This window comes from Glycine soja, chromosome 18 (genome assembly GCF_004193775.1).
Source record: "Glycine soja cultivar W05 chromosome 18, ASM419377v2, whole genome shotgun sequence".
NCBI lineage: Eukaryota > Viridiplantae > Streptophyta > Magnoliopsida > Fabales > Fabaceae > Glycine > Glycine soja.
The window spans coordinates 5,473,752-5,617,930 of record NC_041019.1 but is presented as its reverse complement, the minus strand read 5'-3'; the positions used below and the strand labels follow the sequence as shown (position 1 = coordinate 5,617,930).

The 144,179-nt window shown below is 30.5% G+C and overlaps 8 protein-coding genes, 2 non-coding genes and 2 pseudogenes across 12 annotated transcripts; 9 read left to right on the top strand and 3 right to left on the bottom strand.

The window, feature by feature from the left end:
* The first annotated feature begins 18,105 nt into the window (after window positions 1-18,105).
* Window positions 18,106-18,191, top strand: LOC114397823. Its single transcript, XR_003663441.1, has one exon. It is a non-coding gene; the product is annotated as a small nucleolar RNA SNORD25 (small nucleolar RNA).
* Window positions 18,192-18,543: 352 nt separating this feature from the next.
* On the top strand, window positions 18,544-18,631 carry LOC114397816. The gene has a single exon (XR_003663437.1). It is a non-coding gene; the product is annotated as a small nucleolar RNA snoR31 (small nucleolar RNA).
* Window positions 18,632-32,466: 13,835 nt separating this feature from the next.
* On the top strand, window positions 32,467-34,640 carry LOC114396136 (probable protein phosphatase 2C 2). Its single transcript, XM_028358030.1, has 4 exons — window positions 32,467-32,898; window positions 33,359-33,697; window positions 33,834-34,013; window positions 34,150-34,640. Exons 1-4 carry the CDS (start codon window positions 32,536-32,538, stop codon window positions 34,309-34,311), a joined length of 1,044 nt encoding a protein of 347 aa, XP_028213831.1. The 5' UTR covers window positions 32,467-32,535; the 3' UTR covers window positions 34,312-34,640.
* Window positions 34,641-44,844: 10,204 nt separating this feature from the next.
* LOC114395629 (mitogen-activated protein kinase kinase kinase 18-like) lies at window positions 44,845-46,502 on the top strand. The gene has a single exon (XM_028357459.1). It carries the CDS (start codon window positions 44,930-44,932, stop codon window positions 46,466-46,468), a length of 1,539 nt encoding a protein of 512 aa, XP_028213260.1. The 5' UTR covers window positions 44,845-44,929; the 3' UTR covers window positions 46,469-46,502.
* Window positions 46,503-46,968: 466 nt separating this feature from the next.
* On the top strand, window positions 46,969-51,489 carry LOC114396293 (annotated as a pseudogene).
* A 3,617-nt stretch (window positions 51,490-55,106) lies between these two features.
* LOC114396292 lies at window positions 55,107-57,124 on the top strand. The gene is made up of 2 exons (XM_028358193.1): window positions 55,107-55,684; window positions 55,786-57,124. The coding sequence occupies exons 1-2, from the start codon at window positions 55,107-55,109 to the stop codon at window positions 57,122-57,124; spliced, it is 1,917 nt and encodes a 638-aa protein (XP_028213994.1).
* Window positions 57,125-58,441: 1,317 nt separating this feature from the next.
* On the top strand, window positions 58,442-61,692 carry LOC114394850 (annotated as a pseudogene).
* Window positions 61,693-63,492: 1,800 nt separating this feature from the next.
* On the top strand, window positions 63,493-75,814 carry LOC114396175 (6-phosphofructo-2-kinase/fructose-2,6-bisphosphatase-like). Of its 3 annotated transcripts, none has more exons than XM_028358077.1 (23): window positions 63,494-63,882; window positions 63,982-64,045; window positions 65,465-65,760; window positions 66,453-66,608; window positions 66,843-67,052; window positions 67,175-67,270; window positions 67,775-67,873; window positions 67,996-68,025; window positions 70,469-70,522; window positions 71,421-71,474; window positions 71,556-71,633; window positions 71,729-71,820; window positions 71,894-71,951; window positions 72,028-72,102; window positions 72,839-72,886; window positions 73,008-73,105; window positions 73,586-73,661; window positions 73,932-73,994; window positions 74,099-74,190; window positions 74,353-74,421; window positions 74,505-74,568; window positions 74,667-74,732; window positions 74,874-75,283. In XM_028358077.1, exons 1-23 carry the CDS (start codon window positions 63,700-63,702, stop codon window positions 74,922-74,924), a joined length of 2,172 nt encoding a protein of 723 aa, XP_028213878.1. In that variant the 5' UTR covers window positions 63,494-63,699; the 3' UTR covers window positions 74,925-75,283. The 3 variants fall into 3 exon arrangements, 2 of the variants coding, with proteins under 2 accessions (XP_028213878.1, XP_028213877.1); XM_028358076.1 differs by lacking the exon at window positions 74,874-75,283 and adding an exon at window positions 75,416-75,814 and having other exon boundaries at window positions 63,495-63,882; XR_003663242.1 differs by lacking the exons at window positions 74,353-74,421; window positions 74,505-74,568; window positions 74,667-74,732; window positions 74,874-75,283 and having other exon boundaries at window positions 63,493-63,882; window positions 73,586-73,677; window positions 74,099-74,163.
* A 4,476-nt stretch (window positions 75,815-80,290) lies between these two features.
* Window positions 80,291-81,400, top strand: LOC114396003 (RING-H2 finger protein ATL63). Its single transcript, XM_028357895.1, has one exon. The coding sequence runs from the start codon at window positions 80,371-80,373 to the stop codon at window positions 81,175-81,177; it is 807 nt and encodes a 268-aa protein (XP_028213696.1). The 5' UTR covers window positions 80,291-80,370; the 3' UTR covers window positions 81,178-81,400.
* A 13,006-nt stretch (window positions 81,401-94,406) lies between these two features.
* On the bottom strand, window positions 94,407-94,895 carry LOC114396291 (RING-H2 finger protein ATL66-like). The gene has a single exon (XM_028358192.1). It carries the CDS (start codon window positions 94,893-94,895, stop codon window positions 94,407-94,409), a length of 489 nt encoding a protein of 162 aa, XP_028213993.1.
* A 7,848-nt stretch (window positions 94,896-102,743) lies between these two features.
* On the bottom strand, window positions 102,744-105,043 carry LOC114395288 (zinc transporter 6, chloroplastic-like). Its single transcript, XM_028357028.1, has 3 exons — window positions 104,596-105,043; window positions 103,637-103,993; window positions 102,744-103,142 (listed from the first exon to the last, which is right to left on the bottom strand). The coding sequence occupies exons 1-3, from the start codon at window positions 104,908-104,910 to the stop codon at window positions 102,828-102,830; spliced, it is 987 nt and encodes a 328-aa protein (XP_028212829.1). The 5' UTR covers window positions 104,911-105,043; the 3' UTR covers window positions 102,744-102,827.
* A 5,922-nt stretch (window positions 105,044-110,965) lies between these two features.
* LOC114396290 (keratin-associated protein 6-2-like) lies at window positions 110,966-111,568 on the bottom strand. Its single transcript, XM_028358191.1, has one exon. It carries the CDS (start codon window positions 111,566-111,568, stop codon window positions 110,966-110,968), a length of 603 nt encoding a protein of 200 aa, XP_028213992.1.
* Between the last annotated feature and the right edge of the window lie 32,611 nt (window positions 111,569-144,179).

The following is a 144,179-nucleotide window of genomic DNA, read 5'->3' as shown; positions in this document are numbered from 1 at the left end:
CTCCCCAAGTGCACCATATATGTTATGATTGTACCTTTGAAGTCATCTATTTTCAAATAATAAACCAACATCCCATTTTTATAGCCATGCTAGATTGAGGAACAAATGGTGGGAACTTCTCTTTCTCAATTACATTACCCTCCTCATCTGACTCAGGCTCACTTTCCAATTCTTTAGAGTGATACTCAACATCATTGTCATCATTCTCTTCAATAGTGTTGGTTGCATAATCACTAGAGTGTCTCCTTCTTTTCTTTCTTGCACAACTTATTCTATTTGCTTCTTCAAGGTTTACAAATTCCCCATCAAATTCCTCTACGTCATTTGTTTCTTCTTTTGGATCATTAAAAACAATGTTGTTGAAATCATCTAAATTTTCTCCAATTGGTTGATCAACATTTGAAGTCAGATTTACTTCAATATATGCACATAAAGCCTATACACATTCTTTTGACTTAGCCTGTACTCCTAAAGTTTGCTTCACCTTTTGAAATATTGGATTGGTTGGAGTAGTCTTTGAATGATCCATTTTCTTCTTTGGCTCATAAGCTAGAAAATTGTCAGATTGTGGAGTTTGTATTGGAGGTTGTTGACTTGGTATCTCAAATGTTGAACTTATTTTAGGTTATGGAGTTGATACTGCACACTCTAAACTTAACATTTGAGGTTGTTTCATTGGTATTTCAAATTCTAAAATTGGAACTTCAGGTGTATAACTTTTTTCAAATTGTTGGTGCACTTGAACATTATGTTTTGTACTATCCTAATTACCTTCATTGTGATCACCGACTGGATCATGAAGATATTAAAAAACAAGTATCATAACCCCACCAAAGAAAACAACAACCATGATTAAAACCAAATACAAACAATTATAATTAATGCCAAAAAAATAAACATATTACAATAATTTATAGAAGTATACAAGAATGTTTACCAATAGCTACAACTTGTACATCATTAAAAAACAACTTGGAACATAATTGATAATTCCAACATCTGCCTTAGGATGCTCAACATAAGGATGAACAATTCCAATTATAGTCATAATTTCCATCATCTCTAAAGCATCTTTATCATCAATAAATTATTTCAAACTAGCATTCAAGTCCTCCCTGCGATAGTGGTACCATAACACAACTCCTTTGGGATAATTCAGGTCCTTCAACATCCACAAAATCTCAAAATATGACCATTTATACTCAATGTAATCCCAAAGAGACTCACAACCCTTATACTCCAAATGATCATCATCTATAATGAATTTACCACCATGGCACACCATAATTTTGAAATAACCAGTCATTTATGAATACACGCAAAATTGATACTTTAAATTAGTTAAGGAACACAACACACTTATTAAACAAACCACACACCCCATAGACTAAACTAACCTATAAAATACCAAAACACATATCCTTAATAGACAACAAACGATTCATACACAAAACACATACCCAACAACAATAAACTCAAAGAACAGAGCACAACACAACACAATCAAATACCCCAAAAATCCATTTTGTTTTCTATCGCCAAAGAATATAGCATAACTACCAAAACGAAAATAACAAAAGACAACTTAAACCCCCCCTTTAATAGACGGTATAGTAAACACGCACAATCACGGACCCTAAAACAAAAAACTCAACAACCACTATCAATGACCACAAAATCCCATTTTGCACTACACACCCAAAGAACTTAGCTATTGAAATGAAAAAAAGACAAAAATAAAACATAACAACAAAATAAATGACATACCTCTATTGACGACGATGATGCCACCGTTGGTGACTACCAGAAGGCAACACCGGCAACAATCCGATGACGATAATGTCCCCTAGGTTTCGCTAGTACAAACCCTTTGTTTTCCCCACTTCTCCCTTACGTCAAAATGTCATTCTCCTTCCAATGAGTTTCTTATTTTGGAAACAAAAAGACATCTCTCAAAACAACGTGATTTTGAAAGTCATGCCACATCAACATCCCACTCAATAAGAAACAAACACGTTACCAAAATAAAACACTTTAAAAACTTAAAGGACCAGAATTAAAACTTAATATATCATAATAAAATAATTATAAAATTTAATAAACTAAAATTCACATTAAACCTAAAAAGGAAAAAGAAAAAGACATCAAAGCAAACATTTTATTAATTTAATATTACAAAACATCATTGTTTTGTGTGATATCAATGTTATCTTCAATTTCATATTTCCTCTTATTTCAAATATAAGAGAAAAAAATTTATTCACACTAACTTAAAGAGAATTAGTTAATCATATTTAATTATTTTAATTTTATTTAAAAAATATTTTTTTCAATTTATCTTTCATTAAAACTTGATAGAAATAAAGATGAGTCATTAAAACTAACATCATAATTAAATGAATATATTTTAGAGAGAATATTATTAAGTATGATAAATTTAGTTTAAAAAATTGTATTAAGATCAAGATTTTATATATATATATATATTTAAGATCGACAACAGTAATATATTTTGACATTAAATTTGATGGATATATTTATTTTAATTATTTGTTTTGTCTTCTTTCCCACACATCATATTCAAACGACTTTTTGCCCATTCAATGTGTATTTGCCGCGTTTCCACATGTGGAATGGATAAGAATCTTAGCCAATTGGATTCATCTACTTTTCTTTCAAAGGAATGAGGAATAAGTTAAAATTTGAATAATGAGACCAAAAAATTATCAAAGGCGAAAGTCCCTTTCCTGGAAAGGTCAAGCTAGATGCTACAATACGCATAAGAATTCTCACCCATTATCTTCTTTTGTGGGCACATGCTATATACAATACAAGCTTTGAAAACTCCAATTAACATTAAAAAGTTTGTTTAATTCACTGGAAGAAATTTATTATTATTATTATTAAACATATTATAAAAAAATGTTTATATTCCTGAAGAGGAAAAGGATAAAAAGTATAAGACTTGAAATTGAAGACTTGCTTAACTAATTTAAAATATTAATTATTTTTATTAATGATTAATTTTTATTATAAAACTTAATTAATTATTTTTAAAAATATTTTTTCATCTTGTCACATTTTTTTATTTTAATATTGGAACTCAAGATTTACTTAACAAATTCGAACTGAGTATCTTTCCGACCAAAAACTTGTATGCATTCCGAATAATTTGTTTCCTAATCAAATTAATTTCCTTTTATCCATAAAAAGAAGTTGTCGAGAGAAAGCATTATTATCAAAGAGGCTTACCTGTACTTGAAAGTGAAAGTTAAAGTTTGATTATTCACCAAATTCGTCTTATTCCCCTAATTATGGATGGTCCGATTATGAAATAATCAATTAATTGATATACATTAAAGGTCAATTTCCAAATACATAACTAAACGTAACAAGACAATTATCCTAATGAAAAGGAAATATGTTCAATAACATTAAAAAAATGGAAAACAAATAATCAACTCTCAAGATCTACTTTGGTAAAAAAAAAACTTTCAAGATCTCCACCATGTATATAGGGTTTGTTTGTTACAACCCTTTTGATCCAAGAATTACTTTTTTTTAAAAATAATCACTTTTTTTTTTCTTGAATGATAACTTGTTTCTATAAAATATCTTACCTTTGATTTTAATCCTTTAAAATTTTGTTTTTATTAATCCTTGTAAAATGTATTTATATTTATTTTACTTTCATTACAAAGTATCATATAATCGTGATACTAATTGTCCATCAACTCCTCAAGTTGTCAAGGAATATAATAAAACACTCGAGTATAATTGTTTATGATAAATTATTTTTTAAATCTTCATATATTCACTAAGTGTGTTAAACTAGTTGATAAAAGATTAAAAATAGTTTATAAAAAAAATATACATGACTAGCTATCCCGTCAAATTTAAATGTAATTAAATTGGGGATCAGTTAATGCTTAACGAATCGAAATGGACGTCACTTGATTATTTTTTGTTAATTAACTATTGCTACTTGATGAGTGGTGGAAATAGGTTAATTAAAAGCATGACAGAAATATTCCTTTTACCTCATTTACGTGAGTGCTTAAATATAAGAAGTTGGTTTTAATTTCATTTTATAGATGATTGATGTAATTTATAACTCATTATAAATTAAATTTTCTAATGACTTAAGATACTTACAAAAGATTTATAAGATTATTAATTACTTTCTCTGTAAAAGAAAAATAATTAATTCATCAATATCCATAAGTTAATTAATTTTAATTAAAAAATTATTTTTGGTCATGAGAAAATGAATAGGGGTAGTTTATTCATGATATTAGTTTATTCATTTTTGTCAATAATCATATGACTATGTTTGAAGAATATCTGTAACTATTTATAAAAGAAAAAAAGTAAGAAGGAAATATAAAATATTTATTTTGAGAAAATTAGTTTATGTATAATTTTTTTAATAAACTAAAGTGTTTCAATTTTTTTTAAAAATGATTTTTACTTATTTTATGAAGGAAGAAATAATTACACCAAATGACTATAATGATTAAAAAAAAAATACAGCAATGTTTGTGTAATTATGCTACATCTCATAAATGATTAGTGTAAATTTACTTTTTATTTTTTTTCTTAGTGCTTATGAAGAAGTATTCAAGCATGACCATATATAGTCATTAAGGGTGACAAATCAATCTAAGATTTGTTTATTAAAGTAAAGTATCAGGTTAAGTTTTATAGATAATAAAAAGATGATTGAAAGAAAAAATTTCATAAAAGTAATTAATTAAATTTTTCAATAAAAATTAATCATTAATAAAATTAATAGATATTTCAGAATATGATAAAAATCAAGATTTGGACTTGAAATACCGAGATTGTAAAATAACATTGGTTATATATGAAAACTTTCCACCTAAAGTTTCCTGACAAAATTTCGAGAAAAATCAACTTTGCACTCGTCATTTCTAATCACGGACTCAGATTTCAGACCTTATGATTCAATTTTAAGTACAGAACTTGTAATAAATTTCTGTCTTTAAATATACATTATCTACATACAAACCAACGTTAATTCATGTTATTATGTAAGCTAAAATAGTTCTATTTGTACAGCAATGCATCTTTTTCTTCCAGTCGGTATCACAAAAGATACAAGCATATGCCACACTAAAATTAAAAAAGAAAGAAGATAATAATACATATAAATGCATATGTAATAAAATGAATTTTTTTTAAGATCGACTTGATTTGATTAAGTTTAGTGGCTCTTATACATCTATTATGATTCATTTCTTTTATTTTTATTTTTTCTTCTAACCGAAAAATATTTGAAATTTTTTATTTGACATCCAACTAATTTTTCATTCTCCATATTGATCTATTTTAGAGTAAAGTGGTATCTCTGTTTGCTACTCCGTATCCAAATTAAAGATTGAATCCTAAACTTTAATTAAAAAACTTAAAATGAGATACTTTGTGCCAAGAGGGTGAAATGAAATATATAGAAGAAGAAATGAAAGGAAAAAACTATAAAACTTCATGTCATTGTCCATAGAAGTCATCTATATATTGTGGAAAAATCCCTTCACAAAACAATGTCGTTATTTTGCATCCAAATCTTACTGACTTTTAGAGGTTACAAAGAGTTCCTTTTTGTACTTAGTGTGACTGTGTATATGAGGCACCCCTTTTAAGTATAGTTCACGACTTTTGGTATCTCCGTTAGGTTGTGCTTCCAAATTTTGTTTTTTTCTTCGGTATTTGCTATTTCACATGAGTGTAAAAATTTGATTGAGGATGACTTTTTAATAAAAATATAATTTTAAATATTACTACCTTTAAATTTTATAAGTAAGATCACTAAACATTTTAAATTAAATCAATGGTAAATATGTTTGTACTTATTCACTTTAAAAGAGTTTTGTCTCTTTCTTTTCCTCTTCTTCTGCATAACACTATTCTTTAGTTGTTTTTCTAATTAATCAGAGTGCTATTAAAATTACTTTTTAATTAAGCAAAACTAATTTTGTAGTTATAATATATACATATGCATTATTAAAACATTATATTCTCTAACTAAGTCTAAGTAGTATTGTGTTTCGTGTCTTAATAGGCATATCATCAATGTTGTGACTTTTAAATTTGTTTAATTAAACTATTGAATATACGATTAGATTCTAACGATAAACCGGATAATATATAACTGAGAAACTTGTTGTGGGACCAGTAAATTATTGCATCATTGCGTGAAATAGAATTGTTTAATTTGTTTTGATCCTTCTAATTATTGAAGCTAATGAGACAACGCTATGTTTGTTAATTAAGATGCATGAATTAATTTAATGAATCGCGTAAACTTCGCCTAAATAAATACATAATCGTGATACGTTCAATAAAAGCAGCTATAACATATATATAACTGAGTGCATAGTTAACAACTACTACTATATTCTTTTTATTTTATTTTGATAATTTTCTTATAAAATAAAATAAAATTTAAGTACACAAGCAAAGCTAGAAGATATCGATAACGGCACAGTTAGCCACAATAGTAGGAGCTAAGAGAAACATGCTCTCTCATCAGTCGGTGATTATTTCTCTTTTGTTTTATTTCTTTTTATTACTAATATATTATACACATACCTTCTTTTTTTTTAACTTGTAAAAATATGTTAGAGCCAATATAATGTAAGAAGCTAGGTATTAATCATATGGAAACTTATCACTTGGATCGTATCAATCTCAATGTACTTCTATTGTCGTGACTCTTATGAAAACTGAATTGAATTAATTTGCAAGGTTTCGATTATCAAATTAATTTAATTACATTTCGATCTATGCAGTAAAATAAAGTGTACTAACAATTGATTAGAAAATGCAGTAAAAAAAATTGATTAGAAAACCAACGGTAGAAAATTATGATAAGATTAACTGCATATATAATAAAATCTAAAACTAATTGAATTTCAATTTTTTTTTATTAATAGTTATTATTGCAACTTATTTTCTAAAGTGTACTCCCCTTATTTTTGAAGAATTAAATCATTTTATTTATGATTATTTTAATTTTCATCAGTTATACATATCAAAAAGGTTGTGTAAAAGTAAAAAAATATTCACGATGTATCCAAAAAAATGAAAAACTATTCTTAGTAAAAAGTGATATATATTTTCTTTCAGAAAAAAGGCCCTTATTGATTTGGGGTCTAAAAATTTTACACGAAAAGAAAAAAAATGCAGAAATTTTTTGTACTTAAATATTTTTAATTAATACTATACTTAAAATTAAATGTAAGAAAATTTTAAATGTCTATTTCTATTTATTAATTTTTTTAAAAATTAATATTTTTTATTTTTCAATTTTTATTTTTTTAATATTTTTATTCAATTAATCAACCCATTAGTACATTTCTAAAAAAAAAATTGAACCCATTAAATTCTGGAATTGAGTCATTGACGTTTTCTTAACTTAATTATGACAAAAGTTTGAGTAATTAATGACATTTTTAATGCAAGTTTTTTATATAGATTTTTTAATTACTTATTTTTATTCTTATGTTTCTCACAATATTATGTCATTCTTAAAAAAATTATGTATAATTTTATTTTAATGTTAAGAAATTTTAAAAAATTCACACATTTATAAAATAAAATGACAAGTAATAGATATCAGTAAAATTAATTGTAAACGATAAAATTAAAGTAATTGCAATTGACATATAAAATTAAACAAAAAATACATACTAATATTTTATTTTGCTTAAATAATTTTTTAAGGAAAAAAATTCCAGAATTCTAGTGCTTTCCCACCCCACATCGTCCTCAAACTTCCGCCAAATCATGTGATTTGACAGATGTATTTTAGGGACAAGGGAGAAACATTTTATCCTAATCCTTTTAAAAGGCTATATACACTGTTCCCCATTATTTTGATTAGTGATAAAAATTTTTATTAAACTGATAATTGAACTGATGAACTCTGGTCTTACACGATTTTTCCACACAAATGGCAAAAACTACTTTTGCATTTATTCGATAGAAATCCACCCAGTCCAAGAATTAATATATGGTTCGTTTCAATAGGCATGTTGTCTTACTCTTACCCCAATTCGATTCACTGGTATTAACTTTTTTGGATAAAAAAATCTTTCCTATAATCTATAAGATTTTGAGCCTCGTCTTTATCCGTTTCCTAAAATAATGAGCAAAGTGCTATACATATAGCTGGCCTCATCAATTCGTTGTCCTCAATAAGGATATGTGGTACATTTAGATAGGGTGGGATGACACCTAGTTTTGTGGGGCATATTTTGTTTCTTTCTTTGTGCTAAGCTAGAAAAAACAGATTGAGAAACTTATTCACATGTGTCTGAAAGGAATGAAAAGACATGAGTAGAGCAAATAATGAAGGGCATGCATAATTGCTCGGGCCAGAAGGACTCAGGCATGGCAAGATAAACAAGCATATCCAAATAATCTACGTATATATATGCTAAAGATATTTTAACTTATCTTTTTTGTTTTTGGAACTTTTTGCCATTGTAATCCAACTTAAAGAATATATACTTTCTTGATAATTATTGAGCTAATGAATCACCAGAGAGGATGAAAAAAAAAAAAGGAAATACTCAAGTGAAGTGTTGTTATAATCGTCCACATGCACATATGGAGATGTGCATTATTGCATGTCAATATTAGCAAATTAACGGTGCAATTTCTAAAGCATCAAGTGAAAGTATGGTGGCATCATTATTAGAATAAAGCAAGATACCGATCATTGAAATTTAATGAGATAGTAGAAAATGGAGAGGAATCCAACTTGCTAAAGTTTAGTTGAAAATGTGAGTGAAATTTATGATTATGCTAAGAAGAACTTGTCTATCATCTCGGGGCAACGGATTCTATTTTGTTTTATATGCCTAACCAGATTTCACCCACGAAATTTGTACTATAAAGAAATAGTAAAGAAGTAAGTGATGTGTATGTCACAATATCAAGCTGTGACTTTCATGCAGGAATCAAAGATCCTATGCCAAATCCACAATAATGGAGCACATGAGCTTCTCTTTTCTTTCTTGTTGTTTACTCGAAACAGTTTATTGTAAGAGGAGACTCTTCCTATTTTTTAAGGTCACGGCTAACCACCGTATAATATGACCTAACAAAATTCATTTTATCTATGTAATTTGATTATAATTTTATTGCTCATGGAAACCCAAACACGAAAACTCCATGGCCTGCATCCAATATATACTGTGGACCCACTTGATAATTAAGGTAAGTAAAATCATCATTTACAAGTAATATAAAAGACTTCAAAATATCAGCCTATAAGATTGTAGATAATTAAGTACTGGTTGAATAAATTCTTTGCTTACTTAAGTTGATAAATTTTTAAAATTAGAGAAATAAAATGATGAATCTATTATTTCCTTGATTATAACAATAATAACAAAATATGCAACAAATTACAAATACACAATAATAACAAAATATGCAACGAATTACAAATTGTAAAAGATAAATTGACTATTTTCTCTCAATTTATCACAATTATGAATGGTAAAAAGATCCTTAATTGTTTTAATTATTTAATTATACTTATTTCAAGCATGAACAAAATAAGTAAATTGAATAAGAAAAAAAAAATGAATGAAAAGAATTTACACTTAATTTTTTCTCCAAGACTTCTTTACTTCATGAAGATAAAGATATCGTATTATTCTTCACATGTATTCTATCTAGACTCATATGTAAATACAAAAGTGGTTTTACATTTTAGACTTAAATATAAATAAATTTAACTAATTTTATCCTATTTAATGATATCATTTTAAAAATATTATTTATTTAATTGTAATTTTAATTTATTTATGATATAAATTCTAATAAAAAATATTTTAAATATAATCTTATTTTTTTACTCAAGATTAATAAAATTAAATAATTTTAAGTAGTTTTTTAATCAACGTGGAAGTAATTATTTTTGTTATAAAAAGTATTGAAGAAGTATTAATTTCTTTTTTTCCTTTCCGGGTTTAATCACCTAAAGTTCTCGGTGGGTGTCTGTCCACAAAACCATTTTTAATTAAAACCAAAAACAAAAAAAATAACTTTCATTGGTTTGGCAAACCCCAAAGCAATCACTCTCATGGCCTCGTCACTTTAAAAATGCAAGTCAAGAAAAAAAATTCCTCAAATAATTATAGCGTGCCGCGACACGATGCAGTTGCGTGTGCAAAAGCTCCCCCTGCATCGACACAAAACATTGTAATTAGAGCTTTTCCCTTTCTTTGGATAATGACTTCCAACTATAGAAAAATTGTGCGTATGCAATTCATGGTTACAATCATAGTTTAGATAACCCAATAGGGTCTGGTTGTAGTTCAAGTTCAACTTTGTAAGATTTGGTCTTATTTGATTAATTAACTCTTGCGGGTTAAATTATTGACATTTTATGGATTAGATTAGTTGGGTGATGGGCAGGAGAAAAGGTTTGTTAAGAAATTATTAAATCCGGAACCTGATTTGTAAAAATAAAGCAATTAATTAACTAATCTAGAATAAGTTGAATCTCAATCACACTCCACATCATTTCCATATTAAACAATACATAATTTTATTTCTTTTCACACCATTCATGTTGCATGAAGATGTGCAAGGATTTTTAATTTTTGAAAGAAAGATGTGAAAGAAATTATAACTTATAGGACCAGTAAAACAGATAGGAACCTCTGAAAAGATCTTCATTCCTCAAACAATAATTCAACATTGGGGATATACTTGGGGGTAAGGTATGGAAGTGAGGAGTTGAGCAAGGTAGACAAAAGTATTACTATTATTGGCTTCTGCATCAGTTCTAGAAGATACAAATTCCTGACAAAAATAAGGTGAAATTATTGTCTAGACTTGAATTTGCACCAATATATAGTACACATTAATTGGTCTTTTTTTGGAGGATAAGGTCAAAACTTTTTGGCTGGGGCAGTCCCTAATCGTTTGTACTTTGCTTTGGATATTTTCATTAAATGGTGTGGGAATTTGAGTCATCTGACTACTCTTTTGGTTTTGAGGGTTTTTCTTCCCATGATTATAGCTACGGAGACGTTTAGAATTTTGCAAACCAAGTTAGGAGGAAGAATATTCTCATATTCCACATTAAATACCAGTAAAGTCAGTTGGCAATTGGTTACTTATTTTGTTTTTTGGGGTAATATAATGTTATTTAGTAGCGGAGTACTCTGCCTTTTTCATGATATGGTTGAGTGTTTGGCTTACTCTTGATTTTGTTCAGTTGAAAAGCCAAGAATTATTATTTTAAGAGGCATTTTTTGTTTCTGCAACATCAATAGATAAATAAGAAAAATATCTAATTCAAATTTAAAGAATGATAATATATATATATATATATATATAATAGAATAATTTTTACACATAAATATAAATTATATTATTAATTAAAATATAAATATTAAATAATAATTTCAAAAATAATTTTGTAGCAGCCAATAGTATCACTTGAGTTTGGATCTAGTGATCTACAACTACAGTAGAGTTGGCCCATTTGAGGAAAAAGGCCTATCTTGGGGGCCATTATTTAGTTGGGCTCTATTCTTCTTTGTGTCTATTTCTTACGAGTGTTGTTAGGTGCACCCAGCATTCTTGAAAAATGTCAAAATTACCCTTACTTAATTTTCCACTTCCGGATCAGCTTGATCCGGAAGTCTCTTACGGATCAAGTTGATCCGTAAGAGGAAAAAAATTATAATATACTTTTAAATACAACATATTTATTTATAATATAATTAAATCTATTTTTTATTTTATTAAATATAATATATTTATAAATATTGATTTATTATAATAATTAATTTTTTAATATATTTTTTTAGAATAAATTTGTTTAGAAGATGATATTAAAATACTTACTCAGTCCCATTATAATTATTGTTTAAGGTTATTTTATACATATTAACAAAAATCAATAAATACATAAAAGATAATATTATAAAGAATTAATCATATCATTATTAATATTATAAAGAATATAAAAAAAATAATTAGTATTATATAAAAAAATTAAAATACTAACTACTTTACAATACATTTTTTTACATGATCATTAGTATAAGTGGGAAAATTGTAATTATAAGAGAATTTAAAAATATTACTACGTTATATACGATCTTAGATAACGAATGATGTCCATTTTTTGGTTAATTATTTTTTTTACACCCTTTTCAACTTCTTTATTTCAATTATATTTAAAGTTATAACACGCGTGTATATAGACACAAATGGAATACACAATCAATGAAAATAAATAAAACTAACATTAGTAATGAAAATAAATAAAACCAACAATACTCATGAAATGAGTTCATGTACAATATCTGTATATACAAGGAATATCAATGTAAAATATGTATATAAACTAAGCCTGATCAGTGCGCCGCCTACGTCTACACCTAACGTATACTAGATGGTCCTGTGTGACACTCCTGGTCAATCTGAGGCATTCTTCGATCACCTCATGTGTCGATGAGTCAGGCGTGACCACCCCTAGACTCAGATGGCGCTCCAACCGCTCAGCAATGTCATCACAAACTTCCTGTTACATACAAAATAAACTAATTACACAAATTATTATGCAAATATTGAGGTAAATGACGTAAATTATTAGTATTACTTACCACTGCATGTCTGGGCTCCTCCGTAGATGTCGACGATGCTCCTGGCTTCGGCACGCGAGGGATATCCGTCTGCGGGGCTTGAGGGACGACTCGGGGCTGCGGGGCGTGACCATGAGGCAGAGGATCTACTGCGTGGCCTGGTGTCATGAAAGGATGGGAGATGCGGAAGAACCAGTCGATGTAGTCACTGGAACACGCCCCTGCCACCACGCACACCTCACCTGTAGGTACGATATGATCCTCGTAGTGCATCCACCTGTCGTGTATATCATCATACGAGACCCATGAATCGATAGGAGGAGCAGGAATGGTCTGCGTGTAACCAAACTGCCGCACGACCCTCTCCGATCGGTAATACACAGCAACAGGCCCCCAGCGCAAGAGACCGGAGTAGCATGATCTGGCGTGGAAGTCCCGGACCTCTCGATGCTCCCCATACGGGATCCAACAGACATCCGGAATCCGGAGTCGGTCCAGGCGCTCCCTATACGATGGCGTGCGTATGCTCTTCACGGTCTTCTTCGTCGCAATCCACCTGCACGCACGTGGAGAAGCCTCGTCGTAGTCCTGATCAGCGGTGGACTCTGCAACTGAGGGAAAGTGCTCGTAAATCCAGCACTACAGATGTAACATTCAAATTATAAACATTAATAATGAAAGTGTAACAAAATTTAAAGTTGAACATTGTTTAGCCTGAATGAATGAAAAACATATTTGTTACCTGCAGCAGTGTGATGTAACCGCCAAGCTGTCAACTGTGGCTCATGGATGCATCGTTCAGCTGGTCGTACATATGAACCAAAGTAGCCACTCCCCAAGCATACCTATCTATCATACTGAGGTCCCGAAGGGTCTCCAAGTAGACAACATGGACATTGGTTGCACTCTTGTTAGCAAACAGAGTGCAACCCAGCAGGTGAAGAAGATTTGCACGAGCCGCAGCTGTCCAATGACCTGTCTGGCATCGGCGCTGATATACATCACGTACCCATTGCAGGCGTACGTATGGTCCGCGACACTGGACTGTCTCAGCCCTAGCAGACTCTGGAGACACCATCAGCAAGTCCACCAGCATCTGAACCGCATCATCCACGTGCAAGGGCTCAAATGCGTGAAAGTCGCCTATAACGGGAAGATGGAGAAGAGAGGAGACGTCGTCCAATGTGATGGTGAGCTCACCCACCGGGAGATGGAAACTAGACGTCTCCCGGTGCCACCGCTCCACAAACGCGGACAAAAGTCCCCGATCGCCGGTGTCTACCAAACACGCGATCAGAGGACTTAGTCCTGTACTAGCGATAAGTCCCTCAATGGCAGGGACAGGCCTGCCTAAACTATGGACCTTCCTCCCATGAGAGGATAACTTCAATTCAGGACGCTCCTGAATTGAAGTATAAAAGGAACGCAAAATTCGTTAAAATTATCATTTAAAGGAAAACTAATAATATAATTTACAAGTAACTAAAAATAAATAGTATAAATACCTCTCCCGTCCATACATTGCAAGCAACGTGATCCGCATACGCTGTCAGCACAGATGGGTCGCTCGGACCACCCGGAAATCCCTGAGGCTGATCCTCAGCCGCCTCTGCGCTTGCGTCCGCAGGAATGTCCGCAGGCATGTCCTTCACAGCAGCTGGTGCCTCCATCTGGTCATCCTGAACGTCTGGGTCAGGGATGACTGGCTCATCGACGTGATCCGCAGTCACAGCGACTCGCTGCCTCCGTGCGGATGCAGTAGGTCGTCGACGCTGTGGAGCATCATCAGAATCATCATGATCTCCTCTGCCCACACCTCTGCGAGTGACCTGACCTAAGGCATGACCTAATCCTCTGGTCCTAACCATGATCTGCAAATGAGTACCGCAAAATCCATCACTCATTTCATTTTCTCAAATTTCATACGTCTAACGCATATAGGACACTGATTTGGGACAACATGGTTTTGGTTGTGTTCGTCTCATTGATACTAACATCAGTAGAGTATGGACAATTTAATTCAGGCCAAAGAAGACACAGAATTCAATGGATCAAAGAATTTAGGACTTTGTTGCGAGAATTAAGGGTAAAATTTTCCTTATGAGGATTAAATGGATTGTTTTATAAATGTCTCCATGCATTAAATGGATTGAATGGATTGTTTATCTCTTCATTAAATTTTCCTTTTCGTCTATAACATTAATTATATTTGTGTATCAAGACTTTGATTGGCCAATGTTGAGCCAATCAGGAAGAGAGAATTGACATGTAGAATGATTTATTCCATAGGTGTTGAATGAATTCACACATGGGAAGCAGGAATGGTTCAGGTTATGAAGCTGAAATGGTATCCATATTCTCTCATATTGAGTCCCCTGACAGATCACTTCATGACCATATAATTGAAGCTCTTGGCAAACTCACTGTTGAACAAGGAATTCCTTATGTTACCAAAAAAGTCATAAGAAATTAAAACAAGTTTTCATTTGTTGCTAAGAATGTTTAGTGTAGCCCAAAGTCAATCCAAGGATCTCGAGGTTGTGATTAAATTTAAAGTCCCTTTTATTAATTGAGAATTTGTGTTTTGTTTCTCTACCTTTTATATTTTCAGTTTTTCAAATTTAATTGATGATTATGATAGGGTTTTGGGAATTGAATTAGTATTAGCATTAGGTGATAGAATGGCTGCTTAATTGATGACCAAAATGCTTATTGCTCTAAAGTTTGATATAAAACCATTTGTATGGAATAGTTGGTTCATCATTTGTGATATTATATTATAGCCGACCATGTGGCTTAGAGTTCTAAATAACTTAAGGTTTTGGGATAGTTGGTTCATGATTCCAAATGCATTTCTTCACATACAGGCTCAGAGGTTCTAAGCAAACTACCATCATGCCAAATTCCCAGTTCTATCATGTCAAATTCCTATTTCCTAGTTTAATCCATTAATTGCAAGTATTTGCATCTATCTAAGGTATGAATTTAGATAGAAGAAGCTGCAGATTGTTATTCATTGTTGTTCTCCTCTAATTTGGATTTAGGTAGAAGAAGCTACAGATTGTTATTAATTGTTGTTCTCCTCTAATTTGGATTTAGGTACAAGAAGCTGCACATTGTTATTCATTGTTGTTCTCCTCTAATTTAGGTACAAGAAGCTGCAGATTGTTATCTAAGGTATGAATTTAGGTACAAGAAGCTGCAGATTGTTACTCACAAGTATTTGCATCAATCATATTGGTCATAACTTAGTTAAAGGAAGTACATGGAAGTTGGCTTATATGGAAGCACATGGAAGTTAGCTTATAGGGATATCAATCATTAGCATACATTCATGGCAATTTGTATGAAACAGTAGATATTCATGACACTATTTATCAAATATTTAGCATACATTCAGAGGTATCAAATAATATTTGACAATTTTTGAATTAAAATCAAACTATGAGTTTTACGGATCAGGTGATCCGTAAAGTATGTTGAGTATTTTACGGATCAAGTGATCCGTAAACTACTCAACATACCTTACGGATCACTTGATCCGTAAAGCTCCCAGCGATTTCCGACAGCGTTTTTCGCCATCGCCGGCAACATTGGAGCAAAAAAATGTCAAGTTCACGGGCCTGACCTCGACGGTGGACGCGCAAACGACCGTTGCTCTTCGCGGAAGCTTCCTCGCACCACCACCGCACCACCTCAACGAAGAAGAAGAAGAGCCACAAAGAAGACGCAGGAAGAAGAACCAGCAAGAAGAAGAAGAAATGTGATGAAGCAAGAAGATGAGGAAGATGAAGAAGCAGGAAGAAGAAGGAGAGAGCTGATCCGAAAGAAGAAGAAGAGAAGCGCAAACGCGGGGAGGGAAAGAGAGAGGTTACGTTTTTTTTTTAAATTAAGGAATGACATTTTTGCCTTTTCACACTAATTGCTGGGTGCACCAGCATAACTGCTGGGTGCACCTAGCAACACTCATTTTTTACTCAGAAGAATTCAAAGTACATTCTATGGACCAAGAAAAATGAAAGCGAAGTCAAGTACTGTCTTGACTAGAAGCAAAGAGCTGTGGACCGAAAATAGAAAGCAACACATGCTAAACATTAATGAGAGAAAAATTCAAGATAATAATATTTTTTTAATTATTTATTTTCAAACTTATCCCTTTTAGTTTTTATAATTAATAAATGAATTTTTTAGTCCCTTGAGTCTACATTATAATTCTCAAAAGTTCTCTTAAACAATTTTAATGATACAGACTTTTTGGAAATTTAAATATAAATATTAGGAAATAAAAAATTCAATTATTAACTATAAAGACTAAAATAAATAAATTTGGAAACTGTAGGGACTAAATGAATAATTTTTTTTTTTCAAATCTTTTAATCTTAAATAAACTTATGTATGCTTCGTTAAAAGGATAAAAATATTATACTTTTTACGGTGTAACTCATATTTTTTTACTAAAAAGAATTGGAAAAACTCAAAAATCTATTGTTAATATTATTATAGCCTAGAGAGGTAGTAGATAGTGCATTAAATAAAACAAATACTGTGATGAATCATTAGTATTTAGCCTAAAAGGTTTTATTGATGCAGCTGATATTTTTTTTATTGGATTAAATATGTTTTTATTTTAAATTTTTTATTTTTGGTTTTTATAAGTTTATTTTTTTAATTTTAGTCTTTGTAAGTCAGTATTTTTTTAATTTTGATTTCTATAAGTTTTTTGTTTATTTTCGATCTTTGTAAGTTTGTCTCTTTTTAATTTTAGTCTTCTTTTAATATTTTAATTTTTTTATTTATAGTCTTATAAGTTTGTGTTTACCTGAATTAAAATTGAAAAGATGTAAACTTACAAAATTAAAAATGAACAAAATATTTTACAAGGATAAAAATTAAAAAAAAAAAGATACAAATTTACAGAAATCAAAAATGAATTTATAGAAACTAAAATTAAAAAAATTACCAACTTATATGGAAAAAAATATTTGTTTTTTTTATTTGTGAGCATCCATTTGATATTTCAAAACTTTTCAACAATTAAATCAGCGATTTACTTGAAAAATAAATATCAAATCCTTCATTTGGGCCATAAATTCGTCACAAATTTTGAATAAGAATTCAAAAGGGTGAAGTAGGGTTGGGCTGGGCTGGTTAGACCCAATCGTACGAGTTCTCTATATATAAACCCTATTTATCCCTAAAACCACCGCAACTGAAATTAGGGTTTTTTGCTTCCAACCCTCTGAGTCTGAACTGAATTTTTTTATTTTTTCCATAATGTTTGTTCTGAATTAAAATTATAGCAGAAACGCCATAGTGCGTGTTTGCCCATCCTTTTTTCTCCCGAAAACCCTTTTTCTCTGTTGATTTGGGGGGACACAGTAGCGACTAAATCTCTTCTGAAAATTTGATTTTGATTTCTGGGTTTGCGTTGTTATGCTGATTGATGAAATGGGTGTGTGTTATGTTTAACCGTGATGAGCCCTACAGACCTGTAATGATTTTGCGGCTATGATCGCAATCATTAATGAACATCTAAGGGACTGAGTTATGTTTGTATTTGTTCCGAGCTTTTCAATTGTTTTTGCTTGTCAAATGTATATGATTTTGTATTTTTTTTTATATTTGAATTCAATTTGTGTGTGTTGTTGATGGAAGCTAAAAGGCTTCAAATTTGCTTTCTCAAATTATGTTTCACTGTTTGAAAATGTTTTAGTAAATTATTTGTGTGTATGTTTTGGGATCAATATAATTTAATAATTGAGGTTGAGGTTTTGAAACACTTGGCATTGAGTTGTTATGTATCAGAGGATCCAATTTTCTTGTTGGTGGTGGTGTCTTGAATTCTACTTTTGGTTTATTGACATGGGGTATTGAAGTTTTGTTTAAATTATTATAGCTTTAGAAGATTGTGATGAAGCAAAGTATATAATCCAACACTTGATCTGAGATATTCGAGTGATGTAAACCTTCTTTTTTGCTTCTGAATCTACCTGGTTCCGAACTTTGTATCTTTTTTAATTGCAGGTTGTGTCTTGTAAATCTACCTGGTTCTGTACCTTTTCATCTTCTCTTAGTTTTTCCACCTTAAGTAGAACAGATATTTTGTGTGGCTTCGGTTTTTTGAGATTTGATTTTAGATTATATTACTTCTCTTTATATTTTATGGTAGCTGGATTTATGTATGTGGACTTGCTTTTTTGTTTCTTGGCTTTTCTATACTGCTCAATCAAAGTGAACAAATTGGAAAAATCATAGGACACCTTCCTCGAAAACAGATATTGTTATGGAATGGAATGAATTTTCCATGCTGATGATGTGCTAGGCATTGGGGATATGCTTGCTTGGCCCTTCTATACAATGGGATACACGGCCTATGGAAGTTGTTAGTATTCATTGTGTAGTAGTATTATACATGTCAGTTTGTAATTAAATCACAATATGGAAACTCTTTTTATACGGATTCCTCCATGTACTAATGAGAAAACGGTATGATCAACCACTGGAAAACTGAAATCCAAACACATCTTTGTTCTTCTCCATCTTACTTGAAAATAGTAATATTGTGAGGCACGTAACTGAAAGGCTTTAGGCCAAATTAAAACAATGTGTTGACCCTAATGCTACATTTACACAATTTTTCATAATAAACTAGTCCTGTTGTAATGAAGGTGTAATTGGCCACCCTAAGGTTGATTTGAAAACTAATAATTTCCAATGGGTTCTGAAATTGTTTTTATTTTTTTTATAGCTGCAATCAGATGACTACATACATGTATGTTTGGTGTTTGGTTTGCGGTTGCAAATCTTATGATTTGTGTTCTGTAAATCCATTAAATAAAAGTAAAAACATCTTGATCTGATCTGTTAACAAATGACTTTTGTCACAAACATAATTTTGTGATGGATTCCGAAATATGCTGGTCCCTCGTTATATCTATTTTTTGCCAACTCAGCTGAAGGTATCACACCAAACAGCCTAAATTACTACTCTGCATTCCTTAGCCACATGAAGCATCTCGTCACAAGCTTTAATCCACGTAACACCTTAAAGACGCACGAAATTGAAAGGCTTTGCACATAAAAACTCTATTTAGATATGGCTTCAGAATCTTTCATTAAATGTTTGCGTTTCATGTTTTCCTTTATCGCTTGCTTTGCTCTTGGCATTCCAACAGGTATGTCTCTATTATTAGATTGTTGTCTTAAGACATTGTATTTTTTTAAGCATTGTTAATTCTCCTAACTAACCCTAACCCACCAGGGCACTATGAAGACCCATCTCCAAATTTTGAGCATCGTTCTCAATCAATGTTACCAGATCACGAAGACAAACTCAAACACCCAATTCAAACACATGTCAAGTTTTCATATTTTACGGGTATATCATGATGTTGGTTTAATTACTTCATTGTAATTGCGCGCGCGTTTATACATATATGGAAAATGGAGAAAATGAAATTAAAGAAGAATATACTTGTTTTGACTATAACATTTAGGCTGGTTTAAAATGTATATGGTAAGGTGGTTACCTAGTAGTTTAGTGGATATGTTGCTTTAAATATATAGTAAGCATTGGGGGAGGTCAGATTTTGGTAGGGGATACTTGAATTGTTTTGTAATGGGTTTGGTACTCCCTTTAACTTTGATTTAAATTGTTTCTCTTTTCTTTACAATATACCACTTTGGTTCATAACGGAATATATATCACCTTTCTTTATGCTATTTTCTTAGTTGAAAGTTGAAAACTAAGTAACTTGAACGTTTAAAAACTAATTTATTAATCAGTAAAATTAGTTAAAATAGTTAAAAAGTATAAAATGACTAAAAAAATAAAATTATCTTAGTTCATAACAGAATATATATCACTTTTTCTTATGCTATTTTCTTAGCTGAAAGTTGAAAATTAAGTAGTTGAAAACTTAAAAATTAATTAATTTATTGGTAAAATTAGTTAAAATAGTTGAAAAGTGTGAAATGACTTAAAAATAATAAAACTATGATTTATTTAAAAAGCTTAATAAATAAATTTGATAAATATATTAAGAAAAAAAATTAAAAAAGTTAAAAGTTGATATTTTAAAAAATATTATTTCCAGTATTGCTTTAAAAGATATTAGAAGTCACTGGAAAATTACTATAAAAAAAATAATGTACTGAACAGATAAACTTAATAAAAAAAAGTTAAAAAGTAACTAAAATTCTTTCTCTAACATAGTTTATATATCATAGTAATAATTATGTTTTCTTCCTTTTTCTTTTCTAGTTTAGAAAATGAGTTTCGAGTTTATTGTCTACCCGAGTGTTGTTTGGCTAGCTGAATTGGATAAAAGTTTAAGTAGATGTTGTAAGAGTATTAAAATTGTGTGGCAATCACTTTCAATGTACAAGAAATCTAAAATCTAAAAGCTAGTATCAGTACCTCGATCTATAATATTCTCTGATTAAAATATAGACGCACATGGAACATAGCCACATATAACTATAAATTTCAGGAATTTCATTGGTGTTTGTGTTATAAGCATTATAAGTTGTTACACAGGCTAGGGAAATAATTTGACTTTAGAAGGGGATAATATTTTCCTCTCAATTTATTTTATTAAAACTAATACTTTTTCTATATAGACGATTAAAAAAATACTTTTGTTGATTACTAACTTATTTTTTGTTTATTATTTAATTTCATTAAGAAATAATTAGATTGCATTTTAATTATTTTACAGAATGCATGAACCATATGATTCATTCTTTGTTGCTCTACATATACATTTTTGTAACTTATTTTCTTAAATTTATCGTCATTAATATAAGATTTCTACGGATATGATTTTATTCAAATACTTATTTACTTAAACTTGTTGATTTGGTTATCTGAAAAAAATATCAGTTTATAATATAATTTAAATATTATTATAAAGGATTCAAAAAATTTACTCGTAAATCTAGATTATTAAGACCCCCACACACACCCAAGCCCACCTTCTCATCCTAAGGAGTTTCGATTGTAAACATTGTCTTCCTAATGACAAAAAAAGAAGTTATCAAGTCACAATTTTAAATTTTCTTATCCTTAATGTGCCAAACAAAAGATATTGTCATGTTATCATTATGCATTTTAAGGAACTCTTGTTTGTGCACCTAGTATTAAAAGAAAATTCCCAAAATATCCTTTAGTGTTTTCTGGTTGTTTTTAACTAAACTTTTTTACTATGGCACACTCATTTGTTCTTTGTCTTTGTTTCTTCTGATTTTTTCATTGTCGTGAAAGGTGCATTGTGCCATTTCGATCTAGGTGAAATTTTTACAGAGGTACGTTGGTGGTAGTTATGATAGTGGTTGGTTTGGTTGTTAAGGAAGATACATCGGTGTTTTATATTTTCTTTTTGCGTAAAATACTGATTAAAGAATCTGTAAGTTATATAAAACTTATGGATTGATTAATCCGTAAGTTTTATTATAACTTACGAATTAGTTAATCCGTATGAGTTATACGGATTACGTAATTCGCATAACTCATATAGAGTAACTAATCTATATGACATATACGGATTACATAATCAGTATAAGTCATACAGATTAGTATAAATTATATGGATTTTTATTTTTTAAAATTAAAAGAAATATTAAATTTTTAATTTTTTTTAAATTATAAATATGTTAGTATAATTGTTAAAAAAATTAAATTAATGTGTATAAAAAATTTATTTGTTTATATGAAATGTAATTCTTATTATTGTTTTAAATATTTTTAAATAAGTGTAGATTGATAATTAATTTGTAATTATTTATTTTTATATTTTAGAAATGGTATTAATTGTAAGATAATTTACATTTGTAATTTATGTATAATTTATTTGAGTTGTTGTGTTATAAAATTGATAGTTTTTTGTGGTCATAATTTCATGAATTAAAATTAAGTTGAATAAAATAATTTATTGGACTACATATGGTTCGGTTATAATTTTTTATGTATTATATGGTTATAAATTGTAAGTAGAAAAAGTTGATGTTATTGGTTTTTACTATATAGGGTTATCAATTTTAATGTTTTATAATATTATATGCAATAAAGAATTACGTAGGGTTTTGTGTGATAGTATATGTATGATGCGGTTAGGGGTTGTTTGTTTGTGATGTTGAAATTTTTTAATGTCTTATTAAGAAGGACATAAATTAATGGATATATACAGTATAATGTCTGAAGAAGTTGATATGAATGAACAAAATGAAGATGAAACTGGTGTGAATGAGGAACATGTTGATTGTTCTGATGCGTTCAATATTTCCCACGTATTAATGTGATTTATTGTTATTAATTAATAAAATGAATGTCCCTTTGAAGACTAAACTTGTGTGAATTGCATTGTAGGTGTTTGTTATCCGAAATGATGTTCTGTAGTGAACTAAATTTGTTGCTTATGAAATTGAATTTGTGACACTAATTATGAGTTTAGACACAAACATTGGTATGAGAGGAAAAACTTCATTTGTCTTAATTGGTTGTGAAAGAAATGATCAATATAGGTTTAAGAAGAAAGATTGTGTAAGAAGAGATGTCGATAGTTTAAGCTCCACGGGAAACCAATGGTTGGAGATCAATGATGGATGATGAAGTTAATGTGTCAGAGTCACGATCATGAAATGACAAAGTCATTAATTGGACATCTATAAACTGATCGATTGACTAAGGATATATTTAAAAACAACAATAACTATTTAAAAACATATTTCAAAATAATATATTTTAATTAAAACAACAATAACTATTTTAAAACATTATTCAAAATAATCTATTTTTGCTTTAAAAAAATACTTTTTCAAAACAAAATTCAAAATAATATATTTATAATTAATAAACAACAACTATTTCAAAACAAAAATCATAATAATATGTTTACAATTAAAAAAACTATTTAAAAACATAATTCAAAATAAACTATTTTTATTTAAAAAAGAAACAATAGCTATTTAAAAACAAAAATAAAATTAATATATTTACAAAAAATAAATTACTATTTAAATACATAATTCAAAATAAACTATTTTTATTTTAAAAAAGAAACAATAACTATTTAAAAACAAAAATAAAATTAATATATTTACAAAAAAAACTATTTGAAAACAAAAATCAAAATAATACCTTTTATAAATAAAAAACATTTAATATAAAAAATAATAAATAAATTAATAATTTTAAAAAAATCATATGAATTAGGTCATCCGTATAAGTTATACAGATTAACTTATCCGTATGTTATATGAATTAGTTAATATGTATAACACATACGAATTAGGTAATTCGTATGTGTTATACGAAAAGACGAAATAGTCATAAAAAGGAAGAAGAAACCTTATCTCTCGACGGTGGAAACGATACAATGATGGTGGAGACTTCCTCTAATCCGACAATGGAAGTAGCGAACTACGACGGCATGACACAAACCAATCAAGAATGAAGGAAGAAGATGATACAGCTCTTCCAAGGAAGAATTCTTAACTCTCCTCAATTTTATATACTCATATATCTAAAAGAACCAAGAGACTTTGAAGAGCTACATAAGAACCCATCTCCCCCAAACCAGATTTCAACACATGTTAATGTCTTCTTTCATGGGTAAGTAATGGGAAAAATACTTATATCTTTTTAATTACAAAGAAATATGAAGCTTTAGAATATTATTATCTTTTTAATTATTTTTTAGATCCATATGATTCATTAATATTATGTATAATTTTTATAACAAAATTAAAATTGAATCTTTAAAATTCCACTTTACAACAACAAGATGATTTGAATTTTTAATTCTAATTTAATTAATAATCATCTTAACTCAAAATTTGGTTATTTGAAAAAATGACATCATCTTTCATTTTTGGATTTACAAAAAATTTTATAGACTACGACAACCCACACACAGACACCCAAACCCTCCTCCACCACATCTTGAGGAACTACTAGCTAGTATAAACTATAAGAATCCACACACATCCAAATCCTCCTCCACGTCACCTTGAGGAGCTACTCAGAGATATAGATTATAGTGACCTATACATTCACTCAAATCTTCCTCCACTTCATCTCAAGGAGTTACTAGGAGATATAAATTATGACGGCCAACACACTTACCTAAAAACCTCCTCCATCCCATCTTCAAGAGCAATTGAAAGATATAGATTATAACAACCCACACACTCACACAAATCCTCCTCCACCCCATCTCAAGGAATTATTAGAAGATATAGATTATAACGACCTACACACTCACCCAAATCCTCATCCACCCCATCTCGAGGAGCAATTGAAAGATATAGATTATAACCATCCACACACTCACCCAAATCCTCATCCACCTCAACTCAAGGAGCTATTGGGAGATATAGACTATAATGACCCACACCCTCACCCAAAACCACATTCACCCCATCTCAAAGAGCAATTGGAAGATATATATTATAATAACCTACACACGCACTCAACCCCCCCCCCCCCCCCCCCCTCCATCTCATCTCTAGGAACTATTAGGAGATATAGATTATAATGACTTAAACACTCACCTAAATCCTCCTCCGCCGCATCTCAATGAACAATTGAAAGATATAGACTATAACAACCTACACACACCCAAACCCTCCTCTACCCCATCTTAAGGAGTAAAATATGACGTTACAATCCAATATTAATTGATTTGTGCCAACGGGCTATAATTGCTGGTAAAGAGTTATTGTAATTTTAATCTTTAGTATCCTTAATGTACCAATAATAGATTCTCATATCATGTTTGGATCTTGTATCATGTACACACTTAAATAAGAGAATGTAATATACACATCTTTATTCAAATGTTTGTGTTTTTCCCACTTTTTTCACTAGATAAAAATACATTTTTTATTCAATGATAGATAAAATTATTGGATAAAAATTAGTTTAATAAGAATATTTCTTAACTACAACTCAAAGTTACTTCAACCCATTAATAAAAATCAAAATACTTAAGTTAGAAAATTTACTTCTACAAAGAACAGTTAGTAAGACACCTACATACCAAATTTACTTTGATCCAATAAAAAAAATCGAAAAGGATAATTTGAGGCAATATTAATAAATTTTTGTGTGTATATCCCAAAATGACCAAGCTAGCTATGCAAAGCTCAAGAACAAAAATTTGAAAAGGATAATTTGAGACAATGTTGATAAGTTTTGGTGTGAGCATTCCCAAATGATCAAGCTTGCTATGCAAAACTTGATTTTTTTTTTTTTATTTTTATCTTTGAAAATTCAGAATGAGTGGGTCAAATGAGTGGTTGAAAGAACATGGCGGGTTTTCAACTTGTTGGTCTTAATTTCCGAATCTAATTATAAAATGGAATTATGTGTAAGTTTGTTTAAATTTATTTATTGAAATAAATTTTTATTTTAATAAAATAAGTAATTAATTTTTTTAGAGTGTTTGTTTAAACTGTTTTAGCTTTAAAAAATATTTTATTTATTTATTTTAAAAAGTAAATTTTATTTATTTCTTAAAAAATATTTATTTTAAATTTATATTTAAAAATTTAAACAGATTCACCCTATAGTTTGCTTCTACATAATATTCTTTCTTGATTTTTCTTCTCTCGATCTCCGTCTTTATTTACAGAGTCACTCCTAATGTTTTTTTTTTTCAATTAGCTATTAATTACTTTCATTTTTAAGGAACGAAATTTCTCTTTTGTGTTGCAAGACGTTTTTCTATTTGGAGAATTGAAGAATGTCAAATATTCATTGATAATTTTTGTTCTTGCATGTATCCTATTTCCACCGAGAAATTGTTATTAATTTTTTTTATCATATTAAATGAATTATATATATATATATCATAATTAATAATTTTTTTTAAAAAATATTTAATATTAATGTGAAATATTTATTAACAGGGCTTTTTCTAATTTTATTTTGAAGTATCTTCAGATGGTATAATGAAAGATCACAATAATAAAGAAAAAAGATAATTTCTTCAAATTTAATTAATTTTTAAAATAAAATTATTTAATAATTAAATTTTATAAAATTTAAATAATCCATTCCTATATCATAATATAAAGTTCTTATTCTTCAAAATGAAATAATTGCATATCGTATTCTCTTTCTCTTTTGACTCTTTACTAGACAAAAATGATTTATATATATTTTTAAAAAGCCTAAAATTAATTTCTCATTATTTATTTATGTTGAAATATTATTTTATCCATTCCCAAATTAATTAATTTCAATATTTTATATTTTTTTTTCATTTTTAAACATTGACTGTTATTAATTTTATATTCTCAAATAAATCACTTTTAAATTATTTTCTGTGTTAAAATAAAATATATTCTTACCACAATGATAGTACACTAATCTCAGTGTATTTTTCTTAAAAGATGATATATATATATATATATATATATATATATATATATCATTTTTAATTTTTATTTTACATTCAAAATTTTAAAATTAATTATGCACTTATAATTTATGATGTTAAATAATAAATATTTTGCTCTTTTAATTTTTTTTAAAATTTAAATAAATTATATATATATATATATATATATATAATTTATAAAAATCTCAATTATTTTATTTATATGTTAAATTTTATTTATATTTATTAAAAAGAAATCATATTATAATACTTTATTTAGTATACATGCAATAACAACAATGGAAATCAAACTTATCTTCATACATATGTTCTAACTTTCATCATTAGGTATATCCTAATAGGATCATTTTCTATTTTTATTTTTCTTGGATTAGAGACATAGTATCATTCAATCTATTGGGTTAAATATTAATTTTACTTATAATATATAATTATTATTAACTCGAGGAAATTTTTTTAAAAAAAGTCCAAAACATACCACCTTACACCATTGTGTAAGGCCCTTGCTCACCCTGGATTCATTCGCGTGAATTCGTCAACTCTATGAGTTAATGAGTTTATATAATAAAAGCCATGAGGAAATTAATTGCTACACCGGATGATAATCGAATGTTTCAAAAAAATCCCACGCAAGGAAAATACAATTATGATACCTTGCTAAATTTTGCGAGTATATTGATTGACGACCTACTCTAATGACAAAGGGGAAAATAGGCCTGCATGCATTAATTACCCCCTTGAAAACCTTGCAGTAAATTTAATAAAAGTATTTAATTTTGATTGACAATAGTGTGAAATATTTTGACTTTTAATATAATTAATTTCATTTTTAATCACAAATTATTACGTGTAATAAGATCATTGGTTTTTATAATATTTTTTAAAAAAATTATAAGTAAAATAATTTTTAATAAGCTTATAGTGCAAAAATATAATAAGACTGCAACAACAATTAATTAGATTCTTAATGAAAATGATGTCGACTATACTGAAAGTTACTAGAAATCTAGAATGGCTTTGAAATAACAATAAAAACGTCTGCGTTGTTGTGTTGTTGCTTTGTTGCTTTCTCCACTTATGCTTAAGCAAATTCATTCCACATAGATATAAAATGCAAGTGCCAAAGGTTGCATTAAATTTATAATAACACATATGAATGACTTTTTCATGAATAATAATAGTCCAGTCAAAGAGAATTAGCTAGCTAGGGGAGGAACAAAGCAAAGGTAGTGATAGAAGTGATGAAGGACTAAGCTAGGATTATGATTTCTGACGTTAACGTTGGGGAATCAACAACTAAATTAAGAATGTTTCATAGCAAAGAACTGAAATGAGATGTGTACGTTGGAGAATGTCCACATCTGTGGCCAGCACATGAGATGGAATTGACCTTGGCAACGATCGCCAACCCCAAACAATGAAATATTATTAAATTAAATACTCTCAGACCATTATCTATATATAATTATGATGACTAATTTTTATATAACATATATTTAAATTTTTAATTTATAAGAAAAAAAATAGTAATATAAAAATTATTTCATTCGTTCCATTATAATTATTGTGAACCAGGACCCAGGACTCAATGACCGGGGCAAAATCAAATAAATATGTAAGCAATAGATTCATACAAAATTTTTTAAATAATTTAAAAACATATAATGAAAAATACATTTCAATAGAAGATATTAAACATATTTTTCATTCTATAAAAAAAACAAAGACTATTTTTGAAGACCTTAAATTACAAATGACAATAACAAATTTTATATGTCACCAAAAAAGTTTAATAAATTTATAATAAAAATTGATATTTATGTTAGTTATATCTTTCTTATGAAATTTCCTATTGATCATATTTTAAAAATGTACTAAATTTAAATAAGTTATGTTACTCAGTAAATTATCTTTTAAGACAATAGTAGTCAACAACCATTAAACAATAATTTATGTTCAAAAAGTTAAAAAATTGTAGAAGAAAAATATTTGTTGCAACAGTTACTACAACTTTAGAGGCAATTTATAACACCTTTAGTGTAACTTGATATATATCTAATTTGTCTTCCAATGATTTACGTAGTACACAGATCTAGAACCCTCCACTAAGATAGAAAGCACAACGAAATCTCAAAATGGTAAGAATTAAAAATAAAGACAAAACAAGAAGAACAACAAAATTATAGAAAAACGGTGATTAAAAAAATAGAATATTTGTTGATATGATATGTTTTAAAATTTAAGTTGTAAATCTTATATATAGTATTTATAAAGTTTGACCAATTGATAATTTTTCTTTTCTATAATTATTTATAACTTTTAAAATAATAATAATAGTAATAATGATAAAATAAAAACTATTTTAAAGAAAATAAATAATACTCAAATATTTTATCTAAAACAAACAAAAATATAATTATCTCTATAACAAATATTATAAAAGAATAGAATATTATATTTTATTAAAATATGAAAATGATAAGTAATACTTAAATAATATTATTTACATACTTAAATTTCCAAAGCATAATAATTATCTAATTATATTTTTTTAACATTACCTAATATAAAAACTAAATTGAGAAAAAATCAGGAATGGTTGCCGGGGGTCCACCTCTGTGTGTAATAATTTTTTTTTTAAAATGATTGTTATTTTTTTTAATGTAACATTAATGATTTTTTTCCACTTATAAATTAATTAATGATGAATTATAAAACTTAAAAATGAATTAATAATAATTTAGGGTTAATTTTATAAAATTATTATTTTCTTTTATCTATTTATTATTATTTTTGCTTGTAAAATAACTTAGAAAAATAATTATTTTAGAATGGAGGGAGTACGTCTTATATAAAAATTAATGGGATGTATAATAATCTCAAACGATTTAATTAATGTAGTAATTTTTCTTGAACAGCAGTTGCGAGCAACGCCCAAAACCGAAAAATATATTAAATTCTTAATTAGCCAACAAGGATAACAGTGCTTAAGTAAATTCTCCAATATGAAAAATTAAGTGCTCCTAGAATAAACATTCCACGCAATTATTTATAATCTTGTATAGTTATCCTGTTTCCTATTTTTTTATTATAAAGTCACTTGTTTCAGTCACGTTTAATTGTTTATAGATTTTGATGCCGGTTTATGAGCAGTCATGTAAACCATTTTTAAAAGATTTAGCACTACTGTTAGTAGGCCATGCTTAACAATTCAGACAGAATTAAGGTTAAGAAAAAGGAGTTCTTATTTTATTATTTCACAAAAATTTGACGCATTCTTGATTCTTATCTTTTTAATTTGGGTTACTTTATGCTTATTTTAAATTTCGATAAGGTTCGATCGAGTTGTTTGATCTTGTTTTTCTCAGTGAAATTTTTAATCTCTAATGTTTGAAATGAGAAAAATACCTTAAAAAAGAGATTTCAACTACTAAGTTAGTGGTGTCCTGATGTGTTTTTTGTGTCTATATTTGGGATGAGTAAAACACATTTGAGACTCTTGATCTATATATAACTGTCTAATGTTAAGATAGTTATACGAGATGTTCGGAGTCATGTTGGTGGACTATTCCTCTATGTATCGTGGCTAAGATGGTCACAAATTGTGTACGTGAGAACCTCACGAGCTGAATATGTGATGAATTCTTTCAACTGTACAGTACAATTTATTATAATAATTTAGATTTTTATGTGAAGTTAAAGCAGACCACATTAAATATTAAAATAGCAAAAAGTTTACTAATTGACGATCACATTTCATCCTTTCATAAAAATAGCAAGAATAATTTTATGTTCTAATTATCTTTTACTTATTATATGCCGTTCAAAGAAAAATTCACTTATTATATAAAGAAAATACCGAATAAGACACATTAGGTATACTTATATTTTTATTTAACATTTTGTTTATGAAATAGGAGTATTAAGAAAAATAGTAGTAGTACATATAGAAATAGCCGACCAGTTTGCACAGCACAAATAAAAAGAAAGAAGCAGTCCATGCATAGTAAGGTTGTGCTGAATCCGAAATTCTAGAGAACCGGCCATACCAATTAGAACGTGATGAATCCACGGGTGTCCACCTATAGATGTGGTCAAAGTGTCTAACATAAAAGAACGTATTTGACCATTCCTATTAACCACAACTAGAAAAAAGAAAAAAGGCTTCCTTTTATCAGAAAAAAAAATGAAGAAGCTTCATTTCTATCAAATATTTAATACCTTTTCATTCAATATTTTTTTATCATTAGAAATAAAAAATAATAGTTATATTCAATAAGATATTTCACATAATTTTTAACTTTTTTTACTAGTTGAAAAATTTAATAGTAAATAAGATTTTTTTATAGTAATTTTTAATGTTTTTTAAATATTAATTGAAGTAATATTTTCTAAAATTTTAACTTCTTGGTTTTAGATTTATATATATATATATATATATATATATATATATATATATTAATTTTTATCTTTAATATATTTATTCAATTATCTAGTTATCCTTTTTATAATTTTTTGTCATTTTATATTTTTTTTAGTTACTTCAACCGTTAGTTTTATCGAATACTTGTAATTTAATAAATTAATTTTTTCACTTTCAATTAACTTTTCAACTAATTTTGTCAAACATAACCAATATAAAAAAATTTAAATACTCACATACTATTTAATCAACTTAATTAAATCCTTTAATCTATTCATTCAATAATTAAGATAATGCTTAAATATATTACTTCATCTATTGCAAGATAATAATAATCTTTTAAGATTACGCACATTGATTAAAAAAAATTAATTAATACAATTTAAACAAAACCATCCTTAATTTTTTAATTATTTTTGTGATTAATTATCCCACCATCCACTAATGAAAAATGTATGCAATCCTCACCAATTTATTTCTATGACAAATAATGCAAGTATTTATTGATCTCTTTAATTACATCTAGGTGTATTGTTTAAAAAAAATAACTCAAAAAAGCTAAAAGAACAAGTATTATTTTGGAAAAAATTAAAAAACTGAAAAGACTATTATTTTGAAATCGAGGGAGTAATATTTTGTTTTAGCACAATAGATTTTGTAATATTTAATAGTCATTTAACCTAATAAATGCCACATGACAAAAAAAAATTTAGTAATTTCAGATATCTGAAAAATAAAAATGAAAATCCACTCTATTTAGTAATACTAAAATTAAAAATATATTTAATCCTAAAAATAATATGTTTCTATAAAAAAACTATTTAATTAAAAGCTATGAATATTGAATGATATGAGAATAGTTAATAGGAGAAAACAAAAATTGAATCCCAAATAAAGATGAAAGGGGTCCCCACTTTGACCCATCCTCCAGGCTCACACATTGTCTCCTTTAAATACTCCATTTTCTCTTCCCCTCTCATTATTACCCAAACAAAAACATACACAAATACAAATTGAAGAACAAAGAAGAAGCTTCATCATCATCGTTACAATTGCTAACATTAACATGTCTTGTTCTGTGGCAGTTCCCACTTCCCCAGTGTTCTCTTTCTACAACAACAATAACAACGTTAACTCTTCCACCGCAGAACCTCTCATGCTCTCTCTTCCCATTCCCTCTACGACGCCGTCTTGCTCCTCATTATCTCCACCCTCCTCTCCCTTGTTGAAGAGAAAGAGACCCGCCAAACTCGACATTCCCGTCGCTTCTATCGCTTTTGCTGTCTCGCCGACGGCGGCGCCGTCGCCGGCGAGGGACGCCTTCGAGGTCGACGGACCTGGGTTTTCTGTGTTTTGCAAACGAGGAAGGAGGCATCATATGGAGGATTGTTTCTCCGCTGCCGTTGATCTTCACGGTCAACCAAAACAGGTAATTATTAAAAATATGAAGTTTTCTTCATTTTTTTTCCTTCTTCTGGAGTTTTGGCTTTGAATTTGTTTAGCATTGCCATCGGAATCACTAAAAAAGAAATCAACTACTTCTGATTTTTTTTCCACTTATTTTGAAGTCGAACAAAATTTTTAGTGACAAATTTATTGAAAAAGCAACCATAAATTATCATTTTGTGACAGTTTTAAGTTGTTCTAAACTACATTCAGGTACATACTATTTTAATCTACGGATTCAAATAAAAAAAAATAGTTTATACGCTTTTTAAAAATAGTTTATGAACCTAATGAGTACTTTAATCGTAATTTTTTTGTCACTAATTTTAATTTTTCTTGTAGTGAATTTTGTTTCATATATATGCTTAATGGGCAAAATGGATGGATATGCAAGTGCATGCAATGGTTCTAACATGAAATGTTATTTACTTGTTTCTTTTTAGGCCTTTTTCGGGATATTTGATGGGCATGGGGGAACAAAGGCTTCGGAATTCGCTGCACATAACTTGGAAAAGAATGTGTTGGAGGAGGTGGTTAGGAGAGATGAAAATGACATTGAGGAGGCAGTGAAGCATGGTTACCTCAACACAGATTCTGAATTCTTGAAGGAGGATCTTAATGGTGGCTCTTGCTGTGTGACAGCATTGATCAGGAATGGTAACCTTGTTGTGTCCAATGCTGGAGATTGTCGTGCTGTGATTAGCATAGGAGGTGTGGCAGAAGCCCTAACATCTGATCACAAGCCTTCTAGAGAAGATGAAAGGGACAGAATTGAGACTCAGGTAATAATTTGTCTTCCAATCATGTGTTTCTTGACTAATCTTCGGACTATAGATACGTGGTGGTTCAAGATTGTCTAATAGTAATTAATTTCTCCTCTTTTAAGTTCTTAATTTTAACATTTGTTAATTTTTGTAGGGTGGCTATGTTGATGTGTGCCGTGGTGTATGGAGGATACAAGGGTCATTGGCTGTTTCTAGGGGAATTGGAGATAGAAACCTGAAACAATGGGTCATAGCAGAACCTGAGACCAAAGTTCTTAAAATTGAACCTCAGCATGACTTGTTGATCTTAGCTTCAGATGGATTATGGGAAAAGGTATATACATATAAGAAATTAATTAATTACAATTATGTTAATGGAGTGGTTTCATTTTGATAATTCTTGTATCATGCATGATATTGTTATTCAGCTATTAGCTAATTAAGCTTCTATTTTTTGAATTTGGTTTCAGGTTAGCAATCAGGAAGCAGTAGATATTGCTCGTCCTTTTTGTGTTGGGAACAATAAACAGCAACCTTTGCTGGCTTGTAAGAAACTCGTGGAATTATCTGTGTCACGAGGCTCTGTGGATGACATAAGTGTTATGATTATCAAATTGCAAAACTACATTTGAAGTCTCGTGGTACAAGAGAGAAGAAAGGTTGGGAGGGTAAACGGGAGCCTCCACCTTAATTAAATACTTCTTCATTCTAATTAGCTTGAACAGTAGAATCAGTCAGAATATGATGAATGTGATTATGATTAAGGGAAAGAAGGTGGTAGCCTGAAATTAAGAGTACTTAATTTTTAATCTCAATATATCGGACGAATGACAATGTTATTCGTTGATGATATTAATTAGCACTAACTTGAGTAATTATTTGGTAGATTAATGATCTTGATGTAGTTAGCATCTTTTGTAGTGTATAAAAAGGGTTGAATTTTGTATCCGATCCAAATGCAAATTATCTCATTTGTCGTAACAAGTGTTAATTTTATTTTGTATAATTCATGCTTCGTCTAATTGAAGTTACATTATCATCACTCTTTCTGGATACAAATTGAAAACAATAATTCAAACATTTAATCTTGCAAGAGTAATAACCAAACCAAGTGATCCTCTTTGTTTACCCGACTATGAATATTGAAGATGGTGATTTTTTCGCTTCTATAAGGTAGTTTTGAGTAATTGATTACCTAGTTGGTTCCAACTTCCAAATCCCATGTTTCCATGCCATCTCTTATAAGCATAGTCTTCTAAACAGAAGTACATATGATCCCCTTTTACGTAGTCTTCTATACGGCCATTTAGATTCATGCCTACTGCTTTAACTCTCAAGATAAATAATAAAGTTGATCATGAGTTAGATAATATCTGATAATTTTCTGTAATTAACGGTCACTTCTTTGTGTAATTGGAGAAAAACACTTTGGAGAAGATTATATTTGTATTAATAAAAAGAGATGAACCATAAATTTTATCAGTTACATAGTTTAAAATAGGATTAGATAACACATAACTTTTCATTTTATTCTATTTCATTCAAATATATTCATTTTTTGTTCGTATGAAAGGTAAACATGAAATAAATTTTATTTTTTATTTTATCTTAACTCTGAGATCATGACTTTCTTTCAAAAGATTAAGTTAAAGATTAATTTCATTTACCGTATCATATGGGCAAAATAAACATAAATTCTTTCACAAAATAAATTATCTCTATATTTTTTTTCATTATAAAAATATTAAAATAATAATATAATAAAATGATAACGTTATTTTGTTTTAATTTTGTTTCATCCCATTTTTTGTATCATTAGAAATTTAAATGTCAAAAAGAACATGACAATTCAATTTTTCTAAATAAAACTAGCTCATCTATAACGATATATAGTGTGTTTTATGTTGCAAATGAAGTTGGTTCATCCCTTAGTAATGGGATGATGCCTTTGTAATTCCTTTTCAATGAACAAAAAAAAGAAGTTGGCTCAAGTAATGGGATCAAACATTGACAGAGTTTATATTATATGGAGGATTTTTATTGGTAGGTGTTAGTATTTGTTCTCTGAGTTTTAATTTTAATTTTTTTTTTTGTACATATATAAAATATTAGGGGGCAGAGGTTGGCATATTTCTAGGCCATAACATGCTACAAATATCTCAATACTTCTAGAAAGTAAAAAGAGTAACAGGTGTTGGATTACAAAAATAGCTTCTTCGTAATTCGTATCGCCAATTCTTCTAAATTAAGCTAAATTGCCACATGAGAAGAATTCTATATTTATGGTTGAAAGTGCGCAAAGTCTTCTCATGTTTTTTTTTTTTTTCATGAGATAAGAGATATATTGAAATCGTGGGATATGAAATTCATATCACAAATGGTTTGCCAGCTTCTGACTTTTATTATTCTTTTCCTCCCTCACGGATGGGTTGACTCCGGAAAGCGTTGAAAACAAAACAATGGGTGTTTGAATTGGGTATACGTAGCTGACATTGCGATAAGGTCAAACATGCAAAAAGTTAATTATTAGTCTACGGAAGAGAATTCTTCCAAAAAAGAATTACGAGAACTAGTGGGAACGTAATTAATTATTTAGAACCATATATTATATACATATCATCACCATATTTGCAAAGGAATTGACCAAGTAAATCGTGGCCATTATTAGAAGCATAGAAAATGTCCACTCTAGAGTCATATACGTATGGGTTGCGCAGCATGCACTCACTTTTGTTTACCGCAACCACTCATGAATGGTTGAACAATGAACCACCTCCTTCCACCACAAAAACAATTAGGTAGGGGATACTGTTGACTGTAAATTAAATTTAGGTCATTTTATATAGCCTGCTTGGATGGTAGATTCAAATCCCATTTGCATAAAAAAGAAATTAATGAAGTTGTACAGTATAATATATATATATATATATATATATATATATATATATATATATATATATATATATATATATCAATTGTTAATATGTGTAGAGTGAATGGTGTAGATTTTGGATGAAGCAGAATTTTTTAAACTTTTATTAAATAAAATTAATTTGAAGGATTCAATTTTATTTCTCTTCAGCTAGTTTGGCATCATTAACGAGTAAAAAAAGATTAAAAATATAATTTAACATGTAGTTACCATGTTAGACTTGTTAATATAATGATAAGTTATGTGACTTTCATATCATCAGCTAGTGTTGTCGTTTAAAAATATATATTATAATTGTTAACAGGGGGAAAAATACAGATATTAGAACACCCAAAATTTTCTTTTGGGAATAAGTTAATTTTGCAAAAAAATTAAAAAATAAAACCATAATTAATCCATGCATATAAAAATGACTCGTCACTCTTTTATATAAAAGTAGAAAACTAGTAACATGATATAGCATGGTTAATAGATAATTATATCTCTTTAGTATATGACCAATGGTCCATCATCAAATTTATAGGAAATAATATATGTTAAGAGATATAAACCTCTTAATTAGACATATATAAGTAATCCAAAAAATTAGTCTTTTGACTTTTTTGAGATATTTTAGATTTTTAAAAGGAAATAAAGTATGAACTCTAGTTAAAGAACACAAAAGCAAAAAGGAAAAAAAAATATAGAACACGTGTCAAAGATTGAACTAGAAACTCTCCAGATATGTTGAATGGGAATATGATATTTGGTATGGTTTGAGCAAAGGTTGACTGAAGATGGATGGCTTTGAGGAACTTGACACGCGCCATCACTTTGCGACCGACCACTTTCTTGTAGGCGCAACTTGTTTCTTCAAAGTTTAAACAGTTGGGAGCACCAAATTTTGTGTGTGGCGATGATATTTTTAAAAGAGAAGCATGTACATGTACATGCAACTAACACAAATATCCAATCACAGCCAACATTTGTGATATTGAGTGCATTTACCCTTCTACTATATATTTGGCGTCTGTCTAATCTACGCGTGCCTTCACCTGAAGTTGATTAAATTTAAAAAAATTAAGAATCAGTCATATCGTAATGAATATGTTTCTGATCTTTCCTTCTTTAATTAAGAAAAAACAAAATACTAGCTAGCTTGTTGTGTTGAAAGAACTTAGTTTGTGTGTTTGTTCTGGTAAGGGCCAAGTACAAATTTGTTTTTTTTTTCTTTCTTTTTCACGGTAAAATGCTAGCTAGAGGTGTGGTGATGATGGAATCTAAAAAAGATATTATATTGGCTTCAACAATCTTTTGGTCCTATAAATTAGTGTGGCTTTTGTTTTATTTTTTTATTTAATGTGATTTTAATATATTATGTTATGGAGTTATTTTGCTTTCATACATTAAATTTTAAAAAAATTCATTCTGATTGTTTTTTTTTTAAATATATCATTTTATTTTATTTTTTCAATTTTATATTAGAAATGTAAGTGTTATGTTAGCTTTTAAAATGATTTAATGTTATTTTTTGTTCATTATATTTCACAGTTGTTTCACTTTAGTAAATTATGTTTTCAAAGTTTGTGTTTTAAATTTTAAAATAGTCAAGTTAATATAATGACGGCTAAAAATCATCACTATATTTTTATTTAAAAAATTAAAAATTAATAAGTAAATGAAGAAAAGATGGATTTGAAACCACGAATAATAATAATTTTCACTCTCATATTATTATTATTTAATTTAATCATTTAATAACAATAATAATTTCATTAACCAATTATTCTCAATCACAATGGGTAAGACCCCTTCTCTTTTCGCCGTTCCACCTCTCACTGTCGACTCAAAAAGACTATTGCCCCACCCTCACTTATGTCTCTACTGCAACCTCCCTACATGGTCAAAATTGCCTCCTAACCTAAGGAAAACAATCGTCTCATTGTCACTGCTGACAATAGCGTGTTGACGAAGGTGAAGAAGAAGATTGACAACATCCGGTTGTGGATGGGGTTTGACCAGTCGTGCTAGTCAGAATCATCTTCCCATGAAACGTTGCTCGTCTTCACTTAGCTTGGTTGTAGATGTCGGATGAAAAATCCTCTATTTTTCCATCCAACCGTGCGTGACAGTAAAGATATTGTTCACAAACCTTACAAAGAATCACATTGTGACTTCCTCATTCAGATATAGGTTAATTGGTGAGTTAGAGTCATGTTTTTATCTTTCATCAAATACAATTCTTGCTTTGATCTCTCATGCTTCTGTTTCCAATAGCATAGTTGTATAAAAAGTTTTTGGTGTTCTGATGAGGAGTTTACAAATTTTTTGTGGTTCCAGGGAGATCATGTGTTGACGTTGTTCAATTTCAATCGATGTGGTACTGTATTTTTTACCTTTTTAGATGGAAGAGGTGAGAGGAAATGATGATTTTTTAGTTATTTATTTTTTTTAAAATAAAATAAAGATAGTGATCATTTTTAGTCGTCATTATGTAAAGTTAGTTATTTTAAAAGGTTTAATATCACTTTAGTCTATTTTATTTTGGTACATTAAGTTTTTAAAGTTTCATTATGATCTTTTATGTTTTTGAAATGTATCATTTTACTCTTTTTTAAAAAAATTAAAAGTTAACAAAACACTAACATTTCTAATGAAAAATTAAAAAAAGAACCAAAATGATATATTTCAAAAATATAAAAGAATATAATAAAACTTTTAAAATTTAATGTATCAAAGTAAAATAACTAAAAAACATAATAGACCCAAAAGTGATATTAAACATATTTTTTTTTTATAAGTTTTTGATTTTTTGTTTTAATCTCTAATTAACTTCAATTTGACGACGTAATAACATTGTATGTAGTTGATTTACTTGTCACGTTATCAAACAAACAAAGATTAGCCTTCAACGATTTTCCTTTTTGTGGCATGTGAAAAAAATAATTTACCTTAATTTTCTTCAAAAAGATTTTATGCATCGATATTTATAAAATGAGATAATTTGTATTCTTTTTTGCTATATGAAACGAGATGGTTTATTGCGCACATAATACGAAAGTCAAAGTCATGAAGCACTTTACTTAACCCTCCTAACAACAACCTCATCCAAACCAAGTAACCAAATATGTGTTCCATTCTCTCTCTCAAAAAAAAAAAAAAAAACGAATATGTGTTCCATACTTTTAAATAATGCATATTCCAAACATATTCCAAGTGATTTGCTTCTGCTTTGCGTCCTCTTGTGAAAATGGTCCAAATCGAAGTTACTAACTATGAAATTGTTATTCCTACGCGTCACTATGTGAGGCCCTTCATCCTCGCAATTGCAATATGTGATTATTTCACTTATGGTAACTTTAATTTGATGGTGGTAGGCACCCCCCACACCCTCCAAGTTGTTTCTACGCAAGCCAAATGGCAATCCACTAGAAACTCAATTTGCTTCTACTTGTTCTTTTTTCGTGCTTTTTCTCCAAAGAATTAAGAAATCAATGAAGAGACATGTTGAATTGCATCTAAATTTCCTTCCACATATCTAGTTTTGTGTTAAAAGTCATTTTATGTGGACGACCCCTCCCTTCGTTTCCCTTTTCCCCCTGCGTAACGCTGTTGTTTCTTATTTTATAATCCTTTTGGGTCAATTCAATTCAAATGGCTTTCAGAAGCACTCACATGGTGACAAGTGGCGCAACTACAATAGTTTTTAAGCCCACTGAACTTGAGTTTGCATGCACGAAACCAATTAATGGAAAGAAAAAGGAAAAAAATAATTCATAAAAGGGCATGCTTATCTTCCCCTCAATTAATTATTTTACAATAATTTGTCAAAAGAGAAAATAGGGATGGAAAGTGCTCCATAATGTAATGCTTTGCCATCTACTAGCCAGCGTGTTTGGGGTTACAATTAGAAAGCATCTGTAAGACTGTAACTCTATAAGTATATTTGAAGCAAAAGATAGAGTTTCCTTTTTTTGAAAATTCCTTAAGTGGGTGAAAACATTATAATCTACCAGTTTAAAAATACAATTTGATCATTCAAAAATAATTTGTGAACATATTACAAATTTGCTTGACACTTGATAAGAGAAGAAGATAGAATAGAGAGATTTATAAATATAACAATAGGTGATATAATATTATGTAGATAAAAGATGAGTCTTAATGAATATTCTAAGTAGAAAAGTATTTGTATATCCTTATTCTTGATTATGTCCTAATTTTACAATGTATGTTAATCGAGTTAGTTCAAAGTGATTTTACGTAAATTATATATACATAGCCATAATTAACACAGTAATTTAATTAAAGTATCACGCGTAAAATTAAAAAGACAAATATAAGAATGCTAACAATAGACTATGTTTTTGCTAAGCTATTTAAGTTAATTTCTATTTTTTTTACTAAAAACTTATTCTTGGTTTGATTGTTGGATAAATAAGTTATTTTAATAGTTTGTAGTGTTTTTTAAAACATTATTTTAGCTTCTAACTTCTAATTTTTTATATTTTTATTTTTAATATATTTATCTAATTTTTTGATTAGTTTTTTTAAATAAATTATGATTTTTTTTTCATTTTATACTTTTTAAATATTTTAATAACTGAGTTTACTAAATACTTATAATTTAATAAATTAATTTTTTTAATTTTTAACTAACTTTTTAGCCTCCGGTTGATTTTTTTTTTCAAACATAACCATGATCTTTTTAATACATTTTTTCAAATAGGTAAGCCAATTTTATATGAATTGCACAAGATAGTCTGCATTTAATTTTTATTTGGTAAAATGAACACACATTTATTTATCGACCAAAATATATTATTAACATTTCTAAGATTGAAACAGAGTAGCAAAATTAGTGTTCCAATAATGCTGTCCAGGAGAAACAGAGTAGGAGATCCTATATAATGCATCTTGGTTCAGATTTTCTAAAAGATACGACTAGATTTTGGGACCTTACCGAGGAATTAAAGTATCCACATGCAACAAATTTCTCAACAAAAGAAACAAAATATGAAATATTTTTAAACATTGTGTGGCTAAAAGCAACAAGCATCATGGAATGGGCATCTTCTCTACCAGCCTCACTTGCCCACTTCTATTTTACTGTGTTTTCTTCTCCTTAGCCAAAGATAATAACCACCTCAACCAGAAAAAGGCCACATTCCTCACTACAGCCACATCTTCTAATTGATAACATTCTTTAGCAAAAGGGAAAAATATTAACTACAAAAGCATGGAAGGTAGCAAAACCAAACCCGTAATGAATGTTTGATATGTCTATATGTGAGTATTATTTTATGCTTAATTTATTTTAAAAATTATAACACAGCAAGAAATTGAGTGAAAAATTAGTATACTTTTTTTTTTTGTCTTTGGATTTAATTTACCTTAATTTTAGTTTTGGCTTCTATTTTATAATTAAGGTTAGATTTTTAGTCTCTATAATTTTGTTTGTTATTTATTTATTTAGGTTTTGATACTTATAATTTCATTTTATTTTGATTGTAGTTCCTGTAAATTTATCCCACATTAGGTTTTACTTTATATTAAATACAAAGCTTAATATTTTGTCAAGTAACTTTTATCCTTTGTTAGGTGTCTTCCAAGTTACAACTTAAGTGAATGACTAATGTAGCCTATTTATCAGGCATAACACAAGTTTGATTCATGTACAATCTTATTCTCTGAATCTAATTCCTAATCTAATTTGGTTCAAATACAATTATACTTTCTTAGTGCATGTTTGACAAACCGTTGGTGGAGCACCAAACAGAAATTGTCCAACGCATCACCCCCTTTCTTGAACGTGCACCATAACAAAAGCAACGACAAAACAGACATGCTCTCAATTTAATTCCAACCAACTAGTTTAAAGGAGAGCTGTTGGAGAAGGATCTAATTGTTCCCCTTTTGTACACATGCCATTAATATTAATAACAATGTAATATGAAATAACTATCATTTCTACCTAATCTTATGTAGATATGCATCTTTGTATGAGTATGAGTCTATGCTTTTATGTAAGAGTATATGTAATATGTAATACGAAACATAACACGAATAATAGGTTTATCATTATAAAGTAGCTTCATGATGATTTTTTAAATGTAAAAACATTTTGTTCCCTAAAATATTTGTGAAGATAATTAAATATTTCTTGTATTATTTTGATGTTTAATATATAAAAGTCATTTTAAAACATGCATAAAAATGAATGCAATTCTCTTATGCATAGATTCATTGTACTTTTACAATAATAAAATATTATTGTGAAAATAAATTTCATATTGTTTATATTCTAAAGATATAAATTGTCTACTAGAGTTTAGAATAATAATTTATTATAATATAAATGGACTAAGATTATAATTTTATGACATTCAATTTAATTAAATTTAAAATTATGCAAAAAAATATGTAAAAATATATTATTATAAAATAATAACCATTTCAATATGTTGGGATGAAGACGAGACAAGTATACATGATCCCATATAAAGTCATGGATGAATACAAAATTTTATCGTTGTCAATAATAAGGGACATGGACGGAGATGATGTTGGGGAGCAAGGAGAAACAATAACATACATTCTTGTTGCACTCCATTATCATGTTTATCATAACCATCATTTATATATTTATAAAAAAATTATATATAAACATAAGATTAAATAATTTTTATTTTTATTTTTTGGGTTTAATTTTATTTTCTAAATTTTAAATAAATATTTTAATTTGTTCGCATGTTTTTATTAAATCATTTATCATATGACATTGACAAGCTAATGTTCCAAATTAATCTTGCAATTGTTATTCAATATATTTATCATGAATGCATTTCAATATGTTTGTAGTTTTAGATTTTTACTTCATAATTTAGTCTTTTGTAAATAATAAACTATCAACATAAAAATAACATATCTAACAACAATAATCTCAATAAAATCAAATATGTATTTCATTGTTTATAAAAATTTTAAAAATGAGTAACCATAGATATCGCCTACGCCTACCGAAAATTTAGGATTTAAGATTTGAAGCCTAATTATTACCTACTATGTACTCATTTATGAAAGATGCAAAATTCACCTATGTTAATTTGTAAGAGACTACAAAATGCAAGATTATTTACAATCAGAGGAGGAAAAGTGTCAAGATTGGTTATGAATGGAACACTTTTGCAAATTACCATAATTTGGAAGTTGGCCACTAAATTATATTTAAGTTTTCATATCCAAAATCTAACTTTGTTCTATTGTGAATTGATTAATTGTAATTTGAGTGTATTATACTCTACCAATCTTTCTAAACTTTGTTTAGAACTTTTTTCTGGTGAAATTTTGCATAAATGATGTTGCTTTGATTTTATGAGCTAAATAGACAACATTATTTTATAAAATATATTACATATTTCAATCTTATTAGTTTTTATTCTCATTTACTTCTTTTCATCTTCTTCCTTGCAAATTTACCTTTTATGCTTGATGCGCCATTTGTGTATGCTCATGGCTTTGTGCCGAAGGCTTTGAATTTCTGTGGTAGTTTTGGTTGTTGAAATGTGAAAGTGGAGTGGGAAAATTTTATGCTTGTAGCGTTTTTTTTTTTTTAATTATAAGTTGGGTGTGCATTGAAACTTGAGGTGGTAATAAGGAGTGCTTATGTGTTATTTTTGGAGTTTTTAAAACTTTGAATGTTGAACTTTTAGTGTATGATTACAGTTAGTTTTCATCTTGACTATTTATTTTATGTTTATTTAGAGTAATAGGTAAAATATTGTGTATTGTGTTTTACATTTTAAAGGTTTTAGTTTTAAATTTTATAAAAATTTTAGTTCTCATTTACTAAATTGTATATGATTATAACTTAATAGATATAATTATATTATATATTTAATTTTATAACTTATCTGTATGTTCAGACAGATACTTAACTAGTTAATATTAGTGACAATCTAATCTTGCAAAAAAGATGTAAAATGGATAAACTTACTCAAATCCAAGTAAATTGGATAAGGATCAAAACATCCGAAAATAAAGAAGAAAAAAAACTATTTTCAATCCATTCGTCCGTCTCTAATCTCTATCACTATTTAGGTCATTTGAAACTTCTTGCGACTACCATTTTTGTTAATTATCCACTTCCATTTAAATTCCACGTAGGTCCCAAAGGAAAAAAAAAAACAGAAAAAGAAAAATTAGAAGTTCAAGTTGGAAACCAAACAGAACACACCCACTCCACACTATATATATTCACATTCACATCACTTGAATTGCAACCCAGAGAAAAAAAAACATCATTTGAACCAAGTGAAGTTGAGTTACAAGCTTTTAAAATGGGTTTTTCTTGGATAAGAGGGAAGTGCATTGGTAAGGGCGCGTTTGGCACCGTCAGCGTCGCGCTTCGCAAACGCGACGATCAAACTCAAAATTTCGCGGTGAAGTCCGTGGATTTAAAAACGGGTCTCCCGGGTCAGCTCGAAGCGTTGGAGAATGAGATTCGGATTCTCCGGCGCATGTCCTCTCCGCACGTGGTAACTTTTCTCGGCGACGACGCCACGTGCGAGCAGCGGAACCTTCACATGGAGTACATGCCACGTGGTACGCTCGCTGACCTGGACGCTGACGTGGACGAAGCTTTAGTGAGACGCTACACGTGGTGCCTTGTGAGCGCGCTGAAGCACGTGCACTCAAACGGCGTCGTTCACTGCGACGTGAAAGGAAAGAACGTCCTCGTCGGAGACGGAGGGAAAGGTTTCAATTGCAAACTCGCCGACTTCGGATCGGCGGCGGAGTTCTCCGGCGAGGGGTTTCCGGCGGTGGTGCCGCGCGGGAGTCCGCTGTGGATGGCGCCGGAGGTGATTCGCCGGGAGTGGCAGGGTCCGGCGTCGGACGTGTGGTCGTTGGGATGCACGGTGATCGAGATGCTCACCGGAAAACCGCCGTGGGAGGGAAACTCCTTCGACGCGCTGAGTCGGATCGGGTTCTCCGGCGAGGTGCCCGAATTTCCGAGGCGGTTGTCGGAGCTCGGAAGGGATTTTCTGGAGAAGTGTTTGAGGAGGGAACCGTGGCGGCGGTGGAGCTGCGATCAGCTGCTGCAGCATCCGTTTTTGTTGCCGTGTGGCGAGATTGCGGAATCGTCGCCGCGGTGTGTTCTCGACCGAGTTGACACGGAGTTCGCCGAGTTCGACCAAGAAGAAGAAGAAGAAGAAGAAACGAGAATTGAAAATGAAAATTTTGCGAGGAGTAGAATTGGAAAACTGGCGATGAGGGTAAGGGTAAATTGGGAAACAGAAGGTTGGGTGGTGGTGAGGGAATTCGCTTCCGATGCGGAACCGGCGGTGGCGGTTGACAGTTCTGAGGACGTTAAAGACGGGGCATGTCCGGGAAATATTGGGAGCGTGAGGGTAGAAAAGGGAATTCATGTAGGGACAAATTTGGAATTTAAAGGTTTAGAAAACGAAAGGGTAAAAATAAAAATTTGGAATTTGGGTGGGAGGGGGTGGTTGGTGCAGTGCAACTACAGGGAGAGTAAAGCTAGTTGGAGGAGTCAGTGCGTGTGGGAAAATGTTGATAAGAAAAAAGGAATAATAATGAAAAAGAACATTTACAGGTTGTACTGTAAATTATTGAAATCACCTTGTTTGTTCTTGGAGTATTTAAATACATATTTATGTTTTGGGATTATTTATGTTGATTACTTTTCATGGCACCGTGACAAAAATATCTTGAGAATTTTTCTTAAGAATATTCAGGAACTAATAAGCGTATGTTTGGTGATGCGATACGATTATGCATTTTTTTTCTACGGTTACATTGAAACAATCTTGATTGTTTCTGATTTTTCACGATCATACCACAATTTTAACCGGTAAAATTGATTCCAAACACGGTTTGTTTGTTATTGAGCACAACACATGCATGGATTTGGCTGCACCATGTACCCCACATGTTCTAGTTGAAATCAGGCATGGGACGAAGAGTTGTATGAGGCTGTGATCTTTGCGTGAGTGTGCACAAAATCAAAATCATAGTGTACACTTGCACACAGCAGCTTGTGGCACTTGCAATTTGGTGTCCTTTTTGCTTTGTGTTAATGGAATAAGAAAACCCCAGCCAATAAGATTATAAAAAAAAACTTGAAATGAAAAAGAAAATCCTGTTTGTTTTTTCATTATTTTAACTGGACCTTACATCAAGGATTTTTTAGCCATCAATAGGGGTCAGGCAGTGTTGCTTACTGACCCATCCCTTCAAATGGCAAGCTTATCCACACGTTAGCAACAAGATACACAAACACACCACGAAAAGATTAATCACAACGCAAACGCATTTCACGTTAACAAAATTTCAAATCATCATTAGTAATTCAGAAATGTCAAAACTGATTGGGCCTAAGGCCCACCACTACGTCGACCTTCGGAGATCAAACATCAAAGGATCCTTCCATTTCCATTTGGCAATTGTTAGACCTTTTCTTATGGTGAGAACCGAGAACTATAAACCTAGGCCTAACTTGAACGTAACGAATTTGGCTATATATATATTTTGGTGTGTTTTAGCAATTTGCATAAAAAAATTTGGACAAAAATATCTAATTATTTATTCTTTTCATTATTTTTTTAATGTCTATTATAATAATTATAGTAATTAAATATTTGTTTGTTATCATGATCTTTGTGGGTGTGAGTAATTTTGTTTATGGGAGTCTTGATTATCCAACGGTGGTATCAAAGTTATGGTTGTGAGCACACAAAGGTTCGAGATACCTTTGTTTGACGAAAAAATAAATTTTAAGATTTGGCAAAGTACTATTTAAGACATTTCGACGCAACAATGTCTTGATCAGGCGTTAGAAGATGAGAGGCCGGTTTCCATAAATGAAACCGAGTGGACTAAGATCCAAAGGAGGGCTATGAGCACGATTCAGTTAGCCATTGCTCCCGAGATAAAACAAAACATGTTGAAAGAGATAACGCTGAAGGCCTTGTGGGAAAAGCTCGAGAATATCTATGCGTCAAAGTCGCTAACCAATCGACTTTGTTTGAAGATGGAGTTGTATCAACTCAAAATGGAGACGAGAGGAGATTTCCATGACCACACCAACAAGTTCAATCAGTTGAATGCAGATGATAAACTCTCAGATGAGGAGCAGACGTTGTTGTTGTTGGCCTCACTATCAAGGTCCTTCAAAGCTTTGGTTCAACTGTTACTTGTGGGAAGATCAACTTTGAATTTGGATGAGGTGATCGTCGCTCTTAGAGAAAATGAGAGAATAATGAGAGCTGAAAATGTTGATGTTGATGATGAACACAATGCAATAGCTGTGGTGAAGTCTGAGCGAGGGAGGAATCATTCAAGGAGACATGATGGACCAAGAAGAAGATCAAAATTGCAATCGTGTCTGCAACGAAATATGAGTAACATGTAATGTTACTATTGCAGTGAGAATGATCATGTGCAAATGAGGTGCAAACAAATGAAGGAGAACTTAAAGAAATTAAGAGATATGAACAAAGATGATATTTTGCCTGTGTTTATACTGCTGATGATTCTAGTGTTTTTTTTTTATAATATTTTGAAGTATGTGTATCCGGCCCTACAAATCTTCAAGATGCTATTTGGGAAGGATGCACAATTTTGTAATCACTTTGTTTCTCAGGAAAATAATCACTCTACTAGTTTCTGGATATTTGTGTCATGCATGTCACATGAAATCACACAATGACAAAAGCATAGACTATAAATATGCCACCGTGGTGATTTGCTCATTTTTTATTTATATAATTATGAACATAGTTGTTTTCTCCTTTTTTTTCATGAGTGTCTTGTAATATAATTGTGCTACATTTTTAATTAATTGACAGGATAATCAGACTTAATTACATATAGTTACTATTCTTTATTCTAAAATAGAAGTTTCCGGTCAATTTACTTCCTCTTATTTTATGGATTGAAGAATATGTCAATAAGCAAGAATGACTATAATAATATCCCTTTTGATGAATAATATGAATATGAGATAGCAAATCACTTTTGCGCAGCGGGTAACCTTTGCATTATACTCACTTCTCTGTCGAAATGGAAGACTAAGCATTTTACCCAATCAACAATCCACAGATGAGAAATTGTCTAGTTATGCCACAGAGGATTCTGCAGGCACATGGCAGTGTTCTGTTGTGAAGTTATTCTTCGAAAAGCACCCAGGGATTCGGAAAGGACTTCTGATCTTTGTCCTGCTAGGAACCTGTATGGCAATTGGGGATGGTGTGATTAGTCCTTTGTTGAAGTATAAGTGTGAAGTGAAGTCTCACATTGAGTAAAAGTGAAAAAGTTGAATATTATATAAGTGAGGAAAAAACTTATAAACTTGAGTTTTAAGATTTTGAGTTAAAGTGTAGTATCAAGTTGTCTTATGTGATTGCTCATTACTAAGTTAGACTATGTGTCATGAATAAAATGTTTTTTTACTTTTCAATTCAATCCATGTCATTGCAAAATTCTTCGATCAATATTAATTTTTTTTTCTTTAGTTGGTGTACTTGTTATAAGATCATGACTTATGACTTAATAGTTAGTACTGGAGTTGATATTTTTAGACTTATATGTGTGTTTCTCCTTTGTGTCTATTTTCCTTTTAGTTCTTGCTGCAGTTTCACGTGTTAAAAGTTAAAATCAGCGAACTCCATGATAGTAAGTCCAGCAAGCATCTGTCATTTACCTGTCATAGATCATCCATTTACAGTCCATAAAAACCTCAGGTGATTTTTCGTGCAGATTATGTTATAATGGTCTCATGTGTCATTTTAGTGGGGCTATTTTCCATTCAGCATCATGACACACATAGAGTTGCTTTCTTGTTTGCTCCAGTTGTTGCAACATGGCTTTTGTGTATCAGCAGTATTGGTATATACAACATATTCCACTGGAACCCGAAAATATACCGTGCACTTTGCCCAATCTACATGGTGAAGTTCATCAAAACAATTGGGATTGAAGCATGGTTGTCATTAGGAGGAGTGGTGCTTTCAATCACAGGTACTTATATATGTCTAAGCTATTTTATTAGCAGCCAGTTGGAGTTCTGGAAGTGATTTTTCTCTGAATACTCTCAGGTGTCGAGACCATGTTTGCTAACTTGGGCCATTTTTCTGCTCTCCCTATAAAGGTAAATTGACATTATAATTTAACTAACTTTATGCCGTTATGTTGATCTGCCATACCAAATTCACCAAAATGAATTATGCTTTAACAGTAGTACTTTAATCTCAGATAGCTTTCACATGTCTAGTATATCCCTGCCTCATTCTGGCATATATGGGTGAGGCTGCATTCCTCTCTAGGCATCATGAAGACATTCGAAGAAGTTTCTACAAAGCCATACTAGGCAAGAATTTAGGTACCACAGACTATCTATATTATTTTTGGTCTCTCCAGTGAAACTGCCACTATTTTTACTCTGCAGAAGCTGTGTTTTGGCCAGTGTCCACAGTGGCAACTTTTGAAGCCATTTTAAGAAGTCAAGCAGTAATTTCTGCTACCTTTTCCATCATAAGCCAGTGCCATGCATTAAATTGTTTTCCTTCAGTGAAGATTATTCATACTTCAACCAGAATATATGGGAAGATATACATCCCAGAAGTCAATTGGATATTGATGTGCTTTTGTTTAGCTATCACAATTGGCCTAAGGGACGCTAACGTGATAGGTCATGCATATGGTACACTCTTTTTCCACTATGAGTGTGATGTTTGAAGTATTGACATGTAGATTTAACTATTTTGCTGGTTGTGTAGGGCTGGCAGTCATCACTGTTATGTTTGTGACAACATGCTTGATGACATTAGTAATTGTGATTGTGTGGAAGCAAGGAATAATAAAAGCCATTGCATGTTTGCTGTTGTTCGGATCAATTGAACTTCTTTACATCTCAGCTTGTATCTGCAAGGTCCCTGAAGGAGGGTGGATCTCACTTGTGCTGTGCTTTATCTTTATGTGTATAATGTACACATGGAACTATGGAACAATGAAGAAACACCAATTCGATGTGGAAAACAAGGTTTCAATGAATAGGATGCTATCTATGGGACCTTCCCTCGGTATGGTTCGTGTCCCGGGAGTAGGACTCATGTACTCTAATCTGGCTTCTGGTTTCCCTGCTATGTTTGGTCACTTTGTTACAAACTTGCCAGCATTCCATCAGGTGCTGGTTTTTGTCTGTGTCAAATCTGTTCAAGTCCCTCATGCAGTGAAACTGAACGGTTGGTCATCAGTAGGGTCAGTTCAAAGGAGCTTGGCATGTTTCATTGCATTGTCAGGTATGGTTACAAGGACATTCAGCAGGAGAAATATAATTTTGAAAACAAATTGATATCTTCTATAATATATTTTGTGGAATCAGAGGGGGAGAGCATAGAGGGGGAGAGCATAGAAGAACCAACACATGAATGGTCTGCAAACGATGGAAACTCAAATGTGGAAGATCATGCTGTTTCTCTTTCACAAAACACTTCTGATAAGTCATGTTGTGAAAAGTACTCGCTCCCATCTTCATGTGTTTTGCAGGTAATGATGAATGGTGATAACCATCCTGAAAAGTCTTTCTACAAAGATGAGTCTCTGCAGATTATGAAAGCTAAAGAATTTGGTGTTACCTATATACTAGGCCATTCCCTTGCAAAGGCAAAGAACTCATCTTCCATCCTAAAGAAATTTGCTATAGATGTTGTTTTTGGATTTCTAAGCAAGAATTGCAGAGAGTCTGATGCTGTTCTGGATGTTTCCCATACTTCTTTGCTAGAGGTTGGCATAAAATACTATGTCTAAATTTTTAAAGCCAAATGTGGGTTTAAAAGAGTGACACTGACAATGACCTACACAGGCCAATCAATGGTCAAGATTAATCAGAGGTAGATTTTTAATCATTGATCTCTAGGTCTCCATAGTTATGTATCAAATAATGTAATAAAAAAAAAAAACTGTTTCACACAAGAGAATTATATTTCACTGACAAATTTTCTAATAAAATGTGCTTATTCTATTATTCTTTCATCTCAACTACCTACTTTCAGTTTCTTGGTCTTTTATTTTGTGGATAGAGGAGTCTTTCAGTGATATATTACTGATATACAAATGGCTCATTTCATTTTGGCTTATTCTGTGAGAAAAGAAATGTTAGTTACACACTCTTTTCAACACATGATATACTAATAGGTAAAAGTCTCACTGAAACGAGTTGTCAAATTTTTTTAGTGAGACATGCATAAATTTCAATTAATAGTTGGAAATGTGTAAGAGTGTGATCATAACTAATCATGGTTGAAATTTTCTTGGACTAGTTTGGTGATTAAATTGGATTAGAGAGACAATTTGTCATTAACCTTTCTCTTTCCTTTTAAGCAGTAGCTGCAAAGCTTTGAACCCTTGTTTTTTTTTACCACGTCCACTGATCAGTCATCAATGTCACAGTTTTAATTTTGGACAAAAATGTCACATATTGGTTGGACTTAGACGTGTACATATGGTATGGACCCTAGTTGAGCTTGGAGAAGGATGGATAATTAAATGAAAAGCATGCATAATGGGCATACTAGCATGTTCAACTGTTGCAAGCAACTCATGTGGGTAGTTAAACAAGCAATCGATGTATATATTCTACCAACTTTACTGTTTCAAGTGCATAATAATGTTTATAGCTGTCTGTTGAAGAAATTTCATTAAAAAAAATCTCTAAACTTTCCCTGAGGTGTAGCACCTACTTCCGTCATACATAATAAATGACAGAATTTATTATTTCTTTTATGTTACTCCCTCCGTTTCTTTTTATGTGTGTTTAAGGTTTTTTTTAAAAAAAAAATCAAGAAATGTAATCAATTTTCTTGATTCCAGTAAATAGTTATTAAATTTTTTATTTTGCCCATTTTCCTTTTCACTCTATAATAAATCCATATGTAAATTAATTAAAGATTAAGAGACAAATAAGGATACAATAGATAAAAGAATAATTAATATAGTCTTAAATTTTAAATGACAGATAAATAGAAATATATTTTTTTTCAAAAGTTTGACTGTTAAAAAGAAACACAGGGAGTACTATATTTACTGTGTAGTGTCTTGGCTCTGCACTTTTTTCTTTTTCTGTTCAAGGAAAAGTTAAAAAAAAAAAAAGGCAAGCTAAGTTACCTCCCATTCTATAGGGGGAACAAACAAACCATTGTTTCCACTTTCTAGTCTACCAATTGAACATGAACGTTACTCTCAGACATTAATACAGAGAAAGTTATATGCAGATACTTCTTCAATAAACGAGATAATTGTTGATGATTGAGAAAAAGAGAAAAATAAAAAATCTTTTATTCATATATAGGACCTATCTTTTTTACGGGGGTGGGATGTTAACTTCTCAAGATAAAGAGTTGGGAAAATCACAAACTCGTATCATATATATATAGCTTGGTTTTGGATTTAGCATTTGAAGTGAGTGAAGTCAATTCCTAAGCCCACTTCCTACTCACTTTATTTATAACTCATGAGTAAAAAAAAATTACTCATTTTAAACGAGTTGTGCTTAAGTTTTTGTTCATTTAATTTCTTAACTCATTGTTCTGAAAGTTTTAATATATAAAGCTTTTCAACAATAATACTTTAGTTTAAAATTATTAATATTTCCTTTTAATTTTTTGGTTTAACTAAATTATGTTTTCACTAGAATGTTCATAAAAATATATATTTGTAAGTTATAAATTTGGTTGATTGAGCTAATTCAGCTAATATAAGACTTAACATTGACTTATTAATTTAAGCAATTAACGAGCTTAAAATGAGTTAAACTTAGTTTAATCAAGCGAGGTCAATTTCTTATTGGACCAAACTTGAGTTAGGTTAACTCAAACCTATATAGACTTTCTTCTCTTTCTTTAATCACTTGATTTAGTATATGTTTGAGTATCGTTTAGACTTTTTTTTAGAAATAAGTTGTTGAGAGTAAAAGATATAAAGGAATTTCTTGTCCAAAAGTATCTTTCACACTATCCAATAAATTTTTTACGATAATCCAAACATAGTTCTATCCATTGATCAAACTAGCATTCTATCTTATATCCATCAAATGGAATATCTTCATATCACATTCATTGCTAAAATATGAATGGAATGCTTAAAAGGAGATATGATCTCAGACATTTTTCATTGAAGATTTGAAGTAATCCTAATAGATCAGGGTGCATGTTTTGTTTTTGCTTAATTTTGTGAAAATAATTTCTTTTTCAAAATTTCTTTCAAGAAATTAATAAAAATAATAATTATTTCATTAAAATCAACTAAATTAAACACACTAAATCTAAAGAGGCTGAATAAATCACTGCCTCTTAAGTTCAGATAGATAGTGGCTTCAAGTATGTAATCACATGGACCCAAATGTCTTATAGTCATGGATTTTACACATTTACGCAATTAGTTAATGTAACTCGTAACTATTGGATGAAGATTAGAAGATTCATTTTATCTTAATAGATTAGACGTAAAATAACAATCCAATATTTGAATCTTCTAATTCACAACTATGTGAATGTGTGAATGCAGGGAATCTGGGTTGGTAATGGCATAACTTTTCATTTGTAGTTTAAAACAAATATTTGAAGGACTTTGAAAACTTTTTTCTGCCTGACTACTTTCTTGCTCATCACCCAAATGATTACAGAAGCTCAACCTCTCTCAATTGTCACAAAAAATTACCAATTTCAATCACTTCACACTCTTTTGGTAGCATAAAGATTGAACTTTGAAGTTGGTAGAAGTAGGAAGGAAGAAGGGGAGGTAAAGGAGTTCACAAGGGACATTGAATAACATAATAAATTGATAAAAAAAAATATTAATACTAGATATCAAAGTGATCTTATTTGGCATGCTGTAGTAATCAACAACTTTCCTTGTGAAAACTTTTTCACTTCAAGAAACCTCACCATGGTACTCTTTTTTCCTACCCTCCGTTGTAAGAGTATTGAACCAAATGACCAGTGTTGTTGTCTGATAGGATTAAGAGAATGCCTAAACCTCTTATTACCAAAGTGTATGTCAGGAAGTCTGGCAGTAATAGGAATAACTAACTGAGAATAACTAACTGAATTTTGTTAGTTAAAGAGTACTATAAATAAGAGCTCTAACTGATGGTAAAGGAGTTTTTGGCATATTGAGATTTGGGACTAACTAAATTGGGATTCAATTAGAGTTGGGTACAGAAATTCAACTAAATTGGGATTCAGTTGAACCTTTTTCAGTTGTAATTCTTTATTCTGAGTTCTTCTTCTATAAGCAATAAAGATTCTCAGTGATTTACTCTATGTTCTTGGTGTTTGATTCTGTTTTCTTCTATTTTCTTTATCAGTGATTTACCAGTGTTATCAATGGTATCAGAGCATCAATCTGGTGCCCTGAGATTCACGATTCTAGATGTTGCGTATGAAGACCAAGAGTATGGCGTGAAACTTTGAAGATTGGGAGCAAGAGCGTGAGGAGATGAGGATTCAATTGGAGCTTGTTGAAGCTCTGGCGAAGAAACACGAGAAAAAAATCACAGAGATTGTCACGCGATTTGGCCAAAATCGAGATCGTGATCGCGAGGGAGGTCCAATTTTTGAAGGAATCGGCAGCAGTGGTGGTCATCTTGAGGATACGAATCGAAGGGAGAAATGGTGCAAGCTGGAGATTCCGATTTTTGTTAGAGAAGATGCATTTGGCTGGACGCATCGATTGGAGAGATATTTTTTGTTGAAAGATGTCACTGAAGATGAAAAGATGCAAGCGACAGTGATGGCTTTGGAGGGAAAAGCTTTGAGTTGGTATCAATGGTGGGAGAGGTGCAATCCAAATCCAAATTGGGAGAGGTTCAAACTTGCTGTTGTGAGGAGATTTCAACCTTCCCTGATTCAAAATCCGTTTGAACAATTGCTATCTCTCAAGCAAACAAGCGTTGTGGAGGAATTTGTGGAAGATTTTGAGAAGAATGTGGGAGCATTGAGGACTATTGATCAAGAATTCGTTATTGGAATTTTTCTAAATGGCCTTAAGGAAGAGTTGCAAGTAGAGGTAAAATTGTATGATTTACATTCTTTATCAGAAATCATTCAAAAAGATTTATTGATAGAACAAAAGAATGTGTTGCTTAATAAGAGGATAGCTATGCTAAAACTTCTAGTTATTCTAGAAGTAGTCCCGACACTAAAGCTGATACTCTGGAGTCTAAATTGGGAAATTATAAGAAGAATGAAGTTTCTGTTATGAGTAGTACATGGAGTGGTATAGGGCAAAGCCAAATTGTAGAAAGTGGGAGGAATAGGAATGGGGAATTTAAGCATTTAACTGAGGCAAAAATGAGGGAGAAAAGAGTAAATGGACTATGTTTTAGATGTGATGAGCCATTTACTAGAGAACATAGATGCAAAAATAGGCAATTCAGAATGATAATACTAGAAGCAGAAGAAGAAGAGGTAGAGGAAGAGGAACAAAAAGATAGTTTGCAGACTTTTAAATCCTTGCAATTATCATTATGCTCTATGTCTAGATTTACCACTTCAAAATCCTGGAAAGTGGAGGGTTTATTACAGGACCATTTTATTGTGATATTGTTGGATTGTGGGGCTTCCCACAATTTTATAGCTACAAAATTGGTGGATAAACTGAACTTGAGAGTTCAAGATACTCCTTCTTACCTTGTGGAGGTGGGAGATGGCCATAAAGTGAGGTGCAAAGGAAAGTGTCCCAAATTAAAGTTCCAATTGCAGCAACTCGAAATTGAACAGGATTTCTATTTGTTTACTTTGAAAGGGGTGGATATTGTTTTGGGGTTGGATTGGTTAGCTGGTTTGGGGGAAATCAAGGCTGATTTTGGCAAGCTGGAACTTATTGTCAAACAGGGAGTCAAATTGATTAAGATTTCTGGAAATCCTGCATTGACAAGAACTGCACTTCCTTTAGGGGCTTTGATGCAGATTCTGAAGGGGGAAGGAGAAGGATTAATGATTCATTGTGAATCTTCTACTGAGGCTGCCACTGAAAAAGTGGAAATTCCTGCAGCTGTTCTAGATTTGTTAGCAGAATTTGCGAATGTTTTTGTTGATCCTCAAGGGTTACCTCCAATAAGAAGACATGATCATGCCATCCAATTAACAGAAGGTGCTTCTATTCCTAATCTGAGGCCTTATAAGTATCCTCATTATCAGAAAAATGAGATAGAGAGGATGGTTAGGGAAATGATGGAATTAGGGGTCATAAGGCCTAGCTTAAGTCCTTATTCTAGCCCTATTATCTTAGTCAAAAAGAAAGATGGGGGCTGGAGATTTTGTATGGATTATCGAGCTTTAAACAAGATAACCATACCTAATAAATTTCCAATTCCAATAATAGAGGAGCTTTTGGATGAAATTGGTGGAGCTACTATCTTCACTAAATTGGATTTAAAGGCTGGATATCACCAAATCAGAATGAAAGATTCAAATATTGAGAAAACAACCTTTAGGACACATGAGGGGCACTAAGAGTTTGTGGTCATGCCTTTTGGTCTTACCAATGCTCCATCAACTTTTCAAGGCCTTATGAATGACGTATTGAGGCCATTCCTTAGGCAATTTGCTTTGGTATTTTTTTGATGACATTCTAATCTATAGCAAGGATGAGTTGGTTCATGTGGATCATTTGAGGCAAGTGTTAGAAGCTTTAAGTTCTCATTCTTTAACTGCCAACAGAAAGAAATGAAGTTTTGCTAAGCCCAGTTTAGAGTATCTTGGCCACATCATTTCTGGTTCAGGGGTGGCAGCAAATAAATCCAAGGTGACAGCAATGAGTTCCTGGCCAGTTCCTAAAGATTCGAAGAGTTTGAGGGGGTTTTTAGGACTAACAGGATACTATAGAAGATTTGTCCAAGGCTATGGTAAAATAGCAAAGCCTTTGATTGAATTACTGAAAAAGGATAGCTTTGTATGGACACCAGAAGCTACTCTAGCTTTTGAAATTTTAAAATCTGCCATGGTCAGTTTGCCTTTATTAGCAGTTCCTGATTTTTCAAAAACCTTTGTTTTGGAGATAGATGCTTCTAGTAAAGCAGTAGGGGCTGTTCTTATGCAAGAGGGTAGGCCTTTGGCTTTTTGGAGCAAATGACTCTCCCCTCAAGCACAGCTAAAGTCAGTCTATGAAAAGGAGTTGATGACAATTGTGCAAGCTGTACAAAAATGGAAACACTATCTTATGGAGAGACACTTTGTTATCAAGACTGATCGAAGGAGTTTGAAATCCCTCACAGACTAGAGGCTCTTTACTAAGGAGCAGTTTGAGTGGGCTGTGAAGCTCATTGGATTTGATTTTGAGATCCAATTCAAGCCAGGCAAGGAAAATTCAGTCGCTGATGCTTTCTCCAGAAAGGCTATGTATGCTGCTGTTTCTGTAATACAGTTAGCTGATTCTGAGGATTGGTTTCAAGAGGTACAACAGGAACCAAAATGGCAGAAGGTTATTGGTCCTGTAGCATACAAGTTGAAGCTCCTTGCTCATGCTAAAATTCACCCTGTATTTCATGTATCTTTGCTGGAAAAAGTCACTCAAGCCTCTTCAGCACCCTCAACCACTGCCTCCTTTACTTTCTGAAGAAATGGAACTACAGGTTCAGCCGGCTGAAATTCTTCAATGGAGAGAGGATGCTTGGGGAAAGTTGAAAGTTTTGGTTCAATGGGACCAATTACCAACTTGTGAGAACTCTTGGGAGTCAGCTACTCAGATTTTAGAGGTTTTTCCTCAGTTTCCCCTTGAGGACAAGGTGGTTCTTTTTTTGGGGGGGGGGGGGATTTATTTACTCAGCATATCCATAAGGCCATTGCAACCTTCTTCTGAGGCATTCTTTCAGATCCAACAAATATTAATTCTATAAGCACATTGTTGAAAAATGCCTTAGCTTTCAGTTACTGAATAAATTAAATGGTAAGCAGGCCATGTCTTTAACAGATGTTATTGTGAGGTTTTCTGATTTGTTTTGTTTTTAAGAGCACTAACTTGTGGTGTTTCTTATTTTTCAGTCATGCTTTAGTTTTATAAGGAGCAGTAGCATGCTTATAATTAGTGTGCTTGAAGTTATAAATTCCAGTATTCTATTTTTCTGCCTTTTCATATTTTCACAGCTTGCTTTTGCTTTGTTCTTCCGTATAACAACACATACTATAACCATCCTTCTAAGGAGGGAAAATGTCATTAAAGAACGAGCCTAAGATCATCCCCCTCAAGAAAAATCTTGAAGTCCAAATGGCAAGAAATGAGTCACTAGAGAAAGAAAACAAGGATCTCAGACAAGAAGTAGCGCGTTTGAAATCACAGATAATGTCACTCAAAGCACATAACATAGAGAGGATATCCATGCTATGGAAGAAGATACAAAAATCCATGGATGGTAACAGCTTGGATGCCCTTCAGCAAAAAGCAGCAGTTAAGGTTGCCATGCTTGAAAAGAGTCCAACAAAAGAGAAAGTGCATACAAATTCAGATTTGCAAGAAACACATAAAATTAAGGACAGATCAGTAAAAGTACCACCACCTCCACCAAGGCCTTCTTCCAACCCTCTTCTTCCTTCACACAAAAGTGAGAAAGGAGTAAAAGTGCAGCCATTGCCAATGCCAACAACAGCACCACCTCCACCAATGCCTGCTTCCAATCCTCTTCTTCCTTTGCACAAAAATGAGGAAGGAATGAGACTGCAGCCACTGTCAATGCTACAACAGCAGCACCACCACCACCTCCAACACCACCAAAATCCCTAGTTGGATTGAAAGCAGTGCGTCGTGTGCCAGAAGTAATAGAACTGTATCGTTCTCTCACAAGAAAAGATGCCAACAATGATAACAATATAAGTACCAATGGAACTCCTGCAGTTGCATTCACCAGAAACATGATTGAGGAAATTGAAAATCGACCTACTTTTCTGTCGGCTGTAAGTTTAGCTGCTATGCTCGTTTTTCAAGTTTTGATAAATATTTACATATATCAAGCAATGCTATCTTGATACTCAAGGAAGCAAGAACACTAAATAGTAGTTGTGTCATAATATCTCATCATAGATGTATTTATGTGGACACTTTGAATGCTCTTAGCTACATTTTACCTTGAAAACCTTTGTATTAATTGAGATGGAGATGGGAATATCACAATATTAGATAAGTTATAAATTATTTTATGTTAAGAAAGATCTATGCCTGTTTTCAAAACATCAATTTTCTCTTCTGATAAAAGATTAGTGTTTTATCTTAAATTTGTGTTAATTTTATACATGGTATTATAGTCTTGTCATGTACCATGATTTTAAAATTTTTCTTATTTATATTTGTCCATGTCATGTGGCACCAGTGTCTCATCTCATGTTATACTTATGGGGCAGATAAAATCAGATGTTCAAAGACAACGGGAGTTCATCAGTTTCTTGATAAAAGAGGTAGAGTCAGCCACATATGCAGATATTTCAGAATAGAGGCATTTGTGAAATGGCTAGATGGGGAGCTATCATCACTGGTGGATGAACGTTCAGTGCTAAAGCATTTTCCACATTGGCCAGAGCAAAAAACAGATGCACTCAGGGAAGCTTCTTGCAACTACCGAGATCTGAAGAACCTTGAATCAGAAGTCTCATCATTTGAGGGCAATCCAAAAGAGCCATTGGCTCTGGCTTTGAAAAAGATTCTAGCACTCCAGGACAGGCGAGCATGTACAAAACTAGAATGTTCAGTAGCTTAGTGTGTTTATGCAGTGCTTTAAAGTCATTCCAAGATCCATTTTCAATGTGCAGGTTGGAGAGAAGTGTGAACAGTGCGGAGAGGACAAGGGAGAGTGCAAGTAAAAGATATAGGAGTTTTCATATCCCTTGGGAATGGATGCTGGACACAGGTCTCATTGGTCAGGTAGGCAATATTTGGCTTATTTTTGCAATTTGTAATAAAACTTGCTTGTTCAACTAATAATAATTAATGAATAAATAATACACGCACTATGCATTAATAGTGTAAAAGTCAAGGATCATCCAATCACAAATTACTATTTATGAAACCAAGTGATTGGACACAAGTGATTAATGCATGTGCTGAAGTTAAAGGTTAAATTGTATAGGTAATACTTGAGTTTGATCCTACTTGAAAATAATTATTGGTCAGACTTTACTTATCTCCCGGCCGAACTCCAAATTAATTAGGATCTCTTTCTTTTGATGAACCTAAGGGTTAAGGTTAAAAAAAATTATTATGTATGATAAATTTATCAACTTTTATAATAACTATGTTAAAAGTCATATAACTATGATTTCTGATTAATTGATTATATATAAATTTTTCATTGATAATCAACACCTACTAAGAGCACAATACCCTTTATTCCTTTTTGAATTTTTTTATAAAAAAAATGACATCTACACTTGGAAAGTAAGAGAAGCTTTTAATTGCTCTAAACAACGTAGGCACTTTGAAGAAATAGGATATATTGGTTAGTTAACCAATGGGTAAGAAGTATTTTTTTTGTTTATTCAAGAACCAAGGTAGTTAACTATTAACTAATGACATGGCAATAATTGATTAACCTAGTATATTTGGCTGCATGCAGATGAAGCTGAGTTCATTGAGGCTAGCAAGGGAATTCATGAAACGGGTAACCAAGGAATTGGAATCTAATGAAGCTTCACAAGAAGATAACCTCTTGGTACAAGGAGTTAGGTTCGCATTCAGAGTACACCAGGTAGGTATATTACAGTATCTCCTCAATTTTTCACAAAAGGAACATTAATTTCCTATTGTTCATGTCGTGAACCACCAAAGCATTCAATTTGCAGGTGGTTTTGATTCAGAGACCATACAAGCATTTCAAGAATTGAAGAAGATTGGTAGTGCTAGCACCAAACTATAGGAAACTGATCATTATTACCCCAAACCAAACTTGTTACCATAATGGACCACAAATGTGTTTCTTATATTGTCTTCCCATAACTGCGTGATGTTCACACTCCACTGGTGGAATTGACAAGCATGTATATGCTCCCATATTTATGTACTTTTTCAATGCATTGCCTATTTTTAACAAGTAGGCTTATGCTTCTCTGATTATTATGCAATTATACCTCAAGAGCCAAACCCACTTTAGTTTTTTCTTTAATAAAAAAAAAACCAGAGTATTCTGTAGCCCATATCCAAATATTGACACCCACACATAAATCATAAAATTAAAATCAAGATATATCTTATATTGTATATTTTAAAATAAATATTATCAATATAAGTATAATATACTGTTATGTAAGATATATTATTGATTCTATCAAGAAATTTATTATAATACTTGATAGTTGAAAAAACATATATTTTATTATAATACATATATTAATATAAAATACTATACTGAGTTAGGATCGGACAAGCCAAAATACAACTTAAAATACACAAAGTTTAATTTTTAAAATCCAAACTACAACTCAAATGTATTTCGAACCGAAGCTGGTTAAAAAGACGAAACGAATCATAAAAATTCTTACAAAAATCATGATTGACAAAAATGATGTACAATCATAACGTATTAAGAAATTTCTATTTAATTGATGATTTGAAAGAGAAAAAAAAAGATTAGATGATTGAAAACTACACTAAAAAGTAATATAAAACTAGTAGCATACTGAAAGCGCATGACACTCAATAATAATATTAATATACTCGAAGAATAATATTGATATATTTTTATTATTAGTATTAGTATATTCTTCAAAAAGTCAATATACTTTTTTGTTAAAAATAATTTGTACAGGTAATAAAGTAATAATTAAATCAACATTTTAAAAGGTAAACTAAAAATACAGAAGCATATTAAAACTAATTTATTACTAAGATTTTTTTTTTAAATAAGATTTTGTGTTTGAATTTTGTATATGAAAAAATATAATTAGGAGGATAGATCCACAAAATTAACTGAATAATTTTATTTTTTAACGAAAACTGCAGCATAAACACTCGAAAGAAACACTAAGAAAGTATTGTTTATTGTAGAAAAAAAAATAGAGAAGTCAATGACCCACAAGAAAGCTTAGTCAACAAGAGAAATAATTTTTTAACATTAAAAGTCATCAACCCTATCCTCAATGTCCCCGATATCTTTGAAACGAGCTAAATATAAATAGAGGAAAAAGAGTTATGCATTTAAAATGTTAAACAATTTTATATTCTTATTTAATCATAAATTATTATATATAATAATAAGTTTATTAACTTTATAATAATTTTCCTAAAAAATATATTAATAATTATTTGTGATTAAATAATAAAATAAAACTATTTTCTTGCGATCATTAAATTTTACAAATATTCTATTAAGTATTTTTTGAATTTGAATTTGGATGTCATCTTCTTTCTTAAAATTTCATAAAACAAAAACTTATTTCTTTTAATGTTAAATATTTTTTTAAGACATGTAAAAAAAAGTAATAAAACACAAAATAATAATTATATGAGAAAAAAATTATACAATAGCATATAATGGATGATGGGTTAAACGACTTTTATTTAATTATTTTAAAAATCATATGATTGACAAATTATAATTGAATGATATTATAACTACATGATTTGTTAAACTCTAATTACTTATATATGGTATGTTTCAGATGATCAAGTAATCAAACTCATACCGAGAATCAGAATCAGACTTAATAGTTTTAGTTGGATACTATAAAAAAAGGAAGAATAATAATAAACAGAGAGCACAATGATGGAATTGAATTCAGTTTCAGATTCAGTAATAACACGTGTAAGATGATGCAAATAGGACATAGTCAGAGCCAAAATATTAGTAGACCACAAAAGCACGAGACAGAGAGTGAGGTATAAAGGGTCCAATCCAAGACAAAGCAACACCTTACACACACATTCACTCAACCAACCTCACACTCCCTTGTCTCTCTCGCATTCTCACTTTCCAATTTCCCAAATCCTCTTTTTCTTTATCCTTACACATAACACACCCATCCCCTTCTTCCTATCCATTTATCCACCCACATCCACACACACACAATAACAATTCACACACACGCTTCGCAGAATCTTCATCACATAGATGGGAACTGGTGCATCGAAGGACGCAGAGGAAGGGAGCAAGGAAGAGCGTGACAGGCTCGATCATGCAGGTGGCCAACTCTACGTCTCTCTCAAGATGGAGAATCGGAAGCTCACAGGGGACCTTGTTCCTCACGTTTATGGCTCTGTTCCTCTTGTTGGCTCTTGGGATCCTTCCAAAGCTGTAATTTTGATCCCTACCCTTTTCTTCATTTCGCTCATTTTCTTCTGGGTATGTCTTCTTTTTCATTGTTTCTCATTGCTTTTTCGGTTTTGGCATTAGCTTTTCATGGAGCGGGAATCGGTGTCAATGTGGGAACTTAGCTTTGTTGTCCCACCTAATCACGGTAATGCCTTTTACTTTTTGGTTTGTGTTTCCAAGTTGTTGTTTTTTTCTTCTTCCTATTCAAATGTTGCAATTTTTAATGAGCTTAATTTCTATGCACGGTCACTAACAAAAGTTTTACACTCTCAACCAATCATAAAATATATGATAGGTGTGACGACTTTCAAGGTAGTTATTGTAAGGTTTAATTGTTAAGCAATCAGAAATCATGATAGGTGTGACGACTTGCAAGAAGGCATTTATTGTAAAAACCAACAAATTTACCATACATGTCAAATTCTAATTGAATGACATAGTAACGTGTGTATTTTCTCTTTTTTTTATAATATCTCATTAACTTATCAAAATTGTACTCAATAAAATAATGGATAATGTCTTAAGATTATGGTTAAAAAAAGGAAGGAAAGTGTGGCTCTTAGCAATGGCTTTGTTGCCTTTACCATGAGGAGGGAGTCTGGTATTGAGGTGTCTTGGCAATTTTGTGAAATGAATGGAGTTTGGTGATGAAAAGTGTGTTGTGTGTGATTGTTAGCATGTTTGGGTTATCATTCAATTTCAAAAGTATATTTGGAACAAAAGATAGAAAGACTATCCTTATAGAAAAAAAAAGTGAAATTGAAGGGGTGTTTAGTTTTTCGAACTATGTGTGGGTTTCAGAATTTAGCTTTGTTGTTCCACCTGATCATGGTAATGCCTTTTCCTTCCTTGCTTTGACTTCCTTTGGAGTTTCAGGGTTTTTTTTCCTTCGAAAAGTTGTAATTTTTAATAATTTGTCTCTTGTTTTTTCTTATCTCATTGACTTATCTATGTGCATTGATTATGGGAGGGGAAGAGGATGAGAGGGAGGGCAGGCCACTGGAAAGTGGAAGGAGAACAGAAAGAGTTAGGGAGTAAGGGACTAAAATAAAAATTAGGTGTATTTAGAGGAATTAGAATAAAAATTGTGCAAGTGACGTGATGTAACTAGGTAACAACTAACAACAAAGAAAACTGTGGATGTATATAGTCACCTCATCAATTAACCACAACTAGGAAACAACAAAGACTAATGTGAAAATACTGAATATAACAGGGACTATTTAAAATAAATAAATTAAAAGTAGTAAAACCAAAAAGTGGGTATATTATATGGGCTAAAAATATATGTAAGCCTTTTTCTCTTGCTTTTCCTTATCTCATTGACTTAAACAAAAGTATGCTCAATGAAACAGTAGATAATGTCTTAAGATTCGCGGGGTGGGGGGGGGGGGGGGGAGGTAAATGTGACTTTTAGCAATGGTTTTGTTGCCTTTACCATGAACAGGGAATCTAGTATTAAGGTATCTTGGCGAGTTAGGTTATGGAAATTGTGTTGTGCATGATTGTCTCAATAGTGAAATTGGAGGGGTGTTTAGTTTTTTGAAGTATGCATGGATTTCAGAAACTTTGGATTTCAAATTCCTGTTGAAGCCTAAGGACAGCAATACACCTTGTTTTGTTGAGGAGGGTCCTAGCCGCCTGCTTGTGGGGGGAGCGTTGCAAGAGGATGCCAGGCTTGCGTTGTTTAGGCTTGATAGTGGCGAGGTTCTTGAGTATCAAGTCTTTGTTAAAGCAGACAGGGTTTCTCCCTTTGACCTTGCAGCGAGTTGGAGGGCTTATCAGGATAATTTTCGTCCTTCATCTGTGAGATGGATTCCTGATGTTAGCATAAATTCAGCACCTCAGACCAGTGGTGAGGTAAGATAAAAAATAAAACCCCTCCTCTTGGCCACCTTCATTTTACTTTGTAATCCTCTGTTTCCTTGTTATCGTAGAACAAAGTGTTAATCTGGTTCTAACTCTTGAGATAGTGTGTACATGCTGGATGTCTTGTACTTAAAACCTCACCTTTTTCTAGACAATATTTTTCAACTTTTAGTGCAAAAGTATTGGTTAGTTTGATAGTCCAGTTAATTTTATGTTTTGATTGTTCTATATTTTATGTAATGTAATCAGGAAATTTCTTTAATTCCAACTAATTTTGCTGTGTTCTCTCTCTGGAGCGGTAGTTAGTTACTTTGTTTCGTAGTATTTTTCTAATCTATGAGGGATGTTATGCGAAATGTTTATTATGGACATGGCCCAGACACTTGGAGAAGGGTTTCGACATTCACTACAATCAATGGTCCACCAATCTTAGTGAAGGGTTTTTAAGAAGTTGAGGATAGGAATCTATAATAAATATCTGTAGTACAAATCTCTGTATCCAGTATCTGGTTTAGTTCAAACACAAAGTCTGACTTGAAACCAGTTCGGATTTGTAACTTGTATCTTTTAGTACCACTGGTACTCAATTAATATATAAATTATATCTTTGCTGATAAAAAAAATGTGAAATGTTTATTGCCAAGGTTTAAGTGATTTATGCTTACTTTATATTTTTGGTTCAGAATGGTTGTTCTGTAGGTTTGGAACTTGATCTTGAGCATTATGTTGTCCCAACTCCCGCAACTTCAGCAAATTCAGCACATGTATATGCCGCTAACCTGACAGAGAATCCAAGGTCACTAATTATTGGGTCTGGCAGCAGTTCATATCCCATCAAGGTTTTTCTTTCAAAATTGCATTTTAAAATTATGATTACAGCTTATTGTTGTGAGTATAATTGACTAATTAAAAACTTGAATCAGTCCTAGGATATATTGTGTGCTTATTTTCAACCTGTTCATTTTTTTCACGATGAATCTTTACTTTGTTATTTATTTTTTTATTCTAATGTATCTGTAACTGTATGTACATAATTCATTACATCTAATAGGTTATGCTGATGTTCTAATCAGGAGATGGAGGTTATTGTACCTGATCCATCTAAGATATTTCAAAGTCCTGGAATGGTTGAATCCAAGTCAGTTGGAACATTTTCACCTCTGCAAAAGCAAGAGAGTCAGAGGGGACTTTTTGTTGATAGAGGTGTTGGATCTCCTAGACCTGTAAAATCTTCTAGTTCAAATATTTTCTCTACTGATCTCAATTTGGATAGTGATACCAAGGTTTGTATAAATGATTTCCATTTCTTGTTTGTTGTTCAAAGTTATTGCTAGTCAACTAACTTATTGTGTTGTGAGGTTGTCCACAAATAATTGTTTCTGTTCCTTTGCCTTTTTATTGATAGAATTCAATGCCAGCTGCTGCTGGAGCTGTTGCTGCTGCAGCTGTTGCTGATCAGATGCTGGGTCCCAAGGAAGATAGACATTTGGCAATTATCCTGGTATTTGGCATGATTAGTAGTTAGTTACTGATGCAAAACTTGATAATTAGTTTCGATTTTGTTTCCTATTTTGTTATGAGATAATTAGTTTCTATCTTGTTTATTTTCCTTTTCTAAGTTATTTTCCCTAGTTTTCTTTTTATTATGCATTCTATTTAGAGCCTTTGATTAGTAATTATTTTGGAGCAATCTGAAATATGAATAATATTTCTTTGATTCATATCAAAATTCTTCTAGAATTATGTGTTGAATTGTTAAATTACTCCGCTGCACTAGTTACTCATTAATTTTCATAGTTTTAGTAATTCTCTCAGTCATGTTTTTTTTTACTACTTCGATGTGAAGTTCTAGTTGTAAATTAGATAAGATTCGAAATTAAGAATATATACTGAAAGCTTGAATTTGGTATGGAAAAAATGTCATATTTCCATCTGTAGTTCATCAAAGTTAGTAAATAATTTTTTAAAAAATAAATTTAATTTTTAACTAATTTCTTTTATTTAGGTGGGTCTGCCAGCCCGAGGTAAAACTTTCACTGCAGCTAAACTTACAAGATATCTTCGATGGTTAGGTCATAATACCAAACACTTCAATGTTGGGAAGGTTGTTCACATTCTTAACATCATTCATCTGTTTAATCAAAATATACTTCGACCTAGTGCGAAACTGGAAATATGTCAAGTATGAACTATGAAGATTAACCCACTTATTTTTGGATGTCACAGTATCGTCGCCTTAAGCATGGAGCTAATCAGGTAAAGTTTATTATATGAATCTGTGAAATAATCCATGCCTTCTCATTTAAAGATTTTGTGCATAACTACATTATATATTTAATTGCACAATAGTTCTCATGATTGCTGTCTCTCTTATATATTTAGTGCTTTATTTTTTGCTTTTATTTATATCCCCCATTGGATGTAGTACTATATATTGATGTATGATACTGATTGTCATGAGAATAAATGTGGTTCATGATAGTGCGGAAGGTATAGCAGGTGAAAATAATGCCAAGGCAATGTTCTTAGAATTCTTTATCTAATGTTTTGATAAGATCCTTGGGAGAACCGCTAGAATCCCCTGCTTCCAACGTAGGGACTCAAGTCCCACACATTGCAATTGGTTCAAACAACCCACGACACTCCGCAGCCCGAATGGCATGTGGGCTGTCTATGCACTAGGCCCAGGCAAACACTACAATGCCGGCAGTTCCAATGTGAGACTCAAGTCTCATACCTTGCAATTGGATCCTGGAACATTTTCACTCAACTATTTACTTTTCTAAATTCTAAAGTTCAAATGAGTAACATCTAGGGATGAACTCATCAGAATATGACACAATTGGAGTTCAGAAACTGAAAAGAAGGTAGTAAGTGGGTAATTTGCTAAAAGGTTGATGGTCAGTGATTGTGTCTTTTTAACAAGAGTAAGGACTCATACATATACACATGCACATATATACCCACTCTCAATTGTTAGATAACCCTGCACACAGGGCTTTGCTTTGACACACCCGCAACTTCTATATTTATTATCACTTTTGTTGCTTCTTCTCTGGTAGATATTGATGGTATTTATGAACCTGAGATCTAGGCAGAATTGCTACATATGAAAATGAGCACAATTTGTAAAGAAATAGTCCACTTGTTTCTATAGAAGAAATGGGAAACATGCCCAATATCATTCAATTGAATAGTTGACCCAGCTGCACCACCAAAGGAATATTGTGCAGGACTGTGACCTTTTGTGCCTAAACGGTGTGTTTGCAGCATTACTCTTTTAACAAAGTTGGTCCGAAAGGAATATTAATTTGAAATGCTAAGAGATTCATGTTGCAGATAATGCCCACAGTTGTTGATGCCCTTTGGGCTTCATACTGATTTTAGATGGGGGTGCTGGTTTTTTGTGGTTTTTCATACCCCTGGGAAATGGTTGAAAGTATGACCACGATGCCAAAGACCTGTGCTTATTTGACATGTAGACAGAACAAAATGGAAGTAACAATCTGTTCTTATGTTCTTCTCAGACTTGTGCTGTTTTTTTTTTTTTTTTATAAATGAACGAAATTGACCATGATCGTATAATGAATATGAACGAAATTGATCATGATCGTATAATGAATATGAATGCATAATAATAATCGAAATCAAAAGAATGTAATAAATAATGATCAGGTTCTAAATCATATAAAAGTTGGCTCTGATACCAAATGTTGGGAAAACTATGCCAATAATATATATTTTATAAAAATTTAGAACGCCGATAAAATACTTGTTGAAGTCATCATCAAAAAGATGAGAATGGTCTATGCATACTACAACCTGTAGAAACCCAAAAGCCAAGCCTTCGCTTGCGTGATCACACTCTCCTTATACTAGAGTTTCAATGGGACAAACCCTATAGAGCAATTGATAACGTGATGGCAAAAGGGACCTAGCCTTGCTATTTATTAACCCTGGGCACCTCCCATTATGGGCCCAATGGTTAGGCTCACATTGTTTTCCCATACTAATCAGAATTAGGTGTCCAAAGCCCATAAACAATTAATCACATTATTAGTGGGCTTAAGTATCATCAAATGGATCATAATATTAGTCCGTTTTTTGGCAAAATAAAATATTACAATTAATTGTAGCCCACAAGAATATATGGAAAATTTTTAGCATGACTGCCCTTTCATTGGTAGTAGAAAATAGACATTGGCATGAATTAGTAAGCAGGTATTCATGAGGACTTACTTCTCACTGAGTCTGAGTCACTTGACCTAAAAGCTTAGTTATTAAGCTATGGGAGACAAACAAAAGGTTTTATAACTCCAACACACCCTTTCAAATGTAACCCCAGTGGGCTTCAAAATGTGGACCTAGTGTTACAGGTTCCTTGTGCTGAACTTAAATATTTACATAAGATGGAAGGTGAAAGTATTGAACTCTAAAGTCTAAACAGTTAAAGAAGCTGTGATATTGGGGCAAGACCCTTAGAATGAATTTTATAACTCTATCATTGTCAATGATCAAATATAATGTCTTGTAAGGGTCATAAAAGTTTCAATATTGTGACATCATGAGATCATCATGAGGCAGTGACAGCTGATTCCCTTTCTAAATGTTTTATTCTTGAAATAAAGATGTTGCACACTTGCACTAGCCAGCCATGTTTCCTTGGGTAATCTTAATCATGTAATATTCTTCTTTGCAGTCTGCTGATTTCTTTCGAGCTGACAATCCGGAAGGCATGGAGGCACGGAATGAGGTAGTTTTGATTCTCTTTTTTTTTTAATTATTAATTTGAGCAGTTTAATTGTGAGTCTGAAACAACTGGCGCAGTAAAATCTATAGCTTACATGCTAGGCCATAAGTTGTTTATTATTATTTAGAATTTTGTGATGTTGTATCTTATTCCATGGGACTATATTTTTTCTTAAATCTAGTTTATTTAACAAATTATTTTGTCATTGTGCCTTTCAAGGAAACCATACTAACTGTTTCTTGTTATGAATCATACATGTCATGGTTTCTTTAAAAAAACCTACTCCCTCTAATCCTTAATATAAGACACTTATAACTGAATTACACAGACCAATAAAAGTAGGTTAATTAATTGGTTTTTTAAAAAATATTACTAACGCGGCAATTTTAACCTTGTTAATAATCATTAACGTTTTATAGGTGATGTGAAAACATTAAAGTCTAAGTGCATTGTGCACCATTATTGACAAGGGTTGATGTCCTTTTTCCTATGTACAAGGGTTGATCTGCTGATGTCATAATGCAAAATGAATCAGATAATGTCAATTATAGGATGGAACACTATCTTGACCCCATAAAAGTAGGGTGGAAATCCAAACCAAAAATTCCTATTGGCAAGCGTTGCCTTGTAAAAACAGGGTTACTCTTCAAAATATGCTACTACTGTTGTCTGGTTTATTTTGAATGAGTCTGTTAATATGAAGTAACACCACCCAGCTAATCTAGAATAAACGAAACAAAAGAAAAATTCATATTGGAAGGCATCAACATGTTTAGACTGTGTTAGACTTTAATGTAATGCTACTTCTAATTTTTGATTTGTAATAGATGGTTTTCGTAAAGTTGACACCACGTTGACCCTTTCTCTGTGTACATAGTTTTAATGTATCACGTGCCATTAGGTAGCAGCACTGGCATTTGAAGATATGATCTCTTGGATGCAAGAAGGTGGCCAGGTAAATCATTCTTGTTGAATACTTTTGTTATTTTAATATGTTCTTTCATGTTATTTTGCATAAGTTTTAATTTCGATTTAGGTTGGGATATTTGATGCCACAAACAGTAGCAAGGAACGAAGAAACATGCTGATGAAATTGGCTGAAGGAAGATGCAAGGTAGTCAAAGATGGCACTGAAATAAGTATAAGATATGAGAATGATAAATTTAATTTTGAACTCTTCTGATCCATCTATTTGTTCTTTTGCTGTAGATAATCTTCCTGGAAACAATATGCAATGATAGAAATATAATTGAAAGGAATATTCGCCTTAAAATTCAGCAAAGTCCTGATTATGCAGAAGAGTAATGTTTCATTTAAAACCAATGCTATATTGTTGGCTATGTGGATACATATGCAATTAACTTTATTTTGCAGGCCAGATTTTGAGGCTGGATTGCAAGACTTTAAAAATCGTCTAGAAAATTATGAGAAGGCAAGTATATACCGTGTACTTTTTATGATTGTGCTAGCTACCTTTTTCCTTAAATAATGTTGATTCTATGCACCAGGTTTATGAGACAGTTAATGAAGGATCTTACATAAAAATGATTGATATGGTCAGTGGGCATGGTGGACAAATACAAGTAAGCTCAATGTTTTATTTCATTGTTTCATTGAACATAATCCTTTTACGTAGTTCATTATCTTGTTGGCTAGTGCAAGAGATTGCATTTGAAAGTTTATTGTCAATATAGTAGCTGTAATTTGATAGTTGAAAGGCAATGGAATGAAGTAATATCAAACAAGAAATCTCTGATGAGATTAGCATAAGATGTGTTGGACATAATTGGTTCGGGAACCAGCTCTGTTAAGTTAGGACATAACTAGATGTAAATTGTAGTTGCAGCAATGTCTTAATGATGGTATCTTGGAAATTGAAATGGTTTAGTTTCACGTATAACTCTAAATAATTATAGTACTCTTGATTTCCCTTTATTTTTTTTATTCCATGGTTGACTGAAAGCACAAAATTCAAGATGTGTTTGTGGTGAGAAGAAATAGTATTGGAAAGGAATGTTGCCATCATATGAAAGTGTTATGGTGTACATGTCATGCCAGCATGAGAACTAGCATAGTGGAGACAGACAAGCTAGGAAGAGTCATAGTGTTATAAACTTATGATCATTGACAGAGTGGTTAAGCATGGACTCCAGAACTTTTTGCTTGCCTTAGAATTCATTGGCTCTTCTTATTTTTGTGAACACTAGCCGAGATTGAATGTAGAGTACATGTGTGTGTCCTTGAATTTTGCCCTACTCATTTATTTTCAAGTGTGACTTTGATTTGTTAATTGCTAATAACTTCTGTCTTTTGGTCTAGGTGAATAATATCAGTGGTTACCTTCCTGGCCGAATTGTCTTTTTCTTGGTAAGTATTTTTGAAGGATGTAGTTAAATACCAAAACCCATGGATGCTGGAACTAAGCTAATTAACTAGTTTTTCTATATTGACCCATACATTTCTATGAACCTAAATTTATGTTCTGCAGGTAAATACACATCTTACCCCACGCCCAATTTTACTTACTCGACATGGGGAAAGTCAGGATAATGTGAGAGGCAGAATTGGAGGGGATACTGCAATAAGGTATATTCTTATATTTGGTCTCTTCAGTTGCTATTCAATGTAAGGTTAAAATTTAGGATGATATAGGATGTAGAAAAGGAAGAGATATGAATGTAAATGAACAATCTGGTCAATGTTTTGATTTATTAACAAATAATTACTCAGGAAAGTGGGGTTTAATTGTTGGAATCTTTAAATATCCTGTCTTCTTTTTTTCTTCAATCTCCCCCTCCCCCTTTCAATTTTAGAAATAAGGCTTGTTGTCATCTTCATCTACTTCTAGTATTATGGCAGAATTGATTTTTGAGGGAAGACAAAAAGTAGTTAGATAATAAATCCAAGGACTTTGTTGCAAGGTTGAATCGGTGTAATAGTTCTAACTCCTCTATCCTTAAATTGTTGCTTCATTGCTCTCTTTTCTAATGTGATATCTGGCATTTTTAGAATCATTTTCAATATTCGGCTGAATACCTAGAACACTATGCAATTTGTTTATAACAGTGAGGCAGGAGAACTTTATTCAAAGAAGCTTGCCAAGTTTGTTGGAAAGCGTCTCAAATCAGAACGGGCTGCTTCTGTAAGCTTTATCAATTGTACAGATTCAATCTCTTCCTTTTTCCTTGAAGTTCAATGCTCAAACTAAGTTGATGCTTGAAAATTATTATCCTTTTATGCCTATGGCATAGGCATTGTCTGCTAAATCTGCATATAACATTTATGGTGAACTGTGATCCAGTGTCAAATGATTATATATCATTTATAGTGAATCTGCTAAACAGCATGTATAAATATATAAGCAAATATTAAAGTGAAGGATGATTTGTGATATTTGTAACTTCTTGTCTAGATATGGACTAGTACACTACAACGAACAATTCTGACAGCCAGTCCAATTGTTGGATTTCCCAAGGTTAGTGTCATACTTGAATTTAAAGTTGTGTGCAGTCATGTTATTTATTTCACAAGAAATAGGTTGACAAATTTACACGTTGACTTACTATCTATATATGTCAGATACAATGGCGTGCACTTGATGAGATAAACGCAGGGGTGTGTGATGGTATGACATATGCAGAAATCAAGAAAAACATGCCAGAGGAGTATGAGTATGTTGCAAACTTGTAATTTCTCTCTTATTTGCAAGTTGTATGCAACTAATATGTCTGATAATAAAGAAGCACAATGTGAAACTTCTTTTGGTTTTGGGGTAAGAAGATGCTGTTTAAATTCCGTAATTATTATTTCCCTCCCCTCTTATTTTGTTGCAGATCACGCAAGAAGGATAAGCTTAGGTATCGTTATCCTCGGGGTGAGTCATACTTGGATGTCATTCAAAGGTATATTTTATCTTATAAACATTATTTAGCTCCTTTCCTCAACTTGTTTGATATAAATAACTCAAGTTTTAGTAATAATACAGGTTAGAACCTGTAATTATAGAGCTTGAGCGACAACGAGCACCTGTTGTTGTGATATCTCACCAGGTTGTACGCAAGTCGTTAAGCTAAATTCATGCTTGTAAAGAATTTATATGGTTGACTGTTCTAATTCGTGAGGTTTTTCGATTTGTTTCGCATTGCAGGCAGTTTTGAGGGCACTATATGCTTATTTTGCTGACAGGCCTTTGAACGAAATTCCGCATATAGAGGTAATTTGTGAATTATTTAGCTGAACTTCTTGTTCTTACTAGATGGGTGCATATTAAACATGGAGTTGATGCTTTGGCCTAATTGACTTGGTTGCAAATATTTAAAGAACACTTAGTAAAGCCTAACTTCATTCCTGATAGGAAAATAATGCATGGACACTTGTGTGCTACTACACACCTGGAGAGAGATAGAGACAGAAGAAAGAAGAGTGTAGATATGACAAGAGATAGAGAAAAATGAAGAGTGTCAGTTAGGTTTATACATAATGAGTGTCAATTAGGTGTATACATTGTGTAGGTGTTTATGTATCATTACTCTTCATGATATTGTATGTGTTGATCATTTTAGTCCTGGACTTTGAAAAATGTTATTCATTTTAGTTTGTAAATAGTATTTTCCAGTTAGGAACTAAAGCAAAATTTTAGTAAAGTTGAGGTCAGGGACTAAAGTGACTAGTGCATACAATTCCAAGGACAAAATTGAGGATTTACTGAAGCACAAACTACAGTTGTTTCTAGTTACACTAATTAATGGAATGGAGATTGCATTTCTTTGCCGTACTTATATTTTTTTTGTTAACAAACTTTTGTGGGGTTCATCGTGTCAGTTGGAGAAATCATGACTTTTGATGAATGATGATGAATATGCTGAGGATATCTAACGTGAGATTTGTCATTTCCAGGTTCCTCTTCATACGATTATTGAGATACAGATGGGAGTCACGGGTGTCCAAGAGAAAAGATATAAACTAATGGACTGAAATGAATTGAAGAAAAGTTCTCTTTCTAATACCATACTGATACTATGGCCTACAAACCAATTATCCATTCTTCTGATTTTAATTTATTGGCAAAATGTAATATTCCCGTAAATGGACTACATTGTTTAAAATTACCATAATGAAGGGAAGCTACGCTCTTCAAATTCAATATTATTTCATTTCAAGTGTAAATGAGGTATCTTACATAAATATTATATTTCATCAATAGCTAATACACATTCCTAGGCTAAATATTACCTGTTTAAGCTCTTGATTGGAATTGAAAAAAGAATGCTTACCATTATGGAAGTGTTACGTATACTTTTTTTTGTACTCATTACTGAGAGGAGGAAAATTCCTGTTAGGCTTATGGAATACCAGGAAGATGCAACCTCTTTCCCGTGATAAGAATTTATATTCTGGTTTTAATATTCTAGTCCTTTGATAAAGTAGTTCGTAATATCTCATAGCATTCACTCCTTATTTGATATGAATTTGTCTCCACTAAACTAAGTAAATATGCAAAAGTGAAAAAGGTGATTTTATAGTTAATTGTAAGTACTTTGTAATCTTTCATGGTGGATAAATATTTTTTACGGATTTAATCGCTTTACAGGAATTAAATATAGTATGAATTACTTTATTTTTTTCATAAACGATCAAATCATATTTTTCATTATATTTTTGTAGAGATTAGCATATGTTGTATTTGATAAAAAAAAAGAAAGAGAATATGTTTTATTTTTATATTTTAATATAATTAAATTTGTATGGACGACTTTTTTTTCTTTTTCTTATTTTTATCATTATCAAGTACCCGGTTTAAATCTTTATTAACAATTTTCAAACTTCATTATAAACGTGTGAATGTGTGATCTTTGTTGTCCAAATTTTGCTAGAATTTAATATTTTAGTTTTTATTGGGATTAAATCTTTTTGTCACTTCTTTATTTTTTGCATTCAAAGTCTAATACAAATTTAATCAATTAAATTGTTCTAAACTCTCATTCACTTAAGCATGTATCACTCAAAATTAAAATCCCATTTTTTTCATTTGAAAACATAACCTCATTTTCTACAAAAAAAAAAAAAAAATTAATATCATGTACTATTATGATTGTGATGATTTGTTCAAATAACCCGTATTGGAGAATGTTTTCACATCTTGGGTCACACAGTTGGCACTCTCCAGCACATAGACAACATAGTCTCTGCAAGGGGATGTCCTGCATGACTCATGGGGAATTATACACAATACATACCTATTGTTATTATGTTACAGTCAATATTAACCAAAGACTTTAAAGTTAGTTATTCATATTCCATATGTGTCATACTCATGCCCCATGCATGTCTGTAACAGGCTCCACTGGACAGATTGCAAGAGTAGAGTCTATAGCCATCTATCTACATCTTCACTTGTTTGAAGGAAGCAATGAATTTGTTGAACTGATTCCCATTTCCACCGTCAGAAGACAACCTCAACTCAACCCCAACCCACCCTTGTGACCCACATAGAAGAACTCCTGCCTTCCCATTCCCATGGTTATGTTTTTAACTAGCTACATAAATCTTAACCTCTCAGAAGATTTGTTTTTACATTAAAGTGACAATTTATATATATATATATATATATATATATATAAACATATGATTAGTTTAAGTGAAAATGAGTTCAAATTCTCTAAGCAAGATATTTAAATCTTGTAAATAAAAATATGATTAGTCATTATAGGTAAAATCGTTGAATATTTCTCACTTATAACAGTGACAGAAATTATGTTAAATTTGTTAATTAGTAATAATTATTTAAAAATTACAAAATTTTAAAATATGGTTTACTACTACAAATTTGATCACATTGTCAAAGTTTTGGGGGTGTAGAGACCGCAATGCAAACACATTTATGGTCACATAGTTATTGGTAATTTTCTGCAATATCAAATTAATAATGTAACGAAATTGTAACTTTAAACTGCAATTTAAAACTTATATATTAAACGTGATTTTTGATTGATTAATAAGATAAAAACCTTGCTGTTAAATATATATATCTATTAAACTCTTAAATTATAACATACAAAATTCCTTTAAAAATTAATCACTCAAATTTAAAATTGCACCCCAACCTGTTCATTTACAATTGTGGGGGATCATTGACAGTTCATATTCTCATAATTTACTATCTATGTGCATATTTAATCCTCAATGAAAAGACCAAAATTATTTACTTTATCATTTAAATTGATCACTTTAGAAGAGTCATGCATATTACAGCTACCAGGACCATCATCAGCCTTATAATGTGGATAAGTAGCAGCAGCTCAGATATGCCATGAGAACTGATCGCACTTTTTTGGAGGGCATATATATTTAACGACAAATCACAATAAATACCATCAACACTTCAATGTAAATTCCCCCATCACACCCCCAACATATATATACAGCTCATTTAAATTAATATACTTGCTACATTTTTCATAAAATTTGAAGTTGTTAATTTTTTTGTTCTTTAAGTAATTGATTAAACCCGTCAGAGTGATCAAAATCAAATAACTACAAAAAATGAAGTTAAAAAGAAAAAGGTGCAATAATTTTCAACTGCATAGGTTCACTTTTTACATGATACAATAATTACATGGTGGCAATTTGGGGTACGTCAGAGTTCACGAGCCTATACCAATATACCATACACACATCGCCGGAAGCATGCAGCAAAAAATGGTGGAATCTATGCAAAGAAAATAGATATCTACTGTTACTATTGGCATTTAGCTTTGGTTGTAGGGTGGTGAAGGTATGCCAAAATAAAGTGAGTAGAAAAAAAGCTCTGACCTGTCTGGTTCCATTCACATGGGACCCCTGAACATCCATTGCCCCTTTTAAAACCAATAATGGGGACCCCATCCCCAACCCCACTTCTACTTCTTCTTCTACCCCAACAAAATATCCTCTCCTATGTTGACAAAGTTTAACTAAATAATAATATTTTCTTTTTCTTTTTCATTCAGATATTAAGTTAATCTTATAACTCTGAGTATATATTATGTGTAAAAACTTTACACAATTAATCAATAAAAATGGCATTTGGTATGAGTATGACCTTTAATCAATTAAATAATAAGTATAAAATTACATAATATATTTTCTCAAAATTTTATACTATTAAATAACTAAAATTTATTATCAGTATATTTATTAAAGTAATTATTATAAAATTAATAAATTGATTGTACATATATAGTAATAATTTATGGTTAGATAATAATATAAAAATCACTTACCCTCTCTCTCATCACATGTACTATTTATTCATGATAATAACCAAGCAAAAAATGGTTCAAGCAAGCTTCTCTTTCTTGGCTTACTTTGCGGTTGGTGCAATTTTTTGCAAAATTATAAAGAATCTTGACTCGGAATGATAGGCCTTGCCTAGGGATCCCCTAAATTCACCACATCAGAGAAATTATCGACTTACTTGCGTACGGTCCATTGTTTTACACAACCTCTTAAACTATTATTTAACATATGCAAAATTTTATTAAACACAGACAATATTTTATCATGACTCGATAACTTATTTATTATAAGGATAATTAATTGAGGGACTATAATAATGATACATTAAATATTATTCCACCGAAACCATAGTCTACAAAATTCTCTATATAAAATAAAAAAAGCTTACACTGCTCCACATAAATATAATAAAACTCAACTACCCTCTTTCTGCTGCCGTCGCCTTCACGAGTCCTTCATTTCTGCACCTTTTTTCTCATCACATCACCCTTCCCATGCATAAGTCCCCATTTGCCTCCTTGGATACAGGGATTCTCCTTTGACTTCAACCACACCCTTCACTCACTCCCCTACCACCCCTTTGGCCTTGCACTAATAGAATACAAAATAATGCATGAGAAACATAAATTTGTTGCTAACTACCACACGCAAATGTATCATATGCAAGAGGCAACACCCCCCTAATTTATTCTTCCCTCTTATAAAACTAACTTTACTCCCACTTAATCACTTTCACATAACACAATAAGAGCAATCACACACCAACGGTCCATTCTAGTCCATTGATCAAAACGTGACACACCAAAGATCAATTTTTTTTAAAAACAAAGTATGGAAAAAATTTATGTTTTAATGCTTATACTTTTAGTCAAAATGCAATCAAGATCCCTATACTTTCATGTAGTTAAACTTGGTTCTCAAACTTTAAAAAACACACACATATATATATAGTTTGTATTCTTTAAGAATTCATCAATTTTTTAAAATTAGGAAGAACTAAATTCGTAAATTTTTAAAAATTTAATGATCAAATTAATTAATATAAAAATACATGAACTTTGAACACGTCTGACCAAAAATATAAGAATTAAAAATATTTTTTCAAAAATCATTTATATTTAGCTCTGCTAGTGTTTTAAACAGAAATATCTTCAAAATATTTAGTATTTAAAAAATTGTCTTCAAAATATTTAGTATATGATAGTTTCTTAAATAGAATTATTTTCAAAATATTTAGTAAATCTTTGTTTAATTTACACAAATCATGTGATCCAAATCAAGTTAAAAATAATTTGCTAAAGAAAATTTTGACGTTGAACGTCCGTTAAACTAAATACAGTTTTAATTGTCAATGATTTGATATATTCTAAATTTTATCATATTTATATTTTTTTCTCCTTCTCTTTAGATATTAAATATTACATTTTTCATATAAAAAAGAAAAAAGATATCTTCTCATAAAGAAAACAACTCCACCAAGATTGTGAACCACCACCCTCCTAATAAAACCCATCAAGTCCAAACCTTTGAGCCAAAACCAAACACCCTTTTGGCCACACTCTTCAGTCTGCACAATGTCAATCCAACCTGACTCACCCAACAACAACACGTTGACCCAAATGTTTCAGAACATATTCTCAGACAACAGTAACATCATGCTTGCAGCCATCATTTCTCTCCTCCTAGTAATCCTCTTTGTCCTCCTTCTCCACCTCTATGCCAAGTTGTTCCTCGCTCAGGCACAGCCTCAGGCCCACGCCCGCCGCCGCCGGAGGAGGAGGCGGCGAAACACGGTGACAGTCTCCGACGTCCTCGGCCCGGCAAGGTTCCACCACTTCCACAGCTTCAACATAGAAGACAGTTCACCCCTCACAACAAAAGGCTTAGATTCTTCAACCATTAGAACAATTCCACTCTTCATCTATGAACCCAACAACAACAAGGTCCAAGAAGAAGAAGAAGAACTTGAATGTGTAATTTGCTTGAGTGCCTTTGTGAGTGGTGAAGTGGGGAGGTGCTTGCCAAAGTGTGGCCATGGCTTCCATGTGGAGTGCATTGACATGTGGTTGAGTTCACACTCCAATTGTCCTATTTGTAGAGCCTCAATTGTAGCAAGTGTTGTGGAGAATGATTCTAGGGTGGTGGTTTCATCAAGTGATCATCATCGTGATGAATTATATTACGGTGGAGATCATGATTTGGTTGAGATTGTGATTGAAAGTGGTGGTGCTCCAAGTTCTGAGATTATTAGAGAGGGTGATGGTAATGGAGGAGCAAGAACAAGTGTTTCTGTTGGGTCAGAAACTTCTTCTTCTGAGTTTTTTGGGTGCTCTTTGGAGAGAATGCTTGGCAAGGTTTTCCCATCAAGTAATGTAAATTAATGAATGAAATCACATGCTTGAGATGTATATGATCGAAGTGTGTCTATTTTCTCTACACAATTAACCATAAAATGAGCAGCATCAACTATAGTTCTGTATATACAGGTTTTCTCTGTTTGATCCTTCCTTGAAATTAGTCTTGGCCTTGGAACTGTTAAAAAGATTACTTTTTCATTTTGTTGCCTTGGAATCTTTTAAGCCCCCAGTTCACACTTTTTTTTTATTTGGGTTAGTGCTGCTTATTTCAACAATTTTTCAGCAATGACCAATTTTTTACTACAATTTATTTATAGTTTATTTAGATTTGTTTTATGATATAAATACTTAGATAATTGATTGTGATATATATATATATATATATATATATATATATAATTTGATCTTATCTTTTCTTCAATCATAGAGATGCCTTGTATAATGAACACTTAATTTGATAATTAGCTGATTACTAGTAAGTTGTTTAGAGCTCTTCTTTATTTTATTTTTGTAGGGGTTATTTGAGTGGGGTGGTGGCTGGTGCTACCTGCTTACATCATAGGTCAGTTAGTTTTCACTGTTTAAGAAATCTTTTGGCTTAGGCCAAATCTGTGACAAATTTATGAGCATCAGTTTATGCTCGTTTGTATTTAAGAGCAATGCAGCTAGGAAGAGAAGCAACCACACTCTATTGCTTCTTTTGACATTGTAGAGTAGGAAAGTAACAAGTGTTAACACTAGGGGTAGCTGCTTAAACCAAAGGAAAAAGACAAAAGACAGCACTTATTAAGTACTTAACAGTGCTGAATAGGTCAGTCATACTTCATGATGTATATACCTTTTAACAGCAATTGATTGTCCAGAAGACTTGAGTTCTGTTGTTTTCTGTCATGATCAAATAGTCCAAAAAAATGTGTGGCTCGGTTGCAGGAAACGAATAGAGTGGGTCCATTCAGTCCTATAATTTTATTCAACTGTTTAAACCACTTAGATCACTTATATTTTTTACATCTTTATACTCTTAGTCATAGTGTTTTAAAACATTATCAAGTGTCTTCGATATTGTTGATCAATTATCATATAACCTGGTCATTATGTTTTAACCAAAGAGATTGATGATGAATTGAATAAAATATAGTTGTGAATTGTGACAAATATTAATGAAATGTACTACAAACGTTTGAAGTGATTTGATTACCATTTTGAGTTATGAAATAACAAGAAATCGGTGTTTTATCTTAAATAAAAATGAGTAAGAATGAAAATTTAACTAATTATATTTTATTCTACCTCATTTCTATATATAGACAACTGTGTACAATGTACAGCCTTCTATAATTTGTTGTGAATGTTTTTTCATAATTTCTGCATGAACCTAAAGGGTCGAGTGGGTCAAACAAACTGTGCAAGTGAGCCCATAAAAAATGATGTTTGCTTCCCAGTATTTAATGCACACCTAGGCCTGACCCAGAGAAACTCGTTTAGTCAATACACGCTTGTTATGCCCATACTTCCCATTTGATAGCAACACGTTTTTTATATTTTAAATATAGTTTTAAATATGTTTTTATAAGCGGCAAGTTTTGATTTTGGTCTGTTATTCTTTTTTTCATCCCACTAAAATTTGAATTTTCTATTTTTATCTTTGTAAAATAAGTGAATTTTGGTTTTAGTGCTGCTAAAATATTTTTCTTGATTTTTCATCTCTCTAAAATCTGAAATCATGGTCAATAAATGAGGTTGGTTTAATTGGTAAAAAAAAGAATTCATATCTCCTTAAGGATATGAGTTCTATGTTGGGTGCTGATATAAAGATTTTGTTGATGAATAATTTATAAATATTTATGTAAGTGTTTCTTAAGTTCTAAAACTGTTCCTAATCTTGATAAGTCCTACAACTCAACTTATCTAAATTTTTTCATTCGAGACAAAATCCGAAATCACTATTATGGTCCCCTAACAATTATTTTAAAATAGATAAATAACATTCTTATTAAGAATTTAGAAAAATAAATAGAATTATCACATACTGTCACAGTACCACACATACAAACAGTGAACGAGTGTCATCATGTCACATGATAACAACAAAAACATGGTTTTATATTCTATTCAAAGAAAAAAAATTACAATGATCAAAATTAATATTCATTTTATGGGGATTAAAAATATTTTTTAATTTTTAATATAGTTTTATTATGAATTAATTTTATATAAACCTTATTAAAAAGATAATACAATCAACTATTTTGGTGGTTTTTTGGCATTAGGATGTAATAGAATGTGGATATGTATAGGTACAATATGTTTAATTGTTTGCTTTTATTTCACTTTTTTTTAAATCATTTTAAAATTTAAATTTTATACCTTTTGACCCCAAACTAACTCGATCACAAATGGATTGATTTGGGTTAGACTAAAAAAAATTACACAAGTTCAACTTAATCCAACTCGTAGAATTTTGATTAGATTGAGTTATAGGTTTAATCAAATCTGATCTCACCTTACTTGTAACAAACCATGCTAAAATATACTAATAACTTTTAAATTATAATAAAGTTACAAATATTATCATAATATCATTTATTAAATGATTTTTATTACCATTTAATAGGTAGTAAGAATTTATCAATTTTGTCAAAAATTACTTTCTTTCAACTTGATTGATCACCTTTAATAGAATTTTTTTTCCGAATAATTTTTTCATCTATAAAACTCAAATTCAAGACATTAAATAATCTGATTTAGTTCCACTCAAACCTAATATATTGTATTTATTAAATATTTAAAATTATAATTGGAAGTACTATTTTTTAAAATGTTTTAAATTCTCTTAATTAATACTACTTTAAATATATTTTTAATTAATAATTTTCAAATAGAATTAAAAAGGTATAAAAAACTTATTACGTTTAAAGTGATGAATGATATGCAAAGAGTAGATGACCAATTTCGTATTGACAATTTAGTCCTTGTACTATGAAAATGATCAATTTAATCCACGATTATGTAAATATACCAACAATTTATTCATACCGTCAAGTGATCTCTATTTCCATTAAAGTTGAGTACATACGTGACACATGAAAAACGATGTGGCAAATCCACGTGATGGAAGTGATATCCACACACTAGTCCAAGTATGTGGGATCAAATTATCAGTTCATGTGAGTGAGCAATTTTACCTTTTAAGTCACCACAAAAATTGAACATTTATTTATCTTCTTCCTACATTTTGTGTGAGAGCTTAAATTGTGGTTGCTAAGTGTGCTTTACTCCTTCCTGCCTTTGCATTAAAGGTGGCCAATAATGACGATGAGGCAACGGATAATGGTGTTTAATTTCTGGCTATCATTAGAAAATGATTTCTCGTTATGCGTTGTAGATGAATGACAACTTCATAAGGTAAGGTGTTTTTTTTTATTTGGTCGTTTCATCATAGATGTGTGAATGATGATGGACAAATTTACATCATGGGAGGCCATGTAGCGCCTCCTCCTTGACATGAAGAATGACATTTGCCTCAACCACTTTCACCTTTTGCAGCAACTCGGTAGTGGCAACATTGGGAACGTGTACATGGGACAATTGTAATAATGTCTCCATGCCATGAAGGTAGTGGACAAAGAGTTTTATTTTGATGTATTTTTTGTTTTGTTTTGAGTATTGTCACATTAGAAATTTGACTAGTATTTAGCAATGTATTAAACAAAATTTACATTTTAATGGTACATGCGCATTTTTAAATTCACAATATTGTCATGGACCATTTGTCATTAAATTATATTTGTTAGGGACTATTTTATCGTGACAGAACAAAATATTATCACAAAATTAGGAAGAAGAACATTCTTCTCAAAATAGTTGCTACCTTTGTAAATTTTAAAATCAAAATTAAAAAAATCATTGAAATTTTAATCCAAAACATGGTTGATTGTCGGGAAACGTCCCCTATGCGCATGGATTTAACACATCAGTAAGGGTGTGTCACGTAGACATTCATCGTTAACGAAAACGAAAATCACTTAAGAATATGATTAAATTGTCGGCATATTTATACATTTTTGGACTAAATTGATCATTTTCATAGCATATGACGGAATTTTCAACGAATGTAAAATGCAATGACAAAATTGATCATTTACCCATATGCAAAATGTTGGAAAACTGAGGAGAATAAAACATAAAAAAAAATCCCCATCTATGTGTTCATTGTTGTTAGGCTCTTAGAGCTTAGTCATTACCATCAACATATTCTAGATATTTATACCGTTCTTAACTCACCAATGGACAACGAATACATTACATAAATAAATTTAACATCATATTTTAACTTAAAATCTTAAAACATTTGATTTTTAAGTCTTTTTCACTTATTTCTTACTCAACTTGTTGATGTCTATACAAAATAAGACTTCACTTTTATATTTAGATTCCAACACAATTTTTCAGGAACAACTTATCATATTACTTGTTAATAAAATATAAATTAATAATTTATTATAAATAATAGGATAAATTACTTATATGATTCCTTAATTTTATTTAGGTTATAATTTTATTCTTTATTTATTAAAAATTGTAAAATAGTTTCTTGATTAATTATTTTATACTTATGTGACAGTATATCGGTATTTGTTTAACTTTTTCAAGTCATGTGAAACCAGTTCACTACTTTTTGATGATGCCGTGGGGTTGGATTCTTAAATATGTGTGATATGTTGTGGTTTATCCCCGCAATTTCTCTGATCCATTTAATGGTGGTAGATATGAGGATGCGACAGCGCACATGAGAGATTAATCACGGCCTGATGCCAAAATATTATATAAAATACTAACATAATATAATATACTTCGTAATATTATGTATATATTATGATAAATATAATATTACTGCAATATAATAATAGTATACAAATAGATAAATACCAAAATAGCAGTAGAAAGAAAGAGAGAGTGAGAGAGACGGGTTGCGGCTACGGCAGATGTTTTTTTTTTCTTTTTATTTATATGAATGAACAGAGAATATTAATTAAGAGATTTACCATAACTTATATATCATTATACATTGTTCAATCAGGAGAGATTTAAAATCAAAAGAGAAGTTTAAAATAAATTATTACTTTAAATAAAGAGTTTGATATATATCCACTTAAAAAATAAAAGATGTATGTCAACAATCGACACCTTTTTTATTTGACAGAAAAACCGATATATTTTATTTAGATTAATATAAATAAAAGAATAATTATGTATTTTTGTCCTTAAATAAAAATAATAATTTTTCTCTTTTTCTCTTTTTCTCTAACAATATCCTAAGTCCTAACAACCCGAAATTCCTGCTTTAATGCTTCTCTCTGGCTAACCCGTTATAGTCGAATGACTAATTCAACCATTTACAACATTCACAAGCCATGGTGTAGACCATCGATTTTCCTCAATGGTCCATAGCCCGTCACACACTAAGCCTTAAGGGTTTAAGAACTTGTCGTGGTCCCTCAAGCATTGAACCTTAAGGGCATGCACACTTGTCGGCTATTATTTAGTGCACCTCCAAAGTTGCTTCCAACACCTCCTTTATGGCTTCTGAAATGATCAATCTGAAATGTAAAATTACATTACATAATACACTTCCACTTCCGGAAGTGGTGCAGGAAGTAACTTGGAGGTGCAGAAAGTAACAGCTACCCTTGTTATAGTACACCTTCTTGGATGACCCTCGAAAGACATGAGCACTAGACTTGTTATTATTGACTCACTATAAAATATTATGAGACCCTAAGTATTTAAACTACAATGCATTTCAATGTGGAATTATGTTGTGGCTTCACCTTGAAGAGATATAATTCCCTTCTATCTAATATATATATATATATATATATATATATATATATATATATATATATGAATTTCCTAATATACTCTCCTTCTTTTTTGGTTGGAGTAAATTAGTAATCTACACCAAAAGTTTTGAACCTAAATATCAATTAATTCTTTTGTTTTAATAATTTGTATTGGAATATTAAAGTCATTTAGCATTTATTTATTTATTTAAAAAAACCTCTTTCTCACCCACTCCTTTCTGTGATCTGTCACCTACAATCTTCTCATTTCACCCAAATTGTCCAGATTTTTTCTTTCGTACTCGTCTCCTACACAAATTTTCTCCCTAAGCTTTCTATTCGCCCGAAACCTTGGTTGGAGAAAATTCACCAACCAAAAAGAAAAAAATCAGGAGCAATAATGTCATTCTGTGAAACTCTCTGTTGCCACACCGAAAAAATTAAAACAGGTATTCAACCTAGATTGGCCTTAACGTCCTTGGTTCGACTGTAATTGGCCAACTGATACCCAAATTCTTGGGCAATCAAATGACAAATATTGACAACCTTTTTTGTCCAAGCATTGTTTAACATTCCCGTCGATGTGTGTGAGGGGAGAGAGAGAGAAAGAGTTTTTATTTATTTTTAAAAAATTAAACGCAACTATATCATCCCTGAAACAAACTACTAAAACAATAGAATTAATTGGGTTTTTTTCCCCCCAAAAAGTAAGAGTATGTTAGCAAACCTTCATGTATTGAGGGTGAGTATGGATTAGATTTTCAAAAATTCAATCGAGATTCAGTCTAAAACCATTTAAATGGATCGAATGGATTGGATTTTAAATACAGAGCGGATTAAATGGATTTGATTTAAAATCCAAATCCAAATCCAAATCCATATCTTGTAAAAAAAATTAATTTGGAATTTTTTGGATTAATTTTAAATCCTGTTCTCGAATAAAAAATCATTTTTGTTACAACTTAATCAAGGTATATTTTTTGATTGGCGTTCATCCGTGTAGTTTTTGTTAGCTTCAACTAACTTTGGTGATGTTTTTTTTACCAACATTAGTTAAGATTATTTTTTGTTGACATTAATTATGGTTTTTTTGCTTATGTTGGTTGAAATTATTTTTTTTTTGTTAGTGTCGGCTAGGATTTTTTAGAATTACGTCAGTTAAAGTTATTTTTTTGTTAGCATCAGCTAAGGTTTATTGGCTGATATCGACCATGACTATTTCTTTTTCCTGACATCAGCTAGAAATATTTTTATCGACATTAGCTAGAGTTTTTTTCAATTGATGTCAATTGGGGAAATATTTTGGTTGATGTTGGCTATTTTTTTTACCGACGTCGTTTGATGGTATTTTTCAACCAATGTCGACCAAAAAACTAAAGTTAACATTGACCAAAAAATAGTTCTAGTCAATATTGGCCAAAAAATCCTAGTCAACATTGGCAAAAAAATAGTCTCGTCTGATGTCGACCCAAAAAAATCGTAGCTCATGTCAACCAAAAAATCCTACTCAATATTGACAAAAAAAATAACCTCAATAGACATTAACAAAAAAAATCCTAACTGATGTTGATCGAAAAATAACCTCGATTGATGTCAGTTAAAAAAAACTTTGGATAACATCGGTGAAGAAAATAGTCCTAATCAATGCCGACCAAAAAAACACTTGCTGACATTAATCGAAAACCCTCTCGATCGATGATGGCTTAAAAACATGAAAATAGTCCCTATCGAAGTTGGCCAAAAAAACCCTAGCAGTCACCGTCCGAAAAATTATATTGGATTTAAATCTAACAAATTGGATTTGGATATGAAATCAATCCATTTAAATGGATTTAAAGTGAAGTGGATTGAATTGGATATGGAGTAATTTTATATATTTGAATTTTTTTGCAAAGTCCTACCATATATATGTATGAGATTGGTAACTTATTATGTGTTTGGTTTCACGTTAGAGAATTGATTATAGATCTAGAATTTATTTTAGATCTATTTTTACATGCTTGATTTCACTTTGTAGAAGATTTCAAAATTGATTTTGAGTTAAAACAATTTTGAGTAGCTTTTGCATGTTTAGTTTTGTATCTATTTTACATGTTTGGTTTCACACAAAAGATTTCAATATTAATTATGAGTCCATAATTGATTCTAAACTCAAGCAATTTTGAGTAAATTTTGGGTTTAATCAAAAAATTTATACTAAATTTTACTCTTAATTTGATTTTATAATAAAAACATCCAAATACAAATCAGTATTTTCAAATCAATTTTAACCAAATTAATTTTATAAAATTAATTTTTATAAACATTCATCCAAACACAAAGACTCTCACTAACTTTTATGAAAGAATAAGTTATCAATCAACATCTTTTATTATGAACTAAAAATAAAATAAAATACACTTCTTCATTTTAAAAAAATAGTTTAAAATGAGGGATAATTTTATGATTTTAATCTAAAAATACACCCTCTCTAACAATCAGTAACGGTTACTTAAGCGTAAAAGTCAACCGATGATAAAAATGTTCTACATTATTCCATGCATCTTCTTAAAAAAAATTACATCATGCATTTTATACTCTTAACTTTATGTGGAGGAGGTCTAACTTAAATAAGGTGCATGAGTTATTATAAATTCTTTGATGTTGCTTTTAATTCTTTTGGATAAAATAATATTCTTAATTTTTTTTAGAAAATCATAAATTATTTAATAAAAAGTTATTATTTTTTATTTATACACTACAAATAAAATTAGCATACACTTAACAAAAAACTAATTAAAATTCCATTTGAATTGTATTTCACAATTAGAATACTTCTTTTAGCTTCTTTTTTCATACACAATAATGGTTCTAATAAAAAAAGTTATGTGAAAAATGAGATGAGAAAGTATGGGGGTCTGTCAAATGTGTTAAAAAAAGTTTTTTAAAAACAATTTTATTCTACTAATCACATGTTGATTTCTCACCTAAAATCCATAATTATAAAAATTGTTTACTTTTTAAAATCATCCCAAATTTTTTTAAAATAATTATTTGTTAAATACATCAATGATGTAACATGGTTCATGTCTAGGCCTGGGGTGAAACAGCCAATGCAACATGGGACTGAAGTGGTCTACCACTGGGAGCTGCTATTCTCACCATTCACGTGGGTGGTTTTTGCCATTATTTTAAAAATATCATTCTTATAAAATCATGATTTCATTATGCAACATATACAATGAAATAATCTTTCTAATATCTTATTACAACAAAATCATGATTTCATTATATAAATTTAAAAGAATCACTATTCCATTGTAGGGGGAGGAATTATGCATAGCCTAATAGTGCCATCCCGAAAAGAGACCCACTTAATATTTCTAATTTACCCCCGTTATTTTATTAAGCATTAACTAAAAATATATAAATAAAAAGGTTAAAAAGTATATGAAACTTGAAAATTTAAATTTTCATAAACATATAAAACATATAATGTAATTTTTTTATAAAAATAATTAGGTTTATTTTTAAAAAATGTCAAATAAATAAATTAATAATTAATACTTAACTAAACAATAATAAATATTAAAATTCAATAACCCATTTCAAAACTTAAAAAAATTAAGAAACACACTAATTTAAATTATTAACATAAATATTAATTATTAATTTTTAAAATATAAATAAAAAAATTATTAATTTTTTTAAATGAAAACATAACTTCATTTTACAACTTGCCACACCATACAAGTGTGTTTTTCATTGTGTCTTAACAAGGGGATGGGATAGAGCGGAAATGACGGGGAAGAGGGAGGAGTGGAGTAAAAAGCAGACAGGGATATCTCTGTCTTGATGTTATTTTCAAAAAGTTTGGGTGTCAATAGTAAATATTGGGGTGGGTATAGCAACCTCCTTATCACTATTCAATTTGTTGGGCCTGTTTTAATTAGGACGGGCAATGGCTTCATCTTCTATGTAAACGGAATCATTCGTTGTCTGGTCACACTGGCCTACTAACAAATTAATCTTGTTTATTTATTTATCATTAAAATAAAGTAAAATAAATCATATACTTAGACACAAATTATTGTAAGAAAAAAATTAATAATTGAATATCATCATGATTAATATAAACTTAATTTGAAATATATTGAATGGTTAGTATAGAGATGATGGTTTATAAAATATATTTTTTTGGTAATTGAAGGAAAGAAAAGAAACAACGAAAAAGCAAAAAGGACACTACACTATAGGGGCAAGGCATATGCTAACAACAATTCCTGCATATCCTTGGAGAAAAGTCCTACTCCATGAACCAAGATCCCAAATTAGGCCCTAATTTGATAAGAATTTGGCACACCGGTTCCCTCACGCAAAGAGTGAATAAAATTCTAACTCCAATCTTATTAATATACGTGAGTGGTCACCTTGTAGGTTTAATAAAAGGATCCTCCTTGTTTTGGTTAAAACTTTGCTCCCATCTTGCTAGTTTTAGTATATTTTTTTTAATATTTAAATAACCTTTTAGTTATTACAATATAAGGTTGTTTTTGTTTTTTGTTTTTTTATAATTATTTTTATATTTTGATCTTTATATATTTTTTTGTCTTTATTTTTATTATTGTTTATATTAAGTGACTACGAGACTAACAAAGATTGATGAACATATTTGTTATTTTCTATATAATAAGAATTAAAATGAAAATCTTTTAACCCAAAAAAATCTATACCAAGTTTACAATTTTATAATGATAGAAACAATGATATCAGACATTAAAATGAATTTTTTTTATATAAGATTCAAAACAAAAAATAAAAATACCAAAATAAAAAATCTTTATTTTATAAAAAAAAAGTCTATCTAAGCGTTAATTATTGTTGTGTGTCCTTATCATTACTATTCAAATTTCTAAATACATGAATATTTGACAATTAATATTGAATCTGAGTGAAGCAGAAGTAATAAATAGTATAGTTTCTTTTTCTGTATTTCCTTTTTTTTTCCTATGGTTCATTTAAAGGCCACGGAACTCATGTTAAATACGAGCAGACAAACACATCCTAAGCTATCTGGAATCCGGAAGAAGATTTAGAGAAATTGTGAAAGATTGATGCTAGTTGAAGTTAAAAATTCAGTATAAACGTTCATCTTTTTTTAGCTAGGTTCAAATTTTATTAACGTCAATTTTTCAGTTTGGTAGATAAGTATTTTCTAGAAAATCTCTTTTAACGTCGGGAGGGTAGTTAAGTAATTGTATTTGGATAAAACTGTTAACATCCCAGCATGTTATTTGCATCTTGTTCAATAATATAAAGATTGCCTTTTTTGTTCAATATTTTTGTATAAATAGAAAAGAAAAAGAAACCGCGAAAGAGAAAAGAGATAGACAAGAATTGAATGAAGATTGAAACTCCACAACTCTGTTTTTTCCCTTTCATGTTCTGTTTTATCAACGTTCAATTAATTATTCAAGACGTCGACAAAGAGAAGTTTTCTTGTTTTGAAATTCATTCCATATTTAGTCTGTATTAATTCATTATTTATTAACATCATTGGTGTGATAGCCTAAAACTTTTCACTAATTATAACAAATGGTTAGACATAAATAATAATTAATAGATTGGAATTAAAGTTAAATCATTAATATTTGAGTTTATTTTTTTTAAAAAATAATTTTTGATTAAATTTTATTTATTTTCTGATTAAAATTTGAATGAGTCATGATCACTTTTTTTTAGTGAACCGAAGGATTAACAAAAAAATATATTATATTTTTCTCAATTTTATATTATCTATATCACTTTTCACAATATTATATATGTTTTTTTTACCTTTTTCTATCGCATTAACAATTTTATTACAACTATTTTTTATTTTTTCATTGTATGAAAAAGTATACAAAATTATTATACAAGCAAAGTATTTTGAAATATAAAGTAAGTTGCTCATCACTCCCATACGGATATTGAGTATGATAATGTTACATACATTGCTAGTTTTAAAACAGTTTTACATATATATATATTTATACGGATATGATACATATACATTATTAATTTTATATTATCTTTACATCAGAGCTCACCCACCTATATTGACAAATATTTCCTTACCGTAAACCCAGTAGAATTGGCTAGGAATTAGAATAAATCCATGAAATGTTAAGTTCGGATTTCATTACTTTTATTATGTACATAAAAAGAAAACATTTCCTTACGGTGCAAGATATTTTAGTGAAAAGATTCTCACAACCGCATAAAATAAAGATGAAGATACATTTGTATGACTTCAATATGGATAAGATTACACAGGAAATACTAAATAAAGATTACGCGAGTCACATCATTGTGATGTATGAGATTACTATACAGTATTAGAATAATTATATTTCAATATTCATAAATTACAAACACTTTATTAATGTCTTTTATTTTATTTTATTTATCTCTTTTTATCAAACTATATTATTAATTAAAGCAATTACTCATCTCTCTTCTTTTCCTATCTCACTCAAATGGCTAATGGAGTATTTAAGAATCATTTTTTATAATGTTAATTTTATTAATAGAGAAAATCGAGCACACTATCTTTTCTCTTTTTCTTTTTTCTTTTCTCATCAAATCTATCTCTACAAATAATTTTCATAGTATTATATTTAAGGCGTCAACACATTTTATAATATTTTATTTATATTTTAAAAAGGACTACATGTACCGCTCTATTAATTAGTCACGAGAAATAAATGCAATAATAGCAAATACAGTTAGTACGGTAATAGAAATTAAATCATGCCCCAATACCTCATCCAATAGATCGGGTTTCTTTGAAATGGAAAAAGTTCGAGGTACACTCCAATTTTGGATTATAGAATAAAGATAGGCAGAAGAAGAAAAGGAGACAGAGAAAAAAAAAAGGGAAAAAGAAAAAATATTATATGGAATAAATAATGAAGATTGAAAAAAAAATGAAATCAAAAGAAAAGTATAAATAAAAGTGAGATTGAAAAAGAAATAAACTGTCCGAATATAAGAGCTATTAATCCCTTAAATTCTAAAAAGAGTAACCAAAATGTGAATATTTCTCTTCTTTTATACAATCTCTCAACAAATGTTAATAAATCGAGAAACTATTATGTGACCAAAACTATCATATATTTATGGTTCTCACTAATACATGATATGTATGCATTCATTTTAATTTACAAAGAAAAAATTAATAACACTAATTATATGTCATGTAAAAATTAGAATGATATGAGATCACTTAATAATTTCTTCCAGAATGGTCTTCGTTTGGAGAATATTAGTTACAATAATAGAAAGCACAAGCCAAAAATGAATACACTGCTATTCCAGAATGAAGATGAATTCCATACATGGTTCAACATTAACAACATCAAAATTGCTAAAGAAAGTAATTAAATAACATCATTTCTTGAGATTCTCACTAACATGGAGGGAGGCCCTGCATAGAGGGCAACTAGGATGTCCACTAAGCCACATGTCCAAGCACTCAGAATGAAAAACATGCTCACATTCAATTAACACCTTCAGTTTTTCATTACTTTGGAAGAGACTCAAACATATGCAACATTCCTCCTTCTCAAACCCTGCACCAACCATGCTAGTTGAAGATGGTACCAGAGTGTGGTTTGCCATGAACTCAATTCCAACAACACATTGATCAGGTAGAGGAGAGACCACAGTTGTAGAAGTGGACCTTTGTTGTTGCGAGAAACGGCGACAGCACAAATGGAAGCACAAGAACAATGAAGGTACAAAGATGAGAATGGCAAAAAACCACAGCAATAGGAACAGGCTTTGGTTATAGGAGTGAAAGGTTGAACTTGAACCATTGATGAGCTTGTTTAAGTGCCACTGAATGAAGTGGTGGTGGTGCTGTTCTTCAGAGGACATTTTTTGGCGGTGTGGTTTGGTAAGAGATTGAGGTGGTGAGGGGGTGACAATGAATGCATGAATGATATATGTAGAGACTTTGGTTAAAAAGTTAGATTGGAAAATTAATAGCATAAGATAATAAGTATATGGTCATACCATGCTGGAGGTAGTTGCTCTCGGAGAATGTAGCATCATGACCTCGTGAGTTATGTGGAAGGTGGTTGTGAGCATTTGTTACCACCTCTATCCTATTAGATGAGAAAATAGGATGAGTCTAGCTGTGTGTTTGGTTTAAGGTTAGATAATTAATTTTGAGTTTAAAATTAATTTTAGATATATTTTTATATGTTTGATTTTATGTCATAAGAGATTTTAAAATTAATTCTAAGTCTTGAATTAATTATAAGTTAAAATAATTTTGATTAAATTTTGCATTGAATAAAAAAAATTATATTGAGTTTTACTATTAATTAACTTGATTTTATAAGAAAAATATCCAAACATAAATCATATTATTTTTAAATTAATTTTAATCAAAATTAATTTTATAAAATCAATTGCATTCAAAATTAATTTTGCCACATTCATGCACTATTTCTTCTACCTTGAAAAAAAGGAAAAGATATTAAGAAACAAATTGTCTTCTTGAGGTTTTCTCTGTAGAAAATAATTAATATTCTTCTTTTGTTGTGTATAAGATATTATAATATATATATATATATATATATATATATATATATATATATATATATATATATATATATTCATAGGATAAAAAAATATCAAAAGAGAAAATCCACTTGATCAAGTGATGTGATCAAGCATCTTTGTTGTATATGTTTTGTTTACAAACCAGTGAAAGAAGGTAAGTGTAACCACCATTATCGCACTCACTACATATCCAAATCATGGCCACTCAAATACACCAAAAATTTCTCTAGGTTACGTGGAATTAAAACCTAAATATTTGCACACCATTTTGTCTAGTGAAGTTATTGATAGATGTGAATGTGCAAGATGCGAGTCTTTGATTGTTGGGGTGGATATGACTTATTGCCCTTCATTGTTCTGGTTTTGGTGAATTATCATTTTAGCTCGTGCACTACACGTGTTAATTTTAATATTTAATTTTATGATTATAATCGACTATCATAAAAAAAAATATAAAACTATTCATCTTGTATAATTAAAATTAAAATTAATAGTAATTGATATATAAATTGTAAAGACAAACATTTATGTCATAAAAAATATAAATTATACTTAAAATTATATTACCTATATATTTAAATCAGACAATAGATATTTATATCAAAAGGATGAAACTTTGCACACCAAAATATGAATCATATGATTTGTCTTTGTAAGAGTCATTTACAATGATAGATATTTACAATGTTATGGAATATATAGTATACAAGTGAAATTTCATTTTAGTCTCTAAAATTAACCACATCAATTAATTTAATATTTTACATTTGAAAAGCAAAAAAATAAAAAATAAAAAAGAAGTGAATGTGAGGGTGGAATTGTTTAATTACACTGCCTGGGTTGCTTATCAATAAAATAAATTTTTTAGAGTGTCATATATATGTAACTTTGGGTTACTTAAAATTGGAGGGAGTTGTTTATATAAATAATTATTTTTTATGAATTGCTTAGCATATATACATGTTAACTATAGAAGAGATAATGACATTTGTGAGTTAGATAACTTGTTAATAATAAAAACTTCTATTGGAGGGAAAGTTAATTGTGTTGCTTAAAATCAAGATGACATAAAATGGGTTGTTTATATAAAGAACATGTAGATGTTATCCCCTTGGCACACAAAAAAAATAATTAACTCACTCTCATTAAGAAAATTAGTTAACATCATTTAAAGTTAATAGTCTCAATAAATAAGTTAATTCATTTCCTAAAGTATCATTTACATTAATTGCATATGTAAGACAAAAAAAGAAAAAGTTATTGGAACTAAAGTTCTAATTAAATAAAAATTATTTTAGAGATACTATCATTAAATATGAGAAAATGAGATTTTTTTTATATTTTAGTCTAATATATATTAATTTTTTGTTGCTTATATTTCAATATGAAGGAACTATAAGAAAACATATACTTTCAATGGTTTATATATTGACATTTTTCTAAAGAGGTAATGATATTTAAAAAAAATCAAATATTATAGTTTATTGATATAATTTATTTACAAAAGAAAATTAAAAATAATCAACTTAACTTCATAATTATTGAAGATATACCAACAAGGTTAAACTCAATTGGTAGATAGTTAGATTTCTTCGTCATGCTAACAAAAGATCAATAAAATATCCACGTATTCAATCATTCAATGTCAATATCTCCACTATGGAGACTCTTTATTATTTGTTGATATTGTTAAATGTAATAAAGGATTGAATGAAATAAATAATTTATAATAATTTAAATTTAAGTTTATATGATCACGATCAATCAAATATTCAAAAAATATAATATTATAATTAATATGATGTGACATGATTGATAGATAACTTTATTTCTTAAACATGTGATCATGAGTTTAATTTTTGACTTATGGATATGAATTAAAAGATGTCAACTCTTTAAATGAGTACCTCATTAAGATATTAGTCATTGGCTTCGGAGGAGAGATATCCTAGTTCACATAAAAAATACATTATTATATATTTTTAAGGAGTTAACAATTGTACTTTAATATTAAATAATTATTTTTTTTAATAAAAATTGTGTTTTTATGAAAAAATAAATGTATTTAATACTTTTTATATGTTTCTTCACTTTTTTATTTACATTTTGATCGAATAATATGTTAAAACATCATTAAATTATTTAAGCATTTTTAAGATAGTGATTGTGTTATTTGAATTTTTTTAATAATTTAAAATATATGTTTGGATAGTAATATAAAAAAATACATTGATGAGAAAATTATCCTCCGTTTGGAGAATAAATTTTCGTTTTTCTATTATATCAGTCGAATACTAGTTATGTATGGGAAAGGTGGGCTATCAGAAATTTGGTCAATGGATGAGGGATGGGGGATTAATTTGGTGTGGTTGTGCTGAGGAACTACCACAACTCAATGCTAGTTAACTGTATATATTGATGAATATTTCTAATTTTCTAATGCTATTAAATAATAAGATTTTATGAGAACGAATATTAAGTTGTTTATTTGATTCTCAAACAGATTTGTTTATTTGATTTTTGTTTTTTAATTATTATGTTTGTTTGATATTTTAGAGGAACATGAAAATATAACATGTGTTTAAAGACACATTTATGTTGGCATAGAAAAATAAATTGATATTTTTAAAGCCGCATTTAGGACATCCTTCATTTTTTTAAAAAAAATTGTTTTCTAAAATATTTTCATACTACTCAACAATCAGTTTCTCATTCAAAATCGATTAAAGTGGGAATATTATTTCTAAAGAAACGTTTTAAAAGCTAAAGCTAAAAATTAGAAATAAGTAAAAGATATTAGTCTTGTTTAGTTAAACTTTTTTTAAAAAATGTGATTTTAAAAAGTTTTTTAATGATTGTTTAAGAAACGCAGAAAATGAATTTAATCATCATGTAAAATATTTTTACACATTTGTTCAATTACACTTCGTCATACTTTTAAAATAATTATAATAAAAATTAATAAACTTATATATAAAGAGTTATAATTGAATTACAATACAAATTTTTTTACACATATTTCTTTTCTTCATTTTTTAATTAAGTTGAAACAATATTACATTGATTAATACATATGTTCGGTATTTGATAGTGAAAATTCTAAATAAAAAAAAAATTAGGCAAACATATAAAATAATACTTATTTATTAAGAAATGTTTTTTAAAATAAGCATAAACAAACATGTTATTTAATTTTCTGATCATCTCTAGGTATTTTCATCTTATTTGGCGTCTCCCTTCATTTTATATTATGTTTTGAGCCTTATACCACCAGCCACTCTACACATATCCTTATTTAAAGTAGTTCATTTGGTAAAAAGGAAAAAATATATACGAAATAAAGTAGATAAAAATAAAAGGTTAATGTAAATAGGTAAAAAAAATCTATTTGATTTAAGAAAACAAAAAGAAAAGGATAAATATGTGAATGAAAAAAAGTAAAAAATGTAATAAAAATAACTAGTAGGTTCCATAAAAGGTCCACGTCATATATTTGGATGACTAACTTTACTGTCAAAGATCTTCTATTTGGCAAATTATCTGACAAATTACCAGCTTTGGTGGGATTCCACAACACGAATGGGAAAGGAGAAAGTAACTGAATTTTCATACTCCAGACAGTATTTTAATGTTACAAATTAACTTAACTTATAATATTGTATATAATAATTTTTCTTTTTATTTTTCATTTTATGCATATATTTAAAAAATATAGTTTGGAATAAAAATCTTTTTAAAAGTGACATCTAATTACAAAATTCGTAATTAGTTCAAGGTGTAAAAATCTTCACTTTTTTTTTTTAAAAAAAAACCTTCACTTTCATAATATATGAAATTAAACCAAAAAAAGCTACTATGTTTTTCTCTAAATACTTCATAAAGGTCCATAAGAAAAATTCAAGCCGTGTATATTTAAATACATATTGCAGAATGCAGAACAAGCTGATTAAGGATATTATATAATGGCTTGACATTTTTTTATTTATTCGAACAATTAACAAGAAAATGAGACAAAAAATATTGAACATTTCTTTTCCAAGAAACGAAATATAAATATTTGTTTCCAAGTACTTGCAACATTCAATTGGTTGGAATAAAACTGAACCAAGTTTCCTTTTTGATATATATGAGAATGGCACTCTTAAAGAAAAAATGAGAATGATTACGATGTTAGGCTCATAAGACCAATACTCTAACCAAACGGTGCTGATTGACTTAAAATTTTGAACTAATGAATCTCAAACAAAATTTTATTGGTGTTTTTTTAGTTCTTATTTCAATGGAGAAGTTGTTTTAGAATAATTTATTTTTAAATTTAGTAAAATAAGATTTACATATTATATTTATAATGTAATTTAAAATAATAATATTATTTCACTAAAATTTAAAAGATAAATACACAACTATACACGTATTTCAGGGACAATTTCACCATAATAGGATTTCCCCCCTCACCTGGGACAAATATTGCGGACATTAATCTAATTAAAATGACTTGTTCTCATCATTGAATATTCATTGCTCGTCTAATGCTTTTTCCTCTTCACACACGTGCCGACTCTCATTCTTTATTTGTCTTATGACCCTTTTTGTGGTTCAATGTTCTATTACCTTTGTTAGCAAAAAAAAGCATTTTATTAACTTTTTCTTAAGTTATTTTTTTATCGATAAATTTTAATTATTAGTATTATTAATTTTTGTTACCCGGAGATTAAATTCACTCAACTTATCTTATATTTCTTTTTTTAGCTACTGATTCTTGCTCCAACAACCTTTATGCAAGATATAGGGAGAGAAAAATATTTTTCTTTCAATAACACATTACTTTATGCAAAATATGGATAATCACCCCTCTAAATCATAGTTCCCAAACTAATTTAAAAGACACATAGTGGAATCAGGAATCCATGCCTTCATACTTTAAACAAAGTTTGGAAGAGCTAAAAGTGCACAAAGAAAGTGTTTGATCAGTTGAATGGAATCACACTTCAGAATTGCATTTGGAAAGAATGCCACAGGACCTACTCTATTATCTACTAGATAGGATGGAGTGGCACAGAATAGAATAACTTTTACCTGTATTTTATTTAAGTTAGTGTGCGATCACTTTTACCTTTACCACTTTTTTCGTTAAGTGATTAAGGAAGAGTAGTGTAATTGGTGTAAGGTGTTGTGAGTATTGCCTATAATTTTAGTACTCAGGTTAAGGCATGGGAAGGTCTAATAGTTAGATTACATTGTAATAGCATTTATTATATTAAAAATTATTTTTTTAAATAAATATTTTCAAATACTATAAATCAAACCTTTTTTAAATTATTTTTTACTGATTAAAGTTAGTGAAAAAAATATTCGTTTAATTAGAATGTTCAATTTTTTTTAAATAAGCTTAAATATGTTTTTAGTTTTTAATAAAAAACTTTTAGTTTTAATTTTTGTAAAAAAAATCTGATTTTTATCTTAAAAAAATTTGAAATCATTAATTTTGGTAAGAGTGAGCAAAGGACGAATTGAGTTGAGTTAACTTATTCTTAAGTTATGATCGGAGTAATTTCTTAGATCCTAACCTGTCCTTAAACTTGATAGATTTTGATGATCCATGGGTTAAATTAGGATCGAGTATATTTTATGAGAAAATTAAGTTGACTTAAAATATAAGTAAATAAATTTTCACTTTATTGAAGTAATTGGGATTTTAAAAAATAATTTGTATCTGATCGTTATATAAGATAACATATAAATATTAAATGATAGTTACTCGTAACTCTTAACAAGAAAATTAATAATTTTGGCATTAGTTCTGAAAATATAAACAAAAGAAGTTAGCAGGTTAAATTTTTTCAGTAAAACATAACAAATGAAATGTCCCGCAAAAATATGATAATGGTTAGTAAAGTTAAGGATGAGTAAATTGGACAAGTTAGGTGTTGAATTATGTTTGATCCTAATTTGTCCTTAAATTTTGATTGAGTCAATTTCTTAAACCCTATCTCATTCTTATACTTAAATGAACCTAGTGATTTACATGTTAAATTAGGATGAGTCATCAAGTTCTGTTGGATCTTGCACACCCTTAGTTTTTGGTCTTTATTGTCATATGATACTCGTTGAGTGCATGTGTTTAACATAGGCTCAAGTGACCATTTAAGAGACATTCACTAGTGTTTGTAGCATCATGTCAATAGGTGACTCCTCTTAAACTTTTTCGAATCCCTAAAATGAATGCTAGATATTTAACCTAAACTGAATGCTGGAAAATAAAAATGAACGTGTATTGAAAAAAGAGTTTATTTTTTTATTATAAAAAAAATTGCGTAAGAACTATATGATAGAAATTAAATTAAGTGTTCATAACATTTAAACAAGTATTTAAAATACTATATAATTCATAATGTAAATTGGAAAAAAAAAACTAATTAATATTAAATTAAATCGAATAAAAAAGAGTTAAAAACAAAAATTTTATAAGTTGTTCTGATTTCTATATATGTTTAAGTTGTTTTAATGATTCTAATGAATGAAAGCGTAGAATTATAATTTAAACTAAATTCAATTTCATTTTAAAATTTGCAATTACGGATATATCATCATGGATGGGGTTGCGTTAAATTTGAATAATTTTTTTTAATACGTAACTGATAACAATAGTAACAATAATGTTATTGGTGTCCACAATAATAAAGAATAATACTAATAAATAACAATAACACTAATTATAAGTCGGATTGTTTAAACTTTAACAAAATAATTTTAAAATAAATGTTTTTTTTTATATAAATGATTTTTTAAGAAAGATAAGATTTATTTATTAAAATAAATAAAAAATATTTTTAGTAGAAACAATTTAGACAAACACATTAAAAAATAAAAAATAATTTATTTTATTAATAAATATTTATTTCAATAAATAAATTCAAACAATTTGACTTATTGGTTATTGACTAGTGATAACAAGGATATGGTGATGGGGTGTTTTACTTTTTTTTTTTTGGGTTTTAAATAATAGTGGTAGTTGTAGTATTTTTTTTGTTTTCAAATTATATGTTAATAGTGATGAGGGGTACTGATGTAAACAAATGGAATCATACTTGTGTTTTAAAATATTGAATTTTAAAACTAATCCACCAAATCTGAACCAAAGGATTGGAAAGGAAATAAACTATAATTACCACCAGCAACTTTCTTTTTACTAATCTTGTATTTATCCTTGCTCAATGTTATTTGAACACAAGACAGTGTTCAAGCCCAAAGTGCTAGAACTGACATTGAAGCAGAGCCAAGAGTCAATGCAATAAAAGACACCTTTTTCAAGTACAAATTAGAGTTCATAAGCTTGTTATGAAAGAAATCAACTGCTATAAGGTCAACAAGAGCCATGTAAATTAGTATGCCCGATGAAACTGAACCTAGTAACCCTTCCATTATCAAAGCTTTAGGGTTAGTATCATCATAACCAGTCATTGAGAATAACACCATCCCCAGAATTATCCCCATTGGTGTTGTCACAGAGAACATGAAGCACATGTACGCTGTAGTTCCAAAGCTAAATCCAGCCTGCAATTGTGAAAAGATAATTACCCATTAACATCTTTTGTAATGTCCCTATGCTACTTATATCATAAACAAATGTATATCTGCAAAATCAATAGTTCATAAATACAGGCATTTTGCATTTTAAGTCAATAGATTAATTTGACTGAGGCAAGTCTTCTGAAAGAGAAATGTCAGTAACACTCTTTTTAATTGTTTCGGGTCAAAATTTATTAAAAATTATAGAATGGTGAGGATTAAATACTGAAACATGCATTAATAGTAATACATTTCCCAAATTTAGCCATGACATCCTTAAACTTATGAATCAATATGCAATTCTAACTATATTAGAACACAATCTAATAAGATTTTCTATGCAATAAAATAGTTTCATTAAGTGTGTTTCTGAATTAGTTTACATTTTTTATTTACCAAACAATGCATCTTACAAACATAGATTATATATTACGCACATATATTGGATTTTGAAGGAGAAAAGGCGAAGTTAAACCAACCTGAGCAATGCAGCCACCAAGACCCAAGCCTTCGAAAATCTGATGAAAGGACAAAGCAACAACGAGTGGCCTAATGGTGCAAACGTTCTGAGACATCCCCATAGTCACTCCTATGATAACAGAGTGAAAAATTATACCAATCTCCAACACTTGGGACACCAGTCTCTGCTTCAACCTCATCAACTCTTCAACCCTCTGCACTTCAGCACCACCACCAACAAGCTCAATGCTCCATGTGCTGCCGCCGCCGCCACCCTCCTTCTCCTGCGTCTCCACCGGCGTGTAGTGTGCATGCTCCATGTGCGAGCTAGCAACAGTGTCTACCAGCAGGGCCATTAGCACCCCAATAAGGGTCACCTATCAATGGAGAGTAACAGAAATTCAACTAAGAGAATTATCTTAAAAATCATATAAAAACTAATCTCCGATTAGTTGATTCACAATACATGTCTATTAAACTTAGCATATTAAACATTAATTTCATCAAGCTTAATTTTATTAACTTTAGAAAAATGTATATATATATAAAAACTATTAGGAATACATTTTTTTCCATGTATAAACTACTTGCAATTAAAACATTTGACTCCTGAATTGTTCTTCAACTATTCCTACAGTCAATAACTATTTGGACCACCCAGCTATATGACTAATTTTCAATCTTAGGTATAGTCACAATTTAATCTTCTCTTATGCAAAAATTGAACTTAAGTTTTGTATAAAGTCCATATATATTATCAACTGAGTTACTTATTAAATAGTACTACATTCTTAAGACGTTTTTTAATATACTTTATTAATTTGAAAATAACACCCTCTAAATAAGGAACAAGACTCACGTGTTTAATAAAACTCTCATGAATTTCATGCAATATTAAGAAAGAAGGCATCTAAAAATGGTTTGAGAGAGTGAATTGCTAATATATATCTCAAAGTTGAGATAGATGTGTAAAAATTACCAGGCCAGCAAAGGGAAAGTCCTTCCAGGGATGCTGGGATGCCACCTGGCAATCGGAGAGTGCAGCAAAGGCGTCTGGCAACACGTGGACCAATGAGGTTGCAAGAATTACGCCGGCAGCAAAGCATTTGATTAACAAGATGGCTATGTTGTAGAGGGACTTTCCCTGAAAGTATCGTGCCAGTGTGACAGGCGCACATACGCCTGTCACGCTGGTCACAAAAATCATAAAGATGGAAATCACTTTTAAGTGTGCCGCCGTCGTGCCGTTTCGGCATGCGGCAGCTTGAGCCAAGTCCGTCATGCACTCCGTCATATTGGGAACGAAGAGTAGATGGAATTGAGAGTGTTGCGTTGAACGGTAGAGAATCTTAAAGAGAGATGATCAATAATGCGCACTATAGTTTGAGTTTGGGTTTTGTATCTTTTCTCTAGTGAAGAGGTCCCATGCATCCACTTGTCCATGCAATTTTTTTTCTATAGGTGGTATGGTGCGTCTGAAATCCATCAACTTTCGTGGAAGTGCATGCCTTTCATAAACTGTTCACTATTCAATCTTTCGTCACGCATTTAATTTTAATTTAAAGGCTACACGTAATTAAAGAGGGAGATGGCGAAAGTTATAAGTTGCAAGTGGCTAGTGCTGTCGTGATGTTTCTTAATTGGAAAATTATATTTTTTTACCCCCCCATTCTTTTGTCAGTGCGTGTATCTTGAAAGGGAAAAGAGAGATTGAAAGAAGAAAACATATAATAGTGCGATAAAGAATACAAAAAAAGATACAAGATCGATAGATAAGTATTGAATAATGTACAAAATCAAAATTGTTTTGAAGTCTGACGTTTTGAGAAAGAGATATCAATCATTTAAGATTGGTGATCTTGAATTAGTGGATGTTTTCAAATTCTTGAATGTTGTGTTGTTGAATTAAAGCTTGTATCCTATGCTGCTTTCTTTGCTTTTAATATTTGTTCCATTTACAAAAATGATGGAATGATAGTAAGGGTAGATTTGATTAAAAAAATGTTTAAAATTTTTTTAGTTTTTATAATTTAGTGTTTTTTTTTTGTTTTTCACCCTTATAAAATTATTTAAGCCAAGAAAGAATAAAACAGTAACGAAGGTTTTTCAGGAATTGATCAATTCCCAATTCATGTAAGTAAAATAGGAACCACAAAGAAAGAATATAGATTTAGTTTGTTGAAGAAAATCATTATTTTAAAAATCAAATTGGACATGCCAGTACAATTAGGCCGATCTGGACCTTATTATGTGTCCAGTCTAATAAAAAAAGTGTGATCAAGTTGAGATTGAGTTTCATTTCGTCCATGAATTTTGAGTTGGGATTAATTCAATTTTTTTCTTTTTGTTTCTTGTTAATGTATCCACCTTCAAAGAAAATCTTGTTTGAGATGTAGTTGGATACTAAATGTGTACATCTCATTAGCAAGGATTCTTATTTTTCGTACTTAATTCTATTATTACACTCATCATTTTGGGAATAAAAATAATAGACATATATTTTACCAGTTAAAATGATGAATATAGTATTGAAGAAAAATGAGTCAATCATTAACTTTTGTCAGAATTCATAAAATATAAAGAGTATTCAAGTCGTGTATTTGAAACATGATAGTAAGTATTCAAGTCGGGCTTCAACGATTACATTGATGTTGTAAAAAAATTGACATTTCTCCAAACTGATATATTAGTTTGTCAAATTTTTTTTATCATATTTTTGTTTATATGAATCACGTAGATTTGATCTTGGATTAACAGAAATATCACGTAGATTTGATCTTGGATTAACAGAAATATTTAGTGAAACGAATTAATTGTATTTTTTACAAATTAAAAAATAAAATTTTATTTTTCCATTTTTTAGGACTTCAAATATCAATACTTTACAAATTAAAGGATGAAATTGGATATTTATTCAATTTAATTCCAACCATTGAGTTATTGGGTTACTAATTGATATGCTTGCACTACGTGTGCAGTGAAGGAACTTGGGCCTTAGGTGTTGACCCAAAACCCCAACAATAATGATTCTATTTAACTTAAGTAAAAAATATTAATAATATATTTTTAACTATCTTATTGTTATCAATGAATAATTTTTGTCAACAAGTTTGACTGATTAATGATCATTTTTAGTGAAATCTGTTAATATCATTCTTTCTATTAGTAGAACTTAAGTGGAAGACCTTTTTTTATGGTATCCAAATTTAATTTTACTTAAACTAATAATGACTTAATGATAATAATATATTTTTTATTATAATATTATGTCAAAGTTCGTTTTTAATTTTTAATTTTTATCATATAGCATTTCTCAAAGTATTATATTTTAGTAATTGCATTACAACTCGGGGAGAATTACTCTCATATGATGCATGACGACTTTTTAATTATTTATCAAAATGGATTAAAAATTAAAACTAATTATTATTGTAAATTTTGTAATTATAATATACTTTTCATTTTTTACTTATATTTTATAATATTAACTAAAAATTGAAATAAAGATTAACAAAATAGATAGGAAAAAAAACAAAATTTGGGTGATTTTATTTATACTTATTTTTAAAAAGTATTTTTTTAATAGAATAAACATTTCTCTGTTTATTTGTTTTATAATCTAAAATAGATATTTTGTGTGGGTTTGTTTGATATTAAATTGAAAGGAAAATATTGAGCGTTGGCTTAACTAACGCTAAACACCTGACATAATCGAATATACCAAGGTAACACTTCTTGATACAAGACAAACAAAAAACATAAAATACCATTCAACGTTTTCTGTATACAAAAATCACTCATCTTAATATTTTTATATTGACCAACCCATTATAATAATTAGTTTTAGTTTTTAACTCATTTTGATAGAAAAATACAATGCATGATGGCATTAAGTTAGCATAAACAACAATGGGCCAACTAATTAAAGAGAATACATTTTGTCACGACAAAAAGGAAAAATAATTAAATTTATCCTTAAAAAGGTAATATCCTTATAAATTAATTTCTCAAAGATAAAAAATTTAAATTTAATCATTAGAAATATACAACAAAATTAATTTTACTGACAATTTAATAATAAATTGATCCTTAAATTTTATAATTTAATGTCAAAGTAAAAATAAAAAAATATAATTTATTATCAAATCGATCATTAAACATTATACTTTAATGATAACATGATCTTACAAGTCAAATAACAAGACTAATTTATTACATTTTTACACATATTAAATTTATATTTTTTATCTTTCAGAAATCAATTTCTCATCAAGTCATCTTTATCCTTTCTAAGATAAATTTTACTATTTATCCTGCCAAAAACAAAAAAAAAAAAATAAGACCACCACTTCAATTCAACTGTGAGATAATCACTTAGAAATAACAACAAAGATCACATAATTCTGAACATTCTTAGAGCGAAAAGAATCCTCACACTTTAACAAAAAAATAATAATTAAGAAGTACAAGATCTTAGTCATTGTCACTCGAGCCATCATAATCAGATTCAGAGTCATATTCATAGGCATCTTCACTGGAGCCACCACAATCAGATTCAGAGTCATCTCCACTCGAGCCACCATAATCAGATTCACTCTCACTGTGATAATCTCAAAATTCAGTGCACCTCGTCTTTTCATATCCATGCTCATACCCATGTTCATAACCGTCATAGCCAGCCTCATAGCCCTTCACATAGCCACTTTTAGATCCATGTCCATAGTTTTGTTTTTTTTTCTTCCTTATGCTCTCTTTTGTTCCCCTCATGGTTCTACCCTTATTGTGATCCTCATGGCATGGCCCTCCCACGTGCTTGTAATCATCCCACCATGCATTGTTTCAGAGTTTATGACTGAGTTAACACAAAGGACAGTAAAAAAAAGTGGGAAATTAACAGATTTTAACCAAAAAATTAAAATAAAAGAAAGGAAGAAAGCAATTGTGGGAAACCAGAATCCATAAATGAAAACCAAACTCGAAAAGGGTAAAAAGAGAAGGTGTGGCTTACTGGCGCAGATGGTGGCAGTGTTGGAGCCTCTGATTAGCGTGATATTCTTTATCGGAGACAATTCTGCTTGAGAGTAGAGTAGGATAAAAGGTCAAGTTTTATTTTTTTTTTCTTTTGACCATATTTAGTGCTGTTACAATATTTCATATCCAATACTATATTATTAGTTAAACTGAAATAATTTCACGTTAGTTAGAGTTAAGTTACACACTTTGTGATAGACTTTAATTGCTCATCTCTTCTATTTACTTCCTTTGTTTCATGTAATACTTACACCTTCATGTTTCATTTCTACTGTATAGCTGGCCCCTTGCCCCTTTATGCTTTATATTTTGTATTGTTTCATCCGTGTTATTGTATGATCTCTTGTCTCGCTCTTTTTCTTTATCGCAGCCTCTTTTATATTTTTTTTTCTTTACCAACACCTATTTGTTTTGCATTTTTTTCTTTTACATATTTCATCCTATCTCCTTTTAGAAACTCCATTTACAAAACTAGAAATCGTTCAACAAGATCATCCATAACTGGTTGAGGATGGTGACCCAAAAGTTGTCCTTGATTACTTGAGTTGATTTGCCACGAGAAGATAATGAAGTTTCGGCATCTGTTCTTCAAGCTTAAGTCCAACGGTTGTTTGTAGGAGAGCAAAACAAAAATGGCGATGTGCCCAAATAATTTGAGTCAATGTTCACTAAAACTCAACAGTATACAAGAGTTCTTACCCTATACATATTTGGCAAGTGAATGTGCAACTATGATTCTATCCCCTGACTTCGCTTATATGTAAGTCCATTCACATAAATCACTTATATATTATAAAAATTTGTATTTTTAACAATAATTGATAAAATTAACACAGTATGTAAATAGAGAAAATAATATATAGGATATAAGTACAATATCAAATGAAAGTTTTAACTTGTAAAAAAAAATATTTATTTATTCTTATTTTTTCTCCTACCAGTGCTCATGTAAAAGTTTATCCAAACTTGTATGTTAAATTGTAACGATGAATTCTTGGCTAATGACCGACCAAACTAGTGCTTAGTAACAGCTTTAACAAATACATTCACTTTCATGGAACTTGTAATGATTGCTGGTAAACTAGGTCCGTAAACATTTAGCTTACATAGAATCGGACAAATATTGCTCTTGATAATGCTTTTTGATATATCATCTGAGCTTATACAGTGAACATTAAGCAGTTGAAACTTGAACTTAACATTGTTTAGATTCTGCGTGTCTGTAAATATGTATACACCATAAGCAGGTGGAAACATTGAAAGTTGATTTTGTATAGAAATTGTAAAACTTTTCCTGAAAATTATGATTGCTTCTAGAAGGGGTGGCTTATTTGTCATGATCTCCTCTTAAATATGATTATATGAGATTAGTGTATGATAAGCATTTCATCTAAGGTGATTGCAGCAAAACTTGAATTGTAGAAAGACATGTTAGATGCATTACGGGCTTTATTCCCCAAAAAGCTGTCCTACAAACTACCACAGTTGGATCATTTCACTGAAAAAATTCTCAGAAATAGAAACTAAAGAAAAATTGGCAGATTTGTTTGAGTATAGTGGTATGTTTCTCAAACCCTCTTGTCTGGGTCTTACATTTGCACTTGCTGTTTCTGCTATTTAAAAATCACAAACATAACAATCAGGCCAATCTAATTACTATCCTACCCTCAAACATGAAAGAATTTGTTGTAAGCTTCCATATTCTGTCTTGAACTTTGTTTGATATCAATCAGTTTCAAAATGCTATGCAAGTTCAATGATTTAAGCATTAAACATAAACATAACCAAGCTTAATATTTAAAAGAAACAAACATGTACACCAAAATAAACACTAGTCCGATTCAAAGTGGTTAACATAGGCCTACCATAGTTATTTTTTAAATGGTTTATAACTCCATATGCATATAGCTTACATAACTAGCAAACCACTCGACTAAAACTCAAAAAACAGCATTAGTAATTAGTTAACATGCATAACTTCTCCATCTAAGGTGTGACACAAAACAAAGATCTTCCCTACTATATTCCACAACCACAGTACACCTGCAAAGAGCATAAAAGAAAGATCATAACCAAACAAGAAATGACTATAACAAATGTTAACCCTGAGCTTGATTAGAAAATGCAAGGCTAAATAGAAGGCCAGAGTAAATTTTAATGACAAAAGATGGCACATTTTGTCCAAAGTAGAAAAGAAAATAAGACCACCAGTTCAACTGTGAGATAATCACATAGAAATAACAACAAAAAATCACTTAACTCTGGATATTATTGAACTCAAGAGAATTCCCACCTTAACTTAAATGTAGTGGAAGATTTTAATCATCATGACTACCATCCCAGCCACAAAGGTCATCTTCATATCCATATTCACTATAGCCATAATCAGATTCAAAGTCATATGGACAGTTGCAGCCACATTCAATGTCACTGCTGTAGTAGTCATGGCCAGACCAATAACCATTGTGATACTCAAGTAGATCATCATCGTAGCCATATCCATGTCCATGCTCATAACCATGGTGACTCTCAAGTACTACATCATCACATTCACTGCTACTACCGCTGCTGTTATTGCCACCATAATCAGATTCAAGGTCATCTCCAAAGCCATCTTCACTATAGTCACTAGATTCATCATAATCAGATTCAGAGTCATATTCATAGTCATCTTCACTGTGACCAGAATAATAGTCATATTCATAGCCATCATCACTGCTGTGGCCATGGCCAAGCTCATAACCACATTCACTCTTACCATGCTTATACCCATGTTCATAACCACTGACATAGCCCTTTACATAGCCACTGATATATCCATGTTCATTATGGCTTTTTCCTGGTTGGTTCTGCTCCTTCATCTTACCCTTGTGATCTTCATCGCTCTTAACCTTGTAATCATCCCACCATGGACATGCCATTGTCTAATTAAGGAAACCAAGACGAGAAGTGAATGATAACTACTGAATAGGTATTATTGGCAAAAGATCATTAGAGTAAAATCACAGAAATGCCAACTTTGCCAAATCATCTACTCATCTATGCATGTCCTAGACCAAGTAATAATTAAACACTTCTGCAAAACCATAATTGTTGTGCGCGCGTCAAGTGGGTTACATGCTTTCATTTCATATATTAAACTTTTTACTTAACTTTTTTTTTATCCATCAAAAAGTTAAGTTTTTCATTTAGTGAGAGATATTCAAACCCCACCACTTGTTCCTCACTCCTTCTCTCTTCAATTATCAAACCAACTTCATAACTCTATTTTTTTAAAAGTTAAAATTTAGATGAAAATGATGTTGCCTAGACCCAAGTTTTTGTTTTGTTATGCTCAATTAACTCATTTTAATTTTAAATAATATAATATTGATTTTTTTAATCAAGTGAAATGTAATATTTTTATTTAACACCTAATTAATGGAGTCAATTCATTTTCAAGTAAACTAGTATTTTTAGTCTTGATTCCATATTAAGTGATTCAAGAAATATTTTAAAACTCGAGTAGGCCCAACCGGTCTGACAGATAATTTATTGTATTCTTATTATAATTCTATTATTTTTATTTCATACTTATTGTTGCATCATAATGAGTAATTTTTATCTAATTTTTTTGTTTAGAGCTTTATGAATGAATGCCAATGAATTCAAATTTTAAAAAATGAACTTGTGAAATTATATTCATATGTAATGTAATTTTTATGACTTTTTTTTAAGGAAGGATATAAAACTTCAAATATTTTTTAATATAAACTAGGATTCACTAATTCGACCATTGAGTGATTTAGTATCTTGATCGAGCGATTACCTATTCAACCTTTAAAACTATGAGTTGAAGTGTGACTATGTGTAAGACTGAAAAGCATTTAGCATCATTTAGCATCGATTAATAAAAATAGCATCCATGGTAAAAGCCACTAAATGTGTGAATAAGGAAAAGCAACTTCGATCCATCATAAAAGAAATTCACAATTAGGAATCTGCAAATTTTATATGAAAAGCTATATTAAAACAGTTTCTAAAACATATCAACCTTGACTCATAACAAGCCCCACCACGTACCTCTACTGCCCCATCCATCCATAAATAATTATATAAGATAAAAATATATATGTTATTCGTAAGTACAAGGGGACGTACCTTGCAGCCCCGAAAGAGTAGCTTAGACTTCCAATTGTGTTCTTCCTACTCCAAAATAACACGGGTGTCACATATAAAGACTTTATGATTCAAGTTAAATCAAAAGTCATGGAAGAATAAGAGATACACTGAATGCATGTTTTAAAGCGACGAAGTTTAGGGCTTTTGTAACTTCCTTCCTTGTCACTTCGTATTCCACGTAGAAAATCCATTGGGCCTTTGTTTGGTCCAACCCTAGTTCAGAACAAAATAAATTATTTATTAACAATTATTTTAAATATAATTTGCCTTAAATAAATTTTTTTAATTCCTATAGGGTTTTTTATGTGTGTCCTTTAAAGTCTTTTTTGATTTAGTTCCTGAAAAATCTTAAAAAAATTGTTTTAGTGTGTTTTATCAAGTAACAAAGTTAGTTAATTAGTGATCTAAATGTTATTTAAACTTTTATAATAAAAAAAAAATGGATTTAGTGCTTCATTTTTAAGAACTATTGGGATCTATATTAATGTTTATAACACCACAGCAATAGTTAACATCATTGTTCATAATACTATTACTACCGGTCATTTTTATAAAAAAAAACAAGTGATGATATATTTTATACAATAATTTGTTTCTTATAAAAAAGACCAGTATTACTAATTAATTCTATGCCGTTATTTAACATATGCCAAAAGAATAATAATCTAATAAACATTTATGTACAGTTTATATATATTACTCAAATTCAAAATTAATGATTAAACTAAAATAATCTATGTCAATTAATCTATGCTTGGTGGTGATGCGTTATAGTTTAAGAATCATATATATATAGACAATTTTATTTTCTATAATAATCATACTCAATTCAAATAAAATAGTCTTTAATAAAAAATACATGAGGACTAAACAAAGGAAAAACAGAACTTATCACATACACGAGCATGTATTTTTAGACGTACCTAATACAAATTGTTGATAGCAAGTGAACTAAACAAAAGAAAAAAGAATCAAGTTATTCATTTTTACAAGTACGTATTACAAATTGTTGATAACGAGTGAGTTTTTGAGCAACTAAAAGAGAAAAAAAAAAGTAGTTGGAGAAATATTTTACTTGATATTTCTAAAAAATAAAAACTTTTCCTATATTTTTTCATGCAGATACTCATCATAGCTTTTTTCTGGCTCCTTCATCTTCCCACTACGGTTCTCTCTTTTGTCCCCCTCATTGTTCTCACCCTTATTATTGTGATCTTCATGCCTCTCACCCTTGTGCTTCTCATGACTCTTACCCTTATTGCGATCGTCATTGCGCAACTTTCCCCCTAACCCATCAGCATCCCAGCATGGACATGCCATAGTTTCAGAGTTTTTTGACTGAGTTTGTAAATAATACAAATACAAAGGAAATAGAATGACAATTGCAACTTGCAAAGAGAGAAGTGAATAATTACTAAGAATAAGAAAGAATCCTATTGAATAACATGTCTTTCTATTTATAAATCACAAGCATAACAATCAAGCCAATCTAATTACAATCCTACTCTCAAACAAGAAAGCAAATTGGTACTTAAAAAATAAGTACCCAAACAAGTAAAATATAATTTAATTTTTATCTTTCCCACTTTTTTAATCGTTGCAAATATAATATTACAATAAGTACATAAAAAATAGGAAAAAAAACATAAGTTAAAACAAATATAATATCTATTAATAAGCATAATTTCTATTGTGATAATATTAGGTAGTGACAATATCAAATTGTATCTCATTTTTTTATTTTTTGTAACAATTATTTAATTTAATGGTTGTGTCTTTTTGTTTAAGTCTCCTATTTTGGGTAAGATCTTGTCATATTGAGAATTTTAGAGCAATAGACAGATTATACTTATCAATCAATATTATGTTTATTATTATATTTATTCTAATTTATGCTTATTTTTCTATTTTGTTAAGTGTTTATTGTAATGTTATGCTTGTAACGATTAAAAAGGGAAAAAGATGAAAATTAAATTATATTTCAAATAAATAGTCATTTTTGTTCTTAAATGTGTAAAACACTGACAAATTTATCACTAAATGTGTCATATAGACTCTTTCATTAACGATAATAGATGAAAATTAATGGATAAATAGATTTGTTACATTTTTTCACTTTTTGAGAACAAATTTATCAATACACTCCACGTTAAAAAATAAAAATGACTATTTATCCTAAATTTAAACCAGACAAATAAATAGTATACCAATAAATAATTGCAATACAGAAACATCAACTCCTGGCATAAATAATAAAAGTTCATATTTTTTAATTAAGTGGTTTAGAATTTAAATTATGATGTTTGGGTATAAAATAAATCATGATAAAAAAAATATTTAATTTATATGCATTGAGAGTCTCCAACAAAAATTTGTCACCCTTTTCACCAAAAACAACAACTTCCAATTAATATCATAGTCCTTAAAAAGAAAAAGTAACTGCAGTGCAGTACTGGTCTGCATCTACCTGGATAACATAGGCCAAGTACATAATTAAACGATTTTTAAAATGGTTCGTAACTCCATATCATATGCATATACCTTTCGTAATTAACATGCAAACTACTCGTCTAAAACTCAAACATCAGCATTAGTAACTAGTTATCATACGAGACTTCTCACTCGTTATATCTAATTCTATGGTGTGATTCAAAACAAAATTAAAGCTTTCACCAGTTCAGTTCCACAGCCACACACCTGCAAAGAGCTTAGAAAGAAAATGATAGTCAAACAAGAAATGATTATAACAAATGTTAACTTATTTTATTGACAAAAAATTAATCATTAATATTTATTGATAAAAAAATTATATAAAACTATACAGGGCTAAATCCAAGGCTAGATTAAGTTGTAATGATGAAAGATAGCACATTTTGTCCAAATTAACTAAAATGAAAACAAGACCACCACCTAGTCTGTTAGATAATCACAACAAAAATAACATAACTTTGGATAATAATATTAAAGTAAAAAGAATCCACACCTTAACTTAATCATAATATAATAGTGGCAGATGATTCCACTCTGTAGACACCATTCACTATTCCTGCTGCTGCTGTCTTGACCACTTTGACCATTACGGACTTTATAATTCCATAAGCGTTTTCATAACCATGCTTTTACCCTTGTTCATAATCATTGACATAGTCCTTTTCATTGTGTCCATTTGCGTAGTTTTTTCTAGCTGAGTTTATTAATGAGACAAAGGAAATTAAGCGAGAAGTGAATGATAACTAAGAAGGAAGCATAATTGATATGATTATATTAATAAATTTTTGGAATAAAATTACAGAAATGCAATATCACGGAGGAATGCTAGTTGTATAAATATTATTCCCTTTTTTTAATTTTCTACAATATAATAAAATATAAACATTCATTTAAATTTTTTTAAAAATTATATTATGTCTCTTACCACATTGCTACTTGTCATGTTTTTAGGTAAATCTCTCAATCTCAAGGTGTATTTGATGATTGAACTGTATCTACGTAACATAATTCTTAATTTAAACACTTATTTGATGATTGAAAACATTTTTAGTTCGGTGAAGGTGCTTGTTCTGCGAGAAAGACTCTAATTATAATTAGGTTGAATGATTTATTGAATTTCTATAGTTATAAAAATTCTCTCTTCTTCTCAACCAAAAAAAAAAAACTCTCTTTAGTCTTTATACTTAAAAATATCTCTTTTTAATTCTTACACGTTATTTTTAATCATTTTGTTTTTACTATGAGAACTAAAAGGAATTACAATGATATTATATATAGAGACTCAAAGGGATTACTAATGATACATACCAGGACTAAAAAGGTGAATTTTTTTTAAGTACAGAGACTTAAAAAAGATATAGATCAGTAATTAAATCTTATAATTACAACCTAAAATATTTTACATAGTCTGTTTTTTTTTTTATAAAAAAAATATTCATTAACACCCAAGAAGTATAAACACGTAAAGAAATAATTGATAAAAAATAGAAATGTGAAATGAAAAAAAAAAGTACACCTCATACTGTTTAGTGGAAATGACCACCAGAGCATGCATATTTGATGCAGCTACGGAATTAACAGCACCTTAATTAATTTCCGCAATTGGCATGCCTTGTAACAGCACCTTATTGTCAATCTAAGCCACTTAAAAGCATTTAGCATCAATGATAAAAAGCCACACTAAACTAGTATGAATAAGAAAAGCAAAGTCGATCCATCATAAAAGAAACACACAAATAGGCATATATTGAGATAGTTTCTAAAACGTTATAACCTGGACTCATACCAATACCAAGCCCCACTACATACCCACTCCTTTAACATCCATCCATAAATAAATATGCTATACCATTGAAAAGGTTCTTCGTAGGTAAAGGGGACATACCTTACGGCCTCGGAAGTTATGTCTTCTAAGTGAGGTCTTCCTGCTCCGAAATAGCAGTACTAACTAACAAGGGTGTCACATATAAAGACACCAATACTCAAGTCACGAAATGCATATTAATTGTGAAGTGATAAAGTTTAGGGCTTCTATACCTTCTTTATCAGTTGTCACTTCGTATTCCACGTAGAAAATCCATTGGGCCTTTATTAGGTCAAACCCTAATTAGTTAATAGTAAAATATAGTTTTTATTAACTTTTATTGTAAATGTTGACAAAAAAAACTATTATTGTAAATATAATTCTTTGAATAATGAAAAATGTAATTTATTTATAAATTTTAGTAATTATTTATTTAATAAAATGTCATTTTTTTCTGACATATTTTAGAACATAGATAATTTAATTTCAATTATATACTAAGTAAAATCAAATAATTTAATCACTAAGTAGTTTATTTTGTGTATTGTATAGGATAAAGTATTTTTATATAAATAATTTAAAATAAATAAACAGTTTCTAAAAATAAATTATATTAGAATTAAAATCCATATTATATATATATATATATATATATATATATATATATATATCTCTTAGAGCTAATGTGAATTATATTTTGTATTAACGCACGGTAAGCGATTTTGAAATAAGGTTATTTTTTTAATTATTGACAATTTTTTTAAAAAACAATTATTAAAATTCAATTTAGAGATACAGATGAAAGAAGATAGTTTGATATAGATAAATCGTTAAGAATATCAACTATACCGACAAATATAAAATGAAGATAGTCCGAAATGATTGAGAGGATTTTTTTTTTTGAGTAATTGCGAGAGTAGTATATAAAATACTATGATACAACAAAAAAATAGAAAAATATTAATAATGTCCAATTGATCGAGACAAATACCAAAATCTTAAGTGGCGGTGAGTTTTTAATTTTTGATTTTTAAATCTAAATTTTAAAATAAAACGCATTTGACAAAAATAGCGTTAAATTGATTTTTAACTCAAGTTCTAAATAGTTTTACATTCATTATAAAAATCAAGACAAATATTATTATGAATTTGATTTTTAATTTTAAAAAACATATTCTAACCACCACTTCTGTCATGATCATTATCACCTCCAATGTCACCATTCCATTGTCACCGTCATCACACCCTATTGTTACCACTTCCATTGTCACCATTTTATCATTGTCACCATTCTACCGTTGCCGCCGTCACCACCAATCTATCATCACAACCATTATCGTCTCCATGATTCCACTACCGTCGCTACTTTCATTGTACGTCACCTTTGATGCCTCCACTACCACCATGCCGCCACCACCACTATCATTTAGTCGCATCTATCATTGTTGTCGCATGTCATTGCTACCACTATTCCACACTATCATTGTTGTCGTCACCACCACCACCATTCCACCATTGTTATCACTATTACTACCATGATTACCATCACATTTTTGCCGCCATCACCATCATTCCACCACTATTACAGTCACTATAACAACCATTTTTGTCGCCTCCATCATCGTTGTCGTCGTCATTGCCACTATTCCACCCTACCACCACCCATAATTTAAAAAATCGAATTGGTAATTGACCAGGTTAAGGCATTGGGTCAGTGGGTGAATAATGTACCACCGAGTTACTAATTGACTCGTATGACTTGATCTTTATTAAAAAAGATTAAAATTTTATATCCAACCTTAATTGACCTGCATGACTTAATGTGTTTTCTCCCTTGGATGTGACCCACTCGAGTTAGTGGATGACTAGTTTAACCTCAAACTCAATTAGGTTGCACTAGATTCAATGCATGGTCGATTTGATAGGTAACTTGATCTGACTAGACCTCTAGGTTGCAGTCAAATCGATCCAACCGACCAGGTCCATCCTGATTTTAAAACACAGTCATTGTCATTCCACCACTACTATTGTTATCATTATCATTCCACCACCATCGCCACAATTATTCCAACCTCATCACTGTTGTCACCGCCAATGATATAATCACTATCGCCGCTACCACTCTCACCCCACTACCTTTATCATTGTCATTATTTCATGATAAAGTGAAATAAGATAAAGGTTGATTCATTTTATTTATCTTTAGTTTGTAACATCTTTTTAAAAATTAAAAATTAAAAATAAATTGAAACTCAAAATAAAAACTAATTTTGAATTTTAAAAATTTTCAAAAAAAAAATAGAAATCAACCCGAACAGGAACTTAGTTATTTAAAAAAAGATAGAAAACTTAGTCCAGTCCAAAGTAAAACAGTAAATACAACCACCACTTGTCTCTGAGATAATCCTATATAGTAACAAGCTGTGGATTTTATTAAAGTAAAACGAATCTACGTATGTACAAGATCTTAATCACTGTGATTCTAGTCACCATAATCACATCCAAAGTGATTATCATAGTTAGATACATCATTGTAGCCATATTCATTTTGTCACTGTTATGGCCATGGCCATGATCATAACCATGGTGATACTCAGCATGCTCACTCCTCTTCACAGTGTAACCACTATTATAGTAAGCATATATATTCACTCTTCATGCCACTCTCTTGACCACTGTGGCCATTACCATACATATTTACTGCTGACTTCATTGTAACCAATATAATGATGATGGTCAGGCACATAACCATGGTGATGATCATACTCAACATATTCATTGCTCTACATGAGGACACCACTATAACTATTATTATATTCAGTCTTCTTGTCACTGTCATGATCATGGCCATGCTTATACCCATGAGCAAGGTAAGAGTGAAGGGAGAACGGGAAGAAAAAGATCGTGGATTCAAATCCCTCCTACTAATAAATTAATATTTCTGGATAAAAAAAAAATGCTCATACGCATGTTCATAACTACTGTCATAGCCAGCATCATAGCCCTTTGTATGGCCACTGCTATATCCATGCTCATAGCTTTTCCGTGGCTTCTTCCCAAAGTAGTCTCTTATGTTCCCCTCATGGCTCTTACCCTAGTTTTCATCTTCTTGTTGGCTCGACCTTATTATGATATTGTCCAAATGATCATCCGCCCATGGACATGTCATTGTTTCAGTGTTTTTGACTGAGTTCACACAAAGGAAATTAATGTGGCACTTAATTACAAGGAGAGGGAAGTGAATGATAACAAAGAATTTTATAATAAGAAGGAAGCATATTGATAAGACTGAATAGGTGAATCAAATAGCAAAATTGCCAAGGCTCCTATGTGGCAATGTCCTATACCCAGTACCCATTTTTCTGATAAAGGGGAGGCTTAGAAAAACTGAAATGAAATGAACATTTGTTAGAGGGATATATACATATACTTAACCTATATGAATAAAAAGTATAGACATTCCAATCTTCAAATTAATTAACCACAAATATATTCAAAGATGCTCAACATGTTAATTGGAATGAACAAAACCATGCATCTTTTACTCCCCTAGGGAATTGACAGTACCTATAAAATGCGTGCAGCTACATGCCTTATGTCAAACTATGAAACTACATTAATATTTATAGGGTCTTACTGATTTAGTGTCTTTAGTGTATTGATTAAAGAAATAAAAGGAAAAAAAATATTTATAATGTAAGTTATAAAAGAATATAAAAAAAATCATACATTACATAATTTTTGTGTCTTCCAATAAAAATATTTTTATTTTAAGATTTTTAACAATATGCTTTGGATACTTATTAATCTTTTGTGATATTTATAATGGTATGAAATTCTAAATAAATATAAGCTTGCAGCTGACCATGTCAAATATATTAAAGAACAAGAGACAGCAAGTCACAAGGGACGAGGAAAATAAGAGCCTATTTGATTCTTTTTACTATCAGTTTTTTGTTTTAAAACCAGTTTGTTAAAATAATTATATACTACTAATCAATTAATTTATCATTCAATATCTATTAAGATTTGGAAATTATTTCTAAAACAAGAGTTTAGAGATGCATTATTATCATCATCTGCTTTCATTTTGTTTAACTTATCTCTCAATGCCACACTTTGTTCTATGTCTTGCACCACTTTCCACCAATTGTTTGAACAACTTGTTTAATTGTATTGTGAAAACTAAAATCAGTTAACAAACCCTAAGCGATTCAAGTGCCAATATATGTAAATGAATAAGAAAATCAAATTCGATCCATCATAAAGAAATCCACAATTAGGCGTCTACAGATTTCCTATGAAAAACTATATAATGAGACAGTTTCTAAAACATATCAATATTGACTCATACCAAGCCTCACCAAATACCCCACTACTGCAGTCTGCCATATCCATCCAAAAATAACTATATAAGGTTACGTTTTCTGTTTTTATTTTTATTTTCAGTAAATATAAAAAATGAGGTTAGAAATGTCTTTGGTTCAATTTTTTAAAATATTTTCTAAAAGAAGTGAAAACTTGAAAACAAAAAATACTCAATTCCAACGTTTCCGAGCATAATGAAAACGTGGTGACACTTGCTGTAAATATAATAACTTTGGCTTTTTTCTTTTTTTCTTTATCTTCGAACTTCTCTTCCATCAAGGGGTTTATTGGATTTTTTAATCAATTCATATCCAATCCAAATCCAATTAAATGGATTGGATTTACAATCCGTATCCACATAATTGGATAAGTGGTTTAGATTTTTTTGATACTGGTTTAAAATGGTTTTAAAACCAATTTATAGTTTTAAATCATAATTCAATTTTCAACCTACTTTTGTTAAGGTTATTTTTAGCTAGCATCAATCACAACTTTTTTTTTCTAGGATTATTATCGATCGACATCGATTAGGATTATTTTTTATCGCGGTCAAAATGATTTTTTTGGCCAAGGACGATTAAAAATTTTCGATCAATCACGGTTGGGGATGTTTTTTATCGACATCGGCTAGGGGTTATTTGCAATCGACGTTAGACAAGACTATTTTTTTGTTGACATAGGCTAGGATTTTTCGGTCGACGTCAGATGTGACTATTTTTTTACTTACGTTGGTTAGGGTTCTTTTTTATCGACATCGGTCGAGGCTATTTTTTAATCAATGTTAGGTAGGGATTTTTTGGTCGATGTCAATTGGTGATGTTTTTTTGTCAGCATCAATCAAAGCTATTTTTTTGGTTGACATCGACTAGGGTATTATTAGTCAATGTTGGTCGAGGCTATTAGCGAGAGATATTTTTTGGCCAATGTCCACCAATGATTTTTTTGTTAATACCAGCAAGGATTTTTTCAACCAACATAAGATGATGATATTTTATAGCCGACATCGATCAAAAAACCCTAATCAACGTTAGTTGAAAATGGCCTTGATTGCCATCAACCATAAAATAGGTATGGTTAATGTCAGTCAAAAAACATCATTAATCGCCCTTAGAAAAAAAATCATAATCGACGCCAAGAAAAAAATAGTCCACACCAATGTGAGTCAAAATCCTAGTCGATGTCGGCAAAAAAAATACATTGATCGACATCGCCCAAAAACAACCTAGTTGACATTGGTTTCCAAATAGCATTGGTCGATGTGGAGTGAAACAAGCAATAGACGATGTCAATCGAAAAATGATCTTGATCGATGTCAATTGCAAAAATCCCTAGTCGATGTCAATTGAAAAATAGTCTCGATCAATGTCGATTGTAAGACATCATCAGTTGACGGTGAAAAAAGTCCTATATGACATCAACAAAGAAATAGCTTTGACCAACATCAAAAAATAACATTAGCCAATGTCAATCGAGAAACATCATCAACTAATAGTGACTGAAAAAACTTCGGCCAACATTTGTACAAAAAAAAAGCATTGGTTGATGTCAGTTGAAAATAGCTTTGATTGACGTTGACCAAAATTTTATTTTTGATCGATCTCAACCAAGATTGTTTTAAGAGGAATGCTTTAAAATCTAAAATCCATTAAAGTATCCTATTCATATCCAAATAATTATATTAGATTTAAAATACAAAAAAGTGAATTTAGATATAAAACCAATTCATTAAAATGGTTTGGATATGGTCGATTATGGATTGATTTTATATAATTGGATTTTTTTAAGACCCCAACTTTCATCTCATCATCCCCGGAAGACTGTAGCTTTTCATCACCGGCAAGTGCATCCTCCTAGCCGACTGCAAGGTCTTGCACAAGGTTGACAACATCGCCGAGGTTCCTTACATTTTCGACATGAACGTCGACACCTCAAGATTGTGGTTATTGTCAAAGATAACATATCGTTTTGGAAGAAGGTGGATGTCATGGAATTGAGTCATGCAATGTCATGGAAAGATGTTGATTCAAGTCTGATGCCACACCTATTATGAGCTCCTCAAGTGTTTCTTGGCTCAGACTTGTAACCTTCTCGTTGAAATGGATACCACTCCGAAACATTTTTAACCATTTGCCCTTATCAATTTGTATGCCAAATTGAACCTTTTGGAAGAAGCACGAACACTGTTTGATAAAATGTCTGAAAGAAACCTCTTGGCTTATGGTTTTTCTATATGGTCTTTTTAGCTAGTTTTTTAAGTGTGGAATAAGTTCATGTCGTATAAAATTTAAGAATAGCAAATATAATTTTGATAATTAGAAAGTAGTTATTTTAATATTTTCAATATATTTTTATTATTAAAAATTTGTTTGTACATTAAAATTTATTTATTTATAAATTATTTATTAATATAAATATATTCATTATTTAAAATTTATTTGTAAATTTAATATAAAATATTTCAGAAATTTATATTGAAAATAGTTAAACTAAATATATTTTAATATTTTTATTTTTAAAAAACATAAAAATAAGAAGTGAAAATAAATATATTTTTTAAATCTTGAAAAATTTAAAATAAAAACACCTCCTAAGATAAAAAAAAAAAAAAAAAAGAGTCCATATTTGGTAATCTGCAGTTTCGTATGACGTACTCCAAAATAATACTAGGGGACGTACCTTGTGGCCTCAAAAGAGTAACTTAGTCTACCAATTGCGATCTTCGTGGTCCAAAATAATACGATCTCACATAGAAATTAAGACTAATATTCAAGTTAAATCAAGAGTCAAGAAATGAGAGATCAGATTAATGAAAGCACGTTTTTAAGTGACAAATTAAGGCTTTTATTACTTCGTATTAGATACTATTCAGTTTTAAGTGCAACTGAATGAATCTCTCATCCGTTTCTATAACTTCCTTCATTTGTTTTTGGTCAACTTCCTTCCCTATCACTTCGTATTCCATGTAGAAAATCCATTGGGCCTTTGTTAGGTTTAGGTACAAGTTTCAACCCTAGTTTACAACAAAATATATTGCTACTTGTATTTATTAACTATTATTCTGAAAATCGTTTTAGTAATATTCTAATTTTTTTATACAATATCATTTTTGCTGAGGAAGTGAGAGTAGTAAAAATGGAAATGATAAGATAGATGTGTGGTCATATAAGAAAAGATAAAATATAAAATGACGTTATATGGAAAAAGAATGATATAGCACTTGCTGAGGAAAAAATGATTAAGGTGATTTGAACCGTATAAATTACAAGAGACGCCAATAAAAAAAATAAATTACATGATTTTTAGCTTGAAAAAAAAAGAGGAAAACCAAAAAGAACATTGAAAGAATTATTAAAGAAGTTTTTTTTTATGTGACAAATATTAATGGTTAGTTTTTGTTGGTAAGAAAATTTGAATCCACCACCTTTTCTTCTTTATCATCAAACTAACCTTATATCTTTCATCACTAGATATCTTAAACTTAATAATATTTTTAAAACTTTAATTTTTAACCGTGTTGAATAACATCGCATGATCTCTGTAGTTATAGTTGACCTCCCTAAAATATATTAAAGGTGTACTCATTCCATATCTAATTATAAGATTTTTTTAATTAATTCACGTTCCTTAAGAAAAGTAATTAATCTAATTAATTATATTAAATTTGACAATTATTTATACTATATTTTAAAATTATCATTTTCTTATCTCTTTATCCACTTAATTAATTGTTTCTCATTAATGTTTTAAAAAAATAATTAAGAGTATATAAGAAAAAAATAATTATTGCATCTAAAAATTTTTAAAAAATCTTATAAAAAAAGATAAATAAATTTTTTTCAAAAAAATATAATTAGAGACGGAAGAAAAAACTCGTTAAAACACTCATTTAAAAAAAAAATTAATGTGTACGATAGTCAATAGTCGTGGGGTTTTTCTAACATACCCACTGAATATGAAAGAAGCATATTGATATCTGAATAGGTTTGGAATAAAATTACGGAAACGCCAAGTTCCCTATGTCTCATACAGAAATTACAACCTACCCAGTAACAACTTAATGGAATTACATCCAAGGCTGTTTCAAGTCGCAGAAAATAAGCAAACATATTGATATTAGAGGTGGGATTGAGTTCTGATCAAGGTATGTGTATGTACTAAATTTCTCTAGAAAATTAGATATGTGTATGTACTAAATTTCTCTATCGTTAGTCGAAAATTTATAAACAGAAACTTTTGTAGCTATTTTTTCTACATTACACTAAATCTCTATCGCACTTATACACCATACATCAAAATTGGATAATAGTTCCAACAGTAAGGTGTGTGTATTCACACAAATTTAATTAAAGTATTTACATTTCTGTCATTTCTATTTCTTTCTTTGATTCATTATTAATTCTTTTACGTTTCCAACATTTAATTATTGCACTTCTTCTACTCATTTTCTTACCTTTCAATTTTCATCTCTACTAAAAAATACATTAACTTCAATGACGAATCAATTTTTAAAAATTTGTCACTAAAATTTTACTGACCCTAATATCATATTTTCATCAGTAAATTTAAAGATTTTTGAAATTTATTTCATTTACACTTTACATTTCCAATACTAAATTCCACAAAACTATATTATAGACTATACAAACTTGATAAAAACTACGTTTATCATATTTTTAGTTGTTAGGAAACAATGATTCTGAGGATGAAATTGGGGAAATAGTTACTATATTCCACAATCAAACCAAGATAATTATCCTACCCTCAAACATGAAAGCAAATTTGTATTGTCTGTCTGTCTTGAACTTTGTTTGTATCAATCATTTTTTAAATTCCGTGCAAGTTCAATTATTAAACATATAAACATAAACAAACTTAAAATTAAAAACAAACATATATGTTCATCAACAAATACTGGTCCAATTCAACCTGGATAACAAAGGCTTAGTTTAACTATTTTTATTGGTTCATAACTCCATATGCATAGGTTTACATGTCATGTAAACTACTCGCTTAAAACTAAAACATCAGCACTAGTTGAATAATAATAATAATAATTAAAAAAAATAGCACTATAGTAACTAGTTATCATACACAGCTTCTCAATCACTATCTGTAATGCTAAGACGTGATAAAAACAAAGGCCTTCACTACTACGGTTCGCAACCACACACCTGCCATGAAACTAAAAAGAAAGATGATAGCCAAACAAGAAATGACTAACAAACGTTAACTCCAATCGGTTTTATTTTTTAATAAAATTGGCATGCAAGAGCCGCACACCAAGAATATATTAAGAAAAAACAGAAAATTAACAAAAGGCATGGGAGACATACACCTGACCCATGAAGAAGTTATAAAAACCTAAAGTTGGGAAACCCAAATCTATTCCTAAAAAAGTCTTCCTTAATAAAACTAGGAATAAGATTGTTCCACCAAACCAAATTATGTGTAGCTATACTGTATGAGGCAAGCTTATTTGCACACTATTGCCTTCACAATAAATAGAGAGATCGAGTTTTAAAGTCATCCTACTAACGAGTTCTATACAATTTCTCCATCTATTCCTAGTATTCCAAGGAATCGTGGAGAAGAAAAGGCTTTGATAACTAGAGGAATCACACTCTAACCAAATTAAAAGTTGGTCCAGCCTCTTTCATAAGCAATCTCTATAGAAATGATGGCGTCCATAAGTTCAGCGTTGAAAGCAAAATTGGTACCCACATTAGCTGAAAAACGACCTATAAAAGTGGCATTTTTGTCTCTGAAAATCCCCCCACATGCAGCTGAATCTGGTGCACCTTTGGTTGCCTCGTCCGTGTTGTACTCTACCCAATTGCAAGTTGGAGACATATCCACTTGCAAGATTTTTGGAGCTTTCCTTGCGTGTCCTTTTATGTCAAAAGCTTTTGGAATCTGAAATTCTTGTATATTGGAGTACATAGAACAAGGATTCAGCTTCCTAATAAGAAAAACATTAGTATGAATCCTGTTTTTTGCTGATATAAAAGAAACACAGTAACTCTGAGTTAGAAATAGAAGATAAAAGGCTAAATCAAAAGGGCTGAAAATAGCACATGTTGTCCAAAGTAAAAGATTAAATAAATAAATAAAACCACCACTTTGTCCCAGATATAACGAGTATTATTGGGTGAGCATTTGCAACAGTGACTTTGAATAAAATTAATTTTGTTAATTTGATTCCAATTTAAATTAATTTTAAGGTGACCATGTTATTCATATTTAAATATTTTTATTTTAAAAATAAATTAGTATTAAAATTTAGTATAAAATTTTTTATGCATCGCCAAAAAAACCAATTAAATTACTTCAATTAAAAAATAATTATACACCCAAAGTCGATTCTATGAAACAAAACATGAAATAGTGTGATTGAATTAATTAATCTCATGATGAGAAATGAACAATTATTTTTTCATCGAAAAGATATAATTACAAATAATTACTTCTATTTTTTTATAATATCATCATAATTTATGAAATAGAATCAATTCTGGTTTGTTATCCAAACATACTAAAATTTACCAAAAAATCAAGTTAACTAATATTTCCTTATAATTACGGATTATTTGAATAGAAACACAATATTTATCACATAAAAATAACAGTAAAGGATAAATTAAAATCACATGACTCAAAGATATTATTAAAGTAAAACGAACCTTAATTACTGTTTCACATACTCACTGTCCTTCATGACGCCACTATGATCACTCTTCTTGCCAATGTCATGACCACTGCGTCCATAACCATTACCTTGCTCATACGCATGTTGATAACCAGTGTCATAGCCAACCTCAAAGCCACGTTCAAAGCCCCTGCTACTATATCCACGTTTATAGCTTTTTTATGGTAGTTTCTACTCCTACATCTTCCAATTATAGCTCCCTATCTTGTGCTCTATTTTGTTCCCCTTGTGGTTCTTACACACATCACCTTATATATAAAAATTGGATGATGGCAGCAGTATAACATTGATAGGAAGAAGGACTTAGAGAAGGAGGAAGAGGAGTGTCGAGATGGCATGAGAATAGTGATATCATCCAAGTTCTATATAGGATGACATGTGTAATTTAAATTATGAAAAAATAATCCTCAATTTTTACTCATTTACTGTGGGGAGGTTCTTCTTGGTCCTCGAATCCCATGAACCACAGTTACTAAAATTTAGTAACTGTAGTTCATGGAATTCGAGGACCAAGAAGAACCTCCCCACCGTAAAAAATAAAAATAAAAATCGAGTATTATTTTTTTATAATTTAAATTACACACATCACCTTATATATAAAAATTGGATGATGGAAGCAGTGTAACATTGATAGGAAGAAGGACTTACAGAAGAAGGAAGAAGAGTGTCGAGATGGCATGAGGATAGTGATATCATCCAAGTTCTATATAGGATGATGTGTGTAATTTAAATTATAAAAAAATAATCCTCAATTTTTATTCATTTACTGTGGGGAGGTTCTTCTTGGTCCTCGAATCGCATGAACTACATTTACTAAATTTTAGTAATTGTAGTGTCATGGGATTCGAGGACCAAGAAGAACCTCTCCACAGTAAAAAAATAAAAACCGAGTATTATTTTTTTTATAATTTAAATTACACACATCAATTTATATATAAAAATTGGATGATGGCAGCAGTGTAACATTGATAGGAAGAAGGACTTACAGAAGGAGGAAGACGAGTGTCGAGATGGCATGAGGATAGTGATATCATCCAAGTTCTATATAGGATGATGTGTGTAATTTAAATTATGAAAAAATAATCCTCAATTTTTATTCATTTACTGTGGGGAGGTTCTTCGTGGTCCTCGAATACCATGAACTACAATTACTAAATTTTAGTAAATGTACTTCATGGGATTCGAGGACTAAGAAGAACCTCCCCACAGTAAAAAAATAAAAACCGAGTATTATTTTTTTATAATTTAAATTACACACATCACATTATATATAAAAATTGGATGATGGCAACAGTGTATCATTGATAGGAAGAAGGACTTACAGAAGGAGGAAGAGGAGTGTCAAGATGGCATGAGGATAGTGACATCATCCAAGTTCTATATAGGATGATGTGTGTAATTTAAATTATGAAAAAATAATCCTCAATTTTTATTCATTTACTGTGGGGAGGTTCTTCTTGGTCCTCGAATCCCATGAACTACATTTACTAAAATTTAGTAAATGTAGTTCATGGGATTCGAGGACCAAGAAGAACCTCCCCACAGTAAAAAAATAAAAACCGACTATTATTTTTTTATAATTTAAATTACACACATCACATTATATATAAAAATTGGATGATGGCAACAATGTATCATTGATAGGAAGAAGGACTTACAGAAGGAGGAAGAGGAGTGTCAAGATGGCATGAGGATAGTGACATCATCCAAGTTCTATATAGGATGATGTGTGTAATTTAAATTATGAAAAAATAATCCTCAATTTTTATTCATTTACTTTGGGGAGGTTCTTCTTGGTCCTCGAATTCCATGAAGTTACTAAATTTAGTAACTGTAGTTCATGGGACTCGAGGACCAAGAAGAACCTCCCCACAGTAAAAAAATAAAAACCGACTATTATTTTTTTTATAATTTAAATTACACACATCAATTTATATATAAAAATTGGATGATGGCAGCATTGTAACATTGATAGAAAGAAGGACTTACAGAAGGAGGAAGACGAGTGTCGAGATGGCATGAGGATAGTGATATCATCCAAGTTCTATATAGGATGATGTGTGTAATTTAAATTATGAAAAAATAATCCTCAATTTTTATTCATTTACTGTGGGGAGGTTCTTCTTGGTCTTCGAATGCCATGAACTACATTTACTAAATTTTAGTAACTGTAGTTCATGGGATTCGAGGACCAAGAAGAACCTCCCCACAGTAAAAAAATAAAAATCGACTATTATTTTTTTTTATAATTTAAATTACACACATCAATTTATATATAAAAATTGGATGATGGCAGCAGTGTAACATTGATAGGAAGAAGGACTTACAGAAGGAGGAAGACGAGTGTCGAGATGGCATGAGGATAGTGATATCATCCAAGTTCTATATAGGATGATGTGTGTAATTTAAATTATGAAAAAATAATCCTCAATTTTTATTCTTTTACTATGGGGAGGTTCTTCTTGGTCCTCGAATCCCATGAACTACAATTACTAAATTTTAGTAAATATAGTTCATGGGATTCGAGGACCAAGAAGAACCTCCCCACAGTAAAAAAATAAAAACCGAGTATTATTTTTTTATAATTTAAATTACACACATCACATTATATATAAAAATTGGATGATGGCAACAGTGTATCATTGATAGGAAGAAGGACTTACAGAAGGAGGAAGAGGAGTGTCAAGATGGCATGAGGATAGTGATATCATCCAAGTTCTATATAGGATGATGTGTGTAATTTAAATTATGAAAAAATAATCCTCAATTTTTATTCTTTTACTGTGGGGAGGTTCTTCTTGGTCCTCGAATCCCATGAACTACAATTACTAAATTTTAGTAAATATAGTTCATGGGATTCGAGGACCAAGAAGAACCTCCCCACAGTAAAAAAAATAAAAACCGAGTATTATTTTTTTAAAATTTAAATTACACACATCACCTTATATTTAAAAATTAGATGATGGCAACAGTATAACATTGATAGGAAGAAGGACTTAGAGAAGGAGGAAGAGGAGTGTCGAGATGACATGAGGATAGTGATATCATCCAAGTTCTATATAGGATGATGTGTGTAATTTAAATTATGAAAAAATAATCCTCAATTTTTATTCATTTACTGTGGGGAGGTTCTTCTTGGTCTTCGAATGCCATGAACTACATTTACTAAATTTTAGTAACTGTAGTTCATGGGATTCGAGGACCAAGAAGAACCTCCCCACAGTAAAAAAATAAAAACCGACTATTATTTTTTTTTTATAATTTAAATTACACACATCAATTTATATATAAAAATTGGATGATGGCAGCAGTGTAACATTGATAGGAAGAAGGACTTACAGAAGGAGGAAGACGAGTGTCGAGATGGCATGAGGATAGTGATATCATCCAAGTTCTATATAGGATGATGTGTGTAATTTAAATTATGAAAAAATAATCCTCAATTTTTATTCTTTTACTATGGGGAGGTTTTTCTTGGTCCTCGAATCCCATGAACTACAATTACTAAATTTTAGTAAATATAGTTCATGGGATTCGAGGACCAAGAAGAACCTCCCCACAGTAAAAAAATAAAAACCGAGTATTATTTTTTTATAATTTAAATTACACACATCACATTATATATAAAAATTGGATGATGGCAACAGTGTATCATTGATAGGAAGAAGGACTTACAGAAGGAGGAAGAGGAGTGTCAAGATGGCATGAGGATAGTGATATCATCCAAGTTCTATATAGGATGATGTGTGTAATTTAAATTATGAAAAAATAATCCTCAATTTTTATTCTTTTACTATGGGGAGGTTCTTCTTGGTCCTCGAATCCCATGAACTACAATTACTAAATTTTAGTAAATATAGTTCATGGGATTCGAGGACCAAGAAGAACCTCCCCACAGTAAAAAAATAAAAACCGAGTATTATTTTTTTATAATTTAAATTACACACATCACATTATATATAAAAATTGGATGATGGCAAAAGTGTATCATTGATAGGAAGAAGGACTTATAGAAGGAGGAAGAGGAGTGTCAAGATGGCATGAGGATAGTGACATCATCCAAGTTCTATATAGGATGATGTGTGTAATTTAAATTATGAAAAAATAATCCTCAATTTTTTATTCATTTACTTTGGGGAGGTTCTTCTTGTTCCTCGAATTCCATGAAGTTACTAAATTTAGTAACTGTAGTTCATGGGATTCGAGAACCAAGAAGAACCTCCCCACAGTAAAAAAATAAAAACCGACTATTATTTTTTTTATAATTTAAATTACACACATCAATTTATATATAAAAATTGGATGATGGCAGCAGTGTAACATTGATAGGAAGAAGGACTTACAGAAGGAGGAAGACGAGTGTCGAGATGGAATGAGGATAGTGATATCATCCAAGTTCTATATAGGATGATGTGTGTAATTTAAATTATCAAAAAATAATCCTCAATTTTTATTCATTTACTGTGGGGAGGTTCTTCTTGGTCCTCGAATCCCATGAACTACAATTACTAAATTTTAGTAAATATAGTTCATGGGATTCGAGGACCAAGAAGAACCTCCCCACAGTAAAAAAAGAAAAACCGAGTATTATTTTTTTATAATTTAAATTACACACATCACATTATATATAAAAATTGGATGATGGCAAAAGTGTATCATTGATAGGAAGAAGGACTTACAGAAGGAGGAAGAGGAGTGTCAAGATGGCATGAGGATAGTGACATCATCCAAGTTCTATATAGGATGATGTGTGTAATTTAAATTATGAAAAAATAATCCTCAATTTTTTATTCATTTACTTTGGGGAGGTTCTTCTTGTTCCTCGAATTCCATGAAGTTACTAAATTTAGTAACTGTAGTTCATGGGATTCGAGAACCAAGAAGAACCTCCCCACAGTAAAAAAAATAAAAACCGACTATTATTTTTTTTATAATTTAAATTACACACATCAATTTATATATAAAAATTGGATGATGGCAGCAGTGTAACATTGATAGGAAGAAGGACTTACAGAAGGAGGAAGACGAGTGTCGAGATGGCATGAGGATAGTGATATCATCCAAGTTCTATATAGGATGATGTGTGTAATTTAAATTATGAAAAAATAATCCTCAATTTTTATTCATTTACTGTGGGGAGGTTCTTCTTGGTCTTCGAATGCCATGAACTACATTTACTAAATTTTAGTAACTGTAGTTCATAGGATTCGAGGACCAAGAAGAACCTCCCCACAGTAAAAAAAATAAAAACCGAGTATTATTTTTTTAAAATTTAAATTACACACATCACCTTATATTTAAAAATTAGATGATGGCAACAGTATAACATTGATAGGAAGAAGGACTTAGAGAAGGAGGAAGAGGAGTGTCGAGATGGCATGAGGATAGTGATATCATCCAAGTTCTATATAGGATGATGTGTGTAATTTAAATTATGAAAAAATAATCCTCAATTTTTATTCATTTACTGTGGGGAGGTTCTTCTTGGTCCTCGAATCCCATGAACCACAGTTACTAAAATTTAGTAACTGTAGTTCATGAAATTCGAGGACCAAGAAGAACTCCCCACAGTAAAAAAAATAAATACTGAGTATTATTTTTTTATAATTTAAATTACACACATCACCTTATATATAAAAATTGGATGATGGCAACAGTGCAACATTGATAGGAAGGAGGACTTACAGAAGGAGGAAGAGGAGTGTCGAGATGACATGAGGATAATGATATCATCCAAGTTCTATATAGGATGATGTGTGTAATTTAAATTATGAAAAAATAATCCTTAATTTTTATTCATTTACTGTGGGGAGGTTCTTCTTGGTCCTCGAATCCCATGAACTACAGTTACTAAAATTTAGTAACTGTAGTTCATGGGATTCGAGGACCAAGAAGAACCTCCCCACAGTAAAAAAATAAAAATCGAGTATTATTTTTTTATAATTTAAATTACACACATCACATTATATATAAAAATTGGATGATGGCAACAATGTATCATTGATAAGAAGAAGGACTTACAGAAGAAGGAAGACGAGTGTCGAGATGGCATGAGGATAGTGATATCATCCAAGTTCTATATAGGATGATGTGTGCAATTTAAATTATGAAAAAATAATCCTCAATTTTTATTCATTTACTTTGGGGAGGTTCTTCTTGGTCCTCGAATCCCATGAACTACATTTACTAAATTTTAATAACTGTATTTCATGGGATTCGAGAACCAAAAAGAACCTACCCATAGTAAAAAAATAAAAACCGAGTATTATTTTTTTATAATTTAAATTACACACATCACCTTATATATAAAAATTGGATGATGGCAGCATCGTAACATTGATAGGAGGAAGGACTTACAGAAGGAGGAAGAAGAGTGTCGAGATGGCATGAGGATAATGATATCATCCAAGTTCTATATAGGATGATGTGTGCAATTTAAATTATGAAAAAATAATCCTCAATTTTTATTCATTTACTTTGGGGAGGTTCTTCTTGGTCCTCGAATCCCATGAACTACATTTACTAAATTTTAATAACTGTAGTTCATGGGATTCGAGAACCAAAAAGAACCTACCCATAGTAAAAAAATAAAAACCGAGTATTATTTTTTTATAATTTAAATTACTAATATCACCTTATATATAAAAATTGGAGATGGCAGTAGTGTAACACTAAAAAGTTACTGGAGTATTTTTATAACAGAAATCCTAACAAAATACTAGTGCTAATAGGAGTGGTGGCAAACATGTCTGGTTCAACCTTTACCCTCATGCCAGCTTGTCACTCCTGCTTCTTCCTCATGTAAGTTCTTCTTCCTATCACACATACAAGGAAGGAAGTGAATGATAACTAAGAAGGAAACATATTTATATGACTGAATAGGTATAACACTATTATACAACGTTTGTAATCAAATTATAATTTGTTTTTATTAACGTACATCTACTTTTTCTTTAATTTCATATCAATCACAATTATCTTCTTATCTCTTTCATTTAATTTTCATCACATACATGCAGCACTTAATTATCACATTTATCATAGATAGATAGTAAGATCTAACTTAAACCGCTGATCATTAGAAGAAATTGTGGAGTCTCTTATAGGGATGACGATGACTTTGGTTTTGGTAGAGGATCTGGTCCATGAGGGTTCATTTGACAAATTACTTAAATTTGCATGTAATGAAAACCCCGAGTGTTGCTGGTGGAGTGTGTGGTGCAGCTTGGTACTTGACCTGCTCCTGAGTTTCCTGCATTGTGCAAGTGCTTTTGTTGAAGTCTGATGAATCCAATATGGCTTGGGAGTCCCTTGATTGTTACCGGGTGCTTAAATCATACAATGAACTGTTTAACTCATCAGATAAGTCAGCAACCATATACTTGGAGCTTCAACTTCTAACCATTTGGCTAATGCATGCTTAGAAGTTTAAGCTCCAAGTGTGGTTTCTGATTTATCTAATGAGTTTAGTTCATTGTATGGTTTAGGCACCCTATATCAACCAATGGACTACCAAGCCATATTGGATTCATCAGACTTTAATAATAACGCTTCCACAATGCAGGCAAGTCATGAACAGGTCAATCACCAAGTGATCACACATTCCACCAGCAACTCAAGGTTTTCAAATGTAAGTAATGAATCAAATGAACCCTAATGGATCAGTTCCTTCGTAGGAACCAAAGTCGTCGTCATCTCTCTGAAAGAGATTCCTCCACGGGTTCTTTTTTATAATGTTCAACAATAATATATATAGAAAGAGAGAACCACTCTAAGAATACTCTCATGTGAAAACACATGAAAACAACTAATAACAACTATCATATCAAAATTAAAAATAATAAACGGTTAGCATTAAAATATTTATAAATTCAAATTAAAATCTAATGTAAACATCAAAATTCTAAAAAATACAACAAATAAAAATGAAATCTATAAAGATCATCCGATCAATTTATTATTTTTTAAAATATCTCAATTAAATCATCACCATCATAACTGTAATGCTCACCTGGTTAAGTGGAATGAACATCTTTTACGCAACTAGGGATTCGACAACACCTCTAAAATGCGAACTAGCACCTTTGCGCAATTGACAGGTTGTCCTATGTAACCAATAGTCCAATAATACTACTATGGTCAAAGAACAAGAGAGTACAGCAAGACCTAACAAGAGACAATAAAATAAGTGATTCAAGTCAGTATGCGTAAACTGTTTAAAGCATTTAGCCTCTATAGTAAAAGTCCCATTAAAGTAGTGTGAATTAGAAAACTAAACGAAATCGATCCAGCAGAAAAGAGATCCACAATTACGTATTTGAAAATTTTCTATGAAAAACTATATCGTACATGATAGCTTCTAAAACATATGAACCTGGACTCATACAAGCCACACGACCCATCCATCCATAAATAATTATATATGATTAAAAATGTTTTCACGCACTCAAGAAGGAAAAGATCATGTACCTCAGCCTCTAAGCTCAAGTCAAGAGGTGAGGAATAAAGTGAAGGGGCTAGGCTTAGGGTTTTTATAGCACTTTCCTGATCTGTTCTCATTTCTCAATGTCAACTACTCATTGGGCTTTTATTGGGTCCAATTCTAGTCTAACACAAAAGATGTTGGTTCTTTGATAAAGTGAAATATATGAATGCATCTTTTATCACACTCTTTTAAATACATTCTTATTTAATGAATATTGAAGAAATAATAATGAATTTTAATGATGTTATTAATAAATATTTAAATTTATGCATTCATTATTGTATTTATACATTTTAATTTTTTAAAATAAAGATATTACAAGGTACAATTAACTAATTGACAAGAATTCAAAAATTTGGTTAATTTAGTCAAGATCATTAAATTTGTTTCAAATTAACATTTTTTTTCAAAATTATCCTCTTAAACAAAATTAACAAACATAATGTATTATGTTTCTCTCAATGTCATGTTATTCTAAAACTAACTTTAAAGAAGAGTATTTTTGTAAAATAATAATAGAGATAGTGAGTTTCAAATGCATATTTATTATTAGGTATTCAAAGAAGGATAATGAGTTTTGATTGTGTCATTAATGAATATGTGAATTCATTAATTAATTATTATGTATTCATTTATTATATTTATAAATTTAATTTTTTAAAATAATTATTTATTTATTTAATAAATCATATTAATTAATTGGACATTAATTAAATACTGGATTTTAAATGTACATTTACTATTAGCTATTGAACGAAGGATAATGGAATTTAGGAATTTAATAGTGTCATTAATGAATATTTGAATTCATTAATTGGTAAGTATAAATTCATTTATCTTATTTATAAATTTTAATTTTAAAATATAAAGTAAGAAAGTTTCGACCCATTTTTTTCGCTCAAAATAAACGTACTTTAGACAAAAAAAAGTTATTTATTTAATAAATGATATTAATTAGTTGAACATTAAATAGACAATGGATTTTAATGCGTATTTAAGGAAGAATAATGAGTTTTGATGACGTCTTTAATGAATATTTGAATTCTTGTATTCATTTAAATTCATTATTATGCACTAATTTATTACATCTATAAAGTTAAAATTTAAAAAATAAAAATATTTTATGAAATAATAAAATGATGTTTTGGCGCACTTTTTTTTCACCCAAAATAAGGTACTTTAAATATTTTAATAGTTATTTTATTTTTTTTATAATTCATATTAATTAGTTGAACATTAAATAGATTGTGAATTTTAAATGTACATTCACTGTTAGGTATTGGAGGAAGGATAATGGTGTCATTAATGAATATATTTGAATTCGTGCATTCATTATTTGAATAAGTTTTGGCTTATTTTTTTTACTCAAAATAATAATACTTTAGACAATTTTGATAGTTACTTTATTTTTTATTTATCTAATAAATCAAATTGATTATTTAGATATTAAATAGACAATGGATTTCAAATGTACATTTATTATTAGGTATTTGAGGAAAAATAATGGATTTAATAGTGCCATTATTAAATATTTGAATTGATGTATTTATTAATTAATTATTAAGCAATCATTGTATTTATAAATTTTAAATTTTAAAAATTAAGATCTTTTATAATATAAAGTAAGAAATTTTTGACCATTATTAGTTGGACATTAAATAGATAGTGAATTTTAAACACATATTTATTGTTAGATATCGGAGTAAAGATAATGGGCTTTAATAGTATCATATTAATGAATATTTGAATTGATGTTTTTTTTTTTTTACTAATCAACAATTGATTTTTATGCATCCATTTATTATACTTATAAATTTTCATTTTTGAAAAAAGTATTAAGATTTTTTTACCTATAAATATTAAGATTTACAAAATTATATAGAAAAGGATGTGATATATAATAATTGATAAAGGATTACATTTTATAAATGTTCATCTTCATTGTATCATTTATTATATTTCAGATTTAAATTTATCTTTTTTCTCTCTTTCTCTCTTATGATTGTATACTTTGTTATTTAATTTGTGAGTAAGTAGACATTTTGGTCCCTGACTTTTAACCTCTTTTGCAAATTAGTCCTTATCTTTTTAAAATGTTAAAAATAATCCCTATCTTTACATAAATTTTGCAAAATAGTATTTGCCGTTAAATTTGAAAGTAACACCATTAGTGAGGTGCATTGTTAGTAATTTTAGTGTCACATAGACTATCCAACGTGACAAATTATCCCAGATTATGACACGTAGACTGGACTTTCATGCAAAATTTAAAAAGTTATCAAATATTTTCATCTTCACTTGCTTCTTCTTCCTCAAATTAGGGTTTCTAAAGCTTCTCTCCTCTCAATTCCAACATGGTGGAGTCTTGTTCGCTGAAAACTTGTTCCGCTGGTCAGCGATGCTAATCGGCAAGTGCACCGAGTCGCACAAGTAATATAAAATGGTAAGAACCGAGTATCGAATCCACAGGGAACTTGTTTCACTCAAAAAATATATGTTCAATAACCAAACATTTGTGTAAAGAAAGTAAAAGTTGAGTTGGATTTTTGTGTGAAAATCTAATTAAATACAAACTAAAATATCTAGAGATTGAGAAGTAAAAACAGTCAAGTAAAAAGCACGTTGGGTCATCCTACTGAATTTCCTTTGATGTTGTTAAATATTTTTCTCTATTTAATGTTATCCAAGTGTTCTTATGCTAAGAAATTACCCAAGGCAAGATCCCTCGAGTGAATGGGCCTAACTCTATTTAAACCTCATCCTTAATTCCTCAACAAACATAATCTAAAAAAGTTGCATTACAATTACAACATAATAAAGACTAGATCGTTGCACTCCATTCCTAGACATACAGTTTTATAGCTTGCTCTATCAAGTTCTAAGGTTTTAAAGCACTTCTCAGTACTAAAAATCCTAACTATACATACAAATGGGTGATCAAGCCACAAGCATGAAAAAATAAGCATAAATAACAACAATGAACACATAAAAACAACATTAAATAGATAGTAAGGGAGTTTTACATCAAAGGTTCATCAGAACTCTCTAATAAGAGGTTTAGCCTTCTATTCCGCCCCTGTACTACCTGTTATTATGGATGTGAAATCTTATCGGCAAGTGTACTGAGTCGTGCAAGTAATAATAAAACAGTAAGAAATCGAGTATCGAACTCAGGGAACTTATTTCATTTAGTGAAACATCATTCAATAAGTAGACATTTGTATAAAAAGACAATGAACATGAATAAAATTATGGTGTTTGCTATTCTAATTACTAATTATAGAAAATATGAGCAAGTGGGTATTAAAATAGATAATTAAAAGCATTGGGTCTTCGTACTGAGTTACTTGATGCAATTAAAGGTTTTTCTCTATTCAAAGATGTTCATGTGTTCTATGTTGAGGACAACATTCCCAAACATCGATGTCTCACATGAATGGGCTAATTCTAATTAAACTTTGTTCTCGAATGTCTCGTCGAACTTAGCTTAATCGAACAACATTAGGGTCACAACATAATAAAACTAAATTTCCGCACTCCGTGTCCAGACATATGATAACCTAGCCTTTTCTATCTAGTTCTAAGGATGCAGTACATTTTCCTATGTTAAAGCTTCTAACTTTACATACAAATGGGTGATCAAGCCACAAGCATGCATAGATTAAGCATAAATATAAACATTGAACTCATAAAAAACACTTTAAATAGATAGGATAAGGATTTACATCAAGTTCTCAGCAGAATTCCCCAACAAGGGGTTTAGCCTTCCATCGCAAGGCAGCACCTTTCACAAGCAGGAAGTGGGTTTTCAGAGAAAATAACAGATTACACAGTGGTGGGGATGTCTCCTCCACCTCTAGAAACCTAGAAATCACTCCTAAACCTAAGATCCTCCTAAAAGCTAAGGTTTTTGCTTCCTTGCTCTGTTTTGCGCCTTTATTCTCTGTTCTTCACACTCTATCAGCCCAGCTCTCTTTTTTTCTTCATTTCAGGCTTTCAAAAGGGCTTTCTGTCCTTGAAGTCGCACTTAGCGCGAGTAAGTGAACTTTGAATTAACGAGCCAGGCGCACTAAGCACCAGAAGAGATAGATGACTCCTGGGCAAGCTGGTTACGCGCTGGGCGCGTGCTTGTATGGCATATTCCTTTCAAGATTCCTTTTACTCGCTAAGCAAGTTGATGTCTCGCTTAGCGGATGATACTCGCTAAGCACATGGTCCAGGCTTAGCGAGACACTTGCTGCTGACCTTCCAATTTTTCTCCTTTTTACCTAAAAATGAAGTGAAATTTACATTAATTCCATGCGGAGAGCCTCTACTGAGCAAAGATAAAACTAAACAAGAAAATATTTACAATCTTACAAAAAGAACCATAAATTGGGGAAAATATATACATTTTGGAAAACTTTTCTATACAAAAGTTAGTCGTAAATGACGACTAACACCTTCCATTACAAGTAATGAACCTTCAGCACAAAGGATAGATTTTGAGGGAAGAAAATGGCTAAGAATGGTTGAGTATGTCTCCTTCAACCTTTAGAACCCTAATCTCACTCCTCTAACCTAAACTCTCTTTGGAGGCTTGTTTCTGTCGCTCTAGCTTCTTCATTGGCTCTGTTTTTTTACTCCTTTCTTTAGTTTCTACCAACTTCAGTGTTTTAAAGGCTCCTTGACGTTTCAGATTCTGAAGGCTCGCTTAGCGAGATTGGCTTGCTAAGCGCGAGTTAGTAAAATTTGGCTTAGCGAGCTGGGCGCGTTGAGCGCGAGAAGAGACAAACGACTCGCTGGACAAGCTTGCAGCGCGTTAGGCGAACACATCTCTGACTAATCCTCTTCTAGGGTTTCTCATCACGCTAAGTGAGCTTAGTGCCTCGCTTAGAGGATGTCACTTGCTAAGCGCATATGCCTCACTTAACGAGACACCAACTGCTTGACCTTCTCTTCTTTTGGCCTGAAACTAAAGTGGTTTCAACATTAATTCACAAAATGGGAGTATCCACTGTATAAAATCAAACTAAACATGAAAATATGTACAATTCCTATAAAAAGAACCATAAATTGGGGGAAAAAGGCTAATTTCATGTAAATATTCAATGCAAAAGTTAGTCATAAATAACGACTAACAAGTCTTAAGTGTGTGTGTTTCTCCCTGATCTTATTTGTCCCTCTTGCTTAATCTTTTTCCTCCCCTCACTTCATCTTATTCCTAGTGGGCTTTGATTTCTCCATGTCTGCAAGTGGCAGTTCTTTTGCATTTTCTGGTAGAACCATTCGCCAATGCCACCATGGAAGACGTGCAGATATTCGAACTGCAAGAACAAGGAGGAACTAAGAAGGTTATTCTATACTTGTGCATTGCCCCCAAACAGACCCAGATAACTGACAATTTTTTCAATGGGTTGAAGAAGAAAACCAAGTTTCTAATCCTTCTTTTGTCACAAGAGAATCAATAATAGTAGCTGATTTGAACCTACAAAATGAAGTATTGCAGAAGAAAATGAGAAATTTAACAAACATTGTGTTGTTAGGTTTTTCAATGTTAATTATAATGTTAGTTTTAGGGGGAATATATTTTAGGAAAAATTTGTAGTAGCATCTTCTGATCTACTGTCAATTACTTTTGCTTCTGGCTTTCTGCCACCTCTTCGCCTTGCCTTCTTGCCTCTGCTCTTAGGTGTTATGTGCATGTTGACAAAAAAATATAAAGATTAAGTTAGGATTAAGACCAATGATATTCTATTAAACTATTAATTGTTGGTGTCTACTGCTGTCAAATGTGGTACAACAGAGTAATTGCCATATTTTCTGCTTATAATGCTTCTTGGCATTTTTTATTGACAACCACTAGAAATATGAGTTAATTTGGCTTCATCAGCATTTTTCTTGTTGTTGTTCCCTAGTCCTTTGGCTTCATGAAAAATATGATATGTCTCACTCATTTGCCTACCTTCTCTCACTACTATGATTATTAGTACTTTACAGGCTTTTGATTTAGTATCTAGTGCACAAGTACCTCTAGCTCTATGCATCTCAATTAGAGAATTTTAGTGATACATCTAACAGTGAGAGCAAGCCTAGCTAAACCCTATGTTTAAGTATGTTATTTCTAGTAACTACCATATTGGGAGAGAACAATAAGAGCATTTTTAAATAATTTCCTATGTTAGATTAGTTGTGAATTTTGATGCAATTAAAATGAATTTAACATTATTTTTTATTCCAAATTGGAAAATTTCTCTTCAGAATTTACATCATTATTTCTGATTCTGTTTTCAATCATGCAGATTTTGCATGAAGTCACTAGTCCTATCAAGTAAGGGTGTTGTTGGTGGGCCATCCACAACAGGTGTGTCTACTGTTGGTGGGCCATCCAACAACGTGGAGTGAATCTTCCTCCATGGTGCAATGTTAAAGTTATCTTGGCATCCATTCTACACAATCAGAAGCCACAAACAATGCCATACATTAGGAAATAGAAAACCTAACTCAAACATAGGCACATCACACAACAAAATGCAATGTCATGTATAAAAACAGAGCATCATAAATCAAAATAATAAAGGACCAAAAAATAGAGTAACAATGAATCTATGCTATATCAAAACCCTTCAACATATAAAAGTCCAAAAATACAAGAGAATATAAATCGTTCTTCAGCAAACCTTAATCAACACATCACAATGATTTATATAAATGAAGAGTAAAACGACGAACTGGTTCACCAAAACGAAAAACAAAAATGCGAAAATGCAAAACAACCATGAAACAAAACCCTTCGCGCAACAGGGCGATGAACACGAAAACAAAAATGACAACGTAAATGACTGCAAAAGAAAATGATAACGTACATTATGCGAACCTGGAGCGAGGGGGACAAATAAGACCAGGGAGAAACACACACACTTAAGACTCCACCATGCTGTAATTGAGAGGAGAGAAGCTTTAGAAACCCTACTTTGAGGAAGAAAAAACAAGTGAAGAAGAAAATATTTGATAACTTTTTAAATTTTGCATCAAAGTCCAGTCTATGTGTCGTAATCTGGGGCAATTTACCACGTTGGATAGTCTATGTGGCACTCAAATTCTCAACAATGCACCTCACTAACGGAGTTACTTTCAAATTTAACGGCAAGAACTATTTTGTAAAACTTATGCAAAGATAGGAACTATTTTTAACATCTCAAAAAGATAAGAATTAATTTACAAAAGGGGTCAAAATGCCTATTTACTCTTTAATTTGTTATACAAGTATCATTTCTCAATGTATTAACATGTAATTATTGCTTCATTCATAATTTGTTATACAAAATTTATTACTGATTTTACGACCAAAAGACATAAAAGAAAGGAGAGAGAAACATTTGAAATGTAATGAATGATATCATGGAAAGAAATAGAAATATAAAATGATGTTTATATAATTTTTTTATAAAAATAGTTGTATGTGTATGGCATCTCATACACATTTGATAGTGCTTCAAAAATTATTACTCTATTGGGACTCAAATATTAGCAAAATTA

Excerpts from the sequence above, each read along its gene's own strand:
- LOC114396136 (XM_028358030.1), top strand. The coding sequence starts at position 32,536 with ATGTCTTGTTCTGTGGCAGTTCCCACTTCCCCAGTGTTCTCTTTCTAC. Across the intron at positions 32,899-33,358 it reads TTCACGGTCAACCAAAACAG|GCCTTTTTCGGGATATTTGA; the intron begins GTAATTATTAAA and ends GTTTCTTTTTAG. Across the intron at positions 34,014-34,149 it reads CAGATGGATTATGGGAAAAG|GTTAGCAATCAGGAAGCAGT; the intron begins GTATATACATAT and ends ATTTGGTTTCAG.
- LOC114395629 (XM_028357459.1), top strand. The coding sequence starts at position 44,930 with ATGGGTTTTTCTTGGATAAGAGGGAAGTGCATTGGTAAGGGCGCGTTT.
- LOC114396292 (XM_028358193.1), top strand. The coding sequence starts at position 55,107 with ATGAGGATTCAATTGGAGCTTGTTGAAGCTCTGGCGAAGAAACACGAG. Across the intron at positions 55,685-55,785 it reads TTGCAAGTAGAGGTAAAATT|TTATTCTAGAAGTAGTCCCG; the intron begins GTATGATTTACA and ends TAAAACTTCTAG.
- LOC114396175 (XM_028358076.1), top strand. The coding sequence starts at position 63,700 with ATGGGAACTGGTGCATCGAAGGACGCAGAGGAAGGGAGCAAGGAAGAG. Across the intron at positions 67,874-67,995 it reads AACACTTCAATGTTGGGAAG|TATCGTCGCCTTAAGCATGG; the intron begins GTTGTTCACATT and ends TGGATGTCACAG. Across the intron at positions 74,733-75,415 it reads ACGAAATTCCGCATATAGAG|GTTCCTCTTCATACGATTAT; the intron begins GTAATTTGTGAA and ends TGTCATTTCCAG.
- LOC114396003 (XM_028357895.1), top strand. The coding sequence starts at position 80,371 with ATGTCAATCCAACCTGACTCACCCAACAACAACACGTTGACCCAAATG.
- LOC114396291 (XM_028358192.1), bottom strand. The coding sequence starts at position 94,895 with ATGTCCTCTGAAGAACAGCACCACCACCACTTCATTCAGTGGCACTTA.
- LOC114395288 (XM_028357028.1), bottom strand. The coding sequence starts at position 104,910 with ATGACGGAGTGCATGACGGACTTGGCTCAAGCTGCCGCATGCCGAAAC. Across the intron at positions 103,994-104,595 it reads ACTTTCCCTTTGCTGGCCTG|GTGACCCTTATTGGGGTGCT; the intron begins GTAATTTTTACA and ends CTCCATTGATAG. Across the intron at positions 103,143-103,636 it reads TTGGTGGCTGCATTGCTCAG|GCTGGATTTAGCTTTGGAAC; the intron begins GTTGGTTTAACT and ends TCACAATTGCAG.
- LOC114396290 (XM_028358191.1), bottom strand. The coding sequence starts at position 111,568 with ATGGCATGTCCATGGTGGGATGATTACAAGGTTAAGAGCGATGAAGAT.